The 112,761-nt window shown below is 41.9% G+C and overlaps 1 protein-coding gene across 3 annotated transcripts; it reads left to right on the forward strand.

The window, feature by feature from the left end:
- The first annotated feature begins 15,346 nt into the window (after positions 1–15,346).
- Positions 15,347–90,701, forward strand: LOC125458135 (E3 ubiquitin-protein ligase TRIM8-like). Of its 3 annotated transcripts, XM_048543038.1 has the most exons (13): positions 15,347–15,665; positions 17,031–17,096; positions 20,815–21,415; positions 21,544–21,639; positions 32,690–32,923; positions 40,951–40,973; positions 42,074–42,210; positions 47,040–47,118; positions 50,991–51,049; positions 68,531–68,716; positions 84,497–84,572; positions 85,921–85,979; positions 90,329–90,701. In XM_048543038.1, the coding sequence occupies exons 3-13, from the start codon at positions 20,837–20,839 to the stop codon at positions 90,445–90,447; spliced, it is 1,647 nt and encodes a 548-aa protein (XP_048398995.1). In that variant the 5' UTR covers positions 15,347–15,665; positions 17,031–17,096; positions 20,815–20,836; the 3' UTR covers positions 90,448–90,701. The 3 variants fall into 3 exon arrangements, 2 of the variants coding, with proteins under 2 accessions (XP_048398995.1, XP_048398996.1); XR_009446619.1 differs by lacking the exons at positions 85,921–85,979; positions 90,329–90,701 and adding an exon at positions 71,508–71,663 and having other exon boundaries at positions 84,497–84,524; XM_048543039.2 differs by lacking the exons at positions 84,497–84,572; positions 85,921–85,979; positions 90,329–90,701 and adding an exon at positions 71,508–74,610.
- Positions 90,702–112,761: the final 22,060 nt, after the last annotated feature.

A 112,761-nucleotide genomic window follows, 5' to 3' on the forward strand; every position in this document is an offset into this window, starting at 1 on the left:
ACAATATTCAGAAACATTCACTCCAGCAACCCTCAGTAGCAGCAGTGTGTATCATCTGGAAGATGGATTGCAGAAATACATCAAGTCTTTTTAGGCAACAGCTTCAAAACCCATGCTAAAAGGCAAGGGCAGCAGATACATGGGGACATCACAAGTTTCTCTCTGCACCACTCACCATCAGACTTGGAAATACATCTCTGCAGCTGGGTCAGTCATGTTCCCACATACCTGCTGTCATTCTCCCTTTTAGATGGTCGTGGTTGTGGCTTTGGAACGTGCTGTCTAAGGAACCTTAAAATTTCTACAGTTCATGTTGTAGACGGTATACACTGTTGCTATTGAGCGTCAGTAGTGGGGTTAGTGATTGTGGATGTGATACCAATCAAATAGCTGCTTTGTCCTCAAACTTGTTGGAGTTGGACTCCCCTAAGCAAATGGGAAACATTTCATCTTGCCACTGATCTGTGTCTTATAGATGGTGGACAGTCTTTGGGGAGTCAGAAGGTGAGTTATTCGCTGTGTAGAATTCCTATCCTCTGACCTGATCTGGCAGCTGTAGTATTTATGTGGATGGTGCAGTTCAGTTTAGAATAAAATAGAAGAATAGCCTTTATTTTCTTGTGCGCTCGAATGAGTGCAGTGTTTGTAATGTCACTGCTTTTGCACCATCTTAGGTATTGAGTACCGAGGTACAGATACTTTAAGTATTTGTTACAGAATTGAAAGAGTTTAAAAATGTATTTCAAAGCAAAACTTTTTTTTATAAAGTACTCAAATTGCTCAAAGCCCAGAATAAGAATAAAAGCATCTTTTAAAAAGTGTCCAAATTATAGGCCTTTTCACCAAGTCCGTACGCACCGGGTTTGAGTGTACAAAGCCTTGCTGCCACCGACCTTGTCTCACCTCTGCCAGGACTGGTCTGCCAGACTTGCCTGGGCTTGAACTGCTTCCTGCATCAGGCTGTGGCCTGTGACTCTCCTCCGGAGCTTGCCCTTGGCTACTTTTTAGTGGCTTCAGGATGTTGATAGTGGGAGACTCCGATGGTAACATCACTGGGGTGATAGGTAGATTTTCTTTTGTCTGAGGTAGTCACTATCAACACTTGTGCAGAGCAGATGTTATCAGTCACTTTTAGCCTGAGACTGGATATTTGGACATGGACTGCTTTAGTGTCTGAGGACTTTCAGTGGTGCTGAACGTTATACAGTCAGTGAGCATTCTACTTCTGACCTTCTTATGCAGGGAAGGTCCTTGGAGCAGCTGGCAGTTGTTGGGCATAAGGCACTATCCTGAGGAAACCCCACAGAAGTGTCTTCAGATTAAGCTAAATGATCTCTGACAGCTACAACCATGTTTCTTTGTGCTACACATGACTCCAGTCATGAGGGATTTTTTCCCCGATTCCCATTAACACCTGTTTTACTTGGGCTCCTTCATGTCATAGACAGTCAAATGCTGCCTTTAAGTTAAAGACAGCCATTCTGACCTGACTTCGTCATCCAAACATGGACATAAGAGTTGAACTCAAGGTTGTATAAAGACAGGAGATGAGTGATTCTGGCAGAAACCAAATTGAGTTAGTGCTAAGCAAATGCTGCTTGATAGCATCGTTAATGACTGCATCCATCATTTTGCTAATGATCAAGGGGAGGCTGGGGCAGTAATTGGCTGGGTTGGATTTTTGAGTACACAGAATGTGGCTGGGCTGATTCCCACTCTGGGTAGATGCCAGTGTTGTAGCTGTATTGGAATGAAGAAAAATACATGTGACAATTTATTGCCTTTGATTGTTCACTGGTAATTAAGCCTACCTACAGGGGAATTCTTGGTGAGAATTAAGACTAGGGAGTAGAAACTGGGGCTCCAGTAGGCATACAAGTATAGATGGATGCAGAATTTCATGCTTTCAGACTACTCTCCTGACACAACTCAGTTTGAGAGTCATTGGCCTCCATGTGTTCAGGAAAATCTGGCCACTAGTAGCTAGCCAATTCAGTTTGCCAAGTTCTGTTTTGAGAAGCCAATTGAAATTTTCCAGTTGGCCACTACTTTCCTTGAGGCATTAGTGTACAGTGTGGCTGATTGAAGATGACTTTCCAATTGCAGACAGATGACAGGGTTGTGCCTTACAACATCTTTAAATTTGCTGCTCAATTAGTGAAGAGGTCACTTACTACTGTACATAACTTTATCATGCTGTTTTTCAGAAATTATTAGAATTATGCAGCTCTTCTTGAAACACTTCCTTAGTTGATTCACTGTAACTCAATAAATATTATTTATAGCTTCCATCTTGCAGTGGATTTGAGCTAATTTACATCCAACAACCTGCTGTAAAAACTCTGGTCAAAATGTGTGACCAATTCCACTACAACCACTGCGACAAATCATAACATTGTGTAACAACATACAGCATACTAAATAAAACAGACAAGAACATTCTTTTAAAGAAAAGCAATTTTGTCAAGTTTTCCAATGTTAGTTAATAGCTGCTTTATAACATTCCAGAAGATTTGATGTTGTGGCCATTTTGGAGACTTGGATAGAGCAGGGATAGGAATGGTTGTTGCAGGTTCCAGGGTTTAGATGTTTCAGTAAGATCAGGGAAGGTGGTAAAAGAGGTGGAGGTGTAGCATTGTTAGTCAAGGACGATATTAAGGTGGCAGAAAGGACATTTGAGGACTTGTCTGAGGTGGTGTGGACTGTTAGAAACAGGAAAGGAGAGGCCACCCTGTTGGGAGTTTTCTATAGGCCTCCAAAAAGTTCCAGAGATGTAGAGGAAAGGATTGCAAAGATGATTCTGAATAGGAGTGAAAGTAACAGGGTAGTTGTTATGGGAGACTTTAACTTTCCAAATATTGACTGGAGACGCTATAGTTTGAATACTTTAGATGGGTCAGTTTTGTCCAAAGTGTGCAGGAGGGTTAAAATAGTATCAGAGATAATGGGAACTGCAGATGCTGGAGAATTCCAAGATAATAAAATGTGAGGCTGGATGAACACAGCAGGCCAAGCAGCATCTCAGGAGCACAAAAGCTGACGTTTCGGGTCTGGACCCTTCATCAGAGAGGGGGATGGGCAGAGGGAACTGGAATAAATAGGGAGAGAGGGGAGGCGGACCGAAGATGGAGAGTAAAGAAGATAGGTGGAGAGAGTATAGGTGGGGAGGTGGGGAGGTAGGGAGGGGATAGGTCAGTCCAGGGAAGACGGACAAGTCAAGGAGGTGGGATGAGGTTAGTAGGTAGATGGGGGTGCGGCTTGGGGTGGGAGGAAGGGCTGGGTGAGAGGAAGAACCGGTTAGGGAGGCAGAGACAGGTTGGACTGGTATTGGGATGCAGTGGGTGGGGGGGGGGGGGGGGGGGGTGGGGGGAGAGCTGGGCTGGTTGTGTGGTGCAGTGGGGGGAGGGGACGAACTGGGCTGGTTTAGGGATGCAGTAGGGGAAGGGGAGATTTTGAAACTGGTGAAGTCCACATTGATACCATATGGCTGCAGGGTTCCCAGGCGGAATGAGTTGCTGTTCCTGCAACCTTCGGGTGGCATCATTGTGGCAGTGCAGGTGGCCCATGATGGACATGTCAGCTAGAGAATGGGAGGGGGAGTGGAAATGGTTCGCAACTGGGAGGTGCAGTTGTTTGTTGCGAACTGAGCGGAGGTGTTCTGCAAAGCGGTCTCCAAGCCTCCGCTTGGTTTCCCCAATGTAGAGGAAGCCACACCAGGTACAGTGGATGCAGTATACCACATTGGCAGATGTGCAGGTGAACCTCTGCTTAATGTGGAATGTCATCTTGGGGCCTGCGATAGGAGTGAGGGAGGAGGTGTGGGGGCAAGTGTAGCATTTCCTGCGGTTGCAGGGGAAGGTGCCGGGTGTGGTGGGGTTGGAGGGCAGTGTGGAGCGAACAAGGAGTCACGGAGAGAGTGGTCTCTCCGGAAAGCAGACAGGGGTGGGGATGGAAAAATGTCGTGGGTGGTGGGGTCAGATTATAGATGGCGGAAGTGTTGGAGGATGATGCGTTGTATCCTGAGGTTGGTAGGGTGGTGTGTGAGAACGAGGGGGATCCTCTTAGGGCAGTTGTGGCGGTGGCGGGGTGTGAGGGATCCATTACGGGAGACGTGGTCAAGGGCGTTCTCGATCACTATGGGGGGAAAGTTGCGGTCATTGAAGAACTTGGACATCTGGGATGTGCGGGAGTGAATGTCTTATCGTGGGAGCAGATGCGGTGGAGGCGGAGGAATTGGGAATAGGGAATGGAATTTTTGCAGGAGGGTGGGTGGGAGGAGGTGTATTCTAAGTAGCTGTGGGAGTCGGTGGGCTTGAAATGGACATCAGTTACAAGCTAGTTGCCTGAGATGGAGGCTGAGAGGTCCAGGAAGGTGAGGGATGTGCTGGAGATGGCCCAGGTGAACTGAAGGTTGGGGTGGAAGGAGTTGAAGTGGATGAACTGTTCGAGCTCCTCTGGGGAGCAAGAGGCGGCGCCGATACAGTCATCAATGTACCGGAGGAAGAGGTGGGGTTTGGGGCCTGTGTAGGTGCTGAAGAGGACTGTTCCACGTAACCTACAAAGAGGCAGGCATAGCTGGGGCCCATACGGGTGCCCATGGCCACCCTCTTAGTCTGTAGGAAGCAGGAGAAGTCAAAAGAGAAGTTGTTGAGGGTGAGGACGAGTTCAGCTAGGCGGATGAGTGTCGGTGGAGGGGGACTGGTCAGGCCTGCGGGACAGGAAGAAGTGGAGGGCCTTGAGGCCATCTGCATGCGGAATGCAGGTGTATAGGGACTGGGCATCCATGGTGAATATGAGGTGTTGGGGGCCAGGGAATTGGAAGTCGTGGAGGGCGTGGGTGGTGTCACGGATGTAGGTGGGGAGTTCCTGGACCAAAGGGGAGAAAATGGAGTCCAGATAGGTGGAGATGAGTTCGGTGGGGCAGGAATTTCCGGAGAGACCACTCTCTCTGTGACTCCCTTGTTCGCTCCACACTGCCCTCCAACCCCACACACCCAGCACCTTCCCCTGCAACCGCAGGAAATGCTACACTTGCCCCCACACCTCCTCCTCACCCCTATCCCAGGTCCCAAGATGACATTCCACATTAAGCAGAGGTTCACCTGCACATCTGCCAACGTGGTATACTGCATCCACTGTACCCGGTGTGGCTTCCTCTACATTGGGGAAACCAAGCGGAGGCTTGGAGACAGCTTTGCAGAACACCTCCGCTCAGTTTGTCAACAAACAACTGCACCTCCCAGTTGCGAACCATTTCCACTCCCCCTCCCATTCTCTAGATGACATGTCCATCATGGGCCTCCTGCACTGCCACAATGATGCCACCCGAAGGTTGCAGGAACAGTAACTCATTCCGCCTGGGAACCCTGCAGCCATATGGTATCAATGTGGACTTCACCAGTTTCAAAATCTCCCCTTCCCCTACTGCATCCCTAAACCAGCCCAGTTCGCCCCCTCCCCCCACTGCACCACACAACCAGCCCAGCTCTTCCCCACCCCCCCCCCCCCCCCCCCACCCACTGCATCCCAATACCAGTCCAACCTGTCTCTGCCTCCCTAACCGGTTCTTCCTCTCACCCATCCCTTCCTCCCACCCCAAGCCGCACCCCCATCTACCTACTAACCTCATCCCACCTCCTTGACCTGTCCGTCTTCCCTGGACTGACCTATCCCCTCCCTACCTCCCCACCTATACTCTCTCCGCCTATCTTCTTTACTCTCCATCTTCGGTCCGCCTCCCCCTCTCTCCCTATTTATTCCAGTTCCCTCTCCCCATTCCCCTCTCTGATGAAGGGTCTAGGCCCGAAACATCAGCTTTTGTGCTCCTGAGATGCTGCTTGGCCTGCTATTTTCATCCAGCCTCACATTTTATTATCTTGTGCAGGAGGGTTTCCTGACAGCACGTAAATAGGCCAACAAGAGGTGAGGCCACATTGGATTTGGTACTGGGTAATGAGCCAGGCCAGGTGTTAGAATCTGAGGTCGGTGAGCACTTCGGTGATAGTGACCATAATTCGGTTACATTTACTTTAGTAATGGCAAGGGTTAGAGGATACCGCAGGGCAAGAGTTATAGCTGGGGAAAGGCAATTGAGACCATTAGGGAAGATATAGGATGGGGAAGGAAACTGCAGGGGCTGGGCTCAAATGAAATATGGAGCTTGTTCAAGGAATAGCTACTGCTTGTCCTTGACAAGTATGTACCTGTCATGCAGGGAGGAAGTGGTCAACCGAGGGAACCATGGCTTATTAAAGAAGTTGAATCTCTTCTCAAGAGGAAGGAGGAGGTTTATGTAAAGATGAGATGTGAAAGCTCAGTTTTGGTGCCTGAGAGTTGCAGGTTAGCTAGGAAGGACCTAAAGAGAGGTAAGAAGAGCCAGGAGGGGACATGAGAAGTCTTTGGCAGGTAGGATCAAGGAAAACCTTAAAGCTTTCTATTGGTATGTCAGAAATAAAAGAATGACTAGAGTAAGATTAGGGCCAGTCAAAGACATTATTGGGAAGTTGTGCATGGAGTCGGAGATAGGAGAGGCGCTAAATGAATATTTTTCAGCAGTATTCAAAGGAAAAAGACAATGTTGAGGAGAATACTGAGATACAGGCTATTAGACTAGATGGGATTGAGGTTCATAAGGAGGAGTTGTTAGGAATTCTAGAAAGTGTGAAAATAGATGAGCCCCTTGGGCTGGATAGGTTATCCTAGGATTTTCTAGGAACCTAGGGATGAGATTGCAAAGCCTTTGGCTTTGATCTTTGTCATCATTGTCTACAGGAATAGTGCCAGAAGACTGAAGGATCACAAATGTTGTCTCCTTCTTCAAGAAGTGGAGTAGGGACAACCCTGGTAATTATAGTCCAGTGAGCCTTACTTGGGTTGTGGGTAAAGTGTTGAAAAGGATTATAAGAGATAGGATTTATAATCATCTAGAAAGGAATAATTTGATTTAGGGATAGTTAACACAGTTTTGTGAAGGGTACGTCGTGCCTTGCAAATTGTTGAGAAGGTGACCAAACAGGTGGATGAGGGTAAAGTGGTTGACGTGTATATAGATTTCAGTAAAGTGTTTAAGGTTCCCATGGTAGGCTATTGCAGAAAATTCGGAGTCATGGGATTGAGGGTGATTTTAGTGGTTCGGATCAGAAATTGGCTAGCTGTAAGAAGGCAGAGGGTTAGGGTTAATGAGAAATGTTCATCCTGGAGTTCATATACTTGTGGTGTACCACAAGGGTCTGTTTTGGGGCCACTGCTGTTTGTCATTTGTAAAATTGACCTGGGTGAGGGGATAGAAGGATGGGTTAGTAAATTTGTGGATGACACTAAAGTCCGTGGAGTTGTGGATAGTGCGGAAGGATGTTACAGTTTAGAGGGATATAGATAAGCTGCAGAGCTGGGCTGAGAGGTGGAAAATGGAGTTTAATGTGGAAAAGTGTGAAATGATTCACTTTGGAAGGAGTAACAGGAATACAGAGTACTGGGCTAATGGTAAGATTCTTGGTAGTGTGGATGAGCAGCGAGATCTGTGTCCATGTGCATAGATCCCCGAAAGTTGCCACCCAGGTTGATAGGGTTATTAAGAAGGCGTACTGTGTGATAGGTTTTATTGGTAGAGGGATAGAGTTTCAGAGCCATGAGGTCATGTTGCAGCTGTACAAAACTCTGGTGTGGCCACACTTGGAGTATTGTGTACAGTACACGTTATAAAGGATGTGGAAGCCTTGGAAAGGGTGTAGAGGACATTTACCAGGATGTTGCCTGGTATGGATGGAAGGTCTTATGAGGAAAGGCTGAGAGACCTAAGGCTATTTTCATTGGAGAGAAGAAGGTTTAAGAGGTGACTTAATAGAGACATAGAAGATGATCAGAGGATTAGATAGGGTGGACAGTGAGAGCCTTTTTTCCTTGAATGGTGATGGCTAGCATGAGGGGACATAGCTTTAAATTGCGGGGTGATAGATATAGGACAGATGTCAGAGGTAGGTTCTTTACTCAGAGTAGTAAGGTTGTGGAATGCCCTGCCTGCAACAGTAGAAGACTCACCAACTGTAAGGGCATTTAAATGGTCATTGGATAAATATTTGGATGATAATGGAATAGTGTAGGTTAGCTGGGCTTCAGGTTGGTTTCACAGGCCTCAACAACATCGCGGGCTGAAGGGCCTGTACTGCACTGTAACGTTCTATGTTCAAACCTGACTAAAAGCATACAAATTCTCATTTGGGCAGTACACTATGTAGATAGGATGATTAAATTCATCCATTTTTCTTTGAGTTTTTCTTTACAAACTTGTGAATGGGCCTAAAATCAGTGAAAAGATTAGTTCCACCTTCTTCCAGCATGGTGATTCGGAGTGGATACTTCATCTTGGTTTGACTCTCTGTCCATCGCTCATGCTCTCGCGTGTATTTGCTCTCTCGCTCGTGCATGCTGTCTGTCTGTCTGTCTCTTTCAGAATGCTTCTTCTGTGCTAGAGGGCCTCCTACTGGCCTTCCAGTTTTGGAACCCTGACCATTATCTTTCATTGGATTGAGTCTGCCCTCTCTCAATTAACTGCTAAATGCCGGGAAAGTAACAGCAGGGCAAATGTTCGCAACATGAAATTCAGAGTCTGCAGTTTGGCTATGATGGCAAAATTCAGGAGACCACAGGGAAAATCTTGTCCTGGATTTGTCTTGTCTTGCCCAAAATGGAAGCAAAGAATAAAGAGGAACAAAGAAAGGGAAGCAAGAGTTAATCCAAGTTCAGAATAGGTTAAGAAGAATTTTGAGGAAGAACATGTGGAAAATTACTTCCAAGTGTAAGAAACATTGAGTAGAATTTGGAGGGTTAAATTTTACAAGCGTTATATGATGCAAGCAAACTTTTTCAGTCAGTTATTTAATCACTCAAGCATGAAAAGATGATAACAGCAAAGATATGCACATCCATACAGTAAAGGGCAAGGAAGACGACAGAGGAAAGAAAGCAACTTACCTGGGAGTAAAGCCCAACATCTCAAAGTCAAAGAAATTTAATAATTTGGGTCAGAAAGATATATGTTTGTTTGTGTTTAGTTTACTCACTGATGCAAATGATTTACAAAGGATGCATAGAACATAGATCACATACACCCCCACCCTTTCCTACCCTTACACTATCACTGTCTCTATACAGTTAAAGTCCCTATAATAAATATAACTATATTGTGATATTTGCATTTCCTTCCGATTTATTATTGCACATCTCTTTTCACCAGTTGTGGCTTAGTTACATTGAGCAATATAATTGAACCCTTTCTATTCCTTATTATAAGACAAATTGATTCTGTCCTTGAATTCTCCAAGGTTCTTCCCTTCCTCCCAAGTTTCTTTCTTTCGCACTGCAATAGTCTCCTTAACAAAAGTGCACACCTCTCTTGTTTCCCGTCTTTTTTCTGAATCTCAATTAAATATTTTAGAGGCAGGCCTGTACTACTTTGAGCTGGTCACTCCCCAATCTTATTATGAACAGTGTTCACATATGTGGCTCACATGGTGTTTGATTTAGACTTCATTATTTTCTTCTATACTCTGAGTCCATCTATTAGTGTCTAGTACTATCTGTCTGTCCTTCTCCCAGCACTTTGAGCAGGCTGGTATTGCGTTCCAATCTCCTCTCCTAGTTCCCATACATCTGTTTAAGAGTTGAAAGTCTGCTCAAATATGCAAATCACCCTGCAAGGAACTCGGTTCGTGCTCTGGTCTAATGCAACCCATTTATCTTGTACAAGTGCTATCTTCCATCTAAGATTGGTGGAGTAGCAGATAGTGAAGGGGACTGTCAGAGATTACAGCAGAAAATAGACAGACTGGAGAGTTGGGCAGATAAATGGCAGATGGAGTTCAATCTGGGCAAATGTGAGGTGATGCATTTTGGACAATCAAATTCAAGGGCGAACTATACAGTAAATGGAAAAGTCCGAGGGGAAAATTGATGAACAGAGATCTGGGTGTTCAGGTCTATTGTTCCCTGAAGGTGACATCGCAGGCCAATAGGGTGGTCAAGAAGGCAATTGGCATGCTTTCCTTCATTGGGCGGGGTATTGAGTACAAGAGTTGGCAGGTCATGTTGCAGTTGTATAGGACTTTGGTTCGGCCACATTTGGAGTACTGTGTACAGTTCTGGTCGCCACATTACCAAAAGGATGTGGATGCTTTGGAGAGGGTGCAGAGGAGGTTCACCAGGATGTTGCCTGGTATGGAGGGTGCTAGCTATGAAGAGAGGTTGAGTAGATTAGGATTATTTTCATTAGAAAGACGGAGATTGAGGGGGGGACCTGATTGAGGTCTACAAAATGATGAGGGCTATAGACAGGGTAGATAGCAAAAAGCTTTTTCTCAGAGTGGGGGACTCAATTACTAGGGGTCATGAGTTCAAAGTGAGAGGAAGAAAGTTTAAGGGAGATATGTGTGGAAAGTTCTTTACACAGAAGGTGGTAGGTGCCTGGAACGCGTTGCCAGTGGAGGTGGTAGGCGCAGACATGTTAGCGTCTTTTAGGATATATTTGGACAGGTACATGGATGTTCAGGGAACAAATGGACACAGAGCGTTAGAAAATAGATGACAGGTTAGACCGAGGACCTTGATCGGCGCAGGCTTGGAGGGCCGAAGGGCCTGTTCCTGTGCTGTAATTTTGTTCTTTGTTCTTTGTTCTTTGTTCCCCTGAGCCTGTCTGAGTGGTCTAAAGCCTTCCCTTCTACATTATCTTTCCAGCCACTGTTTTTCATCTGCCTTCTCTTCCTTTTTGTATACTCAATTGCAAGTGGCACTGGGAGTAATCCAGGGATTACCACTTTAGAAATCCTGCTTGCTAATGTTCTACCTATCTTTCTAAATTCAGATTGCAGGACTATTTTCCGGCTCATATTTATCTCCTTTTAATGCCATTGCGGACCACCACATTTGGCTGTGCACCCTTGTGCAGAAGTATTGCAGCCTTTGTGACATTCTTCAGTCTAGCACCAAGGAAGCACCATTCCTCCCATGTGGGGTGTGGGGTGTGGGATGGGCCCAGGCTCATCGGTGGAAGGAGTGTGAATCAGAACATTAAATTTAGACTATTGACTAAAGGAGCAACTTTTTACTAAGCAAGTGGTAAAGATCAAAAATACGCCATGTAAAAGTATAGCTGATGCAGATTTTGTCATGGCTTTCAAAAGGGCTTTGGCTAAGAGCTGGAAGGGGAAAAAAATTGCAAGGGTAGAGGAGTGGAACTTGCTGAGTTGCTTTTGGCATGGACATGATCGATCAATTGATCTCTCCGTCTGTGCTGTAATCCTGTGCTGCTAAGAGTTTTGCAGCTATGTAGAAATGCTTGTGAACAGAGCAAATGTAAATCCACCTCTCCTAAATTTGCAGATTAATCAATAGAAACGCAAATAGAATAAACATTATTCAATGGTCAGGATTAAACATTAACTAATACTGCATATGTTTGGTTTCGGCAGCCGTGGAAACCATTTTGAAACCTCAGTGGATCAGTGAGGCAATTATTCTGTTTTTGGTTGAGTGGCAATCATAGCAGGAGTACTGAGAGATCTCCATGCCCTTATTGAAATAATGGCATAGAATCTTGAATCTCTCGTCAAATAAATACCACATTAGAGGGATTAATTCTCATTTTCACTTTCCTATCACTCTGCTCTCTAATTATGCAAATGTGCAATAAACACAATTTTAAGGTATACGTGGTACAGACATCTCACACGTTTATGTTTGTGGTGGTATAAGAAATAGGCGCTTTGTATTGAATGAGACTGGTGTGATCGTTCAGGTCAAGGTCAAACTTAAGTGCAGTATATTACATCCTTCATCTAATATGAGTTGTTACAAAATTGCTTATCTTGCTATATTAGAGTCATTGTTGACACTTGTGATATAACATAGCAACCAAAGTGATCACTGATAACTATGCCTGGCAACATTGCTATTTCTGCCTAGTACAGCATGTAATAATTTCATAGTGAAGGTGATTGTGAAAAAGATGTACAGTTTTTAGCTAGTCGTTTGAACTCTCATAGAAAGTCATCAATAGAATAGATATTGCTAGGGGGCAAGATCTATCCATCGCGGATATTCCCTTTCTGGGGTACAGCATGGATAAGGTATCTGCTTCTTCAATTAACGAAACAAATTTGAAATCATCATGGTTTTAACTTTTTACTATGTATTTTAAGAAGCAATCTGCAGTCCAACTCCTAATGCCCAAGAACATTTTTGGTGCAGTATTGTTTCTTGTCGTCAATCATGCATTGTAAGAAACAACAACTAGCCAATAATTACAAGGGAAGAAATTTTAGATAAATATAAATCATTACTCAGCTTTTTTAAAAAAAAACTTTCATCACTGGCAACTTTACAAATGACCTTTTGTTGCCTTCTCCTGCATCTGGAGTTAATCTCACGTGAAATATGTCAAACTTTTAAAAGATGTTGTGCTCCACCTGTTATTGTCTTTCAAACACATGGAACATCAAAAGGAACTGAATAAATCAAATTAGTCAGATTTAGGAGATTACCACTTACATCTCCTCTGAGAACAAGAAAATGTGGTGTAGGTCGAAGATATAATCCACATTCCACTTTGCATCGTAGAGCCGAAAATTAACAACTTATGGTTAGTTCTCTAGTTAGGACTAGTCCTTTTAAAAGGAATTAATACTTTTCTAGTTTTGTGTCTAAGTAATGTTCTGCATTTAACTCGATGCACTAAAATGAATTTATGATCATCCTAGAAATTCCAACTGAAGAAAATCTTCAGGAAGCATGTAGAATTTTTTGCATGATTCTCCCTTCTTAGCCTGTATCTCATTATGCAGTGTGCAGTTTAAATATCAAGTAGGATTTATTTCTGTTCTTCTTATCAAAAGAGCACATAAAATATGTAACGCTTCCACTTCTGTTGTTACGTTTTTACAATCTAACATCTTCCATGAAGATACGTAGTTGCATTTCATTGACATAATTTATTTAGTCTTCATGACATATGATTTATTTTCTACTATTTACAGTAATAATCATGGTTTTTCTTTTTCTGGGCTGCTAGTGTGGTCCACTGTTTCATTTATATTTATAGTCTGGATTTTATCATGGCCTTTGCAACCCACTGTCCACACCAAATGGGGAGGTTCAGATTCACACAGACAGGGTTCAAGCACTGTCAAAGCTGGCTTCCTTACGGTGGTTTTTTTAATTCTTTATTCATTTATGGGATGAGGGCGCAGGCAGTATTTCTTGCCCATCCCTAATTCCCCAGAGAGCAGTTAAGAGTCAACCAGGTTGCTGTAGGCCAGACCAGCTAAGAATAGAAATTTCCGTCCTTAAGGGACATTAGTGAACCAGATGGGTGTTTTTTTTCCCAACAATTGACAATGGGTTCACAGGCATCATTAGTCTCTTAATTCCAGATATTAATTGAATTCAAATTCCACCATCTGCTGTGTTGAGTTTCAAACCCAGGTCACCACAGCATTATCTGGGTCACTGAATTAACAGTCCAGCGAAAAGACAACTGATCTGTCAGCTCCCCTATGTCTGGCTGAATGGTCACCTTAAATTTAAGGATGGACAGCAGACTACTGATGCAGCCAGGCCCCTTGATAGCTTGCACTGTGGTTAAAAAATTAAAAGGGGTCCAGGCTAAAGGGCTCAGATGGATGGATGAAGAACAACTTCTTTTCGATAGGTTGATTTCAAGCTTTTATGCATGTAGCTCACACTTTGTAGCATGGAACTATTGGCTCAAGCTTGCAGAATGGAGGATGCCTTTCTTGAGTTGATCTCCACACCTGGTTGAAAGTTGCTCAAATGCTGACATAATGCCAATTAGGCATCAAAACCATCCCTAACCAAGGCCATATTTGTCAATTCATGCCCACCCCCACTGCCATCGTACAGGCAGCAAACTGTTTAACAGATGGCCACTGGGAAACTTCTCCGGCGCTAGTCATGCATTAGGGAGCTATCATCACACACGGATACACAGACACACAGTCTTTCTATGCCTCTTGGTATGATTGTCATTTCCTTCTGTATATCTAGATATCCAGTCTTGGATTTCTCTTGGCATCCAGCTGATTTACTCAAATACTGTACCCTCTGTGGCTTAGGTAGTAGATTTTATTTACTGAATATGTCCTGTCAGTGCTCTAGAGCAGGATGTCAGTGCTAACAATGTCACTATTTTGGTCCCCAGAACCGGAAATTGGAATTGGACGAGGTGTACTCATTGCTGCTGATTCTGCTTCACCCTTTCTATTCTCCACTCCCTTCACTGAGCTGCTCACTACCCCCTTCCATTCTCTGGTCGCCTCACTGCCCCATTGATGCCCAATCTCCATTCTCTTTGCTATTCTGCTCCTCATTCCCTCCTGTTCCTTGTGCTGTGCTCACCCTATGATGTGGAGCCCATGAACTTGCATTGCTGTATCAGTGATTTAATAACTGAATAGCATGTTTCTATGAATTTATCAAAATTGGATTGCAACATATTTTTCAATGGCAGGGCTTGCATTATGGTAAGTTTGCTCTTGTAGTTTTATATTTACATTTTTAAAAAATCATATCAGGCGAACTCCTTTCTGCAATTTGTACTTGTTTTGTGAATATTGCAACTTTCATGGAACTGGCAGTTCCAAGGACTTGCTACAATTGACTGCTCCAAAATCTTACTCCAATTTTCTAATCAACCTGTTCAGTGATGTAATTGAATGACTCTGGAGCACATAGGGCTTGAAACCAGGTCTCTCAGTTCGGGGGCGTGACACTACCTCTGTGCCACAAGAGGGATGTCTTTGAAGCAACCTGTTTCGAGTTATTTATTGCATGCCTCTGGAGTAGGTGAGGCTTGAATTCAGGGTTCAATTCCACCTGGAAATAGGGTGAAGCATGTGCAAAGTTGTCAATAGATTACCCATTCAGTTCAGGGGTCATTGTAGAAAAATTCCTGGGTTACTGTTAGTTGGACAAGAAAACAGAGGCACGTTCCAAGTAACCATTAAGTTGTCTGCTGAGGAGCAAATTCGGAACACCACCTCAGCGTAGTCAGAATTCAGAAAAACATTCTTGAAATCAGTAGTGGACAATTAATTATACAGTTGGGGCTTTGTGAAAAGACAATACCACATGGGAAAACTATGCAGTCAGACCTCCGGAGGAAAATCTGAGTTAGAAGGCATTTACACATTGCAGTAAGAACTCAGTCCTGGAACCTGTAGGGGTTTGGAATGAAGCCTGTGCCATTAATAGCTTGATGCAGCTGTGAACAAGGGTGATATAATACTTCTGGATTCTTTACTTTGTGCAAAATAGAAACCTAAAGAATTGTGGATGCTGTAAATCAGGAACAGTCATCTGAGGCAGTGTTCGCTTGGACCTGAAACATTAACTCTGATTTTTTTCTGCACATTAACTTTTGTGCAGCTGAGTATTAGGGTTCAAGAAAAGAGAAATCCAGGGGTAGTACTAGCTTTGCGAAATCAGCTGCTTATGAAAAATCTGGAACCATGCTTGTAAGTGAGTTCCGGAAGGCAGTCTCCAGACTTTCTGAAAACATTTTCTCTGGAAAAGAAGATGACCGACCAGATTGTGAGCCAGACATTAATTTGAGACAGTCTATGACAAAGCAGCCCCTGATGGATTTTCAAAACCAGGTAATCCAAAGTGAACAGCTTGGATATCTTGTGAAGTTTTAATGAGATTTAGTGACTCAGTGAAACGGAGACGTACACTCCCGTGGACGAAAAGAGCAGCTGGCTGTTGGGGACAATTGCTGAAAAAACAAGGGACCAGTCATGTTTGTTATTTGACATGTTATTTGATCTGCTACGCTTATTTGTGCCATGTTATTTTTAGGATGTTAGAATATAAGATAGACCTAACTTTGTACAACCTAAGCATGTTTTGTCAGCAATATTTGTATGTGTCTGAATAAGTTTTGTTTGTCAATTCTTTGTTTGGTGAAAGAAACCTGGTTGAATGGTTTCTAGTACTAGACCAGATGACGCCTCTTAAACTCATAACCTTGGACCCATCGCTACTCGGGTAATTTTTTTTGTGAACCTTTGGAAGAGTTGGACCGGAAGGCAATCAGCACATTCCTGCAACGTCAGTGAAAACCTTCAAACAAATAAATGTCTCATTAGCTGCTTGTGACACATTAAATAATCATAGTCACAGGGAAACTGATTTGCTGCTAAATTTGAATTGCTATTTACAAAAAAAAACTTAGGAATTGCACATTTTAATGGCTCATGGTCCCACAAACTCATTCATTAGTAATTAGCCTGAAACCTTTTCGTTCAAAGAGGGTACTTTAATCATTTATGATAGGAGCATATTTTACAAATGCATCTAGCCATCCTGAATGATTTGATTTCTGAAACAACTTGTTCCCCATTATCTGCATTCTGTTAAATTTAAGAAATGAATTCACATGCTTTTCCAATATTCCATAGATATTTTAGCATGTGTATCTGGCTGGCTGTGTTCTTTCATTTCAAGGTGTTTTTAGACTTTACACTTCAATCTTGAGTTCTAAGGAAGGGTCACCAGACCTGAAATGTTAACTGTGTTTGTTTGTTTTTTTCCTTCTCAGATGCAGCCAGATCTGCTGGGCTTTTCTGGCAACATTTTTTTAAAATTCCTTTTTTATGCAGTCTGATCCTTATGTTCCAGATGAAACCTATACATTAATTTACTAAGTGAAGTGTGTGCTATATGATTTGTATTGTAATTGCACTTTCTGCAAGGATATACATCACTTGTAATTCATTGCGTAATACATGTTATCTGGAAGTCTGATCCTCTAGTAAACTCAACTTGCCAAACATTCTCAATTTCTGCCCAGAGTAATTGAATGTACGGACATCAGCAGGCTGTGTTCCTTTTAGGTTATATCACCCTGCAGGCAGCTTGAATTAGTGGGGTTGAATACACCGCCAGTTCTCTTGTTTTCTGCTATAAGTGGTTGTTGTAAGAGTTTGTTTTCTTACCTCTTTCCTTTCTTTATCTATTAGCCGGCAACATTCCAATTTAGCTGAAGACAAACATGACACAAAGGACAGAAAAGTGAAAAATTGAAGGTACAGTCCCTGAGGAATCACTTTGTGTAAGAATGTTTGTAGAAATAAGGGTCCTTGGAGAATTTCACTCAATTCGTCCTACTCGGTGAGGCAAAATGCTCCTGTCAGCTGTTTGAAAGGGACATTGTTGGCTTTGTTAAAGCTTTGGCTTAGCATTATGATACAACAACACCAACCTGGATTTATGTACTACCTTTTACAAAATCCAAGGCTTTTCAGGGAGAGCTCTCAAAATGAGACAGATAAGATAAATCAGATGACAAAAAGCTGGATCAAAGCTATATATAGAGGGGGAGAGAGAGAGAGAGAGAGAGAAGAGTGGCATGTTTTTAAATAGATGTGACGATGGCTGAATTGAAGAGGAGTGAAAAGTATTTGAAGAGAAGGAAGCATTAAAGTTATTGACTAATTTGGGAGCCAGAAAGAGAAGGGGAAGGCTCAATAAGTGAGTGCACTGACAAAACAATACTTAATACTGTTAAACACCACCCGCCCCCCCCCCCCCCATGTAATAGATGGGGGTGCCTGTCCAATTCTCTGACTGGTGAGTAGCACTGCTCATTTGAACAAATTTAAAGCTCAACCAATGCAGTTATTTTTCTTATCTCTATGGTCTTCTTTACAACAGTCAGTGAACTGAGATGTTTATGGATGTCTTCACCAACTGTCTTCTCTCTGTCCCTGTGTTTTGTGCTCACTACTTGTGTGAGGGACAAGAGAAGACCTGTTAATGATAGAAGGTACACATATTCATCTGAATTAAATTCTTGGTAAGTGCAGCATGCTCCTCCTTCATGTTGCAGAAAAATATTTCCCTCATGCTTCCTCAGACATAGTAAGAACTGCCAATGCTGGAGTCAGAGACAACACAATGTGGAGCTGGATGAACAAGGCAGACCAGGCAACATCAGAGGAACAAGAAAGTTGACATTTTGGGTCGGGACCATTTCTGAAGAAGGGTCCCAACCCAAAACATCAGCTCCCTCATACCTCCCGCCTGCTGTCAACAATTTCCTTAGAATTATCACTAAAACTGTTTGCAAGACTTCCCCACCCTGAATCCTCATTTTGCTAATTCTCAGTTTTCTTTTCAAGACTCTCCAGATTCAAAAGCCTTGATTTTTGCACTCTTACTTTAAATAATTGTTTTGAGATTACTTCATTTGATTGCATATCTTACTTACTGCCCATCTTAGAGATGTGCACAATGCAGAGAAAATGCAAAATTGGCAAGGTATATGCTCCTGGGCTGTGCAGAAGTAATTGCTCCTTCTCTCCCTCCCCCTCATCTCCCAGATACCACCACCACCACTTGGAATCCTCCTCTTGTCTTAATATTTAGACTATAGAGATGGCAGCACAAAATTAGATTAATTGAAGAATATATCAACCTTCCACACAAGCATCATCCTACCCCTTTTCATTCAACTCATTAGCACATCCATGTTTTTCTGCCTTGCAGTGATGATGGAGTACTCCCCAATTGCCTGGATAAGTACAGCTCCAACACAAAAACTTGACACCATCCAGAAAAAGCAACTTGCTTGAATGGCATCTCATGTAACACTGTCAACATTTAGTTCCACCGTCACAATGCATAGTAGCAGCAGTGTGTACCATCTGTAAGATGCTCTGATACAGATCTCCCAACTAGAAGATCAAGGATAACAGATGCATGGGAACAGCAGCACATGTAAGACGGCCAACAAGCCACATGTGACCCTGACTTGGAACTATATATCAGTGTTCTTCCAGAGTTGCTCTGCTCAAACCCTGGAACTCCCTCCCTAACTAACAGTATTGTGGGTGTCCCTACAACCCAAATACTGCATTGCTTTAAAAGGCATTTGGCCACAATTGTCTCCAGGGCAATTGGGTATGGGCAATAATTGCTGGTCTAGTCAGTGACACCCACATTTTGTGAACATATACTTAAAAAGGAAATCGGAAGATGTTGAAAGTAAAGAAATTCATGGCTCTGGTGACCTTGATGGCAAAGCATGGTCACCTTGCAGGGGGCCTTGTTCTAAGAGTTAGCTCTGATCAACCTTGAAATTCTGAGTGCCCAGAAGTGCTGCAGCTCAGTATGTGCAGTGAGTTGATTCTCTTTATGCAATATTCCACTGAATTATCAGCTTCATCTAGAATGAGGTTTGTCAGCATCCTTTGAGCCTATGAAGTAATGTGTATGTAAAGAGAGCAGCTATTGGTGCTCGTGTGGTTCTTGTTGCTTGTGGTATAGTTTGTGTTGGTGTTGTTGCTCCTCATGTCTATCATCAGCTGAAGGTGTTTCAATACTGCAAGGAAACTGAGCAAAATCCAAGCTTTTAAAAGTAACTTGAACAAAACCGGAAATCATTTGTAAAGTTCTCTCTCAGAATAACACAGAAAGGGTAGCAACTACAGAGTTCCACTCTTCAAAGGCTTTCCAATTTGTCAACTTCATCGAGCAAACAATACTTGCCATGTTGATTATGGTAAGTTTCACAGCTCGGGAAGACCCTGCAATTACTGTTCAAGACATTCAAAATATATTGCTCTTTTAGATGTTTAAATCAGGAACTTGATTGCTTCAATAGGGGTGTTGAAATATCTGAGGACACAACAGTAAAATCCAAGCAAGTAGATGGGACCTTGTTTCAACTTTTCAACTTTTGATGATGGCACCTCAGTTTTCAGTAATCCAAGAAACAATAGCATTATATTCACAATTCTAACAAGACAAATTTTGTGGGGAAATTAACTTTCAGTCCATCTCCTCAATGAACTCACTGCCCTCACAAAAACTTACACAAACCCACCCTTCCCACCATTACCATATCACTTAACATTCTATCCAATATGCTGTCTCTGGCCCTTGCAGTGAGTTCTATCTGGGTAGACTGGATGATTCAGTTTTATTCATCGCACGTCATAACTGGCACTTATTTTCAGCATACTGTTGGTGGGCCCTTATTCCAGAATAAGTTTACTTCATGAATTTTTTTGGTTTTTTTGCAGTTCTGGTGTGCCAAATTGCTGTCCAGAATATTTTCTTTGCACAATTGACTAATTATTAGTGAGTCTAATTCACTTATTCATGCTAGAGAGCATCCAGATTTTTATGCTCTTCCTGATTGGTGGGCCTCCAACAAAATGTAGAGTTTAATTTGAAGACTTACTACATAACTTCAAATAATCAAGTTTTCATTATTATGAATACAAGATGCACCGATGTATGTAAAGTGTACTTTTTTTAGAAATCTTGTCATTTTTGGCCAAGTTGTAGTACCTACATCTCCATTTCATTGAATCTTCAAATCCTACTGCACGATTGGAGCATATTAATCTCAGCTGCGACTCTTGTGACATACTGAGGAGCACTGAAATCTGAGGTGCCATCATCAAGAGCTGAAAATTTGAATCAAAGTCCCATCTACTTTTTCAAGTAGATAGAAAAGAATCATGGGATCTTTAAGAACTGCCGGAGAGCACTGATGTGATTACAGGGATAGATTTTCACTAAAACAAAAATAATTTAATTGCCTGTTTATTTTTGATGTTTACAGGAACTTGGTTTGTGCAAATTAGTTGCTGTATTTGCTTACATTGTAAGTGTATCTCAATAGTACTTTAATGTCAGTGAAGTGCTTTTTGAACATCCTGAAGTTGTGATCAAGTATTATATAAATGTCTTTTCTGGTATTAAACAATTTAACATGTAACAAATCTTTTACAGCTGCTAGTTCTGTTGCTCAGAGATGAAAATGGCTTCTACTTCAGCTGTTGGTAATTTGAAAGAAGAATTAAATTGTTCAATTTGCTGGAATATTTACACAGAACCAGTTTCACTGTCCTGCGGGCATAATTTCTGTCGTAGTTGCATTGAAAAGAACTGGGACAAAAAAGACACAGGGCTTGGTTACTCCTGTCCAGAATGTCGAGCTGAGTATGCTCAAAAGCCTGTGTTACACAAAAATTTGAAACTAAGTAATATAATAGAACGCTTTGAAGCCACACAGATGAATGAAGAACCGCCAAAAATCTTCTGTGATTTCTGTTTGGATAATCCCCTCCCTGCAGTGAAAACATGCATGAACTGTGAAGCATCTTTATGTGAGCATCATTTGAGAAAACACTCTGAGAAAACTGCTCAGAAAAATCACCTATTGATTGAACCTGCAAGTTCACTAGAAGACAGAAAATGTTCAGATCATGAGAAGCTCATTGAATATTACTGCCTGGATGACCATTCCTGTATCTGCGTGACATGCTATGTTGCTGGCCCACACAAAAATCATGACATACGCATTCTGAAAGACATACACAATGAGACAAAGGTAAGAAAACATTGTATCATATTGCTAAAATCTAAAATAAAACTCATCAATTAAGATAATTAAGTATACTCCAACAGATTCAAATAGGTTTTACACTCAATAGTACAGCAATCTTTTTTTAAAAACAGGCCAGCCTTTCTGAAAAACTGGAGAAGCTGCAGAGTTGCCGAGCAACTTTAGAGGAAGCTACAAAGGAATTGCAAGGAACTGAAATGAACTTAAAGGTATGTCCCATAATGTGCTTATTCTGAAAGTATCCATCTGATTTTTGATACAATTCATGAGTACAGTAGGCAAGCATTGCTTGGTATCACCTAATTGGCTGTACATTGTAGTCTTATTGATTCGTTTAAGATTCAAACATTTGGGATTTTAGGGGTAATTCACATTGCTAGCTTCGGTACCTGAAAGGAACCATGTTGCTCTCTCAACTTTACCTTCCTGTTTCTACCCCAGAAATTTGATTCCCTTGTCTACCCAAAGTCCAATTTGGCTTTGAATAAATTCAATGACCCAGCTCCCCAACTTTCTTGGAAAGAAAATGCCACGGTATTATGACTCACTGAAAGAGGGTTGGGGGCATGGGAAACAAGCTCATTCTGTTTAAAAGTGAGCCCTCTTATTTTTAAATGTATTTCTGACTTCTAGTTTCTCCAGAACTTGCTTTTAAAGTCTATTATATTTCAATAAGATCCTTTCTTGTTCTTCCAATCTTCAACAAATAAAGGCCTAATCTGTAAGGTAAACCATTCATGCTAGGGATTTGTCAGTAGCCTTCTTTGAGCTCCTAATGTAATTATATCCTTTGTTCAATAAAGATACCACAATTACACACAGTTCCAGTGTGTTCTTACCAATGTCCTATACTGCCGCAACAAAGTTGTCTCACTCTATTTCCCTTGCAATAAACACCATTCGATGAACTTTGCTGAACCTAGAAACTAATGCTTTATGGTTCATGTACTGAGATGTTCAGATCTTTCTGCAACTCCAAGTTATGCTATCTCTGTTCAAATATTTACTTTTTTAACTTTTACTGCCGAAGTGGACAAGTTGTTGACTTTTTTTTTTCAAAATCTCTTTCATCTGTCACTTTCTCTTTTGCATGCTCACTTGACCTTGTCTGAAGTGATACGTTTACATTTACAGACATTTTAACCTCCCTTTTGGCAACTTGCTTCCTTATCTATTGTGTGTCATTGGCAAATTAAGCCAGTATACATTTGGACTTATATCCCAGCTATTCATATAGATTGTAAGTAGTTGAGGACCCAGCATTAATCCCTGGAGCACTCCACTGGTTACAATTTATCAATCTGAAAAAGACCCTACTGTCGTCTCCATGTCAGCAAACCCACCCTTTCTCTCTGTTAGCTCTTACCACAAATTTTTATCCTGTGTTGCAATTTAACAAAAGTCTCTTGAAGTCTAAGTTCAGACCTACAGGTTTCCCCTTTTATCCACCCTGCTTGTCATTTCCTCATAGAATTCTATCAAATTAGTGATGAACAATTTCCTTTCATAAGCAATGTTGTCTGTGCTTGATTTTCTAATTATTGTGCTATAACATCCTTAACAAACAGTTCTAGCATTTTTCCTGCGTGTAGTTCTTCGCTCTTTCTCCCTTTGTTCTTTAATAATGCTGTTACATTAAATATTTCCAGTCACTGCAATCCAATCAGAATCTAAAACATTATGTAAGAAATTTGGAAGAAAGTAGAAAAATAGGCTCAGAAATAAACATTTTGAAGCAGAATTTCCAGGACACACTTTTCTTGCCTAATGTTAGCATAAAATCAAAGAACATCCTGAAGAAATAGGTTACACAGCTGTTTGGTGTAATTTACGTAGCAAGCATGAAGAACTTCTGCTGAAATTTCAATGATCAGTTTTACATGCTCTATAATCAAAATAAAGCAAGATGACCATGTGTTCTTACATTCTTTTGGAATTATCTAAGAGCACAATCTTAGAGGTCTGAATGACAGAAGCTATGTTGAGAAATGTGACTGGACATTTTGTGCAATTCTGAGTTATAGTGACACCAGGAACAACTTGCTGCATCTTTCAACTAAATTGCAAGCATTCAGGTGATATTCTTGCCAAGCAGAATCACAGTTCCAATGAAGGAGGATTATTTCTTGTTAACAAACTTATTAATGGCACATCTGGCCTCATTTAATGCACAATTGCTTATCCTACCCCCTACCCTGCAAGCTAACTAGATGTTGAGAATTCTCGATATAGACGTCAGAAAGGGTACCTGGTGACTTCACTGAGTCTTTACTACAATCAACACACAATTGTATCTTTGGGCATGAACCTCATGCACCCTGGTTCAACAAGCATTTACATCCAATAATTGCCAAACCCTAGAATTCTCACAGCACCTCTCCAATCTATTTGCATGTTGCTCAGTAAGTACAGACCTGTATTAGAGGGCACCAGCAACTGGCATTAAAAGGTTGGTGCAATTCATTGCTTGCAGGACCACCCAGCTAGCTCTTTTTTTTTAATTCACTCATGGGACGTGAGCTTTGTTGCCTGGCCAGCATTTATTACCCGTCATTAGTTGTCCTTAGAAAGCAGTGGTGAGTTGCCTTCTTGAACAGCTGCAGCCCCTGTGCTCTAAGTAGACCCCTCTGGGAGATTCTGGTCCACTTCACTTCCATTTGCAACATGTCTCCACGCACCACAAAACCTTGCCTTGCAACTATAGATGGTATAACTCCTGCCCATTTACCTCGCACCACTTCACCATCCAAAGTCCCAAACACGTCGCTGTGAAGCAGTGATTTACTGCACTTCATTAGATCTAGAATGGCCTCCAAGTTTGGGAGATGAAACAGATTCAGGAGATCACTTTGCAGAATGCCTATGTTCTGTTTGTAAAAGTAATCCTGAGCTTCCAGTTGCCTGCATCATCAACACACCACCATGTTCCCCGGCCAACATTCCTGTTGTGGGCCTGCTGCAGTGAGCCTTAGTGTAAGCTTAAAGAACAGTATATCACTTTCTGCTTTAAATCCTGTAGCTTCTAGCACTCAACATTGAGCTGAATAATGCTAGAGCCTGATTTTATCCTTTCATGCTTTTTAACTCAACCCCTCAGCCAGTCCTGTTTGACACAGGTGGTCTTCAGCATAGACTACGCATCTCTCCTACTGTCAGCTCTCATTATCACTTACTCAGCTTCTCTTCTGTGCTGGCCAAGTGTGAGTAATCCCATCATTTGTCTACCCTTTTCACCTGTCTCGTGCTCACGCTCTCTCCAATGCTACCTATCTGTTCACGTCTGTCCCTATTCCCTCAAAACTCATCTTCAGTTCATGTGCACGTGTATTTGAGTGATGGTGTGGTCTCAGCGCAGGCTTCTTATATCCCGGGACAGTGGGATTTAGTCAGCTGCTAGAGTGAGAGCTGAGGGCTGTGGCAAAGGATGTCCATCCTCTCCTTATCCCTGGGTATGTTCCCATCTCATTGGTTGCATAGGCCAACTTGAGGTGAGGGATGGAGTAAATAGCACAATATCATATAGGCAGGTAGATTTAGATTTAATTGTCATGTGTACTTGAGTACAGGAAATACAGTGAAAAATATACAAAAGTTGCCATTCTCCAAAGTTATCATAGTATATAAGAGGCAGCATCGCAAACAAACAGAAGTAGAAATAAAAGAAACAGCCAAAACGAAAGGAAATGTCTAGATTACTCCCTGCCTCTGCCATGAGTCCTTCCTACCATAAAAACAAAGCCACAAAGTCCAACCCTCAGTCTGCGAACGCTCAGGTGCCCCCAGTCCCCCCACACTGCCTCCACCATCAGGTACCTGGGCCCAGCCTTAACCTGGAGCCACAGCGCTACTGCTGGAACCGTGTTGCAAATCTTCGGTTCCATCTTGTGTCCGCCGACACCATCGCTGCCATGAATGGGCCAATCAAAGAAATGCAGCCATTGCTGAAGCAGCCTGACCCTGCGCTGGGCTAAAACTCAATATGGGGCCCACTATGCCGAAGAAATCAGTGCCTCTTCTGCCATCTCCTGGGACCGCCATTTCAGCAAAGAAATCGGCAACTGCGGACACTCTGGGGTCTGCTACTGCTGCTGCTGAAACTCTGGGAAGGAAATGCTCCAGCCACAAAAGGTAAGGGGATGGGGGGTGGAGTTGAAAAAGAAAGGCAGATGGAAGCAGGAGCTCAGCACCTGGGCCTTGTAAACTGCTGCCACCATCTTGAGACAAGTAGGCATTGTCCTAGGACTATTCACATTTCCTCTTGCAATGCTGGATTTTATATCTACGCTGAACAAGACGGTGCAGTCACAAGTCTGAGTTAAAACAAATATGGAAAGATGTTCACAGTACTGAACACCATAGGATGTACTGGCCATCCTGGGAGCGCTATACATTTACCAGAACTGTTTCTGAATGCCAGGGGATAAATTCCAAAATGTTACACAAATCAGGACTGTATTTTCTGGAATCTTAAAAGTTACTGTGTGATTTGGTTAAGCTTAAGTTGTTAAGGAGTATCTGATAGAAGGGGAAAGCAGCATTAGTGTACAAAGGTGAAATTCCTTGTTTTATAGGAGGCTATGCTCTAATGTTTTGCACATCATGCCACAAATCTACCTTGATAACCATGTCACCAATGAGGACAAGTAACCTCAGCAATCAAAGCCAAGATGTAGGAGAATTTTTGCTCAGATATATTTTACACATCATGCATCAGGGCCACAAGTGATAAGGGGCTATAGGCTGGATTTTACAAGGCCAATGAGGGATAGGCAAAGGGACACAGGAAGAAGTACTCACTGCTGTGGCTTGCGTGGAAAAACTGTGTCAAAAATAAAGAAGCATGGGAGTACACTGGAAGCATAGGGGCTGTCTTCACTGCCCATGGCGCCTTTAACTTATGACCCTTATCACCCACCTCTATGGTAGAAAACTATCCTATTCTGCTGGTGTGAGCAGCCTCTCTGAATTTGGTGTCAGCCTTAAATACACACAAGGGCACTGCACCCTTATTGCAAGGAGTTTTGAAGACTCTCAACTCTTTGAGAGAAGACATTCCTCCTCATCTCAGTCTTAAATTGGCACTCTTTCATTCTGAGGGTATGTAGTCTTGTCCTAGACTCTCCTATGATGGGGATCATCCTCAGCACTTATCTAGTCAAACCCCTTAAGAATCATAAATCTTTCAAAGAGTTCAACTCCTCATTCTTCTGTACTCCTAGTGAGTACAGTCTCAACCTGCTTAGGTTTTGATCATAAAATAATCCCTCCATACCAAGTATTATCCTAGCAAGCTGCCTCCAATAATATAATAGCTTTGTTTAAATAAGGGGGTGAAAACTACTCACCGGACTCCAAATATGGTCTCACCAGCACCTTGTACAGTTGCAGTAAGACCTCCCTACTCTTATATTCCAGCCCACTTGAAATAAGGGCCAATGTTCCATTAGCCTTCCTGATTACCTGCTGTGCCTGTATGCTATCTGTCTCTGTATTCCATAAGTAGACCCAAGTTCCTGTTGTGTTGCAGCTCTTCTTCATATAAATAATATTCTCTTATTCTCCCTTCCAAAATGAACAATTTCATATTTTCCCAAATTTTACACCATTTGCCAACTTTTTCCCCACTTACTTAACCCCTGTATCCCTCTAAACTGTTTGTATCCCTCTTGCAACACTCATTTTCCCCATAATTCTTGATTCCTTCACAGATTAAAAATCTGTCTATTTCCACCTTTGAATATACTAAAATGACAGCTCTCTGTGTGGTAACAAATTTTACAGATTTGTTATCGTCAGAGAAAACAACTTCATTACTGTCTTTAAATGGATGATCATTCCTCTGAGTGTAGAAACATTGAAAATAAAACCTACTCCCTATTGAATATGATGATGGCTGATTATCTAACTCAGTAACCTATTTGTTCCCCATATCTTTTGATCCTTTAAGCCCTGAGAATTATATCTAACTCCTTCTTGAAAACATTAAATGTTTTGCACTCAACTATTTCCTGTGCAGAGAATTCTGCAGGCTACTGCTCTCTGGGCGAAGAACCTTCTCCGTGTAACCCTAAATGGCCTATCCTGCATCTTTAGACTGTGACCTCCTGGCTCTGGATTGCCTCTTCATCAAGAATGTCCTTCCTGTATTTTCTACTTTGTCTTTACATGCCCTCTGGATCTAGACTCTCCCAGACATCATCTAGAACTTTGTACATCCACTCTGCCAAGTCTCCTAACAATTTTGTGTTTCACTGATGTCATCTCTCATTCTTTTAAATTCTAAAGGTACAGGGCCAACCCACTTAACCTCTTCTCATCCATAGCCAGGATCAATCTGGTAAACCTTCTCTGGATGGCCTACGCTGCTGGTATGCCTTTCCTTAGATGAGGGGTTCAAAACTGTTCACGATATTCCAGCCATATTTCTGACTGCCTTATATAACTTTAGCAAAGCCTCCCTACTTTTATACTCTATTTCCCTTTAAAATAATGTTCATCATTTCATTTGCCTTCCCTTTTATCTACTGAACTTGGATGCTTGCTTTTTGTGATTCCTATATAGAGTTTGCCAAATTCTTCTAAGTATAGCTTTCTGCAGTATTTCTCTATTTAAAGTAATACTTAGGTCCTCTAATTCTTCCTGCCAAAGTGAATAGCCTCCTATTTTCCCATATCATATCACATCTGACAAGTTTCTGTCCACTTGCTTATCCTATCTATATTTGTCTGCAGAATTTTAGTGTCATCCTCATCACTTGCATTTCCTTAAAACAGTGTGGAGCGGGAGGAATGCTGCAATCCAAGCAGCATCAGAGGAGCAGGAGAGTTGACATTTCAGGTTGGGACCCTTCTTCAGAAATGGGGGAGGGGAAGGAGATGCTGAAATAAATAGGGCGGGTGTTCGGGCTGAGGAAGGTAGGTGGGATGGTGATCAGTGAGAGCAGATAGGTAGTGGTGGGATTGGTTAGTGAGGTGGCAGGAGCGCATAGGTGGGAGAGAAGACTGACAGCTCAAGAAGGTGAGGATGAGAGGGAGGGATGGTCTTGGGATGAGGTTGGGTGTGGAGAGATTTTGAAGCTAGTAAAGTCTCCAGTGAGACCATTGAGCTGTAGGCTCCCAAGTGTCCTCCAGTTTCCGGGTGGTGCCATTGTGACACTGGAGTAGGTCCAGGAAGGACATGTTGTCCAGGGAGTGGACAGGGGAGTTGAAATGGTTCGCAGCTGGGAGGTGTTGTCGTTTGTCGTGAACAGAGCGCAGGTGCACTACAAAGCAATCTCCAAGCCTCCGCTCGGTCTCTCCAATGTAGAGGAAACCACGTTGGAAGCAGCAGATGCAATAGGCCACGTTAGTGGATGTGCAGGTGAACCTCTATCTGATGTGGAAGGTTTTCATTGAGGCCTGGGATGGAGGTGAGGGGGGAGGTGTAGGGGCAGGTGTAACACTTCCTACGGTTGCAGGGAAAGATGGTAGGGCTAGTGGGGAGTGTGGAGCAGACGAGGGAGTGGCGGAGACAGAGGTCCCCCAAGAAGGTAGATAAGGGTGGGGAGGGAAATATATCTTTGGTTGTAGGGTCAGATTTGCAGGTGGCCGAAGTGGCAGAGAATGTTGTGTTGAATCCGGAGGTTGATGGGGTGATACGTGAGGACAAGGAGATTCTGTCTTTGTTTTTATTGTGGGGAGGGCATGTGAGAGCTCAAGTGTGGGAAATGCAAGAGATGCGGTCAAGGACATTTTCAAACACTTACGGGGAGAAGTTGCGGTCTTTGAAATATGAGGACATCTGTGATATTCGGGAGAGGAAAGCCTCATCTTGGGAGCAGATACAGTGCAGGAAGAGGAATTGGGAGTAGGGGGTTGCATTCTTACAGGAAGTGGGGTGAGAGGAGGTGTAGTCTAGGTAGCTTTGGATGCTGCTTCGCCTGCTGTGTTCATCCAGCTTCACACTTTGTTAGCTTTGGGAGTCGGTGGGCTTGAAATAGATATCAGTTCCCTGGTGGATGCCAAAGATGGAGACAGGTCTAGGAAGGAGAGAGAGAGAGAGGTATCAGAGATGGCCCAGGTGAACTTAAGGTTGGGGTGGAAGGTGTTAGTAAAGTGGATGAACTGTTCGAGCCCCTCGTGGGAGCTCAAGGTGGTGCTGATACAGTCACCGATGTAGCAGAGGAAGAGGTGGGGGATAGTGCCAGTGTAGCTTTGGAAGAGGGACTTTTCCATGTAGCCTACAAAGAGGCAGGCATGGCTTGAGCCCATGGATGTCAAACACGACTTTCCTTTTTTTTTCTGTTGCCTATGCCTCCACACTTACTACTTTTAACCTCATCACCTCAAGTGACCTCCCGCCCACAGTCTCCAGCCTCTTCACTCCCCAACTCTGCACCACCCATTTCTATCTCCTTCCCAAAATCAACAAACCTGACTGCCCTGGCCAATCCATTGCCTCTGCCTGCTCCTGCCCCACCAAACCCATCTCTGCTTATCTCGCTCTATATTTTCTACTCCCTGGTCCAGGAACTCACCAGCTATGCCCGTGACACCACCCTCACCCTCCACTTCCTCCAAGACTTCCAATTCCCTGGCCCCCAACACCTCATCTTCCCTATGGATGTACAATCCCTGCATACTTGAATTCCCCACACAAATGGCCTAAAAGTCGTCCTCCTTCCTCTTCTGCAGGCCCAACCAGTCCCATTCCGTAGTCACCCTCATCCGCTTAACTGAACTTGTCCTTACTCTTAATGACTTCTCCTTCAACTCCTCCCACTTCCTACAGACAAAGGGGGTGGCCATGGGTACCCGTGTGGGCCCAAGCTATGCCTGCCTCTTTGTAGGGCACGTGGAACAATCCCTCTTCTTGACTTACACTGGCCCGAAACCCCACCTCTTCCTCCGTTACATCGATGACCATATCGGCGCCACCTTGTGCTCCCACGAGGAGCTCAAACAGTTCAAATTTACTAACACCTCCCACTCCAACCTCAAGTGCACCTGGGCCATCTCTGATACCTCCATCTCTGATCACCTCGCAACTGATAGCTATTTCAAGCCCGTTATCTCCCAAAGCTACCTAGATTCCATTTCCTTTCATCCACTTTCCTACAACAATGCACTCCCCTACTCCCAGTTCTGCCTGCACCGTATCTGCTCCCAAGATGAGGCTTTCCACTCCTAGGCTTCACAGATATCCTCATATTTCAAGGACAGCAACTACAACTGCATCTCTTGCATTTCCCACACCTCAGCCCTCACCCCGCACCCCTCCCCCCGCAATAAAATCAAACACAGAATGACCATTGTCCTCACGTATCACCCCACTAAACTCCGGATTCGACGCATTATTCTCTGCCACTTCCGCCACCTACAATCTGACCCTACAAACAAAGATATACTTCCCTCCCCACCCTTTATCTGCCTTCTGGAGGGACCGCTCTTTCCGCTACTCCCTCATCCACTCACACTCCCCCCTAGCCCAACCTCCCCCAGCACCTTTCCCTGCAACTGCAGAAAGAGCTACACCTACCCCTACCCCCTCGCCTCCATCCAGGCCCCCAAAAAACCCTCCACATCAGACAGATGTTCACCTGCACATCCACTAATGCAGTCTATTGTATCTGTTGTTTCTGATATATGACCTCCTCTACATCAGGGAGACCAAAGTGAAGGCTCAGACTGCTTTGTGGACAACCTGTGCTCAGTTTGCGACAAACGACAACACCTCCCAGTCACAAACCACTTCAACTACCCCCCCCCCCCCCCCCCCCCCTCCCATTCACTGGATGACACATCCATCCTGGGCCTCCTCCAATGTCATGACGACGCCCCTCAGAAAATGGAGCAGCACTTCATTTTCCGCCTTGGGAGCCTACAGCCCAATGGTCTCAATGTGGGCTTTACTAGCTTCAAAATCTCCCCACCCCCAACTTCATCCCAAGACCAGCCCCTCTCTCTCATCCCTGCTTCCTTGATCTGTCCATCTTCTCTCCCACCTCACTGACCAATCCCCACCACTACCTCCCTGCACTCAGCTATCACCATCCCACCTAACTTCTTTTTTCAGAGTCCTCTTCCTCTCCCCGTTTCTGACGAAGGGTCCTATCCCAAAACGTCAACTTTCCTGCTCCTCTGCTGCCTGACCTGTCTTCCTCCGGCTCCACGTGTTGTGTTATATTTGACTCCAGTATTGTCAGTTCTGACTTGCTCCCAGTGAGTTACTTGCCTTTCCATCTCTTTTTCCCATCTGCAACCTTGGTGACAATACATTGGCTTTCTTCATTCAGGTCACTAACGTATATAGCAAATAATTGTGGCCCCAACACTGATCCCAGTGGCATTTCACTAGTTACAGGTTGCCTCTTAAAAACATCCTCTCTTATTCTTACTGTCTAGCTTTTGTTAGTTTGCCAATTTTCTATCCACATTCATATACTACCTCCAACACCATGGGTTCTTATTAATTAGCCTAATGTGTGGTACTTTATCAAATACTGCCTGAAAATCCAAACGCATTTGGATCCACTTCCCTTTTAACTCAGCTGCTTGTCACTTCCTTAAAGAACTCTAGTGAATTTCTCTTGTCTGGTTTCTGCTCATTCTGCTTGGTCATATTATATTTCCCAGTCATGGAATTTTAATGTACAGAAGGAGGTCATTTGACCTATTTGTGTCTGTGCTGATTCCTGAAAGAGCTACCCAGCTAGTCCCCTCTGCAACTTTTTTGGGAACTAAGGGTTCTTGGAAGGTTCCTATCCGTACTTCAGCTATCTCTGTAGCCAGTTCTTTTTATGCCAATAGGATGCATCCCGTCAGCTCCAGAACACTTATTGACCTTCGGCCCCATTAGCCTCCCTAGCACTTTTTACTTCATGATAGTTATTGTATGTATTTTGTCTTGTTTTTTAGCCCTTGATTAATTACTAATTTTACAATGCTATTAGTTGGCCCTTCTGTGAAGAGTGATGCAAACTGCTTATTAAAAAATGTTCTTGTGTTTCTGAACTTCAACATTTTAAGAGTGGGAAAATACATTTAATCATTTCACTTAATTTTATTCATGACAAAAGATAGCTATTAAAAATAATTTAGCATTGTGTCACGTAAAATGATCCTTCATCATTGAGAACCCAATAGAGATTTGATGGCTGTTAAGTCCACTTTGAGGAAAGTTTACAATGCACTTATCGTTGATTTACTCCCAATGCAAGAATCTGTTATTTTGTTCTGACTCTTTAATCAGATTATTTGTTTGTTTTTCTTTCATTACAGAAAGACAGCGCTGTTTTGAGAAAACAAATTTCTGACTTGTTTCAAGAAATCAGGATGCTGTTGACCAAACAAGAAAAGCAAATTTTAGACACAGTTATAACAGAAAAAAATATAAATCTTTCAAAAGTCTTAAAGAAAATACAAGAATTAGAAATTAAAAGAGAAGTTATTACTCACCTTATTCAGGAAGTACAAGACCTGAAAAATCAAAAAGATCCATTGTTCTTTATTAAGGTAGTAGATTCAACTTACTAATTTAACATAATTTTATAGCTAAAGTCTATTTACTATGCTGTTTGAAGATTTATTTTGGATAGTTTTTCATTTTATTTGTGCCTACTTGCAATATCCACCAAGCAGAATTCTACACAAGTTAGTTCGACAAAAACTGCAATGAATTTGAATGCAATTCAGTAGGTAATGGTGATGACTGTGTGAACTGCATGTGTATCAAAACTGAGGTTCTTTCCCTTCCTTGGTTTTTCAATCCTTCCACAAGCTTCAGGTACTGAAAACATTATTTTTGTATCACCTTATCAAAGATGTCTAATTTAGTTCATCGTCTTATTTACATTTTTCATTTTGAGGCGGCATTGAGATTATTTATTTGGTTGCAAAATTTAAATTGCTTCTTACAGTATGGAACAGCCTCCCATGTATTCTGATGATGGTGGCTTCTTTAGATTCGTAGAAACTCAGTTCATAGATGACAGAGGTATAAACAGTAATATACTCAAGATTTAAAATTAGAACCTGATAAATATTTTTATTAATATGAAGAAGGCGGGCCTGTGCTTTATGTTGAATCACCAATCTCTGGTGCCAATGGGGACATTGCACTACTGGTAGCTTATGTGGGTGTTAGGTCGTAATTTTACCATGTTATGAAGTGGTATTAATTTCAGTTGCAATGCTGCAGAGAAGAATGAAATGGAGAAACTGATCGGGAATCTCCTTTTATGAGGTCATCTGATTTACTGTGCACATTCAAGAGGAGGTTAGGCTGTTTCCTGGCAAGCTGATGACTACCTTATACAAAGAGATTGGTACCAACTAATATATATCATGGTCAGTCCTTTTTCTTTACTTTCTTTCTTTCATGGGATGCTGATGTTGGCATGGTTAGAATTTGTTGTTCATCTTTAATTCCTTTGTGAGGGTCCTGGTGAAGCGTTGCTTTGAGCTGTTGGAGTGAGTGCAACCAGAGTGCTCTCAATGAAGAAGTTCCAGAATGTTGACCTGGCTACAGTGCGTGTGTGGAAATATAATTCCAAGTTAGGTGATAGTGTTTCCATGTATCTTATGCTTCCTCTTTGTTAGTGAGAGAGGCTGTGGTTTTAGATGGTCCTGTCAAAGGAGATTGGGTGAGTTGCAAGAATGTCACACAAATGATGTACACTGCTTCCGCTCTCTCTCAATGATGGAATAAGTGAGTGACTGTCCATACAACGGCTTAAACAATCAAGCAAGGTACTTTCTCCTGGATGGTGTTGAGCACTTTTGATTGTTGTTAGAGCTGAAAACCATTTGGGCAAATGGAGAATTCACTCACTGCTCTGACTTGTGATTTTATGGTTGGTAGATGAGCTTTAGGGAGTGAGTAACTCACCGTAGAATTCCTTGCCATTGACCTGCTCTTGTAAATACTATGATGACATACCTTGTCCAATTCAATTTCTTGTCAATAATCAACACAGGATGTTAATAGTGGGGAATTTCAGTAATGGAAATGCCGTTGCACATCAAATCAATTTTGAATCCAGGGATTAGGGAGGACATCTTCAAATTTTGACTGGATTTAAGGTTTTGCTACTTTTAATCTCTCTCCTAGGAGATAATTATAGCAGCTAGTGAGTAGGAAATGTTGTGTTTGGGCTTCAGGATCTTGGAGCATCATTGATGTTATACAGCTGCACATCGCTGAGCATAAATAGCACAGTTTGGACAGAGTAGATCATTCTACATTAGTCTACAACCAGATTGCCCTATAATATACAAAGTCACTGGAAGATTCATATGAGCACTTGGACATGAATACAATCAGAAGGTAGTTTAGTCCTTACCTCATGGAACCATAAAATGACAACTTTCAATACCAATAATTGCTATGTTTCGTGGCATTTAGTATTGTTGAAGCAGTAGTTAACTTGGTGCTCACGGCAGACTAAGCAAGGAGAAGGCAAAGTCATCATGTGACATCAAGCCACATGATAAAAGATGGTGGGACTTATTGTATAGAAAACCATTTGAACAGTGAACGAAAAGATACAGAGGACAGATTGTCTGGATAAGAGAACCTTTCAAAGGAAAAAAAAACTTTTGTTTAACAACTTTGGTACATCCTTAAGACCAGCAGTCAGAAAAGCCACAGGACTGAATGGTTACTGTGAAGCGAAAGCTTTGCCAGAGAAACCACCAGAATACTCTCCATATACCTCAAAAAGCTTTTTATTAGGTCGCCAACAAGAGACATCTCCACCTCTTTAGGAGGTCTCTAGTATCACCATGTAGCAGTCTTCAGCCCATTTGATTCACCCCATGTGATACCAAAAAGCAGCCAGAGATGCTAGCTACTACAGAGACTGTGGCCCTGACAACATGCCTGAAGGCCTGTGCTTCAGCACTTTCTATGCCACTGGTCAAGCTGCTCCTGTACAGCTACACAATTGGTATCTACCCAACAATGTGGACAATTGCCTAGCTGTGACCTATTAGCAAAAAGAACAACAAATCCAACTGAACCAATTATAAGCCCTGTCTCGTCTCAATCATCTGTAAGTGATGGAAGGTATCATCAACAATGCTATCAAGCAACATTTAGCAAAAATCTGCTTATTAATATCCAGCTGGGGTATCCCCTTGGCCACTCAGGCCCTGCCCTCATTGCAGCCTTAGTTCAAAGTTTAACAAAACAGCTAACATCCAGAAGGGTGGCAAGTGTGATGGACCTTGATTATCGAGGCTGCATTTGACCAGACATAGCATCAAGAACCCCTAGCAAAATTGGAGTCAATGGGATTTGGGGGAAACCTTTCCATGGGGTGAAGTCATGCCTGGCAAAATTAAAATGGTTGTGGATCAGCCATCTCATACTAGAGCAGCTCTGTAGGAGTTCCTCAGGGTGGTGTCCTAGGCCCTAACATCCTCAGCTGCTTTATCAATGACCTTGTCTATCATAAGGTCAGAAGTCAGAAGAATCATTAGTGAGCAATGTTTATCACCATTTGCAACTCCTCACATCCTGAAGCAGTTCCTGTCTGAATGCAAAAAGACGTGGGCATCATCTAGATGGGCTGACAAACAGTAAGTAACATTCTCACCTCCCCAAGTATCAGGCAATGATCATCCTCGAAGAGAATCCAGCTATTGGTCCTGGATATTCAATATCCTTGGTGGTTCCCCTTATCAGAAATTCAACTAGACAAGCCATATAAATATTTTGACTATAACAGCAGATCAGATGCTCTGAATTGTGCTGTGAGTAACTCACCTCCTGACTTCTTAAAGCCTGTCCACCATCAATGAGCAAAGGCCATGGAATTACAGAATACTCTCCACTTACCTGGACAAATGCAGCTCCAACAAGACCTAAGAAGCTTGACAATATCCAGGATGAAGCAACCTACTTAAGTGGCATCACATTCACAAACATTTACTCCCTCCACCACTAATACTCAGTAGCAGCAGTTTGTAGTATCTAGAAGATGCAGTGCAGAAATTCATCAAAGCTCTTTAGACAGCATGTCCAAAACTCTCAGCTATTACCATCCAGAAAGACAAGGGTGGTATTTATATGGAACTACCATCACCTGCAATTCCCACTATTGGGGCTTGGAAATATGTCACGGCTGCTCAATATCACAGTGCCAAATTTCTGGAACTCCCTTCCTAACGCTAACTTAACTGCAACAACTCAAAGTTAAGCTCACCACCACGTTGTCATGGCTAACTCGGGATGGACTATAAATGCTGGTTTAGCCAATGAAGCCTGTATCCCAGGAATGATTCTCAAAACTAATTCAAAACTGTGGATGAAGAGCCTAGAAAATGTTATATTTAAACATTCTATAGGAAAGTTTCAACTTAATGCAGAACATTCTACAAAACATGTGGTGTGGAAGCAAACCATTTGGCCCATCAAGTCTAACTGATGCTCCGAAGAACACATGACACATGTACCCCACCCCTCCATCCCTGTAATTCTGCATTTCCCATGACTAACCCACCTAGCCTGCACTTTCCTGGACACTATGAACAATTTAGAATGGCCAATCCACCTAACCTATCCATCTTTGGATTGTGGGAGAAAACAGGATCACCTGGAGGAAATCCTGTAGACACAGGGAGAACGTGCAAAGTCCACAGAGATAGCTACCCATTGTGGTGGAATCAAACCCAGATTCCTGGTGCTGGGCAGTAGAATGCTAACCACTGAGCCACCTTGTCATGCCATTGACTATTTAAAGTACATCTGATCAGAGGAGACAGGCCTCTCATCTTAACAATAAGTCAGACTTAGCAACATTAATGTTAAATCCCAAGCAACTTTCTACTGCAGAATTTTATCACAGGTGTCGTTCCAACCAACGATTTACTCATTGAGATGTGACGTCTTTTGGTGCAATGATGTGTTGCGGTCTAAAGAACACATCAATCAATAAATTGAATTGTTCTCAACCCAGCATGTAAATCTAGCCTTGCAAAACAACCTTGAAGAACGTACCATTACTGTGAGTGAACAATAGGGGATGGGTGGACTACTTCACTTCTTTAAAGGGGATCTAAAAATTTTATCTGGCATTCATAATATATCTATCTTGAATTCTCTGACATTTTTGCAGTTACATTATCTAAAGTTCCTTTAGGCAAATTGATTGAATCTCTGATTTAATGAAAGTCAGCAGAGGACATTCATTATCAGGAACTTTACCTCGAATATTCTTATACCTTGTCATAGACTTTCCTGACACATCCATCAACAAATCAAGCCAAAGACTTGAGGAGGGATGGAAGCACTAAGGACAAAAAAATCCAATAAATGTTCTAACAGCTAGTCTATGTAACTCATTGATTACATTAATATGCATTCTCAATGTTTATGACCGAGGTAAATCCTTGTATTAATGCTTCTGGACCATCAGCAAGCGGTGATGATGTCTCAGAACGGCACAGCACTGAATATAAGTATCACGGTATGGTCAGAGTAAGATAATTTTACATTAGACTGCCTTTCACTGGATTAGATTACTGGAGAACTCACGTGAACACATGGATGTGAAAACAATTTAGTCCTTACTGAAAGTAACTATAAGATCAATAGATAGATAGAACATTACAGCACAGTACAGGCCATTTGGCTCTCAATGTTGTGCCAACCTATCATACAATCTGAAGCCCATCTAACCTACACTATTCCATGTACATCCATACGCTTGTCCAATGATGACTTAAATGTACTTAAAGTTGGTGAATCTACTACCGTTGCAGGCAAAGCGTTCCATTCCCTTCCTACCCTGAGTAAAGAAACAACCTTTGACATCTGTCCTATATCTTTCACCCCTCAATTTAAAGCTATGCCACCTCGTGCTCGCCATCACCATCCTAGGAAAAAGGGTCTCCCTATCCTCCCTATCTAACCCTCTGATTATTTTATATGTCTCAATTAAGTCACCTCTCAACCACCTTCTCTCTAACAAAAACATCATCAAGTCCCTCGGCCTTTCCTTGTAAGACCTTCCCTCCATACCAGGCAACATCCTAGTAAATCTCCTCTGCACCCTTTCCAAAGCTTCTACATCCTTCTTACAATGTGGTGACCAGAACTGTATGCAATACTCCAAGTGCGGCCACACCAGAGTTTTTTGTACAGCTTCACCATAACCTCTTGGTTCCCGAACTCGATTCCTCTATTAATAAAAGCTAAAGCAGTGTATGCCTTCTTTACAGCCCTGTCAGCCTGCGTGGCAACTTTCAAGGGTTTGTGTACACGGACACAGATCTCTCTGCTCATCTACACTACTAAGAATCTTACCATTAGCCTAGTACTTTGCCTTTCGGTTACTCCTACCAAAGTGCATCACCTCACACTTGTCCGCATTAAACTCCATTTGCCACCTCTCTGCCCAGCTCTGCAGCTTATCTATGTCTCTCTGCAACCTACAGCGTCCTTCGTCACTATCCACAACTCCACCGACCTTAGTGTCATCTGCAAATTTATTAACCCATCCTTCTATGCCCTCATCCAGGTCATTTATAAAAATGACAAACAGCAGTGGACCCAACACCAACCTTTGTGGTACACCACTAGTAACTGGTCTCCAGGATGAACATTTCCCATCAACTACCACCCTCTGTCTTCTTTCAGCAAGCCAATTTCTGATCCAAACTGCTATATCTCCCACAATCCCATTCTTCCACATTTTGTATAATAGCCTACAGTGGGGAGCCTTATCGAACGCCTTGCTGAAATCCATATACACCACATCAACCGGTTTACTCTCATCTACCTGCTTAGTCACCTTCTCAAAGAACTAAGAACCTTATCAAAGTCTGATATATATCTCTGATTATATGTATAACAGTAATTCGTACTAATGCATAATCAAAACTGTTACATTGAAGTCCCCATCTGAAACCTTTCCTTCTCCTTGATTACTTAATCTTAAACCTAAACCCACAGTGTGACATCAAACCGTTCAAAAATAGAGAAAAAATTCATGGTCTGATCGATGACGTGTCACTATTATATGAAGCAGATAATATTGGCCTGTTGGTCTGATCTAATCTGGCAATTTTGTTTGCTGTTGATCAATGAATAGTCATGGCGAGTTTCTGCAGCTTTTGGGAAACCAATGGAATCGATAAAATCATTGCTTTAAACAAAGTTGTATATTTTGCTTAAGTGGATATGTTATCCAAAGATTTTTATTTTCTAAAATCTAGCTCACATCCTGTAGGTGTGAAGTCATTACTTTCTTAGACTGGGTATTCTTATTGTCGTAAAAGCAAAGATTGACATTTCCCTTCTCTGGGACCTAAACACTGAAAGACATCTAAATGCCCATCACTTAACCAACAGAGCTACACCACTAGATTTCACATTTTAAACAAACCAAATCTTATTGCAAATTTTAAAAAAAGTAAACTTTTATAACTGCACAATGATTTATAATTACTTATCCTGTGAGCACAGTGTGATATTTTTACCACCTCAACCCCATTTATTCTGCAACCAATCAAAAGGAATGCAGCAGCTCTCCAAAATTAAATCTAATTCTTAGGATTCCAATTGTCTGCCAAGGTACAAATTTCATGGGGACTCTTCTGTTAGCTTTGGCTAAACAATCCTTCCGCCTCACCACTCCATGTCTTGGCTTTAAAAAATCAGAGACTGCCTTTTGCCTGTGTGAGCCAACAACAGCTGTATCATTTCTTTCTAAGCTAACTGTTAAAACCAACTGGTTTCTGCCAAAAGTCTGAGGGCCATTGTAGATTTCTTCCACTAGCTACATTCTAGAGCAAATATTCCAGCTGTTTTTCCTTCACAAAACCCAAACTGAACTTCCTGCCTCTGTTAGCAAACACACATAAATTAATTTTAAAAATGTTCTGTCCAAGAACCTACCCTGAATCATGATCGCTCTGGAATTGGAATGGTTTGGAATGATCTCAAACAGAAATGACGACAAATTACTTTACCTTCAAACAACTCTTGAAAGTTGTAACTAATATGAACAAATCATATTGTTACTGAATGGAGTTTTCCTCTCTCTCCAGTCTCCCTGGCTCCATTAAAAACTCAGATTTAGATCATTCATTGTTCACGTTCTTCCATTGTGTGCTCTAATATTGTGAGACAACACAAGGCTACCTTTTAAACGTACTAATCCAGATTTTTCAGAGTTGCATTTTCATCAGAATTATTTTTACCAGTTTCTTAACCAGTTATCTGCAGTTAGGACTTTAGTTTCGACAATTATAAAACCTAGACATCATCAACTAGATTTTTGTAATGTTGTAGTTCTGAAATAATTAATTTTTAATCTGCATGCACATATTGCAGTTACAATGGTGAGGACATTTTTGCATATTTTCTCTGCTGTAATATAGTTGTAGATGAATTTACCATACAATGTTAACTAATATACTAGATACATTTATGAAATTAATATACAAGTGACTTTCAAGAAATTGATAATGAGAAAGATGTAATTAATAATGAGAGCTTCAACTACATTTAAGTATTTTGATTTCTTTTCCAGGATTTCAAATCTACTTATGAAAGGTAGGATTTTGGTTGATATTAGAAAGCACAAGAGGAAGGGTTGATATTGATGGACTCAGCTCATCCTGTGGAAATGGGGTAGTGATCAAGTTAAAATTACTGCTTATTCTTGCAGGCTGCTAGATTAACTGTGACTTGTTCACCCAAATGTGTTGGCTGGATCAGACAGAAACCTCCCTATTCAGTGTAAATGTAGGAACTCAATGCAAATTTGAAGCAATATATAGGATGACACACTTTCCCACAATTTTACCTTGAGGTGAAGCAGTAATGAAAAATTATATTCATGGGGAAAAAGGAGCAGAAATAATCCTCAAAGGCCTGAAGAATAATACACCGTAGGGCTATGCAAGTCATATATATCATATCCTGGAAATACTCATCAGATCAGTCAGCCTCTGTGAAAAGAGAAGCAGAATTAATATTTCACATCAAAGACCTTTCACCAGAATTCAAACATTTAGGAATGCATCAGGTTTCAAGGAAATAGAGGAGAATAGGAAAAGAATAAAAGGAAATCCTGGAATAGGGCAGAAGAAAGGAGACATTAAATAAAAAAATGACTTGGTGGTGTAGGGCCAAAAATAATGACAATAATCAGAAAAGTAAAATCAAAAAAAAACCCCAGAGGGATATATGAACGCAAATATCAAAGCCTCACTGACGAGTCTTGAACCTTTATGTCAAATGATAATCATTCCACTTTGCAACCAAACTGACAAGTTGCTTTGGACAAACATTCTTATATTAAGTGAGATTTATCATGTTTATTTTCCCTCTGATGTTTTTACTCATTCTCGCACATTTTTTCAGCGTGCTTGAGGAAAAGGGATGGAATAATGTTGTATCATTTTTACCGTAATAACGATAAGTATACTTGTTGTATCAGGGCATTTTAACATCTATATTAATGAGGTAATTTTTTAGAAAATATAAAAACAATACCACTTGCTTTTAGAAATATATTTGTTTTAAACATTTGAAATTTGCTTAACCATAATGCACATAACAAAATCAAATGTACTTCTGAGCTTGAAGAAAATGTGATATTAATTTGAAATAATTCATTTTTAATTCTAACTGCTGCAAAACAATTTCAGAATTTCTAACAACAACACTGAAGTAGAAAAATTGAAGGTGTCCTGGAAGAAACTTGATGAAAACACGATATCAACCATTAAACAGGAGACTAAACGAATCTTTGAGATGTTAAATACGATCATTTTTGACCACCCTGGTAAGTGGTGGGTGTGGTTGGTTGAGGTCTGTCAATTTATATAAAAAAAGAAATCATTTTTAAATAAATACACAAATTATAAATTAAAAGCATATTTTAATAAATGTAATTTATAATCTCTTTAACTAGGTATCATTGGTAACACTTAACAAAGCAGACAGGCATTTAATGAAGGAGTTGACTTAGAAAATCATTTATGGATGAAATTGAATTGAGAGAATATTTAAAGAAATCAAAAGATAAATTCATATTATAATAGTGATACTAAAATAAAAACTGCAATGCAGATACAGACAGCAGGCAATAATGAATCAAAACATGAAACAAATAGTGGCAATCAGTCTGTGCCAAATGTGTTTGTGGTTTAATATTTAAGAGTAGTTACTTTATGTCTGTCTATTTAGAGAATGAGGAAAAGGTAAAAGTTTATTGTTAAAGCTGTAGAAAGGCATGCTAGAGAAGAGGAGTAAAACATATAACCAATAAAACATTTTACTCAGCTGGAAAATAGGAGAACTGGAGAAAATTAACAAATAATTTGAGGCTTTATTGGACGATGACTTGAAAATGAAATAGGGAACAGCAAAGATGAAACAGAAATTTTAGGTGAGAAGATAACTTAAAAGGTGACTAATTATTACATGGGAGTTGCAATGTTAGATATGTGCAATTGCTCGTATTTGTATAATAAAATCAATTGTGTGTTTCATGAAGTTTTAAATAATATTGGGAGCGGGTGGGAAAGGTGTATGGGAAAGGACCTGTATATGTCCAGAATATGAACCCTGAGATCAACAGGAAGCACTCGGTAGCATTAGAGGGAAGAGCAGAATAGAACAATAATAAAGGCAATGGCATTGAAATAAACACAAGGCAAGCGTTGGGTGAAGAACAGTGATAAAAAGCAAATTGTTCAGGAAAAGAAATATTTGAGAAAAAAATTCAGTACAGGAATCAAAACAACTAACAATTATCTGATCATGAAGATCTATTAAAAGAGAAAGGAGATCCATTAAATAAAGATGTAATTAATATTCAAAATAATTTGTTATTTTACTCAAGCCATTTTCCCAGAAATTGTATTGTTCTTATTGCCTTGATGGTTACAGAATCTGGCAGCTGGGGGAAATATTTGAGAAACTGAAGCAGTGTTTAGGATCTGGGGGATGCAAGACATGCCTGAAATGCATGCTTGAAGATACAACCACCCCTGCCTCATTGAAAATTAGATTTGTGGCAGGCTGTGTTAAGGCAGTTGCTGATGTAAATCAGACTCCCCAGTGCAGCTCTCTGCTAGAGCTTAGGGAAATTCAACCAGCTGCAAAGCTGACTCCCCCCACAGCCAAATCCATAATTGAAGGCAGGGGAACCTGAATTGAAGGTAGAGGAGCCTGAGCTGGCAACATGGAGTATTTATGTTGCAGACTCCTGTTCCTTCTGACTGCACAAAATATAACAATGAATAAAAATACTTAACCTACCTTCTTTTTGTGGATGGCCTCAGCTTGTGTATTCTGGAAAAAGACTGTGTTGAGCATGTGTGCAGCACAGACTTGCCTCAAATCATAAAATTCCTACAGGCAGAAGAGGCGAATTGGCCGATTGAATCCACTCCTTCTGAAGATCAACCCATTCAAACACCTCCCCCTGCCCTCCTCCAACTCTATCCCATAACCCTGCATTTACTATGGATTGTCCATCTAACATGCACATCCCTGGAGACTATATGGGGCAATTTAGCTGGGCCAATCAACATAATCCACACATCATTGGACTGTGGGAAGAAACCCGAGCACTTGGAGGAAACCTGCACCGGATGTGAGGTGCATGTGTAAACTCTACTCAGTCACCCAAGGTTGGGATTGAACCCGGTCCCTGGCACTGTGAGGCATTAGTGCAAACCACTGAGCCAACATGTCCTAAATGAGGAGGAATTTTGAGTGGGGTTCCTAAAACGTGGCATATAGCCCTGACTTGCATAATCAATATGTCTAAGACCTGTTGTGAGGTGATCTGGATACTAGAAGGTAGCAGCAGCCAATGTAAATTAGTAGGGATGAAGCATGGAATAAAGTGACTGCGATTAGACATCACTGCAAAAATCTACCAAAAGAAATGGTCAAACAAAAATCAGATTGTCCTTTGTTCCCCTTTGCTGCCCCTGCCCAATGGCACCCTTATCCTGTGAATGAATGAATAAATAAATAAATAAATAAAACTATCCTGACCTAAGTATTAGGCCATCAAAGATCAAATTCATAGCTGAACCAAGCCAGCAAACTACTTGATCAGAGGCTGGTAACTTCTGAGATGACATGTTCATTGGTTATGACATTTCTTTGGGGGGATCCAGCAGTGAGACGGTAAATAGAATAGAATCCCTAAGGTTTGGAAGCAGGCTATTTGGCCCATCAAGTCCGCACCGACTCTCTGAAGAGCATCCCACCCAGACACGCTCCCCTACCCTATCCTTAGAACCTTGCATTTCCCACAGCTAATCCACCTAGCCTGTGCAGTGCTGGACAATTTGGGCAATTTAGCGTGGCCAATCCAGCTAACCGGCACATCTTTGGATTGTGGGAGGAAACCAGAACATTTGGAAGAATTATATGCAGACATAGGGAGAATGTACAAACTCCACAAAGACAGTTATCCTGGGGTGGGATTGAACTCAGGTCCCTGGTACTGTGAGGCAGCCGTGATAACCACTGTGCCACCCAAATCACTTCTATATTCATATTGTGGGATCAGGGATGTTAGATACAGAGGGAGTGGGCTGGCTTTCAGCAGCGACACCTTGCACCTAGTCTGTATTGACTATTGTCTTCAGATTAGGGAAGCGCGAGTCCTGTCTCCAATCAGACAGGCAGGTTTTGGGAAGGTGCCCCTTCGGTCACGGAGATGATGAGTTGAGATCCTTAACTGCACATAAATTGACCACAATGTCCTTAATTGCTGGCATGTCAAGAAACATCTTGGTGTCCCCTGGAAAAGAAGTGTGCAGTGTCCATCAATTCTCTTGATATCTTTCAGGAGAGGTGGTTACCTTGGGGTGTGGAGGGTTTTTTTTCCCCCTCCAATTTTATTTTGATTTGATCCCTATCCTCCCCTATCTTCATCTTTTTGTTCACATAGGCATTGCCCCCAGGGGTTCTGCTTGTTACTGGTCACGTGGGTGTTTTTCCTGGTGGTGGACTATCAGTAAAGTTATTCAAACACCTGGTGTTTTTACTGTGTCTCGTATTTCCACACACACACACACACACACACACACACACACAGGTGCTGGAGGAAATAATGAAAGAAAACGCCCCAGTGAACTTTCTCAACCAGTTGAGTTTCTCTCCAGGTTTACTTCATCCCATTTATGTTACATCTTACTACCTCTCTCTGCGCCTGGAGAAAATTATGCCCTGAGGCTGCAACTGTTTCCAGGTCCTGAATCCGTCCCCGAGCTGAACTATGGCTTTCATGGGAGTGCCTCAACACTTGGCCTGATTGCGGGGAGGATTTTGTGTTTGGGCCCCTCAAAGTTTGAAGGCTAATCAAAGGTTTTCCAAGCTTGAAAGTTTTAGTGAGCTCTCATGGACCTTAAGAAAGGAAAATGGCATTTCAACACGGAGGCACCCTCTCTCCAACTTCTTAAAATTAAAGCTAAGAAATGGACCCTGTCTGCAGATGGGGAACCACTGTAGGAGAGACTGTCTTGATAGGGAGATCTGTGGCTGCTCCTGAACTCAGGTAAGCCAACAAGGTGGAAAGTGCTGAAATATTTCTGGAATGGGAACCTCAGGCCTACAGTCTGGTGGCCTCCATCAGGCTCTCACTTTGGTGCTTGCACTGGGGGGACTTGGAGGCAAACTGAAAAGTCCTAGTCATTCTTGTTTTTATTTGGCTCAGTGGCTTTGAATAAGCTGCCCTGGGTTGTATGGGCATGCCAGCTGACTATGCTGCATGAGTTACTGCTTGTGATGAATATTGTTGCTATTAATTTCTTTAAACATAGGAAACAACATGGTCTGCTTATTCTAGTGTAGTAGAAATTCATTTCCTGTTCAAGAGTACAAGAGTTCCTTATACCTCAAAAAATATATTGCAAGTTAGCAACTAGTTACAGGCTACATTGATATGACAGAACTTGTTATAGTGTCTAAGACAATGACCAGATGTTAGCTGTCATTCCTTCATAATCCTAAATCATTCTGCCAACCAGTCTGTGTGACATGACATGATGATGGCACTTCTTAATATTAACCCTTTCATGCCCATATGCAATGTCTGTGACTTACTGAAGGTAGGTGAATAGCTCTGCTGTCACTAACCCCACTCCCACTCCCAATCCCAACCTCCCTTTTCACTATTGACAAAAGTGGCTGAGAGATGATTTGAGCCAGAGAACCTACACATCAGCCAGTAGGGCTGTTCTTAACTCCTGGCTGTGTCCAATTTTGGCTTCAGCAAGGTCTGAAAATCCAACTCAAAGACACTTTCATACTTAGATACCAATATGAAAGGCAAAAGAGAAGTAGAAAGACAATTATTAATTTGTTGTGATGTAGGAAATGCAATTTATTGATGATGATTACTGTAACTGTAACACTGTATCCAAAAAACCTTCAAATAATAATATTTATTAAATAGAATTTAATACCTTTGGTTGTGAATTGTAGCATAGAATAAATTTTATATCCCATACAATGAAGAACAATATCTCTTAAACTAAAACTTTTTTTTTATTTACCTGAAATTTTTTGCTGTGTAAGAGCCAATGTAGTAATAGTTTGTAACTCAGGTGTAACATATATGAATCTTTAATTTTTTTTATTTAGTTCAGTCCAATGATGAAGTGGCGGAAGAAAGGTTTACAGTGGAAGATGAGAATGAGGAGGAAAATTTACCGGATACAATGTAAGTAAAATTAAAAGTTTGTAAATGTTCTTCACTACGGCAATAAGAGCTGGCCAGTCAGCTTACTGCATAATGGCAGTGTATTAGAATAATTGGGAATAATGAATTTAATGACATTAAATTCAGGACAATCGGTGGGGGGAGAAAGCACAAATGCTCAACATGCACACAGAGTAACACTAATTATGCATGGAAGCCTAGTGATTTGCCAGATTGTTTCTGTGTTCACCATCAGTTTGATAAATGCATGATCCCTTCACACAACTTGCATTATAGTTATATTTACTTAACAAACAAGAATCAAGTGAACTTCACCTTAATTTCTATAGTTTCAAAGAGTCTGCGTTCCACATTGATGCAGGCTCTGCAAGACTGCAGTCCCTATTTTAATGTTTGGTTCATCTTATGTTCTTGATCTTTGGTCACCTGATAAAGCATATTGGAGGACCTTCTAGTTAGTCTGCTGATAGGCCTGAACAGGCCCAGGAAGTGGGAGGTTGAGATTATTTGTCACAACTGTCTATCCTTCTTAAGTAAATAGAGAGGGGTGTTGGGCTGGAGAAACTAGGTGGGATGGTGATAGTGGGTAGGTAGTAGTGGGGATTGGTCAGTGAGGTGGGAGGAGCAGATAGGTGAAAGACAAGATGGACAGGTCAAGGAGGCGGGAATGAGAGGGACAGTTGGTCTTGTGATGAGGCTGGGGTTGGGGTGATTTTGAAGCTAGTAAAGTCCACGTTGAGACCATTGGGTTGTAGGTTTCTGAGGAAGAATATGAGGTGCTGCTCCTCTAGCTTCCAGGTGGTGTCGTTGTGACCATGAAGGAGGCCCAGGGTGGACATGTCATCCAGGGAGTGGGAGAGGGAGCTGAAGTGGTTCATGGCTGGGAGGTGTTGTGGTTTGTCACGAACAGAGTGCAGGTGCTTGACAAAGTCTCTGAGCCTCCGAGGAGGCCACATCAGGTACAGCGGATCCAATAGACCACATTAACAATGTGCAAGTGAACATCTTTCTGATGTGGAAGGTTTTTTAGGGCCTGGGATGGGGGTGAGGTGGGAGGTGTAGGGGCTGGTGTAGCACCTCCTGTTGTTGCAGTAAAGGTGCCGGGGGAGGTGGGACTAGTAGGGAGTGTGGAGCGGACGAGAGAGTCATGAACAGCGCGGTCACTACAGACTGCAGATAAGGGTTGGGAGGGAAATATATCCTTCATAGTGGGGTTAGATTGCAGGTGGCAGAAATGTCGGAGAATGATGCATTGAATGTAAAGGTTAATGGGGTGATACGTGAGGACAAGGGACATTCCGTCTTTGTTTTTATTGTGGGGAGGGGTGTGAGGGCAGAGGTGCAGGAAATGTTAGAGATGCGGTCAAGGGCATTTTCGACAGAGGCAAAGGAATCGGGAGTAGGGGATTGCATTCTTTCAGAAAGGCGGGTGAGACGAGGTGTACTCTAGGTAGCTTTGGGAGTCGGTGGGCTTGAAACAGATATCAGTTTCAAGGTGGTCACCAGAGATGGAGACAGAGAGGCCCACGAAGGAGAGAGAGGTGTCAGAGATGGCACAGGTGAACTTGTGGTTGGGGTGGAAGGTGCTAGTGAAGAGAATGAACTGTTCGAGCTCCTTGTGGGAGCACGAGGTGGTGCCGATACAGTCATCTATGTAACGGAAGTAGACGACGGGGATGGGCCAAAGTAGCTCTGGAAGAGGGACTGTTCCATGTATCCTACAAAGAGGCAGGCATAGCTTGTGCCCATGTGGGTTTACATGGCCACCGTCTTAGCCTATAGGAAGTATCAGACTCCACTACAAATGATATAATTCCCTCCCTACCCTTATATGCCTTCAGGAGGGACTGCTCACTCTGAAACTCCCTAGTCCGTTCCACACTCCCTACTAGACACACCGCCCCCGGCACCTTTCCCTGTAACTGCAGGAAATGCTACATCTTCCACCTCACCTCTGTCCCAGGCCCCAAAATAACTTTCCACATCAGACAAACGTTCACCTGCACATCTGCTAATGTGATCGTTTGAACCCATTGTTCCCGATGTGGCCTCCTCTACATCAGGGAAACCAAGCAGAGGCTTGGAGGCCACTTTGGAAAGCACCTAAACAAAGAAACAAAGAAACAAAGAAACCTACAGCACAGGAACAGGCCCTTCGGCCCTCCAAGCCTGCGCCGATCAAGATCCTCGGTCTAACCTGTCATCTATTTTCTAACGCTCTGTGTCCATTTGCTCCCTGCCCATCCATGTGCCTGTCCAAATATATCTTAAAAGAAGCTAACGTGTCTGCGTCTACCACCTCCACTGGCAATGCGTTCCAGGCACCTACCACCCTCTGTGTAAAGAACTTTCCACGCATATCTCCCTTAAACTTTCTTCCTCTCACTTTGAACTCATGACCCCTAGTAATTGAGTCCCCCACTCTGGGAAAAAGCTTTTTGCTATCCACCCTGTCTATAGCCATCATCATTTTGTAGACCTCAATCAGGTCCCCCCTCAATCTCCGTCTTTCTAATGAAAATAATCCTAATCTATTCAACCTCTCTTCATAGCTAGCACCGCCCATACCAGGCAACATCCTGGTGAACCTCCTCTGCACCCTCTCCAAAGCATCCACATCGTTTTGGTAATGTGGCGACCAGAACTGTACACAATACTCCAAATGTGGCCGAACCAAAGTCCTATACAACTGCAACATGACCTGCCAATTCTTGTACTCAATACCCCGCCCAACGAAGGAAAGTATGCCATATGCCTTCTTGACCACCCTATTGACCTGCGATGTCACCTTCAGGGAACAATGGACTTGAACACCCAGATCTCTCTGTTCATCAATTTTCCCCTCGGACTTTTCCATTTACTGTATAGTTCGCCCTTGAATTTGATCTTCCAAAATGCATCACCTCACATTTGCCCGGATTGAACTCCATCTGCCTAAGCTCAGTTTACGACAAATGACAACACCTCCCAGCGGCAAACCAATTCAACTCCCCCTCCCACTCCCTGGACGACACGTCCATCCTGGGCCTCCTTCAGTGGCACGATGATGCCACTCAAACTGGAGGAGCAGCCCCTCATATTCCACCTTGGGAGGCTACCGCCCAATAGTCTCAATCTAGACTTCACTAGCTTCAAAATCTCCTCACCCCTGACCTCATCCCAAGAACAGCACCTCCTCTCTCATCCCTGCCTCCTTGATCTGTCCATCTTCTCTCCCACCTATCCATTCCTCCCACCTCACTGACCAATCCCCACCACTACCTACCTGCACTCACCTATCACCTTCCCACCTATCTTCTTACTGATTAATTTCACTGCCATCAATCTCATAACCAGTGAGTTGTAGGTCATTAATAATCACTGCGTAAAAAAAATTCTCACAATTCCCATGTATCTCATCCCATTTGTCTTTTGATTTAATAGTAATCCCCAGGATGTTGTAAATGGGGGGCACAGGCTTTGTCGTGCCTTTAGCGTAAATGGAAATTGCTAGAATTTCTCATTTATCACAATAACTTCTATTATGGAGTGCAAATGTCAATGGTATTGAATAATAATTCCCAGATTTGGATAATATTTACATCCTGTTTTATTATTAAAGGGGTTGTGAATGGATGTGGGCATTGTGTAATCATCAGTGAACATAGCTACTTTGTATGCTTATGACAGAGAAGGTTTTTAATTAATTGACTGAAGGTCATTGAGATAAGGGTCTTTCAGTTATAAAACCAACATTGATTTTCGGTCAATTAAATAAGTTGTGTGTTGACACAATGTATAATGCCAGATTTTGTTAGTTAATTCTATCAAGGGTAAAATAAAATGTGCTTGACCATCTTGGGTGCTCATCAAAATATGCTTATTTAACATAGGAAACCTGTAGGAAGTGGAGACATCAGAAGAACCCAATACACATCTCTATTTTGCAAAGGTATTTATTTATAAACTAAATAGATTATCATGGCAGTTGAAGCACTAACCTTGTGAATAATTGTGAGATGTGAACGTTTTCATGTATTAAAATTTATTTCCTTGACACTAGTTACATTTCTCATGTTTGTTTAGTTCTACCTTTAGAGAATTGAAGGTCTATCAGCAATTTTTTTACAAAAAAATCAATGCTGGGACCTATCTTAAATAATCTATCAACATCATTTTAAATTTGTTAACTATGTCCTCCTGTTGACACTGAATCAAATATTGACAGAAATTCTTAGAATTTACCATTAATTAGAATGAACTGCCCAACATCTGTGAATGAATGCATCATTGCGTACTTTCACTGTAAACAGATAAGTGCAACAAAATTAAAGGTACAAACAGTCACATGTCTTTTTGAAGTCGCAAGTCTCAAGTAATTTTTCAAAAGCAAAACAAGATTTCACCAGTGCAAGAGCTGAATTGTCAGCTATAAAATAGCACAATCTAACATTGATCATGGCCATACTTTCGATAGTTCACATGACAGTTCAAAGAATTGTAAATATGTTTGCAATGTCGAGGGGTTGTCATGAATGAAAACTGCAATATATAAAAGAATGATTAACATCAGAACAAAGAAGTTACAAGACTCAGAATGTCTTCATTGTTGTGATTGAATAGGTAGAAAAAATGTCTTCGTAAGGGAGGCAAGACTTCCTCAGAGTAAATGACATTGTTTTTACTTTCCTGTATAGCAAGCATCATCTGAAATCAATATTCTACTGCCCACTTTAATTCAGTTGTTACTATTGTATTGTAAACTATTGAAATGTGTGCAATCGTTCAAATTCACACCTTTCTGTTATACTAAATTGTATCAGAGTATTTGACATCTGTATTCATACTTCAGAATTTCCAAATCAATTTTATTCCAAAGCAATTAATGGATCATTGCATGTTATTGTCTATTCAGCTTGTGAATCTTAATTTAAATCTGTTGTGTGAAATTTTGAGGCTTTTAGATGCTTGGAAAATTAATGTCAAATTATCAGGCAATGAAAATTTTAGAAAAATCATGGGAGACAAGACACCCAAGGAGCAAGTGCCATTGTAGCAAGAGGTGGTGGGAAGACTCTTTACCCATTCCAATTCCTATTGCTATTGCTGTGGGTTAGGAGTCACACATTGGCCAGACCAGGTGAGGGTGGCCGATTTCCTTCCCTGAAGGACATGAGTGAACCAGATTGGTCTTTCCTGACAATTGGCAGTGATTTCATAGTGGTCAGTAGATGCTTAATTCCAATTCCACTATCTCTGTGGTGGGATTCGATCCGAGGTCCGCAGATCATTAGCTGGTTTTCCTGGATTAATAGTCTAGCGGCAATACCACTAGGCCATTGCCTACCCCTGATCAGGTCCTAAAAGACATAGCCGCTAGACTGGGTCTGCGGCAGGTGGTGAGGGAACCAACAAGAGGGAGAAACATATTTGACTTCACCCTTACTAATCTGTCAGCTGCAGTTGTATCTGTCAGTGGCAATATCAGTAAGAGTGGCCATCGCACAGCCCTTTTGAAGACAAACTCCCACGTTCACATTGAGAGTAACTTCCATTGTGTTGTGTGGCTCTATCAGTGTGCTACACGGGACAGACTTCAAGCAACTCAAGACTGGGCATCCATGAGGCACTGTGGGCCATCAACAGCAGCATAATTGTACTCCAGCACAATCTATAACCTAATTGCCTGGCATATCTCCCACTCAACCATTACCATCAAGCCAGGGGATCAACCTTGGTTCAATGAAGAGTGTAGGAGGGCATGTCAGGAGCAGCAGCAGGCATATCTGAAGATGGGGAATCAACCTGGTGAAGCCACCAAACAGGACTACCTGCACGCCAAAGAGCAAAAGCAGCAAGTGATAGACGGAGCTAAGCGACCCCACAACCAACGGATCAGATCTAAGCTTTGTAGTCCTGCCACATCCAGTCATGAATACCGGTGGACAATTAAACAACTCACTGCAGAACGAGACTCCACAAATATTCCTATCCTCAGTGAAGGAAGAGCCCAGCACATCAGTACAAAAGATAAGGCTGAAGTGATCTTCAGCTAGAAGTGCCAAGTGGATGATCCAACTTGGCCTCAAGGTCAAACTGTCCGTGGTTGGAGTCCTAACTGGCACAGAGGAAAATGATCATGATTGTTGGAGGTCAATTACCTCAGCTCAAGGACATCTCTACAGGAGGTCCTCAGGGTAGTGTCCTAGGTCCAAGCATCTTCAGCTGTTTCATCAATGACCTTCCCTCCATCATAAGTTCAGAAGTGGGGATGTTTGCTGATGATTGCACAATGTTCAGCACCATTCATGAATCCTCAGATACCGAAGAAGTCCATGTTCAAATGCAACAAGATCTGGACAATATCCAGGCTTGGGCTGACAAATGACAAGTGACATTTGTGCTATACAAATACCAGGCTATGACCATCATCAATAAGAGACATCTAACCATCGCCCCTTGACATTCAATGGAGTTAACATCATCGAATCCCGCATTATCAACAGTCTGGGGGTTATCATTGACCAGAAACTCACTGGACTCACCACATTAACACAATGGCTACAAGAGCAGGCCAGAAGCTGGGAGTACTGTGGCGAGTAGCTCATCTCCTGACTCCTCAAAGCCAGTCCACCATCTACAAGGCACAAGTCAGGAGTGTGATAGAATACTCCTCATTTGCCTGAGTCAGTGAAGCCCCAACAACAGTCAAGAAGTGTGACACCATCCTGGACAAAACAGCCCTCTTGATTGGCACTACATCTACAAGCATCCATTCCACCCACCACCGACGCTCAGTAGCAGCAGTGTGTACTAATTATAAGATGCACTGCAGAAATTCACCAAACACCCTCAGACAGCACCTTCCAAACGCATCTGCAAGTACAAGGACAGCAGAGCCATGGGAACACCACTACCTGCAAATTCCCCTCCAAGCCACTCGCCATCCTGACTTCAAAATATTACCATTCCTTCACTGTTGCTGGGTCAAAATCATGGAATTCCCTCCCTAATGGAATTGTGGGTCAACCCATAGCAGAAGGACTGCAGCAGTTCAAGAAGGCAGCTCACCACCACCTTCTCAAGGGCTACGATGGGTGGGCAAGAAATGCTGGCCCAGCCAGTGACACCCACATCCCACAAATAAATAGAAAAAAACAATACTTCTGTGGAATAGAAGCTATGAGCCTTAAAGTCACTGAAAATACATTAGGATCACCTCAGCTGCAAGAGTCAGATCCTTATTATTGATACACCCTTATAACATAATCAGGAACTTGACTGCATGTTTTCTTTTCAAGCAGACCTACTTTCATTCTTCCTGCATTTTAGTTGTCCTCAGTCGCTTTGAGCATAATCTGAATTTAGCTTCCCCCCCACCTCTCGATACAAACCTTACTTTTCACAGGTTCATCCAACACTTTGGCCAGATCTTGTTTTGTTTGGCAAAAGTGTTATGGCCAGGTGAGGAGGTGGGAATTTATCTCTATCTTTTTTAATCTCCCTCTGTAGCTACAACAAAGATTCCTGTTCTATTGATCAAGTAGGTAAAACCTTTCCCAAATAAAATATAGCTTATTGTTTCTGGTGAAAAACATTTATGAGCTAATTATAAGATTTTCTTGAGTGAAAGAAGTCACAATTCTACTACAGGCTCACCTCAAGAAAAGTAAGATAGAAGAAACACCAGGTCTATGCTTCAGCGAATTTATATGGTGGGTCAGTTTAGCTCAGTTGGCTGGATGGTTGGATTGCAAAGCAATGCAATGCCAACAGTTGAAAACTCCACATTTTCAACTTCTCCCCTTGCCTGAGGTGGCCCTCAGTTAAGTCATCACCAGTCGTCTCTCTCTCTCTCTCTCTCTCTCTCTCTCTCTCTCTCTCTCTCTCTCTCTCTCTCAGCCCTATTGTCTGATAAGACTCTGGTGACTTGACTTGACTTGAAGTTATATGGGCCCTCACTCACAAACAAACAGTTCTGGACTGGTCAGCAGTGCAGAGCAATGACATTCAACTGGAAAAACATGAGGTAATGCTCTTAGGCGGAATAACAAGACAAGAGTGTACGCTAAACAAGACAGGAGTCTGGAAAGTACTGAAGCTCAGGAGAGGTCTCTGGTATGAATATCCACAGATCCCAACAGTTAGCTTAGTAGGTAGACATGGTGGTTAGGAAGATGTGATAATACCTAAAATGTCCATGGGGAATCATTATATAATTTCCTTGTGGAATTCATTGCGTATGAGTTCTCTTGTAATAGGCAGCAAACTGCCTAGCTGGAACTTATCACTTCAGCCCTTTAAATAATAAGACCGATCACTTCCGGATATGTAAACAAATATAAAACAGATCTATCACTTCTGGATATTAGAAGGGAAAAAAAGTGAGGTGCTGCATTTTGGAAAGGCAAATCAGGCAGGACTTGGATATTTAACAGTAAGGTCCTGGGGAGTGTTGCTGAACAATGAGGCTGAAATTGCAGGTTCAAAGTTCCTTGAAGGTAGAATCACAGGTAGATTGGATAGTGAAGAGGCATTTAGTATGCTTGCCTTTACTGGCCAGTACATCGAGTATAGGAGTTGAGAGATCATGTTGTAGCTGTACAGGATGTTGATTAGGCCACTATTGACATACTGCTTATAATTCTGGTGTCCCTGCAATAGGAAGGATGTTGTGAAACTTGAAAGCGTTCTGAAAAGATTTACAAGGATGTTGCAAGGGTTGGGCTGTTTGAGCTGTAGGGAGATGCTGATTAGGCAGGGGTTGTTTCCCTGGAGTATCGAACGCCGAAGGGTGACCTTATAGAAGTTTATAATATTATGAGTGTCATGGATAGGGTAAATAGACAAGGTCTTTTCCCTGGGGTGGTGATGTCTAAAACTAGAGGGCATAGGTTTAAGATGAGAGGGTAAAGATTTAAAAAGGGGCCTAAGGGTCAACTTTTCACGCAGAGGGTGCTGTGTATATGGAATGAGCTGCCAGAGGAAGTGGTGGAGGCTGGTACAATTACAGCATTTAAAAGGCATCTAGATGAGTATTGAATAGGAAGGGTTTAAAGGGATATGGGCCAAATGCTGGCAAATGGGAATAGATTTATTTAGGATATCTGGTCAGCCTGGACAACATGGACCAAAAAGCCTGTTTCTGTGCAGTATATTTTTATGACTCAATGGATAAGAAATAACAGAGCCATCACTTTCACGCCCGGGTGCCATTGGAGAGGGAGCATTTGGTGTCCACCAATGTTCTTGAAGCCCTTAGAGAGAGGTGGGCACTGTGAGAGATACAGTGCTTTACTTCCCACTCTTACTCCATTTTATTTTAACCCCTTCCCATTTTTTACCTATTCCTCCCTCACTGCCTTTAATGGGCTTTGCATCTGAGTTTCTAATTAGCTGCCTGGGTGTTTTACAGATGGCAGGTGATAGTTTAAAAACCGCGGTGATTTCATGGTGGGAAAGCCATTTGATTATGTGTGATAACACTTCGGCATATAAAGAAAAAGAAAGAAAATAGAATTTAAAAAAAAACAGACCCAGGAATGTGTCTGCAGAGCTGTCTGTCCTAGACGTGGACTAGCTAATATATGTCCTGAGTTGGGCTCTATTTCAGTGTTCAACAATATAAATAATGCTGCTTTCCAGCCTGGCTTCCTGAGTTATTACAGAAGGCATAGAGGATACTTGCCTTTATTAACAAAGACACAGAACTGTACAAAATGCAGGTTAGGCTACAACTGCAGTAGTTCTGGTCATATTGTATGCAAAATATAATTGGGTGGCATGGTGGCCGAGTGGTTAGCACTGCTGCCTCACAATGCTAGAGACCTGGGCTCAATTCCAGCCTTGGGCAACTGTCCGTGTGGTGCGTGCACATTCTCTCTGTATCTGTATGGGTTTCTGAAATGTGCTCTGGTTTCCTTTCAAAGTCCGAAGATGTGCCAATTAGGTGGATTGACCATGCTAAATTTCCCAAAGCGTCCAGGGATTTGTAGGTTAGTCATGGGATTGCTGGCTTACAGAGATAGTGTCGGTGGGGGCAGAAATGAGTTCTTGGTGGGATGCTCTTCGGGGAGTTGGTGGGGATTTGTTGGGCTGAATGGCCTGTTACCATACTGTAGGGATTCAATGAAACGTAGAAAGGCTTCTGAAACGGTTTGCCAGAATGTTGCCTGGATCAAGGGTCAAGGCCATGGATAGGTTGGAGCTTTTTTCCTTGGAGCAGTAAACACAGAGTAGAGGTGTGTAAGGTTTAGAGGGGCACAGATAGCGTGGATAGGAAGGCACTTTCTCCATTAGTAGAAAGGTAAATAAGACAAGAGATAGAAGGCTAAGAGTTGAGGAAAAATCATGCATTCAGAGGATGAAGGGAGCCTGGAACTCATTGCCTGAAACGTGCTTGAGTCAGAAAATGTCATCATATTTAAGCAGTATTAATATAGTTTCAGGGCTACTGGCCAAAAGCTGAAAATGAGAATTTTGTTGACTAACGCAGGCTGGAGAGCCTTGTTCTGTGCTGTAAACATTTATGAAACTACCTTTACTCTTAAATCTACAACTTTAATTTTGTTTTGAGGGCATGAGGCTCCACATTTATGAAAGTAATTTTGAGCTCCAAAGTGCTTGCTGAGTGGTAATTGTCATCTATTTTGTTGTTAACTTTCAGTGCTGTTTGCAGTAGATCTATATTTCACCCTTTAATAATAAGAGGCTGGTGGGTAATTGTACAATATTTATACCATCAGACTCTGCCATTGAAGACCACGACAGTGCTGCTGGTAAAGTATCAGGGTATCGCTTTCTGAAGAAGCATCTAGGCCTGAGACGTCAGCTTTCCTGCTCCTCTGATGTTGCTTGGCCTGCTGTGTTCATCCAGCTCTACACCTTGTTATCTCAGGGTATCACTAAAACAGCTTAAAGTTTCTACGGCTAAGTGCAGTTGTAGAAATTATTTTCAATTTCATCTTGTCTTATGCTCTTCATTGAAATTCCCACATTTCCAAAGGAAATAACTAAGCGGCATTTCACTGTTAAAGACTTTTACTGTAAGAACAAAATAAAATGAATGTAGACAAAACATTTATTCACATAAGATGCAAACTAAACAATAATTTGTTATGAAGCACATCTACTCCGTGCAACTCTTCTGCTTGATGAGTTATCTGTAAAGGTACAATAGTCGCAAAGCTATTGCTGCCTTTTCAGGAGAGGTTCACCTCTTCATATCACACCAGGTCAAAGCCTTGACAATCATTGCACTCCATCGAGTCTTTTTGGAAACAATTATCACTTCAATGAGCTTCAAACTCCCTGAGGTCATGACTGTCTTGACAATCCAGAATTCAAGCCATTCACTGGTTCCAGCAAAACTGGAAGTTTAACATTTACTCTGCCATTTCCTATTGATCAGTAAAAATCTATTACCTAGAGAGTTCTAATTCTTATTGTTGCCTGCATCTCTGGAGTAGATTTCTTTTGTTCTGTGAACGGTTGTGAGTTACTGTCGCTCAATACCTTCTTGAGATTTTCTTCTCATTGGAATCTGTCTTCATATGTGTATTCTTAGAACTACTGTGCTTACCAGGAATTCTAGTTAGACATTCTCTTCCAGAATTTTATTTCACTTTGAGCTACAGATATATTTTAAATCAAAATTATCTGAAAGTCGAGCCTTCATGAAATCTACAGAAATAAAACATGTTGTTGTTCGTGGCATTATTTATGCAGAAACATCCAGGCTGTTTATTTCCTGATTGACACACTGCTGTTGCTTTTATGTCAACGTCTTAGATTGGCAAATGTGCTCAAACATTTTGATTGCCATGCTTCACTTATTTGTTCATGTTCTCCATGCATTTCTTGATTTTTATAAAGTCAGTGAAGTGGGAAACAGAAGCGATTATGGAGTTTAATCTCAACAGGAATTCAAATGTAGAGAAAGGTTGATTTCCAGCTGCATCAGTACACAGTATTGTGGTTGGTGATCTACATTGACTTCTGGTTCACCATTGCTTTGATTTTAAAATTTATAATGCTTGTTTTCAAATCCATTTATGGCCCCACCTCATTCCATTTCTGTAACCTCCATTCCTCCAATTTTCAGGAGATTGCTGCACTTCTCCATCTCTGCCCTCTTGTACCCTCTTAATTTACATAGTTCTGTTGGTTGCTGAACAATCATTACTGAGATACTAAGTTCTTGAATTCACTTCCTATATCTTGTTCGACCATTTGACCATTTGAACGTTTGTAAATGTTCGACCATATTTGAAACACTGCGTACAGTTCTGGTCGCCACATTACCAAAAGGATGTGGATGCTTTGGAGAAGGTGCAGAGGAGGTTCACTGGAATGTTGCCTGGTACAGAGGGCGCTAGCTATGAAGAGAGGTTGAGTAGATTAGGATTATTTACATTAGAAAGACGGAAGTTGAGGGGAGCCCTGATTGAGATCTACGAAATCATGAGAGGCATAAACAGGGTGGATAGCAAGAAGCTTTTTCCCAGTGTGGGGGATTCAATTACTAGGGGTCACGATTTCAAGGTGAGAGAAGGAAAGTTTACAGGAGATATGCGTGGAAAGTTCTTTACCACCTCCGCCGGCAACGTGCCCCAGGCACCCACCACCATCTGTGTAGAGGCAGGCACGATAGCGTCATTTAAGATGTATCTAGACAGATGAATGGGCAGTGAGCAGAAGAATAGAGATCCTTGGAAAATAGGCGACAGATTTAGGTAGAGGATTTGGATCGGTGCAGGCTTGGAGGGCCAAAGGGCCCGTTCCTGTGCTGTAATTTTCTTTGTTCTTTGTCCTTTATTCTTTGTCCTTTGTTCTATCTTTGTGTATTTACTTATCCTGTTAAATCTAAAGCAGCTCCATATAAAATTTTGTTGCTAACAGAGCTTTGAACTAACCTTGAGATATTTTATTACATTAGAGGTGCTTTTATGAAAATAAGGGACTAAAAATCAGTTTACCCACTCTGAATTATTACCTGCTAGTGGTTCTGTTGGGCCTGGGCAGTCCATGTTGCTGGCTGTATCTACACTCAGCAGGGGGTCAAAAAACATTGTACTGAAGGCAGGTTTCTGTTACTAGATGCAGCCTGTCCCTCTTAATGCAAAACTGTACTGAATAATATTTCTGTTGTTTAAAACAAAAAAGCCAACAAAGTGTTAGCAAGTCTGGGACTTCTTACATCATCTCAGGCCAACCTTGTACAATGTCTTCAGTCGTGGATCATTTGCTGTTTTATTTGGTTACACTTCTGTTAACCAAAACTCATCAGATTAACATTATTTCTGACCCAATCAGACAAAAAGGCAGTTAGGCATTTTCTACACCTGGACAGGAGCCTCCCGTTACGAAACAGGAGAGAGCTGTCCAGGAATCCTCTCAGCTGGCAGTAAAGTAGGTGGTGACCAAACTGGGGGACAGGGGCTGGGGTCATATCATGAGGTGGAGTGCAATGTCAAGGAGGATGGTATTCAAAAGGGGGTTAGGGGACAGGACTGATGGGGGTCGACTTATGTTGGGATGAAAGAATAGACAGAATCAGGTTTTGAGATAATAAAATGTGAGGCTGGATGAATACAGCAGGCCAAGCAGCATCTCAGGAGCACAAAAGCTGACGTTTCGGGCCTAGACCCTTCATCAGAGAGGGGGATGGGGAGAGGGAACTGGAATAAATAGGGAGAGAGGGGGAGGCGGACCGAAGATGGAGAGTAAAGAAGATAGGTGGAGAGAGTATAGGTGGGGAGGTAGGGAGGGGATAGGTCAGTCCAGGGAAGACGGACAGGTCAAGGAGGTAGGATGAGGTTAGTAGGTAGATGGGGGTGCGGCTTGGGGTGGGAGGAAGGGATGGGTGAGAGGAAGAACCGGTTAGGGAGGCAGAGACAGGTTGGACTGGTTTTGGGATGCAGTGGGTGGGGGGGAAGAGCTGGGCTGGTTGTGTGGTGCAGTGGGGGGAGGGGACGAACTGGGCTGGTTTAGGGATGCAGTAGGGGAAGGGGAGATTTTGAAACTGGTGAAGTCCACATTGATACCATATGGCTGCAGGGTTCCCAGGCGGAATATGAGTTGCTGTTCCTGCAACCTTCGGGTGGCATCATTGTGGCAGTGCAGGAGGCCCATGATGGACATGTCATCTAGAGAATGGGAGGGGGAGTGGAAATGGTTCCCAACCTTCAGTTCACCTGGGCCATCTCCAGCACATCCCTCACCTTCCTGGACCTCTCAGCCTCCATCTCAGGCAACTAGCTTGTAACTGATGTCCATTTCAAGCCCACCGACTCCCACAGCTACTTAGAATACACCTCCTCCCACCCACCCTCCTGCAAAAATTCCATTCCCTATTCCCAATTCCTCCGCCTCCACCGCATCTGCTCCCACGATAAGACATTCCACTCCCGCACATCCCAGATGTCCAAGTTCTTCAATGACCGCAACTTTCCCCCCATAGTGATCGAGAACGCCCTTGACCACGTCTCCCGTAATGGATCCCTCACACCCCGCCACCGCCACAACTGCCCTAAGAGGATCCCCCTCGTTCTCACACACCACCCTACCAACCTCAGGATACAACGCATCATCCTCCAACACTTCCGCCATCTATAATCTGACCCCACCACCCACGACATTTTTCCATCCCCACCCCTGTCTGCTTTCCGGAGAGACCACTCTCTCCGTGACTCCCTTGTTCGCTCCACACTGCCCTCCAACCCCACCACACCCGGCACCTTCCCCTGCAACCGCAGGAAATGCTACACTTGCCCCCACACCTCCTCCCTCACTCCTATCGCAGGCCCCAAGATGACATTCCACATTAAGCAGAGGTTCACCTGCACATCTGCCAATGTGGTATACTGCATCCACTGTACCTGGTGTGGCTTCCTCTACATTGGGGAAACCAAGCGGAGGCTTGGAGACCGCTTTGCAGAACACCTCCGCTCAGTTCGCAACAAACAACTGCACCTCCCAGTTGCGAACCATTTCCACTCCCCCTCCCATTCTCTAGCTGACATGTCCATCATGGGCCACCTGCACTGCCACAATGATGCCACCCGAAGGTTGCAGGAACAGCAACTCATTCCGCCTGGGAACCCTGCAGCCATATGGTATCAATGTGGACTTCACCAGTTTCAAAATCTCCCCTTCCCCTACTGCATCCCTAAACCAGCCCAGTTCGTCCCCTCCCCCCACTGCACCACACAACCAGCCCAGCTCTTCCCCCCCACCCACTGCATCCCAAAACCAGTCCAACCTGTCTCTGCCTCCCTAACCGGTTCTTCCTCTCACCTATCCCTTCCTCCCACCACAAGCCGCACCCCCATCTACCTACTAACCTCATCCCACCTCCTTGACCTGTCCGTCTTCCCTGGACTGACCTATCCCCTCCCTACCTCCCCACCTATACTCTCTGCACCTATCTTCTTTTCTCTCCATCTTCGGTCCGCCTCCCCCTCTCTCCCTATTTATTCCAGAACCCTCACCCCATCCCCCTCTCTGATGAAGGGTCCAGGCCCGAAACGTCAGCTTTTGTGCTCCTGAGATGCTGCTTGGCCTGCTGTGTTCATCCAGCCTCACATTTTATTATCTTGGAATTCTCCAGCATCTGCAGTTCCCATTATCTCAGAATCAGGTTTTGGACTGGTTGTAGTTGGGAAACAGTAAATTATAGTCAGTGATGAGTTGGGGGTCCAAGTTAATTGTTACCCAGGAGTTGAAGCCAGTTTTAATTTTTTAACCATTCCTGGAAATCAATTGTGATTAAATGATTTGGAGCCCTTCTAATTCTGACTTTAAGGTGCTTTTTCAGATGGCTCCAGATACAGGTGAAAGATCCACAGGAATTTTCAATATGAAGGGCAATTCCCTTGGAGCAGCTGCATTGAGTTTGCTAAAAGAATCCAAACAATTACCTCTGTTTAATCTGCTGCAGTGACTGTTTGACCATCGGAATATCTGGGCCATTGCTATATTTGCACCAGAGGCACATAGCCATAAAATGAACACGGTGCTTAGCAAGGGAATCTGTGCAATGACCAAGGGACAATGATATTGAGAAGATTATCAATTTGTGTAGAATATGCTAGAGTAATCAACAACACTTACATGCAGAGTCATAACACCCTCACAATATTTCATTTGTTTTTATGTGAGTACTGAGCTCTGCATTTCTACCCAGGAATTCTGATCCTGACTCTATCAACAGTGGATGGTTAGTGGATAACTGGGACCTGACAGGAGGTGGGGTAGGAGGTTGCAAAGTCCATGGCAGGCAGGAGGGAGTGTAAATTGGGGTTTGGGGTCTCAGGGATCTAATGTGGCAGGAGAGAGGCTGCATGGGAAGTTGAGGCCTCAGCTTAAGTAAACCAGGAAGGTAGAGTAACAATTACTGAAATCAGCACAGTTCATCTTGAGTGGAAGGTAGTCAGGGGAAGTCAAACCATGCCCCATTTTTCAGTAGTCAGCGTGCCATGTTTTGCGATTTAAATGACCAGCAAAACAGCCAGACACCTTGACAAGTGATGTGAAAAGTAAGGTAGGTGTGGGGTTACGGAGGCAGTTGGTAAGCAGATAAGTAATGTGTAAGGGTTTAAGTAGAGTTTCCCTGACTGGGCACCTTGATCATGTAATGGCGATATGTTCTTGTAGCAACTGTGGCAATGGACCAAATATTCTAATAGTCAAATAGTCATTGTAGCAGAGTAGACTGGAATTGTAAATGAGAGCCACACAGAAATCCCACCATACAGTTGGAGAATTAGGAGCATTCTGATTTGCATGTGTAATAAAGTAGCAGTTAGTTAAGGTGCCAGGGATCAGGTAAGTCTGGTGCCAGGCAAGTGATGCAGTACATAGAGTAGGTTAGCAGAAGTGGTGGAACCAGGCCTGGCAGGACAGAGGGTTTGCCAGTGAGAGGATGGGCAGGGAATTACCAGTGGCATAGAGGGTATTAGTGCCCAGGGGTTCTCAAAGATAGTGAGGAGGGTATGGAAAGCAGCAGAAGGGAGAATTGGCCTGGTGGACAAGGCAGGGTTGCCAGCTGGATGAGCAGGGTGTTCGTTCCTTGGCTTCAGGCCACCAATGGATGGTTAGTGAATAACTAGGACCTGACAGGAGATTGGGTGGGGCGGGTGGGGGAGGGTGGGGGAGGTGTGGTGGTTGGTGGCAAAGTCCATGGCAGGCAAGAGGGAGTGTGGAGTTGGGTTTGGGGTCCCAGGGATCTAATGTGGCAGGAGAGAAGGTGCATGGAAAGTTGTGACCTCAGCTTATGTAAACCAGAGAGGTAGAGTTACTATTAACTGAAGTAGTTCCGTCCAAATTCTCTAACATTAAGCTTTTTTTCAGTATGTTCTGGACACAGGGAATTGTTCGTCGGAAAGTTTAATTTTCCCAGCAATTCCCAGAAGTTCTGCTGGTCCCGACACGCAATTACAGTCTGTGCTGCTCATACAGCTGTCTGGTCATCAGAATATCTGGGCCATGAAGTACAATAATCAGTTTGTTTGGTAAATCCAAAGATATTTTTCCCAAACAATAGAACGTAATATGCTGGTAGACCTTTTCGGGAAATATATGGTAACTGCGGCAGAAATCATGTCATTTCCCCAGATACAATGGTCTTATTGAATGAATTGTCAAAGCGCATGAAGTGCAGAGATACAAAACATGATCTCTGTATTGTCACATCACACTTTGAAGACATGGAGTTGCCATCACCAGTGAAAATCAGATCCCCAGTCAAACTCTTGTAAGCAAACAAACGTGTGAGTAAATGATGTTTAATTCTTATGAGTGTTTGTTGATGGAGGGAGCCCGAGTTTCTATAGTCTAAAACTTAATACTGAACGATTTAACAAAGGATGGAAATGCAGGAGACCTTGATGCCTATAAATGCAAGATGTGGACTATAATGGATCCTTGCTCCACGCAGGAGCAGTATTTGCCCACTGTATTGGAGGAGATCTCTGCACCGAAATTGTCAGTTCCATGCTCACCAATATTGAGATCATGTGCTGTGGAGTCTGTGATCTCAATGCTATAGTCTTCCTTCAAAATTATTTAAGCTGTCATAATTACAGACCTTCCTCCAATTTATTCACAATACAAATGTCAGTCAGGAAGTAATGAGGACTGTGGACACTGGAGATCTGAAAAATTAAACTAAATGTGCTAGAGAAACTCAATAGGTCTGGTAGCATCTGTAGAGAGAAAAACAAAATCATAACCAGTGACCTTTCATCAGAATTTATTCAGGATTGAAACATTATATATAATGCGTATATAATTTCCTCAGCTTCTGTTATTTTTCTTTATTCCCTTTATGGGATGTGAAATGGACTATCTGGGCCAGCATTTATTCCTCATCTTCAGTTGCCTTAAGAAGGTGATGGTGGCTCCCTTCTTGAAGCACTGCATCCCATTTGCTGTGTGTGGATCTACAGTTCTGTTAGGGTGAGAATTTCAGGCTTTTGACCCAGCAACACTGCAGGAATGGCAATATATTTCCAGATCAGGACAATGATTGGTTTATGGGGACCCTTCAGGTGGTGGTGTTCCCTTGTATCTGCTGTCCTTGGCTTTCTAGGATGGTATGGTCATGAGTTCAGAAGGTGTTGTCTAAGGAGTCTTGGAGAATTTCTGCAGTGCGTCTTGAAAGTGGTACATGCTGCTGCTATTTTGCATTGGTATTGGAGGGAGTGAATGCTGATGGATGTGGTGCCATTCAAGTGGGCTGCTTTGTCCTGGATTGCTTTAAGCGTCTTGAATGTTGTTCAATCTGCATGACAAGGGAAGTGATGAGTATTCCATCATAGTGTTGACTTGTCCCTTTTAGAAGGCTTTGGGAAGTTACTTTCTGTTTGCCTTCCTAGCCTCTGACCTGTTCCTGTAGCTACTGTATTTATAAAGCTAGTCTGGGATGCTGAAAACTGGCTATTCATTGCCACTGAGGGATAATGGTAGATTGTTAGATTCTCCCTTGTTGGAGGAGGTCATTGCCTGGCACTTGTATGATGCAAATATTAATTGCTAACTGTCAGCTCAACTCTGGATTAGATTCTGGTCTTGCTACTTTTGGACATAGACTGCCTCACTTTCAGAGAGTCATGAATGATGCTGAACATTATGAAATTATCAGTGATCATGTTCATTTCTGACCTGGGAGGGATGAAGCAGATTAAGATGGTTGGGCCTGGGTACCCTGAGGAGGTCCTGCAGAGATGTCCTGGTGCTGATATGACGATCTCCACCTACCAAGCTATCTTTGGATGTGCTATTAGAGAGTTCTCCCTCTGATTCCCATGGTTCCCACTTTTGATAGGGCTCTTTGATGCTACAATCAGTCAAAAGTAGCCTTGAGGTCAAAGGCAGTGACTTTCTTCTCCTCTTGGAATTTAGCTTTTGTTTCCATGTTTGAACCAATCCTGTAAAGAGGCAAGAGTTGAGTGGCCCTAGCAGAACCCAAACTGAATGTTTGTCAGCAAGTTATTGCTGAACAGGCACTGCTTGACAGCACCACTGATGACTCCTTCCATCGCTTCACTGACAATCAAGAGTAGACTGATGAGGCAGTAATTGGCCAGGTTGGATCTGTGTGCATTGTGTGGAAGACATAGCTGGACAAATTTCCACAATCCGGGAATATGGCAGTTCTACTTTTTCTTTTGCTGGCAGTTTTATAGCTCTGCTGGAAAATCTTGGTTAAGGACATGACCAGTCTGGAACACAGGCCTTCATTACTATTACTGAAATCTTGTCAGTGCCTATTGCTTTTGCAGTATCCCACGCCTCCAGCTGTTTCTTGACACCATATATAGTGAACCGAATTGGCTGAAGGCTGGCATCTGTGATACTGGGGGCCTCTGGACAAAGCCAAGATGGATCATCCACTTGGTACTTCTGGCTACAGATTCCTGTGAAGTATTTAGCCTTTTCTTTGCACTGATACGCTGGGGCCCTCAATCATTACAGATGGAAGATCTGTGCCATCCCCTCTTTCAGTGTGTTGTTTAATTATCCACCCGAACTCATGATGGGATATGACAGAATTGCAGAGTTTAGATATGATCTGCTCATTGTGCGATTTCTTATTTCTGTTTATCACTTGCAGCTTATGCTGATCGGCACACAGGTAGTTTTGTATTCTAGCTTCACCAAGTTGACACCTCAGTTTCAGGTATACCTCACATGTTCTGTACTCTTCATTAAATCAGCCTTGACAGTAAAGGTAAAGTGGGGAATAAAGCAGGCAGTGAGATTACAGATTGTGTTGGACTATAATTCCGCTGCTAATGATGACTCACAGTGCTCCATGGATGCTAATCTTCAGTTGCTAGAATTGTTTAAAGTCTATCTCATTTAGCATGGAGATAGTGCCACCCAATGTAAGGTACAGTCAATGTGAAGTCAGTATTTTGTCTCTACTAGTACCTATACAGTGATCATGCCCAACTCCTCCAATACTGTCATGGACAGATGTATCTGCGGCAACAGATTGCTGAGGATGAAGTCAAGTATGTTTCTCCCTTGTCACTGGTTCTCTCACTGCCTGCAGCAGATCTATTCTCACTGATATATCTTTTAGGACTCGAACAGCTCCAACAGTAGTAGTGCTATTGAGCCACTCAGTGATGGACATTGAAGTCCTCCATCCAGCATGCATTCTGTGTCCTCATGACCCTTGGTACTTCGTCCAATTTCAATACCGAATCTTTAGCTGATCAAGTTTTTGATTTTGGGGGTCTTGGAAGTGGAAGTAGTATAACATAACTAAAAGCTGCTTTCCTTGCACATGTTTAGCATGATGCCATGAGCCTTCACCATCTCCAGAGTCAATGTTGGCTTTATACTTCTGTGCCATCATGTCTTCTAGATGGTGATGGCATCTAATGTACGTCAGACAACGCAAAGACAGCAGCCTTCCTTCCCTAAATGGCTTTAGTGAACCAGATGAGTTTCTCTGACAATCAACAATGGTTGTCCTTAGGCTTTTAATTCCAGATCCAACTGAAGTCAAATTCCACTATTTGCCATGATGGGATTTGCACTCTGCTCCCAGGACATTATCTAGGTTTCTGAAATATTCGTCCAGCAAGAATACCATTATGCCATCGTCACTCCATATACGTTCCATGAAACCTTGTCCAAAATACTTTTCCTCAGTCTAACTTCACAGGGCTCTATCACTGGATTAATCATTATCAGAATCAGATCTAAATGTTCATCATTACCATATTCTTCTCTTCACCTTGAAAAACAATGTTTGTTGCCACCTGTTGTTAATGATAACAGATTGCTTCATCTACCATTTTCCTCTCATTTCTATCCAGTCCATTTTAGATAATGTTGTTTTCAAGTTCAGAGGCAACAATTTCATCTGCAGCTGGCTGAGTGGTAGCTTCATACTTGTTTCTTTCTATCTGTACAGATGTGCCAATCCCATTAGTGCCGGAGAGGCCAACCAGATCAAGCATCAAGATCATCACCAGAGGAGCTCAAGAAGCATCACCGTCATCTCTGCCACAGGAGCGGTCAATGCAACTAGTCACCTCTGAACAAGCAGTTGTAGCACAGCTGGTGGAGGAAGCAGTGTCCAGACCATCCACAAGGCTACGTAGGTGTCATCAGATGCAAGTTGTAGTGCCACATGATCTACTTGATCTGAATATTCAGGCTCTATTCTTGGGGCTACAAGATGCTAAGAATTCAGTCAGTGGGGATCTACAAGCTGCCATGGCTGATCTTGAAGCCCATATGCATGCTAATTTTGCTGGTATCCATACAACAGAGCAGCTTAACATGGCAAAGCTGCAAGTTGCTGACCAATCTGGTACAGCAGACAAGCAAGCTACGATGTTTGCGGACTTGCAGGATGTCTTGCAGGATGGAATGGCAGACCAGCTGACTGCTCTGAAGGTTGGCCTCACTGAAATCCAGAATGCTCTAGAAATAGATATGTCCAGTATATGGGGTGCTATCTACGTTGGCCTCAAACAACTAGATACAAACCTGCAACAGATGCACATAACCATGCTGAGAAATTTGAGTCAAATTAGTGAAGATATTAATTCTTTGGTTAGCCTTGTCACTGAGGAGGTTTTGGAACAAGCCTGTCCCTTCAGTCAGTCCATGAAAACAACTAACCTGGCCCTTTCAGGAATGGGACGTAATCAAAGTCAAGGTGCAAATTCAGCAGCTAGTGACAAAATAATTCCTACTCTATTGAATCCTTGCATCATTTCAGAAGATGTGATTACAACTGACTCCTCCACGAGCAGTGCCACTATCAGCACCATACCAAGGGAGAGAGTCAGGTTTGCAGAGAAGCAATAGAAGGCCAACATGTGACAAAAAGATTGCATTTTTTGGCTCATTTTCCTATCAAAAATATGGCAGAATATTAAAATTTACTTCTCACATTGTCCTTTTTCTCGTGCTGTTGTTTTATTGTGGTTAGATTTAGTATGTGTTCAGTTCTGAGCTATATCATGAGCAGTCCCATGGTATCTATTTTTTAAAGGAATGAGACAATGAGAACTCCAGTAATAGTTAAGGACCACCTTATTATATGATTTATCCTGAAGAATGGCACAATACTGTAAGATATTGTACTTGCCTATAATAAATATATTTTATTAAGACTCCAGTATCACCTGGGAACAATGGAACATTGCAAAAAAAAAGCAGGATATTTCATGTTGGTGCAAATAAGATAGTAAATTAAAATGGTGGTCTGCATACCACTAACTAGAAATAATTTAAGGGAATCATCCTAATTTACTTCATTCTGGAAAATTCTTGGAGGTTTTCCTGCCTGCAATGGGGAGCACAATTCCAGTCATAAGGGAAATTTGCTGTGATTTTGGGGTTAATTGAACTGATTTCAAATACCTGTATTTAACTTTTTGTAGTCTAATTAGGTTTGTCCAATTTATTGTCCTACATTTGAGTGCATTTCTAACAAGAAGTGACTGTGTCATATTCTTATTAGTATTGAGAGTGTTATTACTGTCAAAATCTCATCAATAATACCTTTACAAAGGTTGCTTGAATATTGTGCAGAGATTGTGACCTCTCTTGGGATTTATTGCACTATCAGCAGGATTTCAAATATCACTCCAGAAACTGCTCCCCCACACCACTCCTACCCCCAGCAACTGAGCAGAAAGGGAATAACAATTTGGAAATCCAAAATCTATCTGCAATATTCACAAAAATCCATACCTGTCTGTTAAATCTAATTATCTAAATTATCGTATCTTCACTGACATATTCTGTTGGGTGAGTGCTGTCCCTTTTTTTAAAAATTGTTTTCTGTCAGGTATTGTATTGAGAAAATTGTCAGTGATGTTCCAATGTTGATTCTGCAACCAGAATGAAGTCTGCTTTTGAGACAGGTGGTATTTAAGCTCAATTCAAATATGCAATATTCAACAACAAAACTGGACATAGTGGTGCAAAAAATATCCATTGAATATTTTCCCATACTTTGCCTCTTTTAGTGATTGCTTATTTGTTAATGGCTTTTACGAATCTTTCTTTCACTTGTGTCAATTAAAAATCGTAAACTAACCAGCCAATCAATTTTTTCCACATTGGGCTGAATCTTGCTGGAAATTGGCTAAGTGTCATTTTTGGCTAATTTTACGGAGAGCTTCTTTACAAGAAGCAAGATGAGTTCTCATGCTCTCTTCCCAAACTTGCCTTATTAACTGTGCACCACATCCATATGGCACCCTGCTCACTTCACTGTGCCTCATTATAGGCAGAAGTGCTTACAACAGCTGGGACATCCTCAGAATCCTGGCACTAGCACTGCCTTGTAAAGGCCTGTTGTGATCAAAATACCAGCAGTCTTGAGCTGCCCTGCATGTTTTGGGTAACTTGTCCTGGACATGGCAGATGGCAGAAGGTGTTGTTTCACTTTGTAGATAAGGAACTAGAGGCCACGGCTGACAGGGTGGTGCAGAAGAGGGCTGTACTGTTCTTTCAGAACCAGCAAAAGAGGTCCCAAAACCAGGCCCTTCCAGTCTTGTCTGAAGTTGCCATCTGGTCTCCACAGTCCAGACCAACATTCAGCAGTGTTAGTAGAAGGTCAATAATCTTCACTGTTCTGTCTGGTAAGTGCCACTATTCTCTCTCTGCTACCCCTCATGTACTCTACTATGAACCCAACTCTCTCAAAGTTTCATGCTCTATCACTCTCACTATTACATGCAACATCTTCACTCAGCCGCTGTCACCCACCTGAACCTATAACCACCTCCATGTTACTAACTCCTATGGACTCTGCACTGCTTATTCACTTACTCAGGGCACCTCACCACTTTTGCCTTGCCTGCACCAGCCTTATCAGATGCCAGCCACTTTTATCTCATTCAATCCCTCTCTTTGTCTCATTTCAGGAAAAAGCAGCCCGTAATAGGATGCAGAAAGTCAGGTGATGGGGTGTCCAACATTTAGATTCTGACTCCCCTATGAAGAGAGGATCTCGGCCCTCAGCAATGATGAGTAGGACCGGTCCTATGAAGATGCCAAAACTTCCAAGTCCTGACAATCAAGTAGGATCCATTGTCCATTATTGAGCTATTTTCCCGTTACTTCCATGGTGAAGCTACTGTTAACATGCCTGAACATCTACCCTTCATTGGAAATGCATTCTTTCTTTTGTCTCTTGAGATATCAATGATATAAGCAGTGTTGGCAGCAAAGAGGCCAGCAGTAAACAGGAAAACAGGCTTGAACAGATCAAGATTGAGGAAGTTGATGTACTAGAAATTTTGGCCAACATTAAGATTGATAAGTCCCCAGGACAAGACCAGATTTATCCTAGGTTGCTACGGGAAGCAAGAAAGGAGGTTGCTAAGCCGCTGGCGAAGATCTTTACTTCCTCACTCTCCACTGGAGTCGTACCGGAAGATTGGAGGGAGGCAAATGTTGTTCCTCTTTTCAAGAAAGAGAATAGGGAAATCCCTGGAAATTACAGACCAGTTAGTCTTATGTCTGTGGCCAGCAAGGTTTTGGAAAGAATTCTGAGGGATAGGATTTGTTACTATTTAGAAAAGCACAGCGTGATTAAAGGGAGTCAGCATGGCTTTGTGAGGGGCAAGTCATGCCTTACAAATCTTGAGTTCCTTGAGGAAGTCACGAAACAGGTTGACGAGGGTCAAGCGGTGGATGTGGTGTACGTGGACTTCAGCAAGGCATTTGATAAGGTTCCCCACGGCAGGCTCATTCATAAAGTCAGGGGGTATGGGATACAGGTGATTTGGCTGTCTGGATTCAGAATTGGTTGGTTGACAGGAGGCAGAGAGTGGTTGTAGATGGTAAGTGTTCTGCCTGGAGGTCAGTGCTGAGTGGTGTCCCGCAGGGATCTGTTCTTGGGCCTCTGCTCTTTGTAGTTTTTATAAATGACTTGGATGAGGAGGTTGAGGGGTGGATTAGTATGTTTACTGATGACACAAAGGTTGGAGGTGCCGTTAATAGTATCGATGGCTATTGCAGGCTTCAGCGAGACATTGTCAGAATGCAGAGCTGGGCTGAGAAATGGCAGATGGTGTTCAGCCTGGATAAATGCGAAGTGATGCATTTTGGAAGGTCGAACTAAAATGCTGAATATAGGATTAAAGGCAGGATTCTCGGCAGTGTGAAGGAACAGCGGGATCTTGGTGTTCAAGTGCATAGCTCCCTCAAAGTTGCCACCCAAGTGGATAAGGTTGTTAAGAAAGCATATGGTGTTTTGGCTTTCTTTAACAGGGGGATCGAGTTTAAGAGCTGCGAGGTCATGCTGCAGCTCTACAAAACCCTGGTGAGACCACACTTGGAATATTGTGTCCAGTTCTGGTCGCCCTATTATAGGAAAGATGTGGAGGCTTTGGAGAGGGTGCAAAGGAGGTTTAGCAGGATGCTGCCTGGACTGGAGGGTTTGTCTTACGAGGAGAGGTTGACTGAGCTCGGACTTTTCTCTCTGGAGAGAAGGAGGAAGAGAGGTGACCTGATCGAGGTGTACAAGGTAATGAGAGGCATGAATAGAGTCGATAGCCAGAGACCTTTCCCCAGGGCAGGATTGACTGCTGAGAGGGGTCATAGTTTTAAGGTGTTAGGAGCAAGGTATAGGGGAGATGTCAGAGGGATGTTCTTCACCCAGAGAGTTGTGAGCGCATGGAATACTTTGCCAGTGGAAGTTGTGGAAGCAGCGTCATTAGTGACATTTAAGTGACTGCTCGACATGCACATGGACAGCAGTGAATTGAGGGGAATGTAGGTTAGGTTATTTTATTTTTGGATTAGCATTATTGCAAGGCACAACATGGTGGGCCAAAGGGCGTGTACTGTGCTGTACTTTTCTATGTTCTATGTTCTATGTTCTATGTTCAGTACAAGGTATCTACTCCTTAACCTCTGAGGAAGTAAACAGAGATGCCTCAGAGGACACACCAGCAAAGCCGCCACCTACAATCTCCGTCAGCTCAGATACTGATGCTTCACCGAAGATGTTAAACAAGATTAGAATTGGGACCGCACTGATTGGGATATGCCCTAGTTTACTGGCAATTTCTGCAATACCCAGCCCCAGACAGGAGAGGATTGCATGGTGCCAACCATTAACAACTTCAATCCAATTGAACAAAGAACTATGAATGCTAGAGATCTAAAAGAAAAAAAAATGCAGAAATTGCTGGTGAAATTCACCAGTTCTGATGAAGAATCACTGGACTCAAAATGTTAACTCTGCTTTCTTCCTACAAATGGAACCAGACCTATTGAGTTTTGCCAGCAACTTTTGCTTTTGTTTAACAACTTTATTCAAATGCACAAACAGGAAATAGGAGCAGCTGGTTTCTCTGGAGCACTGTGCCAACTGACACAGGGGTGGCAGGATTGCACCAATGCTGTTGGCACCATTTTGACTCTGGTGTGTGAACATCTGGCTGCCTCCAAAAACAAGTTGGCAGCTGCCAATGGAGAGCCAAGTCCAGCAATCTCGGTATCTGATGGATGTGCACAGAGATCTGTAATACATCGCTCAAGCCATTGGATGTGCAGCATCAGCAGCAAGACAACAGGGGAATGTGGACACCATTCCTGGTGCCCCTTCTTCATAAGGTGACAGAGTGGTGCTCGCAGACACTGAGCTGGAGGAGGAACCTCAAAGATGCACGCCAGAAGTCTCCTTTCAAGACACTCTAGAGGTGAATGGGCATTCCATTTCCATCCAGCTGTCACCCTTGGACCTGTGGGACTTCAAGCCATGGAGGGTGCACTGCCTCTGACGGAATACACTGAGCATATCTGTGCCATCTAGTCACAAATACATCTGGAGTCTCGTGATCAAATCTTCAAGGTCAATAGGCTCCACTCCTGCCCTGTCTGTGAAAGCCAAAATTGCACCAAGGCCTGTAATGGAAAGAAAGAAAACAATCCCCTGAGGGCTTATTGGTGACACAGGTGACACTCAACAAATGTAAAAACATCTTTACAATTAATAAATGTTCACTTTTCATCAAATATGTGCGTGAATGTCTGTCAAACTGCAACTAAAAGATTGGAGGGGCAGAGCACAGCGATCCTTTGTGCTACACAATGTTTTATGGTCCAAGTTATGAAGTGTGTCTTTTGTATGATATATGAATTTGAAAGCTGCTTACAACCTTGGCGAAAAATGTGAATCTCTCCAGGGTTCAACCCATTGCTCGATCATTAACCGGATTGATCCCTCATGTAGCATGCTTTGGTCAGGAATGCTTTGAGCCAGGATTTGTATTCCATGTGGTAGATTAATGCCTCAGATTTGAGTAGCAATGAGCGCTTGCAGATTTTTTTTGCCTGTGTTGTATGATGTGTCTGTCTAATGCTGTTGCCTTTCGAAGGGCCTTCACTCAAAATTGAAACCCCTCCCTCACAATGAAACAATTGCTCCAGCCAGCCTAATTGTGGTGGCAGTCATTTTTAGCATTGTTGCACTTATTATTCTCGCAATGGAAGTGTATAGCTGTCACTCCTCATGCAGTGTGTCTCACACTCAGCCTGTTGGTCTTGGTGAGCACCTAAACATACACACTTCCTTCCTTACCATTCTCTCCTGCAAACTGATAAGCTTAGAACATTCCCACCTTTCTACTCAACATACCTATTTAAACCTCCATCTCCTCACTTTACCCCACCAACTCTAGGCATGTTGAGTAAACATGGAAGATACTTACGTGCATTGTACCAACTCTCTCACCAGATAAAACCAGTGTGCTGGCAACCCCCAGCATTACCTCTGCATCAGCTTCACCCGCCGCGCACCCCCCGCCCCCCCCCCCCCCCCCATTCCATGCTGATTTACCCCACTTCCCAATTGTTATCTCCTCTGCAACACAGCTTTTTTTCTTTGTTCATTCATGGGATGAGGGTATCATTGGCTAGCCCAGCATTTGTTGCACAGACTGGAGTCACATGTAGGCCAGACCAAAAAAGGATGGCAATTTCCTTACCTAAAGGACACTAGTGAACCAGACAGGTATTTCCCAACAATTGGCAATGAATTCATAGTCATTGTTAGACTCTTAATCCCAGATACTTAATGAATTTAAATTTCACCACCTGTAAGGGCGGGATTTGAACCCAGGACCCAAGAACATTATCACTGGACTGTTAATTCAGAGACCAGATAATGCTACTAGACCATTTCAGGGTCCAATCACACAAAATAAGCACCTAACTTCCCACCTGCAGTGGTGGCCTGTGATAGCAACCCACCCCACACCACCGTTCACTTTTGGTGTGTGAATGCCAGTTGACCCATCCCCCTTGGTCTATTTCGCCAGCCAGTCCTGAGCAGAGCCCTGATTGTGGGAAAACTGGAAGTCAGTGGGACAGCTGTACAACCTTTGCTACGGAATCACAGGGCTGCCCTTAGCCCACTCCCTGGATTGCAGAGGTACCAACATCCTGATCTTAACTGCCCCACGCAGCAGTCTGAGAATGCTGAAGATCCAGACTGATATCAGAGATAACCCTTAAATGACTGTGCCAGGACCCCCAGACTAATGGCAGACACTCTTGACCTCTCTCCTTACAATTTGAGTCATGGCCATTCAGGTCGATGCACATTCAGTACATTTCCCTTATATGTGGTTGGCATATGGTCCAGGAGGGAGATGAAGTAACACAATGATGTAAAGCATCCTGTCCACCCCTTGACTGATCACTACTGGCAACAGAGAACAAGCTGCCTGACTTCATGTCTGCACTAAAATGCAAGTCAAGATAGAAGCCTTGCAAGACTTTGAGCACTGGCTGAGGAGACAAAGCACAAAAAGACAAGGAAATTTATTCAGGGCAAGGCAGGGATGCTAATCATACTGAAGTAGAGACGGGTGCCTGTACCTGCGTGCAAAGCGCCCTTGCGTCATCATTACAATGATAGATGTCAGTGCACTTAACATTGCAGCATTGAAGTGCAGAGCCACACTTTAGAAGGAACAGAAATGTGTCATAAGGGAGCAGTGAGGCTAGTATGTGTCAGGCACCATATCCAATGGATAGGGCTGTATGCACTTCTATCTTGGATACCAGGCTCTAACATCTCGCGACTCTCACCACAGGTCAGATGTCTGGAGGAGCAAATGGTGAGGTTGCCAGGAAACCAATCTGCCTTTAATGTCAAGGAATATCATTTGTTTCTAACCAATGAATGGGAGAATTATAAACAGCAGATTAATGAGTTGAGGTTAACTAATGGTGTGATGGTAATGCGCGCTAATAGGCCTATTGTTGCTCACCAGTGAGAATCATGACTTGTTATATAACACTTAGTTGGACACTGGGACTTTTTGCTGGCAACATAAAGGACTTTCTCCTTAGCCGTATCGTGGAATTATCCAAACTTTCTCACAGGGACCCACGTCATTCAGAGGCTGTGAAAACTCTGCCTTATGTATGTGATATGGTAATATGTGAAATGAGTCTTTTTCTTTGTTTAAGAAAATCTAACCTACAGCTCTTGAATTTGTGTGATTTTTATTTATAGTTTATAATCATCATGGCTGAATTTGAAAGGGAATAGGCCATTCTCTCATAGCATAAGAATATATTGAAATTAATGATTTTTTTTAACTTCTGTTTGAAAACTTTTAGTGTGGAAAAGGTACTGCACAATTTATCACGCCTATTGTGTATAGTGCTGCCAAGTGCTTATCTATTTGGCTATTCTATAAATATTAATTTTGTCATATCCTGAATCTTGCATGCCACTTAATATAATATTTTGACATAACTGCTAAATTATAATGTATAAATTAACTAGTATGTGGTTTTAGATGCATCACCTGAAAACATAGTTTATTGTGGGTCTTGATTAGGAAGTTTGAGGCTGATTCAAAAGTAGGCCTCAAGCTTTAATAATATTATCTTACTTAGGTGAAATAGTAAGAACTGCCAATGCTGGAGTCAAACACAACACAGTGTGGAGCTGAAGGAACACAGCAGGCCAGGCAGCATCAGAGGAGCAGGCAAACTGATGTTTTGGGTCAGGAACCTTCTTCAGAAATCAGAATTCTGAATAAGGGTCCTGACCTGAAACATCAACTTTCATGATCCTCTGATGCTGCCCGGCCTGCAGTGTTCCTCCAGCTCCACACTGTGTTATATCTTACTTAGGGTGAGTTGTCAACACTTTTGGGCTGAGTGAACTTAGTGAATATCAGATTGGGCCTCTACTCTTATGCCATCCAATGTTAGGTCCAAAAAAAAGATAGAAAACATAGGAAGAGTCGACAAGAAAGTAATCAGTTGAGTGAGTATTGTTCTTGTAAGGTAATTTTTATCAATTACTATTTCTGAAATCTTTTTGATAACCTATATTTTGATAGCTACAGTGACAACTGAAGAATCAAGAGCAGAGGGGGCCTGAAGCTGCTCTATTTTGAAATAATCCAGTTTTCCAGAGGGGCCCTAAAATAGGCATTAGTTTATTTGTTATATTTTTCACATGTAATGCTTGGTTTAATTGGTCTCTAAAATAAATCCATGGAGGTTGATATCTCATCACCAAGTTTTCCTTTATTTACTCATGGAGAGTCCCTGACGCTGATCCAGTTTCACAGAGCTAGCTCTCAGATTGAACAGAATATATGACACTCCTGTTTATATTTGTCAGCCAGGGCTCCGTGATTGGGGATATTAATCTGGCCATATCAGGGAACTCCTTCTATGATTTCCACCTGTACAGCGATTATAACTATCCCCATCTGAGTCTGAGCTCATAAGGTTGTTCTTATCTTATAGTTCCTCCTGGGGTGTTTTAGCACCAGGCCAGATTCCTCCAACTCTGCCTCTGATACGGCATATGTAATACACAGTTGCTCACCTCTTGCACCAAGGGCATCTTGGAAGAAATTAATTCTCTACTTCAAAGGCATCAAGATGGCAACATCTGCCGTGTCCATCTCAGATCCTGAGGTATCTTCAACAATTGACAGAGACAGCGAACTGGTTCTGAAACAATTGGAAAGACTGTTGCGGACCTGGACACATTTTGCTTCTGCATCATTTGAGAGTTTGCAGCTTTCATATGGCCTACACACTTGTTCAGGGCCATCACCCCTACCCAAACTTTACGAATCACTGGACCTGACCTTCTGTTGACCATGCCTCTTACCCATGCTGGGCCATCCCCAGGGTTCCTACACCAACCTTCACCTCCTGTAGTAAACTGTCTCTTTTGCTTAGGTTTTGTGTCCAGCTTTGGTGTTCCTGATGCTGTTTCACCCTTGTGCATCTTGCCACTGCAGCCCCCACCAGCCCATCGCCCTAAGACCTGGGAAAATCAGATTTAACCTGGTGTGGAGTCTTCTCCCCACTAGCAACTCTGTTGGAGCTATCCCAGTATTGCATAAGGGATGGCCCTATAATCAATTTGGAATGAGGATAGTTTAGTATCAATGAAGCTTTATGTTGATTCTTTCAGCCTGCCCTCAAAGCCTACTCTTTGTCAGATCTTGGATGATGGATGGTTTGATGCTGTCCTTCTATATTGAATACAATTTAACTTCAGGAAGTACTGAAACTCCCTGCCACTAAACAATGGCCCGTTACCAGCGGCCAATGCTTATTGGAGTATGTGTATTGCAAAAGATATGTCTCCATTTTTAACAAATGAGCTCTATGCATGCCCAGCCACTTTGTGGATGTCCACAATGACTAAAAATACACATGCAATGAAAGGAGCTGCATAGTTCAGGTGTAACCAAGTCCAGGGTTTACTCGGCCATTCCCAATCATACTTTTTTCTTCCTTGTTGGAACTCTGGACACTGTCCCACCAATGTGGCTATGTCTACATGGAATCCTGGCCAACATGCATAACTTCTCACTAATATCTTCATTTGGAAACTCCTGGATGACGGTGGTGGAGCTCAGCCAGTATCTGACAGTGAACGTTTTTCAGGACAATCACTCTTGCTTGCCTTATTATGCCGTCCTCTTCTGTGATCTGATTTCTTTGGCTCCAAAAAGGTTTTAGTTTGGGTTGTGACAGCCCTTTGGTTTTCCCCCATCACCACCAGCTGTTTCAACTTTTCCAGGAATGGATCTTTCTGCGTCTTAAGTCTGATATTGTCAGCTGTGACTTGAAATATGTCCAGAAAATGTAAAACTGTTGCGGGCATTGCGTGCCAGTAACACTGGTGCTGTATCTGCCAGTGGGAGATGGTTTGATGCATCTGCATTTGCTACTTGGCCTTCTGGATAGAGTTCCAACATGTAATTATATGCACTTAGTATTGGATACTACTACTGAATTCTGCCTGAAGCTATAGGTGGCACTGCCTTGTCCTCTTTAATAGACATAGCAGGAGTTTGTTGTCCACTATCATTACAAATTTATGTCCATAAAGGCATTGGTAGAACTTTTTAACTCCAAATATGACTGCCAAACCTTCCTTCTCTGTTGGAGTGTCTTAATGCTTTGCTTTAGCCAAAGTCTTAGATGCATATTGCATTGGGCATTCCTCTACATTGGGCTACCTTTGAGCAAATGATGAGCCCTGATGATGTATAGGGAGGCATTGCATGTTAATAGCAGATCTCGCTTGGGATCATAGTGTGCCAATACCTTAGAGAATGACGGTTATTTCTTTACTTCTCTGAAAATTATGGCTTGGCTATGCGACAATTTCTGAAGCAGGCCCATTTTAAGAATTGTTGCAAATGTGCCAGCCTGAAGGTCAGGTTATATACGAACTTTCCAGAATAATTCATCGGCCTAAGGAATGATCTAAGCTCCAGATCAGATATGGGAACTGGGGTACTTTTGATCACCCTGTCATTTTCTTCCAGTGGGTGTAACCTGATCAAGTTGACTCTGTAGCCAAAGGAGATCACTTGGGTTGCCTGGAACACTTTTTTTCCCTTCTAAGACATATGCCTGCCTGGGAGAAACATCTAAGGGCTATGTCCAAGTTCTCTAAATGTGGACATTGGTTTTCCCTGTTATTAGCATATCATCTAGATAAATGACAACCTGTGTAAACCTTTTGAAATGTTCTCTATTGTCCACTCAAAGATGATACCCCAAATGGCAGTCTCATACATTCGTACAAACCTTTATGGGTATTAATTGCAGCATACTTCTGGTACTCCTCATCTAACCACAATTGCAAATTTACATTCTTCATATCTATGTGAGAGATTGGGTATTTATCTAACTGTGAAAAATAGTTTACTGTTTGTTTAAAATTACCACAAAGGTGAAACGGTCTGTCGGGCTTCACAATTGGTATGACTGGTGATGATTCCTTTGCTTACCAGCCTCCTGATTTCTACCTCTACTTTTGCTTGTAATGCAAATGACACTGGGTAGGCCTTGCAGAATCATGGAATTGCTTTCTAGTCAACATGCAACGTGGCTTTGATAGTCCCTAGACCTTCCTAGAAAAACTTCCAGGAATTTCATTAGGACTTTACTCAGGCAGCCATCAGCTAATTGAAAAAATGTTGAGCCAAACTAGGTGAATCTTTCTCAACCAATTTTCATCCATCAAGCTTAGGCCTGAGCATTTTACTACAATCAGCAAGAACTGAACCAGCTGCTTCTCACAAGAGACCAGAACTGAAGCTGTACTCTTAATCTGTAAAAGTTCCTTGGTAAAGGTTCTCAGTCTAGCTGAGGTCTTGTGCAAACTTAAGGATCAGCATCCACACTGAATTTTGTTAAAGACTGATCCTGCGATCACTGAAATAGTCCTGCCAGTATCAACCTCCACTAGAACCAGGTGACCATTTAGCCAGATGTTTATTTTGGTTCTGCTTCTGATGTTGCCAAGCAATTTAACAGTCCCAAACCAGATGTAGGTAGACTTCCCAGGATGTGCACAATCCTGGATACTGGTCATTGAATTCTCTCATTCAAATTGAGTCTGATGGGACTCTTTTACCGTCTCAAATCTGTATACTGCCAGCAACTACAATGGCTTACTGGCCTGGATCCCAAAGAAAATCTTACCCTTTTGGCTGAGGCTTGGCTTTGATTTTGGGCTTTGTTGTGGGCTGACCTATAGTCTCTCTGTCTCATTCAAATATATTTTGAACAATGTAATTGCCTTCATTCAAGTGGGTTTCCCGAACTCTCACAGGATGGTGAGGATGTCCACTCCCATCAGAATACTCTGCAATTCGTATGCTCCAATTGCAACAGTTTCCAATGATAATGCCAGTAGTGATGCCTGTTTGAAGTCCATCTAGTGTGCACTTTTGCATGGCTATATCATCGACCCCAAATACCAAACTGTCTCTCGGCATCTCAGTAAAAGTTAACCCAAAGACACATGCCTCCACTAGTTGACTTAGCCTAGTGAAAACTCCCAATAAATTCCCCTTATCCTTGAATTGCCAAGTAAAAATACATCTCGGATTTAGAGGAGGCTAAGGGATGCAATATTACTTAGCCAACTCTGTTAGGTCTTGAAAGGTTTCAGTACCGGGTGCCTCAGGGAAAGACAGGGTCTTAATAACTGAGAAAAGCTGAGAAGTTATCAGGAGAATTACTCATCGTTTTTCATCTGCCCCAATGTCATTTGACCTGAGAAAAATAATACATTCATTCCATATATTGGTCTTTGATGGCAACATTGAATAAGCCAAGCTTCCCAAATAATGGCATGATGCCAGAAATCTTTACCCAACTCAAGGACAGCTGGGAGAGAATTTCTTCAGAAGCATACTTTTCTCACATCATCACTGAAATAACTGCACAGAGGCCGATATCAAGTCACCTTTGGTTTACATGTGGAGAGTCTTTGACATGAACAGTATATGATACATGCAATTTTTTTTCTTTTCCAACTGAAATAGAACATAGAACAGTAAAGCACAGTTCAGGCCTTTTGGCCCACGATATTGTGCTGACCTATTATCCTACTAAGATCAATCTACCCTGCATACCTGCCAGTTTACTATCCTCCATGTGCCTAAACAAGAGTTGCTTAAAAGTCTCCAAAGTATCTGGCTCCACTACTACTGCCAATAGTGTATTCCACACGCCCACCACACTGTGTGAAGCACCTACCTCTGACATCTCCCCTATACCTTCCTCCAATTACATTAAAATTATGCCCCCTTGTAATTGTCATTTCCACCCGGGAAAAAGTCTCTGACTATCCACTCTATGCCTCTGAATTTGAACATTCTGTACCTGGTTACAAACAAAGTAGGTGTTCAACGCAAAACAGTAGATAACTTGGCTACTGCCAATGTGAAATAAATAAAATCAATGCAAGATTCAAATAGAAGTGGTGTGTGCTTGCTCTGAGGGAGTAGCATGTCTGACACACCTTTCTTATCAGTCAGCCAGGACTCCCTGATTGGGGCTGTTAATCTGGTCCAATCAGGGAACTCATGTTCTCTGAAGTCCACCTGCTGACCTCATTGCAATCATTACAGCCACCAAGCCATTAGTTCCCAAGATAATAAAATGTGAGGCTGGATGAACACAGCAGGCAAAGCAGCATCTGAGGAGCGCAAAAGCTGACGTTTCGGGCCTAGACCCGAAACGTCAGCTTTTGTGCTCCTGAGATGCTGCTTGGCCTGCTGTGTTCATCCAGCCTCACATTTTATTATCTTGGAATTCTCCAGCATCTGCAGTTCCCATTATCTCCATTAGTTCCCAAAATAGATTTGCAAGCTCAATGACACTAATTTCTATTTCATGTTTATTTTAAAATTTCAAATCAAAAGAACTTCTCAACTGCATTTTTTTCCCCACAGCGCACACCGCTTCTTTCTGAACCTTGCAATTGATGTTATTTGTTTCATGTTGTTAGTAGTTAAGTTATCTGGAGTTTTGTGCTGAACACCCGCTTTGTTAGTAACAAGCTGCAGAATGTTCAAACTCACTTCAGTTGAAAAGGAAAAAACATACATGTTTTCTATGCTATTCATGTCCTTGTGACGTACCAAAGTGCATCATTGTCAAAATATTACTATTTGAAGTTCAGTCACCTATATAAGTTGAAAATGGAGTATAAAACAAAGAACTACAGTTGGAGATCTGAAAGAAAAACAAAGAGCTGAAAAACTCAGGAGATCTGGTAACAGTAGGGAATAAACAGTCACCGGACTCAAAAGTTGAACTCTGTATTCACCCTACAGATGCCACCAGACCTGGTGAGTTTCTCCAGCAATTTCTGTATTGTTTGAAAATTTATTGTTTAATTTATAATGAGATGCTCCACAAACAGCAAAAGAATATAAATAACCATTTTGTGCTGGTTTAGGACACAAGAAAAATGGCTTCTTTGTAGCTTCCATGTGATCTTTTAGAACCACCTGAGCAGGCTAGCAAACCTATGTTTCTGATGTCATTGGAAAAACAGCTTGTCAACAGTACTGTAATACTCAGAATGTCACTGAATGTGGGCTATGTGCTCAAATCCTGACCGCGGGATTGACCTCACAATTCTATAATTTCAGAATCAGTCTTGCTCACGTGTGACAGAAAGCATGTTAACTTTTCATTGTATCATTCCATTTTTGTTGTCAAAGATAACCGACCTTTAGTAACTTACCGAACATGAAAAGAATAGCCTGTGTAAAACCTCTTTGAAAATCTCCAACAAATTCATCCTCAGCATTTGTTTCTGAAATTATTGTACATATAATCTAACATATGCAAGAAAATTAAACATGTTAATGAAATTTTAGAAGCAGATCTGGCACATGTTTATGTTAGAACCACACTGATAACTTTCATGGCAGCAAATGTATATGAAATTTTCTGACCTGTACTTACCTCAATGATGAAATCTTTGACTTTTTACAACTTTTTTGATATTGTAGAGAATTTAAATTCCTGTATCATTAGTCTGTTTTGAGATGTCTATGTGAACATTTTAAAAATCTTTTTATGAAAGCTGCATCAGAAGAAGTAGTGCAGGAGAGGTTTCGATTAGATGACTATGATGAAGAGGATAATTTAACAGAAAACTTGTAAGTAAAAGATAAAGGTGCTCGTAAAAATTGTTTTCTTACTGGCAACCTGTAATTCATTGTTCTACCACTTCCTTTGCAAATGACTCTAGGTGAATAAGGAAAGGTAATATTAACACAGTTTAATCCACGAAATCCTTATTTGATAAAGGCAAATTAATTTTTTTTTCTGAGAAGTTTTGAGTAAGCATATGACTGATAAAGCCCTTGTCTGTGTTTTTGACTGTAACATATGGAAGAAATGCTTTCACATATAACCTCACTGCCACTGGCTTTAAAATTCAGAATTGTCTTGGATTTTTATGCCGCACCACAAATGTCACAGATTACTTATTCTCAGCTCCATTTATCGAGGGAAGAATTTCATGCCGTCCCCTGGGGTGAGCTCAGTATAACTGGTGACTGAAGAGGGCTGTATCGCCTGCTCACCTCTGCTCCATTAAATCAATGATGGGAAGGCTCCTAGATTTTATTTCAATTCATGCCGTCTTAAGGGCCTCATTGTAAGCTTGCAAGCTTCTCGGGTCATCCGGGTAGGAGATCCTTTGTTCAAAATCATCCAATGCTCGACTGAAGAACTCAGAGTTGGGGAGTGACAGAGTGTGCTAAATGGCCAGCAGCTCTTGGCAAGTGAGATTTATGACCCCAAGGCATTTGATCCTGAGAAAAGCATGCTGCTGCACATTTAACTGCCTGATTGGCATTGAGTGGAGCTTTCACTGGGTCCACCAGACAGTGGACAAGGCCCCTCCCACCCCACATCATTGCTTCCTAAATATTTGCTGGGCCTTTCCTTCAATGGTGTATTTGAGTGAGCACTAATGAATATATCCCCTTTGAGCAGCACATTCATTTTAGACCGAAACATTTCTGGTTTATCCAGAACAAAGTTTGTGTTTAACATTAAGTTAAGTTCTTGCATGTCTTTATAAGATGCAGAAATTATGTTAAAAGATCATCTCCCAAGAAGAGACAGTACCTACCCCTGGAGCTTGCTTGGTTTATGCAAATTAAGTTGATTATAGATAGCATTTCTGTACCAAGACTCATCATTGACAGATGAAAGTCCCACCCCACCATATTGCTGATGAAAATTACACCAAAAAAATTAATGACTAACACCATTTATTTAATTATTGAAAGACCATTAACATTATCTGAACCTCTATAAAGCATGAAGAAAAGGTTAACCATGTCAAACTGCTTTCCAAAAAAAAAGGATCAATCACTTCACCATCTCTTAAAGTCAGTTATCATTAAGACTAGCAAAAATGTCCATACTTGTATAATAGATCATTATTTAAATATTTGGTATTAATTATAAATTGTTTTTTATTTTTCACAATAGGAGAGGTGAAGACAGTGAATCAACCATCTCCACTACAGATAACCTTTTGTATTATGCAGGTATTCTTGAAAATGAATATTTCTGTTTTCCTTTTGGGTCCCCATTGAAATCAAGTTACAAATGTATTCCTGAAAAAGAAATAAAAACTATAGTCTATTTGGGTTCTGATGGGATCACATTAACAAAGTGTGTCTTCTTGTAAGGGCAGCACCCACTCTTCTGGATGAGAGTAGACACTCTGCTAAGCCAAATCCTTATGTGGTGAGAGTGAGACACAGTGTGCAAGGGACTATTATCTCTTTGACTTGCCATCTACTGCAGTGAAAGCCCACACATTCCACATGGAACTCCACCTTGTTGCAGCAGCTAAAATTGAGAACCAAAAATGTGTGAAATTATGGTTGCAAACTCTTATCCCATCACTCAAACAGACTATGTTCCTCAGCTTTCTGAGCGATATCAGGGGAAAGAAGAGTCATGAAACTGTTGGATTTTTGTTAAACCCACTAACCCACAATACCCTTTAGCAGACTTGCTAAATCAGTGAAACCTGGCTACTTGCCACCGGGAGCACACAGACGAGAGGTGATTTTTCTGGTGATATTAAAACAGCAAAAGTACAGAAGTTGTTCTTGACACACTTTACATAAAATTAAACTGTAACAATCAGGTAGATTCACCTTAAGAAAATAAATTTAAGACATATCTGGAAGTCCTACATGCAAAGAGTAGTCAATACCTTGACTGGACTTCTAAGCAAGTTAATGACTTGCAGTTAGTTAAGAAGCAGTTGGATGTCATGACAGAGGCACTAAAGTTTTTCTGAATTTTGAGCCAAGTGGCCTAAGTAACCTTTCTCATCAAAATTTATTTCATGATTTTACTCCTTTTAACTTAAACATCATGGATCAAACCATTGGACTTACACCTTAGTCAGTATGTAATCACTGATTTCATAGTGCTACAATTTATTAGAGGCTATAGATTCAAATGAAAATATTACTACCTTATGCTATGATTTCTATTTATGGTCAATGCATTAATGACTTGTGCCACTAGGCTGAGCTCACATGCACTGTCATGTAAGTTGCTGTGTAACTCGTGCATTGAAACTTTTCTTCCAGTCATTCTGCAATTTTTATTCCACTGCATTAATGCGACACTTTCTGATAGGATTGCAAAATTTTGCAGCACAGTAACAGGCCATTGATTCCGTAAGGTCTGAGCAAATCAACATGATTTTTCAAAATGTTTCAGGATCCCAACATTGACTTACCAGAATCCAGATTACTGTAGCTAGTTTCTTGGATTTATGCTCCTAACCGGCTATCTCTGAGTCTGATGACCTATAAAGAATCATGGCAGGCCCCTGTGGCTGTCAGCCCAGTCAGAAGGCTGGCAGTTCTATAAGCTCAGTTCCTGGGGGAGGTGGATGCTCCTAACACAGCTAGGAAGATATGATGGCTCATAATGGAAGCACCTCAGAGGCACAAATTCAAACTAACCATTCAGAGGACTTACAAGGCAGGCCTATCTGTTTAAAAGAGAAGCCCCTTTCTTTGTAACTTTTAGGCTGCATTTGTAGTCTTTGCCTTCAATATAATTCCCATCTTCCTCCTGAGGGTATGGAGTTTCTTGTTCCAATAGCTGGCCAGAGAGCCATGGAGAGGCCTCCATGAGGTTGGCAAGTCTCTTCATGTGAAAGGGGCATGAGCTGACAGTAGTAAAATTCTAGAATACCCTCTAAATTGTCCACAGACAGAACTTCACGTATACAAATTAGCTCTCCTCTCCTATTTTCGACAGGCAGTGCATCAGTTTCCTGGAAGCCCCATTCCCTCCCTCAAATTCTTGGCTGGCAACAAAAATGCTTTGGGCATCTATCCTGAATTGGCTCCCAGCTATTTTCCTGGCATCACTCTATGCCTCCAAGTTCACCACCACATGACTGGAAAATTCAGCCATGACTTCTCTTCCCACGGACCACTTGGTCCAGAACTGCTATTTGCATGTGAGACAATATGGTGTGAAGCTGGATGAACACAGCAGACCAAGCAACATCAGAGCAGCAGGAAAGTTCGATGTTTCGGGTTGAGACTCTTCTTCAAAAATGGGGGACAGTAAGGGGATTCTGAAATAAATAGGGAGACGGGGGATGCGGATAGAAGATGGATAAAAGAGAAGATAGGGTGAGAGGAGACAGATAGGTCAAATAGGTGGGGTTAGAGCCAGTGAAGGTGAATGTAGGTGGAGAGTTAAGAAGGGGATAGGTTGGTCCAGGGAGGATGGACAGGTCAAGGAGATTAGTGGGTGGGAGATGGGAGTGGGGCTTGAGGTGTGAGGAATGGTTAGGGAGGCGGGGACTAGCTGGGCTGGTTTTGGGCTGTGGTCAGGGGAGGGGGGATTTTGAAGCTTGTGAAGTGCACATGGATACCCTTGGGCTGCAGGGCTCCCAAATATGAGATGCTGTTCCTGCGTCTTTTGGGTGGCGTCATTGTGGCTATGCAGGAGGCCCAGGATGGACATGTCGTCCGAGGAGTGGGGGGTGGAGTTGAAATGGTTTGTGACTGGGAGGTGTAATTGTTTGGTGCGAACAGAGCATAGATGTTCTGCAAAGCAGTCCCCAAGCCTCTGCTTCGTTTCCCTGATGTAGAGGAGGCCACCATGGGAACAGTGGATACAGTATATCACATTAACAGATGTGCAGGCGAACATTTGTTTGATGTGGAAAGTCTTCTTAGGGGCTGGGATAGGGGTGGAGGTGGGGGAGGTATAGGGGCAGGTGTAGCTCTTGCTTCGGTTGCAGGGAAAAGTGCCGGAGGTGGTGACGCTGGAGGGGAGTGTGGAGCGGACAAGGCAGTCACTGAGAGAGTGGTCCATCCAGAAAGCACATAAGGGTGGGGAGGGACAAATGTCTTTGGTAGTGGGATCAGATTTTAGATGGCGGAAATGTTGGAGAATGACGCGTTGTATTTGGAGGTTGGTGGGGTGGTACGTGAGGACGAGAGGGATTCTATTTTGGTTATTATTGCGAATGGGGGTGTAAGGGATGAATTGCAGGAAATGTGGGGAGAAACGGTTGAGGGCATTTTCCATCACTGTGGAGAGGAATTTGCAATTCTTGAAAAAAGTGGACACCTGGGATGATCAGGAGTGGAATTACTCATCTTGGGTGCAGATGTAGCGGAGGCGAAGGAATTGGGAATAGGGGATGGCCTTTTTACAAGAAGGTAGGTGAGAGGAGGAATATTCTAGGTAGTTGTGGGAGTCGGTAGGCTTAAAATAGATATCGATTTCCAGGTGGATGCCAGAGATGGAGACAGAGAGGTCCAGGAAGAGGAGAGAGGTGTCAGGGATGGTCCAGATAAATTTAAGGTTGGGGTGGAAGGTGTTAGTGAAGTGGATGAACTGTTCGAGCTCCTCATGGGAACACAAGGCGGTGCCAAAACAGTCATCAATGTAACAGAGGAAGAAATGGAGGATAGGGCCAGTGTAGCTTTGGAAGAGGGATTGTTCCATGTATCCTACAAAGAGACAGGTATAGCTTGGGCCCACGCGGGTTCCCATGGCCACCTCCTTTGTCGAAGTGCGAAACCTCTATTTGCATGTTTGACAGCAAAAGCAAAATTTCGTTCTATGCTCAATTCAGTCATGAGGTAAATTTTCTACTTCTTGCATTCATTCTTCTTCAACACATATTAGAACAACCTTTTGAGATGTAAGTGCAAACGTTAAATTCTTTATTTCTTCATCTCAGTCCTTTTCATTTTCTTTGCCTGGCATTTTGCATTTACTGCTGTAAATGCATGTTTCTGTTAACAGCCGACGATATCGCTCACACAATATCTTTCCATGTTACCTCTTAAATTTCTAAGGATTTTTGAAAATTTAAATTTAAATGGAAAAATTTCCTATTCCCTATAATTGTATTCCTATTATAGAGAATACAACTTTTTAAACAAAATAAAAGCTCTCTTATTGGTTATGCCGTTCACTATATTTTTTTCCAAAATGTATCGAGGTTTCCATACGACTTTCAGAAGACTTTACTAGTATGAAAATTTCCTTGTTCCACAAATTGTTACAGCTTTCTTCTTAGATCAGGAAGTTTTCCTCATATTTTTGTTTTTGAAAAAAAAAGAAAGCTGTCAGATTACAAAATATCAGGCCTGACGCATTCTGTAATTGTAGATATTGCAGTGTCTAAAAAATGAGCATTTTGACCTGTATTGTAGAATTTATGAAGGGTAACCACGGTGCAGTCAAATTAGGCAAAGCTCTCTCTTTTTTTCAAATTGTGCTGAACATAGATGCAAATGTGTTCGCTATTGCATTGTTAAAATTCACCTGCTATTTGATAGAAGATTTACAAGGCAACTTTAATGTTGGAACTTATTTCATTAAACAGAGTTTGAAGAGGAAGGAGGTGAAATGCCATATGTGATGGAGGATTCACTTGATGAGGAGTACCTGGATGTCTTGTTTATGAGAAAGCGAAGAGACAGCTTCACAACAAAATCCGTATAATTAGTAAGATAACAGCAGTGAAGGAAAAATCCCAAAGACTAATGTTTAAAAACAAACTTCAGCTGTGTCTTTCCTCTTGCAGCTGCAAGGCTTTGATTAGATACAAACATATGTTTCGTGTCTCTCATATGCATGGATTGTTACTCCAGGATCAGCTTTTATGAATGATTAACTCCAGTGTTTAGGAAAATGTTTCACCTCTGCAAGTTTTGCAAGTTACTTTCTAATGTCTCCTCTCTACTTGTTTCCTAACTTAATGCTTCAATCCATAATAAAATCTCCTCTGATACATGGCTAATTACTGGAGCATTTGACTGACAATATTTTGAATTGAAATTGTAGATATAATTGAGATGCATTATTGCAATCAGATTACCTGCTTAAAAGGGAGGTGTGCTATTAATCTTTTCATAGTGTCCACTACAATTTTTTTTTATGAGGGATGAAGCTTGCAAATTCTAACAGCTCCTGTTCCTCAAAAGCATTAGTAAAATATTGGATTTTAGATATCCATGTATGTGAGCAAATCCAGCATTTTATCATCACTCATGGACCTTGAGAAGGTGGTGGTGAGTCTGGTTTTTCTTTATATTGCTAACATTATGTTTTATTTAAAGGAAATTGCTTAAGCTCCTATTATTTTTATTTGGATGTTGTAAATGAAATGTATCAAGCAACCATATCTCACTCCCTCGTTGAGCTGAAGTTTTATCTTCAAGGCTGGTAGTGAGAGCATACTTTCAAACTCATCACGGTGAAAATGGCCAAAAATATGAATTTTAATTTGGGGGTATGTGCTAACAGGAGTCAGGTCCACTGCTCTAGAAATACTTTGGAGGTAACCACGGGAGTAGCTGAGTATCGAGAGGGGCTGTTCGAAGGATCTGCCCTTGCAGTTTGGGAGATTTTTTCCCCTCAGTTGTAAAAGTAGAAGCAAATCAAAGAACAGCCCTCTACCCCTCAACCTCAACCCTTCATGCTCCATCCATGCCAACTCATGCTCTGCCACGACCCCACATGGCCTCTTATACATTCTATTTCTGTGGCATTATGCTGATTCAAGTACTAGGCAGTCTTTAAACAACCAATAAACCAGTAGTAACCATTTAACATGAAAAAATGTTTTTCAAAAAATATCATTAATTCACAACTTTCTATTTTTTTAAAAATAAGACTATTTATAGGGCTATAGAGAAATTACCTAGACCGAGTGCATGTCCATCTCTGTAATTGATTAGGTCAGTTCGGGGTACTTGCTCCTACCTTGAACCAACCCAACCTGGTGGAAGCTAGGAAAACCAGGAATGAGGTCAAAAGTATCAGAACCAGGCCTGGCTACTGTTTTTATACTTCCATGGAGTGTCCCTTAACCTATAAAATACCAGCCCAATATTCTTTGCAATACCTGCTATGACAGTTTTAAAAAGAACCTCCAAAATGAGTTTCATAGGTCCAGCACAGACCAGCACAGTCCATTATTCACATTTTATACGCTCACTGGCATCCTAATGGAACCTGAAAAATGAGGAATATAATAAAAGCATGGAATCTGGGCCTACATTCAGTTTGCCTCTAGAAAGTAAAGTTTTCATCTTGAGGGGAGGTGAGAGCAGGCTTTAGCTCAGCGCTTATGCTGTTATTACTGTACATATAACACTTGTGCTAACCACTCATTGAAAAATAAATCCTTATTTATTCCATGCCATTGATGCAGCAAAACCATGATCTAGGAGTGAAGATGTCATTATAACATTCATTCTCTATCTAGAGTTTAGGTCAACTTAGAATAGCTATTATTAATTGAAAAATTAGGTAAAATTTTTTAAAAATGTATTGATTCCCAATATGTGCAACAGACCCTTTTCTTACTGACAGATTGCTAGAAGCAGGAGTTTCCTGTCAGGCTTGCACAGAAGGTGTTTAATTTGAAAAGGTTAACTTGAATGTATCCAAAGATCTCCTGCCTGTATCTTACATACATCAATAAGAAGAACGTAAGATTCTTTTTGGTTTAAAAGCACAAACAATGATACAGCTGATTGTGGCTGCTAATGTACTGTATATGAATTATAAACAGAAGTGTGAGCTGCTCAACCATTCATTAAGATCATACTTCATCTGATTATTCTACATTCCCCTTTGCTAGATAAGAATGTATCTCCCGATGCCTTAAAAATATTCAAGGACTCTGCTTCCATTTCCTTGTCAGGAAAAAATTTCCAAAGATTCACAGCCCTGTGTAAGACACTAATTCTCCTTATCTCTGTGTTAACTGGGTGGCCCCTTGTATTTAAATAGTGACCACTGACTTTAGCTTCTCACAACAAGAAACATCCTTTCCACATCCACCCTAGACTCTCAAGATCCCATTGGCTACGTTTTAGGGAAGATCAGCAAATAGTCAGTTCCTGGGAATTTCATGAAGGGTTTTGCTGTGAGTTCTAGTGAGTTATTTCACACAATTTCCTGCTACTCACTGCACTATGTATGTCTCTACTGTGCGATGTTTGTGCTTTAATGCACTCCCCAGCAGATAAAGTACTCAGTGCAGCCAGTGTTCCTGAGCCAGTGTCATATTTGTAGCCCAGCTGTGCACCAGGTTAAATACTGTGAGCCAGGCGTAGCCCTTCACAGAACAGTAGTGAGTCCCGTAGGTAACTTCTGAGATCACCTCTGTCGAATGGGTGATACTTCATTTGAAATAGTAGATCAGATTTCTAAATGATTTGGTACTTTGGATCATCAAATATCTGATCAACCATTGTAGTAACTATTAGAATGTAACCGTACCAGCTACCCATCCTTCCAGCCATGCCAAGTCAGAACTGTGTCTCTCCCAATGCTCATTGTGACAGAACATCTCGTCATTGTTCAATGGGAAGCCTTCAAAAACCTGATAGCATTGAACCTTTATTGAACAAGAAAGAAAGTGGGCAAAAAACAAAAAAAAAACTTCAGGAAATCAACAAGAACTGCTTGCCTTTGGAGCAACAACAAATTTAGTCAATGATGACTTCAACCAACATGAACAATCGTGTACCATTGAAGTCCTAAAATAAAAAAAATTGCGGATAACAAAGTGTGTAGCTGGATGAACACAGCAGGCCAAGCAGCATCTCAGGAGCACAAAAGCTGACTTTGTTATCTTGGATTCTCCAACATCTGCAGTTCCCATTATCTCTGAAAGAATTGCAGAAACTGGAGATCTGAAACAGAAATCACTACTGAAACTTAGCTGGCCTGGCAACAGAATTGCACCAGCAATTTCTGTTTTTGGCTCATTTAGGTCTTGTTTAGCATGCTATGCCTGATGCTTCACCACTTGATCATGCTGAATATGATGGGCTAGATTTTACCATACACTAGATAAGTGTTAAATTCAGGGATTTTCCTGTAAGGATTCTGTCCATCAGCTGTAATGCATTATCACACACAATTCTCTGTAATGAGCATGCTAACTTCATTATGTAAGCACTGCGTCCCTGTGGCAAAATTTTTGTTCAGCAGCAGCAGAGGTATTCACCGCTGTCGGGACCTTCTTGGATTCCCATTGCCAGCGCCATATTTAAACCCAAATCATGTACCAGATTAATTGCCACAAGCTTGAAACTGTTGTAGTGTAGGAAGAATTGCTCCAGAGATGGCCAACGGACACCCCACATCACCAACAGGTACATGGATGTCCTGGTGTATGGGATTGTGGAAGGAAAGCTGTCCTGTTCCCCCAATTTATGATATGCCATCTGGAACTGTAATAACTTAGGGAAACTCAACATGGTCTGGTTGTAACAGCAGGGAGAGAATGGCATGTCATCCAGTGATGTTGAGCTTAGCAGAGAGAATGAGGTCCTGCCAACTGAACAAGGCCAGAGGTGGGGTTTGGAGGTGTGGGGCAGGGAAAGGGTGTGGCAAGTTGAGACAAAATAAGCTGGAAGAAAAGTTAGGGTGAGAAATAAGCAGGCAGAACAAGCTGGGAGATGAGGCTGCAAAATGAAGCCAAGTGGGAGAATAGAGCTCTTGTCCATGGCTAGAACAAAAAGGAGAATGTGTCTGGGATGCAGGCAGTACAATGCTGCACACTGACTTGTGATGGTAACTAACACTGATGGCATTCATAAATGATTCTAAAATGAAAATGGAAAGGCAAAATGCGAAAACAGGCTTAAAGGAGTAAACATTATTAAAATAAAATAGTGCTAAGTGTGATAATGCTAAATGAAGACTACCAGTACCTTAGATATCTGTGTCATTCCTCTTCCTAATTTTCTTTTGTCTCACCGGTGATCCTTGAACTATGAATTTTACGAAACCATCAATTAGAGTAGCACACAATGACATTATTAGTGAGTGACTGATGCTAACTTTAAAAGAGAATGTATAAAATAATATAACAGCAGTGGTGAGTGACAGTGATGCAGGGCTCTGAGCTAGCAAGCTCAACAGTGCCCTGGGATTTAACAAGAATAACTGTGGATGCTGTAAAAAGTCCTGAGGAAGGGTCACCAGACCCGAAACATTAACTCTGTTTTTTCCTTCACAGATGCTGCCAGACCTGCTGAGCTTTTCCAGCAATTTTGTTTTTGCACCTGGGACTTGACCAGCAGGTGGTGAAAGTGAGGGAGATAGCTGCTTCAGTCAAATGAGCTCTTGCTGGAGCTTTTGGGAGAGAGGAGGAAGGATAGGAAGGAATTCAGACAGACAAAAGAACTCTGCAGACCAAAATAACCCACACAATCATTTCATGTACCTGGGAAATAATTCCTTGTTTTATCCTTGGTTTCTCTTCCTATTTGTAATAATCTGATGCCAGCAGAAGAAAGAAACCTTGCTTCATGATCTTTGACATTGCCATTTGTTCAGATATCATTGCTACAATTAGCCTGCACCTGATGTAATGCCAATAACACTAAGTGCGTCACCATAATTAAACTGGCAAAATATGAACTTCTCATGTCAATGATACTTCATTGAAAACAAAATTCAATGATGTCAGAAATCCCTGTACAGTGACCATACCCATTTAATATTTTTATCTGAGGACATTTTGTTACATGCGACAGAGCTTCTCCTTTATGTGAAATGTCTGTTTGCTATGTTTGGTAACATTATTATGTTATTAAATAAGTCCTGCTCTGCCTGAGTGAGTTTCAATGCTCCAAAGCATTCAGATCTTGACATCTGATATTTTATATACTGTATTGCTGCTAAGGTTTTTCATTGTTAATGAATACCAGTTTGCACAAATAGATGAATTAGTTTTAGTTGACAGTAGATCAAGTTTTGCTGTTTAAGCGAACATCTGTGCTACAACATGAATCAGGGATTGAGAAGTTTGAAATGGAGGAATCCGAGCTCGTTGTGCCTGAAAGTCACTTCTTGCTATTTCCTTACAAAAACTAAGAAGCTTTTTCCATCTACACTCCATGCGAACAAGGTAATTAGCTATAACACAAGGGGCACTGAAAGCAGTGGCCTCTGAAAATGTATGTGGGAATTGAAATATGGTACTGCTGCTTCCAAATATAAACAGCATACCACCTTCATGCTGTGTGTTAATTAGCATGATTGTTACATGCAGCCTTCAATAATTTTTCAAGAGAAATGTTCATTGTTAGGATGTGGATATCACTGGTTGGGCCAACATTTTATCGGACATCTTAGAGAAGGTGGTGGTGAGTTGCCTTCTTGAATGGCTGCAATCCATGTGTTGTAGATAGACCTAAAATGATGTTAGGAAGGGAATTCCAGGAATTTGACTTTGCAACATTGAAGGGACAGCAAAATATTTCCAAGTCAGGATGGTGACTAGCTTGGAGGGAAATGCGAGGTTGAATGGTTGAAGGCTTCAGCAGAGGCCTCAGGTCAATGTGTGGACAACACCTCTTAAAGCCAGTTTGAATAACCTAAAGCTGTAGTATTACTCTAAATGTCGCTATTGGCATCTCATGGTTTCTGAAACCTTTGTCAATATGTGGCTCAGGGCAAAGGATGTCTATGATGGTTCATTGCCACCAATTTTCCTTTGTCTATATTTTATCTAGGGCATGTTTAAGGATAGAGTTGCTGGGAATGGTTCCCAGTTAAAAAGAAAACAGCTTGTTGCATGATAACAATGAATACAGCGGTGGACTGAACCTTGTCACACTTTAGCTGAGTCAATGTCATCAAGTTTTGAAGAATGTTTCTCTCCACAAAGCCTATCAAGATTTCTCATCATATCACCCCATTGTAGCACCACATATGCAATAACCTCACATGAGTGATCAAGGACAATGATTGCAATGTCAAATGCCGCATTCCACAAGGATTCCGATGACATCACTCCCTGCTTAATACATTACAATCCTATCATACTCCTGCCAGCCGTTTCTATTAATAGTACCTCATATCTCACATTCACATTTCTACCTAACCATCGCACGCTCAACACTGCTGCAAGACCCATGCCCTGATCTTGCAGTTTGCACAAACTGCCACCTATTTAACCATGACAACTACAGTGCCCAAAAAACTTGCACCACTCTCAATGATACATTTCACTTCCTTTTGCAAGACAAAGTGGAACGTAGCCAGAGGAATTTGAAACTAATTGGCAGAGGATTAGGTTGTATATTCCTTCTCTGGCAAGGAGATGATAGTCTCCATTGACAGACATATTGAAAAGTCTGTGTACCATGACAAGGAGCATGAAGGAGTGCAGAACCAACTTGGCTTAGGGATTGTGCAGAACTTGAAGCTAAGCCTTTGCTATTGCAGAAGTGGTGGTCATGCTGTACTATTACTTAAGAACCCAACAGTGATGTCACATCAAACAAATGCTATTCAGGATCAATTACACACAAACAGGAGCCACCCAGTGTTTGGGTGTGGCAGTAGAAATTCATATTTCTGTAACATAAACATGATTTGCAGACAGGTTTGTTTTCACTGCTGCCATCTTGGCCTTGGATCTCTGTGTTCAAAATGGCTCGCAATTGTCACAGTAATTCAGCAATCTCTCCTCCAGCAGACTACTCAGATTGCTGAGACAGCAGCCCAGAGATATCAGTGAGCCCACTGCATGAACCTACTGTCCTCTCTCAGGGTGACCACATCTGTTCTTCTTCTCTGTTTGACCTCCAATGCCCATTCCGCTGCCATCCATTTCAAGGATGTTCAACGCAGATTTGGGTCTTTTAGTCCTAGGTTCGCTCAAAGATTTTATTCAGGGTCTATTTTACTGACTGTTAGCAAACACCTACAATCCATACTGCAGCTGCTGGAGTAAGGCTTCAATTAGAGCAACAATAAACAAAAGTAAATAGAAGAAAGATGCTGAAGGAATGAGACATTTGTATGTATTGTGGTATAGCATGACACATAAATTTGATTTGAAATGCTTATTTTACAATGCCTTTTATTTTTGCACTGTGATCAAGCCAAGCTGGTGATTACCAGTAATAATTTGAGTTTGAAATTGAGTTTGATTTATTTTTGCTAAATACACAAAGATACAGTGAATTTTGCAAGCTATACAGGCAGATTGTACTGTAGAAAGTACATCAGGGTAGCTGAACAGAGTGCAGAATACAATGTTACAGCCACAGAGAAGGTGCAAAGGAAGAGCGAGATCAATGTTAACATTTCAGAAGTCCATTCAAAAGTCTGACAACAGCAGGGTAAAAGCTGTTCTTGAATCTGTTCCCATCTGTATTCAAACTTCCTTATCTTCCGCCTGGCGGAAGAGGGTGGAAGAGAACATAATTGGTCTTTGATAATGTTGGTTGCTTTCCTGAGGCAATGGGAAATATAGACAGTGTCAATGGATGGACGGTTGGATTAGGTGATGGACTGGGCTGTGTTCATGACTCTCTGCAGTTTCTTGCAGTCTTGGGAAGGACAGTTGCCATACCATGTGGTGAGGCATCCAGATAGGATACTTTCTATGGCACATCTGTAAAAATCAGAAAGAGTCTTTGCGGACATGTCAAATTTCTTAAGCCTCCTGAAGAAGTAGAGACATTGATGCGATGGTTAAGAAAGTACACCAATGTGCCTGGACCAGGAAAAATTGTAAGTGATCATCGCTCCAGGAACTTGGCACTCTTGACAATCTCCACCATGGCTCCATTGATGCAGACAGGGGCGTTAGAGGAAAGTAAAGTATTGGGTTGTTGATGAATTTGGAAATGAAATCATGTTTCCTGCTTTCATAGACAGATGTGTCATTAACAGACATCCTGGTCAGTAACTGTGTAGGCTACCTCCTGCCTTCTTCCTCCACCTACTCTTCAACTGCTCACAGTAGCAAGGGCTGTGCATCACAACGGTTACATTGAGTCATACATTGAGTATTACTGGCAGCTCCAGTATGGTCTAGACAGTAGAAGTGTTATTTTAGCATGTCTATAGTCTACACTATCACATCTTATGTAGTAGCATGTCCTTCATTATTCCCATACTGTTCTGGATAGGTTATGCACCGGAATCAAGTTCTTTAAAAATAACTTTAGTACCCTGCCTTATTCAGCAATGAATTGGCAATATTTACATCAAGTTAATGTTCCCATCTGCTTACTGTGTTTACTCCTAGCAAATACTTACCTTGCATGCAAAAAATCCCATCAAAATGGCATTGAGATTGGTATTCACCAATAGTGTGTATGTGCCATGGACACCCGTTTTGGGTCAATATGGTGTAGTATAGATAACATGGATGCTTAGGAGCTGAGGTTTGTGTAAACATTTCCTTATTGATTTCTGTGTACTCTCAGTGGTTAAGTGGTTACATACAGAATGGCATTTGGCCTCTCTTTTTAAGAAAGATTTTGCAATTACCAATTGCTGAATGAAAACAGAGTGGAGATAATATAGGGCTTGCTGTAATCTTATGGATTCCCCTAGATACAGAAAAAGGAGCAGAGAATCAGGGAGAAGCAAAAGTGACACCCTCGTTCAAGACAAGATGAAGGACATTCCTGATAACTAAAGGCCAATTTAACATCAATGGTGGGAAATGTTTTAGGAACAATAATCAGGGAAAAACTTGCTAACAAGAATTTGGAGAGATTTGAGTTAATTAGGACGGTCAGCACAGACTTGTCTAAAATAGATCATGTTTGACTAATCTAACTGAACTTTTTTGATGAAGTAGTAAAGGGTTGGAAAGAAATGTAATGGATGTTGTTGATATGAATTTTAAGAAAGTTTTTGACAAAGTGTCACATATAAGGCTTGCTGATAACATAAAGGCTCTAGGACCAGAAGGATTAGAGCCAGCTTGGATAAAGAGAAATAAGTAAGGTGAATGCCAGGTGTCTTTTGCCTAGGGTAAGGAATTTCATGATTGGGGATTATTTAAGAAGAAAGGGTAAAGATTTAAAAAAGACATGCAAGGCAATTTTTTTACACAGAGTAATTTGTGTATGTAATGAACTTCCAGAGGAAATGGGGGAGGTGAGTACAGTTATAACGTTTATTTAGATAAGTAAATGAATAAGAAATATTTGGAGGGATATGGGCCAAGCACAGGCAGGTGGGACTAGTTTGGTTTGAGGTGATGGTTGGTGTGGACTGGTTATACTAAAGGCTTTGTTTTCATGCTGTACTACTGTATGATTCTATGATCTGGGAAAGGATTGGCTTTAGGATGGAAAACAAGGGTTCATAACTGGATTTTTTTCATAATGGTGATGTTTCCAAAGGGTCAGGACCAATGTTTTCTTCAAAATCAAAAATGACTCAAAAACTGGAAATCAGAACAAAATTTCAAAATTTATCAATGAATTGTATCAAACAGTGACAATGATATTAACCAACTAAAACAGAAAGCAGAATGAGCGTATGTGTCAGGCGGCGTTCATTATGGCGAAGTGAGAGGTGATGCATTTTGACAGAAATTACCAGAGAGATAATGTCGTCTGAATGATACAGTTGAAAGGAATATGTGAGTTTAAATGAACCGAGGTCTTGGAAGGCTATCTTCAGAGAGTAGCTAACAAAATGTATGAATCATGATAATCATAATTGGAGGCCATTGAGTGCAAAAGCAAAGTCATAATGCAGGACCTTACTAAAGCTCTTATCAACCTGAATAATGTGTATATGTACTAGTTACCACACTTTAGAAGGTCTGCAGAAGTCCTTGCGTGAGTGCAGAGGAGGTTTACCAGAATGGTGAGAAAGATGAGAGAAATGACTTACAAGGTTAGACCGGAACAACTGGATTTCTACTCTTTGGAGAGAAGTGTTTGAGGAGAGTTTTGAAAGAACTGTAAAAGATTTTGGCAGGTTTAAGTATGGTAAGTATTACCATAATAAGCTGCTGTTTTTGTTTTAGTTGATGGTACAAGTACCAGGAGACACAGATTTAGGATTTTGGCCAGGAGATACAGCGAGGACTTGGAGAAGACTTTTGTTTTTAATGCAGTGAGGGCTAGCGACCTGTTTCCAAGGGCAGTGATCGGAAAGACGATGAATAATTCCAAAAAGAATTAGGATGGAATCTTTGACTGTGGGTGACTGGAGCAAATGGGTGTTCTGGAGATTTTGGCAGACCAGGAGTGAACACATTTCTCCAGATGTCATCTCACCAAGGTTCCATATCGCTGCAGTAAGACATCTCCGCTTGTGAACTCAAATCCACTTGCAATGAAGGTCAGCATACCATTTTCCTTCCTAATTGCTTGCTGTGCCTGTTTACTTGCTCTGAGTGACATACAAAGACACCCAGATCCCTTTGTACATCTTCACTTCCCAATATACCACAATTTAAATAACTCTTCCTTTCTGATTTTCACATCAAAATGTACAATTTCACATTTAGTCATGTTCTTCTGCATCTGTCATGCATTTTCCCATTCACTGAACTCGTCTAAACAATCTCGAAGTCTCTTTGTATCCTTTTCACTGCTCCACCTAATTTTGTGGCTCCAGCAAACTTGGAAATGTTACATTTAATTCCCTCATCCAGATCATTAATATCATGAATAGCTGGGACTAAGTGCTAATCCTTGCGGTATCCCATCAGTCACTGCCTGCAATTCAGAAAAATGTTGATTTATTCCCATTCTGTTTACTACCAATCAATCAAACCTTGATCCATGCCTATATTTACCCCTTATCTCATGTGTTTTATCTGTGCCCAATAAACTCCTATAGGGACCTAAAAAAAGCTTCTGAATATCCAACAACACCCTATCTACTGATTCATCCTTATTTAGCCTACTAGTTACATCCTCAGAAAATCTTAGATTTGCTAAGCATCATTTGCCTAACATAACAAAGTGTGGAGCTGGATGAACACAACAGGCCAAGCAGCATCTTCGGAGCACAAAAGCTAACGTTTCGGGCCTAGACCCTTCATCAGAAAAACTTTTCTGATGAAGGGTCTAGGCCCGAAACGTTAGCTTTTGTGCTCCGAAGATGCTGCTTGGCCTGTTGTGTTCATCCAGCTCCACACCTTGTTATCTCGGATTCTCCAGCATCTGCAGTTCCCATTATCTCTGATACAATTTGCCTAACATGCTGGCTTTTTCCAATCCTGCAATCTTTTTCAGAAGTTCTGTTATCACAGCTTTCAGAGTAGCATTTTCCCCACTACTGATATTAGGGCAACCAGTCTGTAATTTCCTGTTACTGCTCTTCCTCCCTTTTTAAATAGTCAGTTTACATTTGCCACCCTGCAATCTATAAGAACTGCTCCAGTGTCTATAGACTTTCAGAAGATGGCCACAAATGCATTCAATTTTTTCCAGTGCAATTTCATTGAGTGGTCTGGTATTTAGATTATAACAATTTAGTGATTTCTACAGCCTTTAATCTCATTAATTTCCCAATACCATTTTCTTTCTAATACCGATACCCTTCAATTCTGCTACCTCACTGGGCCCTTGGTTAACTAACATTCCCGGGAAGTAATTTGCTCTTATTTTTGTGAAAACAAAACTAAAGTATGTGTTCAATTCTTTTGCCATTTCTTTGTTCCCCATTATAATTTTACCTCTTTATGACTTTAAGGTAACCAGAACGGAACACAATACTCCAAAGGGTTCTAACGAAGAGTCATTGGATTCCAACTCTGCTTTCTCCCCACTGATCCTGCCAGACCTACTAGGTTTCATCAGCAATCTCTGTTTTTGTTATAATACTCCAAATGTGGTCTGACTGATGATTTGTACAAGTGTCGCATCACTTTAACTCCATACCTGTATTTATAATCCTAGGCCTTCTTAATAACTGTTTTAACTTCCCCAGCCACATTAAAAAGATTATGCACTTGAACCCCAAAGTCCCACTGTTCCTGTTTTCACCTCATAGTCGCACATTGAGCCTGTACTGCCTTCCTATTTTTCTTCTCTCAAAATGCAATATCTCTCACTTCTCTGTGTTGAAATTCATCTTGTCAGGCGTCTTCCCGTTTGGCCAAACTTGGGGACCACTTTGCAGAACACCTACGCTCTGTTCACAACAAACAACGACACCTCCCAGTCACGAACCATTTCAATTCCCCCCCAACCCCCCAACCCCATTCCTCGGATGATATGACCATCCTGGCCCTCCTGCATTGCCACAATGATGCCACTCGATAGATGCAGGAACAGCATCTCATATTTCGCTTGGGAACTCTGCAGCCCAAGGGTATCAATGTGGGCCTCACAAGCTTCAAAATCTCCCTTCCCCTGACCACATGCCAAAATCAGCCCAGCTAGTCCCCGCCTCCCTAACCATTCCTCCCACTTCAAGCCCCACCCCGATCCCCTACCCACTAACCTCATCCCGCACCCCCCTGGCCTGTCCGTCCTCCCTGGACTGACCTACCCCTCCCTAACTCCCCACCTACATTTGCCTTTACTGGCTCTAACCCCGCCTCTTTGACCTGTCTGTCTCCTCTCACCCTTTCTTCTCCTTTATCCATCTTCTAGATGCCTCCCCCGTCTTCCTATTTATTTCAGAATCTCCTTCCCCTCCCCCATTTCTGAAGAAGGGTCCCGACCCGAAACTTCAAGCTTTCCTGCTCCTCTGATGCTGCTTGGCCTGCTGTGTTCATCTCGCTTCACACCGTGTTATCTCAGATTCTCCAGCATCGGCAGTTCCTACTATCTCAGTGTCCCTCAGAAGTTGCTCTGTGTCATCCTCACAATTCATGATTTGCTCTAGCTTAGAATCATCTGCAAATTTAGAGATTTTACCCATTTCCAAATCATTTATATAAATCAGAAAAAGCAAGGGTCCCAAAACCGCTCCCTGGAGAACACCACTTTTAACTTGTTTCCATTCTGATATATGCCCATCTACACCTACCTTCTGTTTCCTATCTTTTAACCAACTTCTTTCATAAAGCAGTAGAGTCTCCATGCATGCATGGATGCAGTCATTGATGTCAACTGGCCATGACTGAGTGCAAGAAGCAATCTATGCAAGCACCAATGACAGCAGCACATTCCACACATTTTGATGTCATCGTCAGTGTATAGAGATCGGGGAGGTGAGACGGAGGGTTAGACCCTGGTGAGAGGGGACAAAGGCCAACAGGGAGGCTGCACTGACCAGAGTGTGGGATGTGCCTACACTAAAAGAAGCGAGCGGAGGCCTGTAACGGGGAGCAGTAAGCTTGGCCTGCTGCGGCCTTGCTGTCAAGGACCCATCAAACCCAAACATTTCTAATTTGCTAGCCAATCTGCCATGTGGCATCGTATCAAATGCTTTCTGAAAGTCTGAACATACAACATCTACAGCACTGCTCTTATCCACCTTCTATGTCTGTGCGTCAAAGAACTCAAATTTGTCAGACATGACCTGTCCTTGACAAATGCATTTTTACCATCTAGTGTTAATTTATTTTACTTTAAGTGTGTAATTATCTTATTGCATATTATGACCTCCACCTGTTTTGCCACTATTGATGCCAAGCTGACACGACTATAATCTCCTGGGTTATCTTTTGCCCCTTTGTTAAACAATGATGTCATGTTTGCAATCCCCTGGGATTAATCCTATGTTCAGAGAGGCCTGGAAAATTTCTGTGACCAGGTCTGCACTTTGCTCTTTTACCTGTTTCAGCAATCAAGGATGCCTGCTATCTGGGCCTGACAACTTCTCTACCTGGAGGGTTGCCAACATTTTTTAAGCATTTCTTCTGCTCAGTTGCTCAAAATTCACAATTTCAACTTGGTCATTGTCTCTATTTTCTAAAATATGGTAAAGACAGAAGCAAAGTACCCATTTAGTACCTCTCCTTCAGTGGGCAGTATTCTGCTTGTTCCTTCTGAGCCTCAATCTATCCTTTTTCTATTCTTTTACTATTAATATGTTTGAAGACAATTTTGCTATTTATAATAGTACAACTTGCCATTCTTTCTCCATGATTTCTTTTAGTCTTCCTTATTCTAGACTAGCCTCTTTCCAACATTCAAGATACTCTTCCTGATTTGTTACTATTATTCTGGTTTGCAGTAACTGACTGTTATTTCTTCTTTACTTTCTCTTCAATAGCTTTAGCCATCCAGGGTACTGTGGAGGTTTGGATTGCCAATATTTACTTATCATGGGTATGAATCCAATTCATCTCTCTTTTGAAAGTCTCCCTTTTTTTATCAGTGATAACAAAGTGTAGAGCTGGATGAACACAGAAGGCCAAATAGCATCTTAGGAGCACAAAAGCTGACGTTTCGGGCCTGGACCCTTCATCAGAAAAGGGTCTAGGCCCGAAATGTCAGCTTTTGTGCTCCTAAAATGCTGCTTGGCCTGTTGTGTTCATCCAGCTCTACACTTTGTTATCTCGGATTCTCCAGCAACAGCAGTTCCCATTATCTCTCACATCCCATTTTTTTTTATCCCCAGTTTTATCCACTTAAATTTATTTTCAATCAGTCTACTCCAGTTCAACTTTAATATCCTTAAATTCTGCCCTTTTCCAATGTGGGATCTTAATTCTTGACTGATTTATATCATTTTCCAACTCAATGTTGAATCTTCTGGTGTTATGATCACTATTTCCCAAATGTTCCTACACTCTGACATTCTCCACTTTGCCTACTTCATTTCTTGGGACCAAATCCAGCATAGCTCCCTCCTTGGTAGGACTGGAAATGTACTGTTACAGAAAGTTCTATCACACACTTTGCATGAATTTCTCCCTTTCCGTACCCCACAATCTACCTTTTTCTTATTTTACCCTGGATAATTGAAATCACCAACTATCCCAACCCTACTTGTCCTGTAGATTTTCCTAATCTGCCAAAATTGCACTCTTCTATTTCCTCTCCATTATTTAGAGGCCTATAATAAATAATATCGAAAAGGTCACTGCTCCTTTCCTGTTTCTTACCTCTAGCCATACAGATTCTAACACAGGACTGCCGCTTGTTCAAAAACTTTACAGCCCATCATGTTAAGTATCCAGTCCTGATTTGGCTTGAGCCCCTATGACATATCCTCATACAACAATTTCTGCCTCTAGTTCCCCAACTTTGCTTACTAACGTTTACATAGTAACATTTGTATTTACATACACAATGTTTAACCCTGTGCTTATCTCTTTCTTGGCCATTGAAAACTGATTATTTTGTTGTTCACTGTCAACACTCAAGCCTTTTCTCACTTCCTTTTCTCCATTCTCATTTTTTTTCTTTTGGCCTCTCAGGTACTTGCAAAACCTAGGCCCATTAGCCAACCCACTCCCCCTGCCTGACAAGTTTAAATTCATCCCACGACACTATTTATTCTCTCAGCCAGGAGACTAGTTCTACTTCTGCTCAGGTAAAGTCTGTCTTTTTTTGAACAGCTTTCTTCTTTCCCAAAAGTGATTTCAATGTCACTGTTCTTTGACACCAGATCCTCTGTAACCACCTTCCCAGTCGTAGTGAGTGGGCCAACTTTTCCCAGAATCCTCCTTTGTCACTTCTCACTTTCACTTTCTGTTCTATCATTGATATTTTGTAATGTTTTTTCTTTCTATATTTATAGAAGCTATTATTGTCAGTTTCTATATTCCCTGCAATCTTACTCTCATTCCCCATTTTTCTACCTCCTGACTGAACTCTTTGTCTTTCTTGCAGAATTCTAAAATCCTCAGGTTGCTGCAATTTTTGGCAATTTTACATGTCACTTCTTTGATATAATACTATCCCTAATGTCATTTGTTAGCCTTGGTTGAGCCACCTTTACCCTTCGAATTACAACAATTATTTATTTCTGTCTGATGCAAATCCAATCAAGTTTGGTAATAAATACAGGCCCAGTCAACAATGTCATTGTCCATGCATGGGTTAACATAACAAGAAGCCCACAGGTTTTATGTTGCTAAGCTTGAACTTTATTTACTATCTGAATACACATAGATCACATTTGTTCTGTTAAATCACATATTACATTTTGAGTTGCCATAATAAGTAGAACATTAGATTTGATATAACTGTTCTAAACTACGTGTACACTTGTAAAGATTTCAATTGGAATAAATAGAAAACCTAACAGTTTAATCTTATGCAACATTTCAAAAAAACTTAATAGTAAAAAAATTACCAACAGCTTTGTAAGAATTAAAAATATCAGTACAACACTGTATGGTGCAGGATTTCTTTTCAACTTCTTTCAACTTCATTTCAATTACATAAAACATGAATGTGATATGCAAATTAAACATACCCTGAGAATAGTAGAGAACTAACCTTAAAATTAAGTTGTTAACAAACTAATTAAATGGACCAAGCTTTCCCCTTCTCCTCGCCCTACAAATTCTGTATGCCTAGAGACAGAGTGAAGGGAACTATTGCATTTTGTCTCTATTCTCTTTTCATTTCAGAGAATCCCTACAGTGTGGAAACAGGCCCTTTGGCCCAACAAGCCTACACTGACCTCAGATCATCCCACCCAGATCCATCCCCCAGTAACCCATCTAATCTACACATCCCTAAACACGGCAGACAATTTAGCATGGCCAATCCACCTCATCTGCACATCTTTTGGACTATGGGAGGTAACCAGAGTACCCCAAGGAAACGCACACAGGCATGGGGAGAATGTGAAAACATCACACAGACAGTCGCCTGAGGGTGGAATCAAACGCTGTCCCTCGAGCTGTGTTGTAGCAGTGCTAAAACCACTGGGCCATCGTTCCACCAATAAAGGAAACTGCAACGGTTCCTGCCTGGGTGGTTTCAAATTATCGATCCCTTGCTTAATAGCCCAACGCGCTGACTGCTTACGTCTCAGAGCCATTGTTGCAGGATTTCCTAGCAATTCCATAAGAAGTATGAGGAAGTTATGCTTCCAGACCCTTCTACAGAGATGTAATTATTCCATCTCATTCCTTTAACAACAAAATTTAAAAAGTGCCTATTGAAGCCTGGGCATGACAAATCAGCAGCAAATTTTGGATCTAGTAGCACTAAGTACTCCTGTCAAACAGCTCTCTGCCACTACTATATCGTCCCATTAATGGCATACAGTAGACTTGTGATGTCTTGTGAATGAAGGGATTAGAGTTCAACTGACTGAAGTGTTTACATAATTAAAACAATTTGATATCATTGCTCAGAGAAACTCTTTGCTCTTTAAGGCAATCCAGAACAAAGGGGGGATAAGCTTAAAATTAGAGCTCATCTGTTTGGGGGAAAATATCAGAAATCACAACATTACAGATAACTGAAATTGTCTCCCACAAAGAGCTGTTGGGGTTAGATCAATGCAAAATTTCAAAACTGTAAATTTTTTGTCAGGCAAGAGTATTTAGAAATATGAAACCAAGATAAATAAATAGATATAAGATACAGATGAACCACAAGACTGATGTGGGGGTGATGATAAAAAAAAATTTGTGGATTGGCCAGTTGTTTGATACTGAGGAAGACTTACAGGAGGAGATAGATGGATTGATCAGACGGGCAGAGCAGTGTCAAATGGAACTTAACCCTGATAAATGTAAGATGATGCACTTTGGAAGGAACAGCAAGACAAAAGAATACTCAATGACTAGCAGGGCAATAGGAAGCTCAGGGAAACAGAGGGACCTTCAGATGTTTGTCCACAGATCCTCGAAAGCAGTTGGACAGCTTGATAAAGTAGTAAAAAAGTATATGGGTCTCTTGCATTGGATCGCCAACTTTTAACAGAATGGATCATATTTACGACAATTGGATGGACTGTACAATAGATAAGTATTTACTCTGCAAGTTTACTATCTGGGTGGTACAGATGGAAATAGTTTCCAATATCCAATCTGTGCTAGCTTGCTGCTTATGTGTATCAATAATTTTCCAATAAATAATTGCAACAATTGAGTTAAATGTAGCAGATTTGCACCTATCTGAGAATCTTGCAAATCACTGCCAGATTCAATGGCTCTGCTTGCAGCTCACTCAATGTGATAGTAGGGAACAATCATCAGCTGTCTAAAACTGCCCTTTGAAGATACTCAGAATGAAATGGAGGAGTTTAATGATTGTTATAACACATGTAATGTGCCTCCCATTTTGCAATTGTCATCTTCTGGCAAGCTGCACAATTGGAGATGTCAATAGGAAAGTAGCATGTGTACTTTTTTGCATTTGTTTACAATTAAAGTTCACTGTTAGCAGTAAATTAATTGTGCAAGAAATGCTGTGTGAAACTTTCAGCATGGGCTTTTGCTATCTGGTTTATGGAAAACCTAAAGAATCATCTTGAATCCTTTATTACAACTGTTCAATTTGAACAAAAACAGCATGATGGAGTTAGATCTTTGAATAGACTGAAAAAAATTGTTTACTATTTACTGGCTGGTTTTTGGGGTGCGCAAGGTGAGGAATGAATAATAGTTGAACTGTCGTGTACAGAAAACAATGCAAATAAGGTGACCATGATGGTCAATGCTAACACAGGTGTCAAAGACATGGATGTAGTCACGAATTAAGTTTAATGATCTCACACAAGTGATCAAGGTCGGTGACTGCAACCGACAACTGCACCATTAACCTCACACACTGCTCCATTCGCCAAACCGTTGTCATTCATTTGCTAATAATTTTCATTGATCACTACTTCACATTTATAAGTTCAATCACAACTTCACGGTTTTAATATTGCTGGAAAATGCAGAGTCATTTTTCTCAACTTGTACATACTGTTAACTATTCAACTGTGGAGACATATCACTCAAACGTATTGTAGCAGAATTTCTTTTGTCTTGAAAGACCCGACGGCTCCTAGAGTTGGCAGCAGCAGCAAATCATGTCTGGCCTTACAATTGGCCATGGAGGAGATGAAAATAGGAAATATTATTGTGGCCATCATAGATGCTTTGGGCTACATTTTGGCAAAATCCATTGCAAGTTATGATGTATTCCTGAGTAATGAACCTCCTCTAACCCCACTTCATTCTTATCCCACAAATGTTTGGATGTCCTTGTTGCAGATGATGTAACTTTGTACTTTCATTTCCCTCCTTCACCTCATTTCCTTCTTTCTGAGCTTTGTTTTTTACACCTAAACTTTCTGACACTCATGAACAGCTGCCTGAATAGCCAATGGTACTGGAAGTGGAAGGTGAAAAAAACAACATCACTTCATCCAATGTTCACAGTCACAATCTCAAATGTTGACATGGTACATACTTTAGAGCCTAGTAAATAGCATTCATACTCTCAGAATTTCCATTTCATCAACGTTCCTTCTATTGCCAATTAGCCAGCCAGCTCAGACTGCTGCTGCCCGCATAAAAGTGATACGGTTTAAAACTGGTCCGGAGCTGCTTTGAGATCTTCTTGCAAGTCAGTCTGTAGTCTCTCCCACTGAAAGCCAATGGCATTCAACCAGCCACAAAGTTACCAGGGTAGCACTGTGTTGGAGCATTAAGATAGACTGAGGCATCCCACAATTGAGGCACTAAAGGATCTATGTATGGTATGGATTATTCATAAAGGTTATTAGATACAGTTGGTTTGAAATTGTTGTTCTTGTTTTTTTTCAAAATTAGGACCAAGAGGATACTGGATCATTCCCATGGTCAGAGGATCTGGTGATTTATTCAGGGGAACAGCAATGCCATAATACTCTCTCAAAGTCTGTCAAGACTGCATATTTTATCCCTTTACATCCTATTTTTCTTCTTCCTACCCTCTCAGCTGGTTGCTGAAGCCCAATTGGTAAAGGTTGTCCCCTCTTTGTGGCCAGATTGTGGAGGAAAAGCTGTAGGTTATCAAACATTGTGATGAATATGAAAGGTATCTCATGACGGATCTAAGCAGTGGAACCCATTGGTTCAGCATGTTGCCAATCTGCTCCATTACTTTGCTAGTTGTAGCAGTGCTGTCAGTGTGTGAGTGACAACCAGGTGTGAGATTATGGAAAGGAGTCATTAGTTATCTGCAGAGCACAAGGCCCTTGCCTTTGAGCAATACTCTTTTGTTCAGTGTGGTAGCTTAAAGATACAAAAGGTGAATAGCATAGATTGAATGTATCATGACTGCTGCCAGGATTGCAAACAATCATCAATATAATATTTCCAGTGAGGGCGTTAACCAACTGCACGTTGAGCAAGGACTATTCTTTGTGCCTGTGGCTCATCTCCCTGTTGAGATGGATTGCATACAGGGCCATATGCCTGTAGTAGAAGGCTTCCTGCATTTAAAGAAGGCCAATAATCTAGCAAAACAATTTATCCTACTCTGTCTGTTTAGAAAGAAGGCAATGAATTGACCTTTCTATGCATATAGAGCCTTTGTGTCATCTCAGAAGCAGCAAAAAATGGCAAACACGAGAACTCCTGGCACTAAAATTTGGGGGCTATTGGCAGTACTGTCCTTGTCATGCAGTTTCAAGTGCCCAATTCTGTGAATCTCTACATGGTCCATGAAGACTCAAGATGGTTAAGGCCTCCATGCTTAGAACCCTTCTACTTATCCATTACCTCTTTATCTGCTTTCTCTGTTCAATCTTCCTCTGCAGCTGAAACTCAAGGGAAGCTTTAACTGTAGCACTTTTGACAAGGAGCGAGCAATGCGCTCACCAATGCAAAACTGACCTACAAACATTCTGTACTATTCACTACTCAGTTCAACAACTTCTCACAACTCCACTAACTACTTCTACTCCTCTGCAGCAGCAAGACGATTGTCTAAAGCACTTCATCTGCACCTTGAATCTTGTTGCTTTTAAACACATTGGTGGGTGATTTCTCATGCAATTCTCTCAAATTCAGCTATGTTTGGTTAAGAGGGGGTTATTGTGAATGACAAGGTTCAACATGGAGATCAAGCATCAACTCATCTGACTGATTTTGTGATCTACCCACTTACATTTTTTGGGTTCATGTACAGTTCATTTACATTATTACCCTCAACAAAACATTATAATTCTATCACACCAGAAATGATTGGGATTTTGTTTTGTTCCAACCAGTTCCCATAGAGCTGAAACCACTTGGCAGCCAGGGGCTGAATTTCACATAAGATATGATTTAGAGCATGGAAAAACTCCATTCAACCCAACCAGTTTAATACCAACATTTATGCTCCACATGAAATACCCCATCTTCCCTCCTGTACGTCTGCCATTGTTGAAATGTTCCATTCTCCTTGATATATCTGTCTATCTTCCCCTTTAATTCCACCTGCATAATTTGCTTCAGCCACTCACAAGGGAGTAAGTCCCATACTCTCACCACTGTTTGGATCAAGAATCTTCTTCTGAATTCTATATTGGATTTCTTAGTGCACTGTCTTACACCATTGTCTTCTTGTTATTAATTTTGTGCAGTCACTGCACAGTCCTCTATCAAGTCTTTTAAGCAATTCAAGTCTAAGCAGGCTGCAAAATCCAAAGAGCTGATAAGAAATTATTTAGCGCTAGAATGGAAAGCAACACAATGTATGGTATTGCATTGAGCAACAGATTTGCTGAAAACATATCCAAGTAGGAACAGGCACATACAATAATGCATACTACAGAAACGCACCTAAAAATATTGATAATGAAACATAGTGAGCCACAGAGAACAAGGAAACAATGGTCTATCACCAGAGTTGCAATGGATTATTGGAAAACATCTCATGAATATCTGCCTTGTACACAGTCAAAAGGCATAACTGAGCAAAATTGATACATTTTTAAATATAGTTCACAGTTTTTCATTATTCCATTTGATGGCATATTGTAATTATTGCATCCTCAATGAGATTCAGCCAATTATTCCTCCGCCAAGCCCAGGTAACTGGCTTCATTACAGTTGATCTGTTTTATAGTTTTAGCAAGTTGTGGCTGCCTCCGCCCTTCGTGTACCCATTTTTCCTCCACAGTGTTGAGGCATAACCACCATTAGTGTAGGGCCAGGTACTATAACTATAACCGTACTTTATT

The sequence above is a fragment of the Stegostoma tigrinum genome, chromosome 13, assembly GCF_030684315.1.
Source record: "Stegostoma tigrinum isolate sSteTig4 chromosome 13, sSteTig4.hap1, whole genome shotgun sequence".
In the NCBI taxonomy this organism is placed as follows: Eukaryota; Metazoa; Chordata; class Chondrichthyes; order Orectolobiformes; family Stegostomatidae; genus Stegostoma; species Stegostoma tigrinum.

Bases quoted from the DNA above. Each gene is read 5' to 3' on its own strand.
- LOC125458135 (XM_048543038.1), top strand. From the start codon at position 20,837: ATGAAAATGGCTTCTACTTCAGCTGTTGGTAATTTGAAAGAAGAATTA. The intron at 84,573-85,920 runs GTAAGTAAAAGA...TTTTCACAATAG, and splicing joins GATAATTTAACAGAAAACTT to GAGAGGTGAAGACAGTGAAT. The intron at 85,980-90,328 runs GTATTCTTGAAA...TTCATTAAACAG, and splicing joins TAACCTTTTGTATTATGCAG to AGTTTGAAGAGGAAGGAGGT.